The sequence below is a fragment of the Astatotilapia calliptera genome, chromosome 3 (genome assembly GCF_900246225.1).
Source record: "Astatotilapia calliptera chromosome 3, fAstCal1.2, whole genome shotgun sequence".
NCBI classification, from domain to species: Eukaryota; Metazoa; Chordata; class Actinopteri; order Cichliformes; family Cichlidae; genus Astatotilapia; species Astatotilapia calliptera.
This window is the reverse complement of record NC_039304.1, coordinates 1575607-1719785: the sequence shown is the minus strand read 5'-3', so window position 1 is coordinate 1719785 and position 144179 is coordinate 1575607. Positions and strand designations below refer to the sequence as shown.

General features: G+C 42.1%; 2 protein-coding genes, 2 long non-coding RNA genes and 1 pseudogene across 4 annotated transcripts; 1 reads left to right on the top strand and 4 right to left on the bottom strand.

The window, feature by feature from the left end:
* Positions 1 to 18843: 18843 nt before the first annotated feature.
* Positions 18844 to 22077, bottom strand: LOC113016312 (protein AF-9-like). Its single transcript, XM_026159057.1, has 6 exons — positions 21961 to 22077; positions 20945 to 21071; positions 20059 to 20155; positions 19885 to 19947; positions 19657 to 19728; positions 18844 to 19289 (listed from the first exon to the last, which is right to left on the bottom strand). The coding sequence occupies exons 2-6, from the start codon at positions 21046 to 21048 to the stop codon at positions 19167 to 19169; spliced, it is 459 nt and encodes a 152-aa protein (XP_026014842.1). The 5' UTR covers positions 21049 to 21071; positions 21961 to 22077; the 3' UTR covers positions 18844 to 19166.
* A 5545-nt stretch (positions 22078 to 27622) lies between these two features.
* On the bottom strand, positions 27623 to 37278 carry LOC113016304 (focadhesin-like). Its single transcript, XM_026159047.1, has 6 exons — positions 37080 to 37278; positions 35914 to 36013; positions 30201 to 30302; positions 29977 to 30104; positions 27965 to 28091; positions 27623 to 27850 (listed from the first exon to the last, which is right to left on the bottom strand). Exons 3-6 carry the CDS (start codon positions 30267 to 30269, stop codon positions 27683 to 27685), a joined length of 492 nt encoding a protein of 163 aa, XP_026014832.1. The 5' UTR covers positions 30270 to 30302; positions 35914 to 36013; positions 37080 to 37278; the 3' UTR covers positions 27623 to 27682.
* An 11932-nt stretch (positions 37279 to 49210) lies between these two features.
* On the bottom strand, positions 49211 to 49838 carry LOC113016421 (uncharacterized). The gene is made up of 2 exons (XR_003271242.1): positions 49711 to 49838; positions 49211 to 49459 (listed from the first exon to the last, which is right to left on the bottom strand). It is a non-coding gene; the product is annotated as an uncharacterized LOC113016421 (long non-coding RNA).
* Positions 49839 to 69665: 19827 nt separating this feature from the next.
* On the bottom strand, positions 69666 to 136520 carry LOC113015973 (protein NLRC3-like; annotated as a pseudogene).
* LOC113016408 (uncharacterized) lies at positions 94247 to 94784 on the top strand. The gene is made up of 3 exons (XR_003271236.1): positions 94247 to 94282; positions 94416 to 94503; positions 94579 to 94784. It is a non-coding gene; the product is annotated as an uncharacterized LOC113016408 (long non-coding RNA).
* Positions 136521 to 144179: the final 7659 nt, after the last annotated feature.

The following is a 144179-nucleotide window of genomic DNA, read 5'->3' as shown; positions in this document are numbered from 1 at the left end:
TTGTTCGGCGCGATGTTCGGACAATCTATTGTGCAAGTGACTTGGAGCCATAGAAGGAATTGCAATACATGCTTACAAAACACTTATATCAGGTCATTTTATATTAAGGTTTTAGTAGAGGTTCTTGATTAAAACATTTATTTAGTAGAAGACATACACATAGTTTCAGTGAGCTTCTGGTCTGGTAAAAGGTCAGAAGTGCAACAGGTGAATTGAGAAAGAGCATTTGAGGACGAGACACAGACAGTAGGTGAAGAGGTGACACAAAGAGCATGTGAGGTCGTGACACACACACATAGAGTTAAATTTATTCAGAGGAACCGTTTCTTGTTGTCTCGGCAAGAAAGAGGAACAATTCATTTTAAGATAAGAACGGAAAGTACCAAGCCATGAAAATAGAAGATGATTTTCTGGGTGAAAAGTCATGATGATGTTGATCTGATCTATGTATAAAATGTGTCTGTGACGTATGAAGGGGCGTCAGTAAACAAACCCTGATGCTATAAAATATCTGTTCATGCTTTGATTGAGTCGGCCGGATCGGTGTGGTTATTCTTCGATCACCTCTTGTACCCTTCCTCAATATTGAATCTTAACAACATGTACTCCTAAATTTGATGAAAGTGATAAAAAATACAGCTCTGTCTCTCTTTATTCTGACATTTAACTAATTCAAAAGATATTTCAATATTTATCTAAAAGAAAAGTTTACTCTAAATTGATGTTGTACAGTAAAACTGTTTTATGTTTTCTCCCTAAAGTGTAAATATCTGGTTACAAATGTGAATATCCTGCTGAGTACTGAAATCCCTCTTATTTTGCATACAAATATACTGAACAACATACAAAGCATAATATATAAAATAACATTTACCTGAGTTTTTTCTTTGAAAGAACCCTCTAATGTCCATTCTTATATTTCAGTACATAACTGAAACCGATTTAGTCGGGGAGGGTAAGAACTGAAAATATGAAATAAACACACGTAAGCTAAGACTCTAAAAAAAATAGCATTTGTTCGGCTTTTCATTTCGCCATTTGTTGATTCACTTGAAGAGCGAGTAACGTAATATTGGTCAAGTGATCAGTTTGATATCAATCTTTCGTGATGCACCGTCATATTTACATTATTTGTACGGTACGAATGATTTGCTTTGGTACCTGGTCAAACTTAAGCTCCCCTTACTATTGCTGGCTCCGTCTCTCCAACAGCGCACTCACTGCTGGCAGCAGCTACCCCGCCCCCTCGCTCAGTCGCTTAGTGCCTGAGCTCGGATCATACCAATATGAGGGGGGATTCATGCACAGTCGTAAATTCCCACGGTGTGCACTATGTGCTTCGAATATTGTGTGTACTTTTTGTTTTATACAGTTGTCAGCCAGGCATCTAACTATGAAAAAAATTACACTCCAAAAGACCCCGGGCTTCTGACAAAACAACCCGGGCTTAAGCCCAGTAAGCCACCCCCACGCTCCGCCCCTGGTTGTTGCTGTAGCGGGTTGTCAAATGCAGTTATTCATCAGTTAGTCAATGACCAGAGAATTGATTGTTTTGTCATTATTTTAATCACATTTAAAGCTGGTTCCAGTTTCTGAAATGTGAAGATTTGTCACGGCTGGGGGCAGTCGTGTGGTGTATTGAGAAAAGGATCCAAAATGCAGGCACTGGCTGGGGTGCGAGTGAGTGTTTATTTACAGCGGTGATAAGGTGACAAAAACAGGAAGAGCAGAGCGGGGAGTAAACAACCTAAACATGGAAAACTAAAGAACAAAACTTAAACCAGACACTCACAATTAGGCTAACGAGACAGGGGAGAGGTAAAACTGAACACACTGACATGAGACATGAACTTTCAGAATTAAACAGGAAACTAACAGACACAGAGAACCAGACAGGACACTGAACTTGACAGGCAGACTCATGAGCAGACACAATAACTCCATGGACAGACAGAGGGAACACAGAGAAGTGGGAGCAGGCAGGCAAAGAACAGAAACCTAACAAATGGCAAAATCACAACAGAATACATACTCGGAATGAACAAAAGCATGATTTTCTTGATCATATATGATCTTAAACTTAATGTCTTTAAAGGTTTGAACTTTTAAAATGTAACAAAAGATTGAATCTTTGAGTTTTTTTTAATTGTTCTTATTGTATCTAGAGTGATGACATTTAATGTCATTTTTAAGATGACAGATGTGGAGGAGAGACATGTTTCTTTGCCCTAAGCTGTGTCTGGCAGGCAGAGCATCTCCACGCTCCACAAAGCTGATGCTTCTGATTTGGAGTAAATGAGCTGAGGGAGACATCTGGTGGACAAACACAGACATGACAAGAAGAAAGATTAAAGTGCAGAGGGGAGACAAACAGCTGGAAATACTTGTTGGAAAGGATTGTCATGCTTCAGAAAAACACACAGCACACACTCTAACAATCCTTTATTTGCACTGAAGGAGACACGTGAAGAAACCAAATCACACAATAATGACGTGAACACATTTATAGCCAGTGTTCAAGATGATGGATAGAAACGAAAATCATGGAGCATTTATGTATTTTTAGGTCTGTGTCACAGAAACTGTTCAGCTATTCTCTGTTTATTAGTCTATTTATTAGGAACCTCTGTTGGTTTTTATATGTAAAGCATTTTTCTTCTATCGTTGAACCTTTTCAGGGTTTTCTCATAGTAGTTCTGGGGAGTTTTTAATTTTACAGATTTACAGCTTCAGAATAACTTTGTGATGTCCGATTAGAAAGTCTGTGTCCATGTGGATTTTTTTATATGAATGATGAATTTGTTGTATTGCATTTGAGTTAGATTTTTACTGATGGATGATCCAAGTCAATGCACACAGCAGCAAAAAGAACTACAGCAACACAACCGAGAACAAACGAGCAGCACAAACAGGAAAGCAAACTGAGAACAAAACAGCAGCTACAATATCTTCAGAGTGACAAACTGCATTTAGCAGAACACCAACTTCAATTCAAAGAACCGCAAACTGCAGTTTCTACAAACCCGCTAAATGACTCCACCTGAACAGGAGAGGAGCGCTTCCTGAACCGATGTTTGTCAAAACGTCACGCCGCTGTCAGATTGGCGTTCACACCGCCGTCGCTCCAGTACAGCTGAGCAGACTGCAGCCGTGGGAGAGAGTGACTGTGTTTCGCACGCTCAGCATTCTGATCCTGGACTTCATGACAGATCTGCCACTGTGAGTAACACTGCTTCGTCTTCCGTGGACTCTGTATCTGCTACATCAGATGACTGTGTGTTTGAACTCTACAGACATTGTTCAGAGGGACTCCTTGGTGTCACGTTATTCACCGGTTGTCCTCGCTCGTGATCTTTGTGTTCCTGAGCCGTCAGACTCTGCTAATGCTCGCAGTGTTTTCTCTGAGTTAGCCAATATGGATTTTCCAGCTGTTGAGTTTGCTGAACAAAGGACTGTTACTCCACCCCAGACTCACCTCCACGCTATTACTGGCATTGTATCCCCACTGGACTGTTTTCCTCCTCAGCCTGCTGATTCTGAGGTTTCCCAGCCTGAGCCCAGCCACACCATCAACAGTTGTGAATAAAAGAGTGCGTGCTGAGGAGCCTGGACATCAGTAATCCTGCTGTTGATCCGCCAGTTTCCCAGTTTGTGATCTTTTCTAAATGGTAGCAGAGTGCCACCTGCCATAGTTAAACTGGCTGAAATGCTGGAATTAGTGCCTCAGAAATAATGAATTAGGTTGGATTTTGTGTTTCACAGCCATTTATATGTAAACCAGCTCACCATGCTTTTGTGTCAGTCACTGTTAACACTGTTGTGGTATTGTTACACCCTTGGACTGTGCAGTTTATTCTGTGATGGCCTGTGAAAATACACCTGCTTCTGTAACCTCCTTCTGAGCTGAGAGTTACTGAGTTTGCTAAGCCTGAATCTGTGTATACAAAGACTGTTTCAAAGACTGCTATTTCGAACATGGACAGCTTAAGAACAGCAGAGTTGCTAAAACCAGCCTGCCATACGTCTGTCTCCTGAAACTGTGTTTGGCACCATTAACCTAGTTTACCCAGTGACTGTTACTGAGCTCCGCTCTGCACCTTGCACCTACCCATACCATAGGTCAGTTTCTAGCTCTATTACCTGTTCAGGCTTTAGCTCCACTGCTAGCTGCTGAAAGCTCTAGTGAGCTTATTCAGTCAGCTCAGGACTGCATCTTTCTGACAAAGAGGACGAGCATCAAAATTTCCCCTCAGAGGTGAAAAAGATCATGATAAAGAAGACTTAAGGCGGCACCACAGAAGAGGGAGACTTTAATGTGGCAAAAGTACACACACGTTGTACTTAAGTAGAAGTACAGAAACCTGTGTTAAAAATGCTCCAGTAAAACTGATTCAATGTATTTACTTAAGTAAAAGTGAAAAAGTACAGGCTCTGAAATGTACTCAGTGTAAGACAGTAAAAAGTAGCTGAGCTCTGCCTCGTGAGCAGAGAAAAAGAAGGAAAATAAAACATGGCTCTATTTTCTGTTGCCTACGTTGTAGAGGGCAACTTTGTCCCTAAACAGGAAAATGAGGAGTCAGGAGTTAAAGTGGATTCAGCAGGTGGAGGAACCCTAAAATCAGCTGTAATGGCTCAGTGCCTGGAAAAGATCACAAATCACAATCATTTCTATTCAGAGCTCCAGTGGATTTTCTGAATGTACAGGCTGTGATCAGCTGACCTGCTGCTCTTTGTGGATTCACACAAGTGAATTCAACCAGATGTCAGCTGATGTTTTTATGAGTTGAACAGGCTGATTTCCATTCTCTACACTGACAGTAAATTGTTTATGCTGTCTTTAGATTAGACACTATTCAGCTGCTCTGAAGGTGGAATTCAGTGAATCTAAGCGCCACAGTCACACACTGTTCTGTACTTTAAATCCATCACAGTGCAGCAAACTAACCTGTTTATCCTGCAGTAGCATGCAACCTTTAAATAACACCGTTAGTCTTCATCAGTTTGTTTAGCAGCACGTTTCAGAATATGAAAAAACATAATGTCACATGTACAGACCCAATATTTGATTTAAAAACTGAGCTTTAAATGTTACATGTGAGCTTTACCCCCTCCCTGTGAAATACAGCAGCTGGACCTTTAGCTACAACTCACTGTGACACAAACTGCACATGAAGAGTTTGTGTGTTTGCTGATGTTTGTTGAGCTGATAGAAACGTTGCATTTGAAATGTCCTCACGCTTAAAGTTTGATGCTTGAAGGCTGTCTTCATCCTGCTCTCTCAGGCTTTGTTCAATGTTGCAGTGAAACAGAATTTACAAAGACAAAAACAAAAAAAGACACGAACTGATCCACATCAGTTTATAACAATATTGAACACAGGCTGCAGCTGGACACTGACAGGTAACATCATTTTCACCTGCTGTTGCCTGGATGTGGAGCTGCACTGTAAACAAACACTGAAGCCCAATTCCATCAGAGTAGGAACAGAAATCTTTAACGAACTAAAATAATAAATTTCATCAGCTTCTCAGCCCCTGAATACAAGCAGACTAGTGGATCAGAAGGTTAGAGTTAGCTAATAATCTCTAATGTTTTTGATGCTATTTAGAGAACAGATAAAAACTTTTTGTCACAGCAACGTCGCCGTATTATCAGGACAGTTTGAACTTTTGCTGTATTTCAGTTAAAGTGTGTTTTAAATCTGCATCACTGATTTGTGCCATGACATGATCTCTTCATCGTCTTTCTGCCACAGCAAAGAAAGTCTTAATTAGGCGATTAATGACAAACCAGCCTCTGTGTGAGCGCACTGTAACATCATGATACCATAAACACTGCATATGAAACTTGTTCTCATCTGTCCTGTATGTCATCATTAGGCAAGTTAAGAAAATATAATGTTTAATGATAATTCCAGAAAATAATACTAACATGTGGTATTATTACTAGTATTAATATAGTAGTAGTAGTATTTTTAGAGGTGCTCTGATTAAATTTGGGGGCGCTTGAACACCTCATAGGAGGAGTTATGAAAAAAGTGAAACCAAACGGAGCAACTTGTCATAGTCGACCTGGGCCGGTTCTAGACAAACATATATAAGGGGGCAGACCGAAAGGGGGCAAATGGTGGCAGTGGAGGCAGGAAAGGGGTGGGGTTGGGTGGGGTGTTCTTAATAACTGTTTTTGTCATGTAACTGAATTGCACTTTGTCAGGCCTCTACCCTAAGACTAGACCAACTTGGGTGTCCCACCTGAAGGCTGGTCTTACTCTTAGGGTCACCGAGGCACGCAAACCCCCTGACCACATTAAGGTGGTAATCCGTCAGGGGGGAAACAGAAAAACAAAACAACCAAAATATTCCTCATCTGTCACGGTTTGCCGGGGCAGGCCGTGTGGATAAATAACGGACCCAAGATGCAGACTGCTTAAGTGGAGGGTGAGCTTTAGTGATGGGACGTTCTGTATCGAGGCTTCGGAGCGTGTGTCGAGTAATGGAGGGGGCGTTTCCGCGAAGCGCGTATCGAGGCTTGCTTCATTTATGGGAGGAGCTGAAAATGATGACGTCCGAAGCCTCGCTGCCCGGCTGTACCACGTGACTGGTTCATGAAGTGGTTCGAACTTTGCCGCGAGATATGACAGCGATATAAACCCCTCAGACTTCATTCAAAAATGTGGGTGTTTGATGGAGAGTTGCGGTTAGTGAGAGTTTGGAGACCGTTTGGAGGTTTATGAGAGTGAGGAAAGTCAGGAGAGAATGGAGCCAGCTAAGAAGAGGAGGATGTCCTCCCCTGTGTGGGAACATTTTGATCTTATTCCTCCCAACAAGGTATGTAAATTTCTACAGAAGATGTATTTTCATGATACTGATGGTGCAATACAATTTATGTTGAGCTGTCTTGACTTTTGTACAAGGTGAAGTGTTTTCTATGTGCCAGGGAGCTGGGATATAACAACAACACCTCATCCATGCTTAGGCACTACAGAGCTTTGCATGAGAATAAGGGGGACACCGATTGTGGAGCAAGACCAGGTGAGCCATCAAATGCAATGATAATATAGGATGCAGTAATGTTACTAAATGATATAACAATATTATACAACTGTTATAAGTTACGTATGTGATATTTATATTTGTGCTTTATCTTTATTGTCTGGTGATTGAGGACTCCCAGCCATTTAGCATTGTGGAGGACAAAGGATTCAAAAGATTTGTTAAATCATTAAATCCTAGCTATGTTCTCCCCACTAAAAAGGTCATAAAAGCAGTGAAAATTTAGTTTTTACAGAATAAAATGTGAACAGGCAGGACTGAGGCTCAGTGTGTAGCTGTCCATACCTCAACGTTACAAAAGCACAACCACTGTCCACACCCCAACCACACCTCACCTCACAGTAAATGATCATTTCCATTTCAAGCATTTCCAAATAATCATTTCCCATACTGCCACTATAAATATACACAGTATACTGCCATCACTACAATATACATGTTTTACACACTCCTTTTGTTGTTGACATTTACAGGCTGTGTGCAAAATGCCACACTCTTCAAATTCATGCCAGCTATTATTTTTACGTCCAGTAGGTGTCCTGCTAGAGCAAATGAAGCTTCATGAAGCTTCGCGTTGGGGTGAACCAATTGGATGAAAAGCTTCAGTGCTTCATGGGGCTTCATCTGCCCATCACTAGTGAGCTTTATTTACAACCGGAGAAGTACAACAAAAAGGGGTGGCGAGAAACAGAACGGTAAAAACTCTAAACTGGGAAAACTAAACACAAAACCAGAACACGAGCGAGGGTACCTTGCAGGGAGAATGACTAGGAAGCCGGAGGCATAAACACAGAATGGCAGAAGGGAAATGACACAGACGAACCAGCAACTACCATGACAGAAGACACAACTTAAATACACTCAGAGAACACAGGTGGGGAACACAGCTGGGAGGAACTAGGCTAACGAGACAAGAGAAAGGTAAAACTGAACACTTTGACATATGACACAGACCTTCACAATAAAACAGGAAACTCAGACACAGGGAGACAAGACGTTGAACTAAACAGACAGATTCACACACAGACGGGGTGACACCATAGACAGACAGAGATACAGATGCAGACCGAATATAACACGTAGAACTCAAACAACAATAATCATCATGATAATAAACTGGAAAATGATAATAATAAACTTAAAGCGCTGGGTCACCGACCCAGGACCATGACATCATCAGATTCTAACAACAACTAAACAACAACTAACAACTAAAAGCACTAATTAGATGCCTTATATTAAATATATCCAAGCCCAGCAATAATACATCTTACTATTGCTAATATTAACAAAACTAAAAAGGGTAGGCGATGTTATTTAAAAAATACAGTTCACCAAGTCTTAAAAAATAAAACTCAAAAATAGAATTAAAAAAGAAAATAAAGAATAAATTAAACTATCCATCCAGATCTTTACAACCAACAACATCAAATCCATCTTCATTGAATGGCCTAATTCTCAAATAAATTTGTAAAATAAAGTAAGATTAAAATAAGACTTCTCAATATAGCCAATATTTACAAAACTAAAACGGGTTGGCATAGTAATGAAAAAAAAAAATCACCAGCTCTTGAACAAAACAGATTTTGTCATGCTTTAAGCTTATTTGTTTCGCAAGGGACTGAAGTCTGTTTGCAACTAAACAGCTCCACTCTCCTTTCTCCTCGGTCCACTCTACAACAACAGTCTCCTGTTTACCTTTCCAAAAACACTCTTACAGAGTCATCCATATCCAACTTATTTGTTATGGACTTCTCATGGACCAAGGTCACCAAATTCCTCTTTCTCTTATGTTGCAAAACTAAATAATCTTTGCTAAAATCACACTTTGTGTCGCGTCTGACAGACACAAGTCCCCCAGTCGGCAGCTGGCAGCAGACAGGCTCACAGTGGTGCTTGTGGGATTGAGAAACACGTCTTTTCCAGACTGAGGCCACGTCCACACCAGCCCGGATAGATTTGAAAACGGCGTCTTTGTCTGAAAACACTCCGCGTCCACACTAGTGTTTTCAGCTGTTTTCACAGAGTTGTGCATCCACATTGAAAGGGTTGAAACTCTTACGTCCCAGTACTGCGCATGCGTGAAACGCAAGACGATTCGACCTGCCTCATTTCTGTCTGCCGCTTATTTACTTCCCGGCTCTTAGAAACGTCTCTTTGAAAAGCGCAGAGTTTTTTTAAATGGACTAACAATGAGGTGGAGTTGTTGCTGCGAGTAACACAAAAGTACAAAGTTGCAAAAGCGAGTGAGAATCATGAATCATGCAGCGGCCAACAACGGTCCAAGCGTGGGATTTCTCTCCTGGAAATGTGCACATTATCTTTTCCTTTCTATTGGTAGGTGGCACAGTGCACGTGTGGCAAGTAAGCAAGCTAGAAGACTGGCAATGCTGGGTATCCAGTTACAGAAGCAACACATTAACAAGAGAAGTCTGAGTAAAACCAAAGTTACTTTCCCTAGTAACTAGTTACTCTGAAAGTAATGAGTAACTTGAAGTAACTGAGTTACTTTTGATATAAGTAACTAGTAATGTAACTAAGTTACTAATTTAAAGTAACTTACCCAACACTGTACATAACATTCATCAATCTTCAAACATTAAAGAAGGAAAACCTCTGGGGGACAAACCCAGTTTGATCCGGATGGATAATTGATCCATGTCTATTTAATCTGTTTGCCAAAATTTTAGTGGAAATTTTCATATCCAAATTCAACAAAGCAATATGTCGATAAGAGGAACATTCTGTTTCATCCTTTCCTTCTTTCAATAACAAAGAAATATTAGCGCACGGCGGAATGCTTGAGTATGGAAAGAATGCTTAAACATTCTCAATAAAAGCAGGGCCACCTTTTCAGAGTATTTTTTATACAATTCAATGCCAAACCCATCTGGGCCTGGGGACTTTCCACTGGGGAATGACTTAATAGCTTTCGAAACTTCTTCAACAGTAATATCTGAGTTTAAAGCCTCTCCTGCAGCGTCATTCATTGTCGGGAGATCCTGCTTCCCAAACCAATGAGAAATATTGCCCCAAGATTTCGACATATAGAGCTCTTCATAATATTCTCTAAATCGCTCATTAATAGCTTTAGGGCTAATTAAAATTTCGCCTGATCTTGATTTTATTTTGTGTATAGCCCTACTAGCCTGTAGGCCTCTCAGCTGCCGAGAAAGAAGCTTATGGGGCTTATCTCCAAACACAAAATGCTTCTGTCTGATCCTAAATAGCTGATCTGTTACTTGACAAGATAAAATTGTGGTTTACTCAAACTTCCTTTTAATGATGTCTTGAAACAAAGAGGGACAAGAGGAGGCCTTGTGGTCCTGTTCTAACTGTGTTAATTCAGCTTCTATTTCAAACAGGCGTTTCTGGCGTCCTTTTTTTAACGAGGATTCAAAAGAAATAATTTCTCCTCGCATGTTTCCCATAGAATCGAATCAGAAACGTCTTGTTTATCATTAGTTTCCAAGAATTCTGATATTTTAGTTGTCATAAATCGGCAAAAGGATGTCTCAGACAGGAGTGACGGGTGAAAACGCCAGTTGTTTCGTACCACAGAAGTCCAGGACTAAAGATCCAAGATCAAGATATTATGATAAGTTGAGCATACAACTTTAGACATCAATTTAGAATCAAGCAAAAAAATAATCTATTCTGGAGTACGATTTGTGCACTTGTGAAAAACAAGAGTAATCTCTACCAGTGGGGTTACACAGTCTCCAAACATCAACAGGTTAGTAGAACTCATCATATTATTATTCAGAACAGTCGAAGCGTTAAACAACTGGGAGGTTTGAGTGGATCTAACCAAGAGTTTATCAAGTACACAATTAAAATCGCCTCCTAAAATTACACGAGTATCAGCGAGACTAAGTAATAAATTAAATATTTGTTGAAAGACAGATCATAATTATAAAGCCAGGACGGTTTGCCACTTCATTTTACACGTTAAAGCAGGGGTGTCAAACTCAAATACACAGTGGGCCAAAGTTCATAACTGGATCAAAGGAGCTTGCAAAGAAAAGCGTCTGGACTTCTTTAAGTTACTTGAAGACGTTTCACCTCTCATCCGAGAAGCTTCTTCAGTTCTGCACCAGTTCATAACTGGATCAAATAATCATTGAAAAAAATCTTCCTCCAAATATAACAAGGAATCTTTTCTTATGGACTCAAACATGTTTTGCTGAAAAACGAAATATGGAACAAGCAAAGCTTAATACTAAACAATATATAAAACTAATATAAACTTAATATTGCACACATGCAAAATCAAATTTCCAATTAAATAACAGATCAGTTGAAGTCATTTCTTAAATAAAAATTGCATTTGCAGCATTCTGAATTAAATTTTAAATTTAATTAAATTAATTTTTTTCATCATATTTTCCCACCTGTTCAGAAAGCTCCTGTTTTCTCCCTTTCTTTTTGCCACTTTGGGATTGGTAGCATGTAGGGATGGGTATCGTTTAGGTTTTATCCAATACCAGTACCAAACCAGTACTTTTGAAACGGTGCCGGTGCTTAAACGGTGCTCAAACTGGTGCTTAAAGAATGGAGAACACAAACTTTGTCCAAAAACCTCTCATGTTCAGCTGTTTTTTGTAAAAAGATAACAATGTTAGCCTTTTCTGCAGCTATAGGGGCATATATGGTATCACTCTTGGCTGGAAGCAATGCTTAAACAATGGAAAAACACAAACTTTGTCCAAAAACCTCTCATGTTCAGCTGTTTCCCACTTTTTCTTTGGTCATTTTAGCCTTTTTGGCCAGGGTGAAGGGAGTATCTGCCATCAAACAAGAAGACAGCCGCATGGTACAATGGTGTTTGCTAGTTCACCTTATGTGCATTAATGTAATAACGTGGCTAGCCTACTCAACGTAAATTACACACGAACAACATTAAGCTACTCATGCAGAGAAGAACACCTGCTGCTGTATCATCATCCTCATCATTTCTGCAACACTGGCAGGGCTAGGGGCCAGGACTCTCCTCTTCTTTAGAGAACCGGCTCTTTCTGCTCGGCTCACTAAAAAGAGCCGGCTCTTTCGGCTCCCAACTGGCTCTTCAGGTTGTTTTGTTGCTTTAATTAATTTATTATTAAAATCATGCACAAAAGGAATTTCTAATGTAAAAAAAGTGGTTACGTACAAACTCCAAAGAGCATGTACAAAGTCCAAAACACATTTCTAGCGTTAACTGAACTTCCAAAACAGAGCTATCGAGATCACTTAAATTACACAATTTAAAGCTGTGTTCTGTGGCTGTGATAAGATCCCCCGTGGGCAGTCCTTGGACTGTTTCACTGTGATGTTTTCTTTTCAGTGGTTTTAGTTTAGCTTCTGTTTACAGTGAGGACAAATGATTATGGTTTTCTTCTTGTGTATGCTCTGTGGAGGATGCACTCAGAAAAATTCATCTGATTCTGTCTCCCTGTTCATCTCTGTCCCTACAAACACACAAACGCAGTCAGGTCAGCCCAAACTTTATAGTCGATGCTCATTACCACAGTATTGTTAAGTAATGCTGCTGCTTCATTTGGGCTGCTAACAGGCTGCAGACATTAGCATGGTGGTAGCTGTGTTGTAAAAATTGTGCTGTTTTTCACATCTTGTGGACTTCTACCTTAATAAAACAGTCAGTTTGAGATTTACCTGGTTTAGTCTGAGTTTGCTGAACTGTAAAAGTAGCTAAAACAAAGCAGAGCCTGCGTTACCTTTGACCTGCTGTACTTACTGTAGCTGTTTTTGGATCAGCTGACTGCTTGTGTCTTTTGCCTCTCGTTTCCAGAAGTGCACAGTTACTTACTGCAAGTAATTCTTCAAATACAACCCCAGTAAATTAAATAAACATATCCGATGTTAGATTTTTATAAAAGCTTGAGAATGGAGTAGAAACTGGCACGCTAAAAAACAAATGCGGCGTTGGACAACACAGACAATGAGGCGGTTTCCAGGAGAGCGGGGACTCTAAGTTTGGTTTTTCTTTCCCTTCCCGCTTCCTTGTTCAGACGCACCATCACACATGACTAATTTATCAGAACAGGCAGCAGCAACACTCACGGTGCCTGTAATCTGTGAGAGATGAGACTGTATTGTCAGCACACTGGTTTTTTTCCCTTATCAGCTTTCTTCTTATTTCCTGTTTTATGGCAGTTTGGCTTTGTCTGCATGTATGACTGTGTGTGCTGCCTCATGCAAACAGGGTGGGCTGCAGGGGTCACGGTTTGCTACACAGCGTAGCTCCATCAAGACGAACAAAGCAAAGAAGGAGCAGTGCCAAGACCGCTGAAATCAAAGACCAGGTTCAGGACTGGGCTTTGTTCCAAGAGGCTGGGTCCGTTTTGGCTGGTGCAGGGGGTCTGAGTGCTGAAAGAAGTGTCTGGAGCCTTTGTATGCAGCATGTCTCCTCATCCCGCCCCTTTGAAGTCTGCTTGCTTTTGTCCTTTACATAACTTGATTGAATTTTTTGAACAGCTAATTCTTATGGATTTTGTGAGCAAAAGGGTGGGGGAGGGAGGAAGACAGAAATGCCCCCCACCCAGAATTCCACAGGAGAGCAACAGGAAGGCCAACATGATTGGCCACAGGGGAAATGACGGACACGAGCGAGCCAAAAGCATAGCATCCATGCACGTGTTTGAATTATGGCAGCTCTTTGCAAATTTGATGACAATGGCTGGGAGGTCGAGGATCCCTCTGCAAACAGAGGCCACGTACACTCTGGTGGTCTTCACTTTGTTGTCAGCTTCCCCGCTGGGAGAAACGGGAATGAGTTGAGGAGGAAAAACTATTCGTGAGCTGGAACCTGATTTTTTTTTTGTGATTTCATTAATTTTGATTATCTTCACTTTGCAGTTATTTCTGTGTGGGTCAATGTGCATATTGTATGTTTGAGGTGAATAAATGCCATAACGTGACACGATCTCAATTCCAAGAAAAGCTGGAACGCTCTAAAATGTAAAACTTCATATTTCCATATTTTATGGACAGTAGAACAAACGTTTCAGCTGAGATCCCTGCATGTGTATTCTGTTCATCTGGATGTTGCATTTTCACTGAGTGACCACATCACTGCTTCAGCCTCAGCTGACTGCAGGTCACATGATGACCAAAACGTGGTCATCATGTGTCTCTCTTCTGGAGAAGAGAGACACGTATGTGAGAATGCTGTTTGTAGATTACAGCTCAGCATTCAATACCATCGTTCCCTCGAAGCTGGACAGGAAACTGCAGGATCTAGGACTGAGCAGCTCCCTCTGCAGCTGGATCCTTAGCTTCCTGTCTGACAGACGCCAAGTAGTCAGACTGGGCAGCATCACCTCATCCCCCATCACACTGAACACTGGTGCTCCACAGGGGTGTGTACTGAGCCCTCTCCTGTACTCACTCTACACCTACGACTGCACAGCCACTAACAACTCCAACATCATTGTGAAGTTTGTGGACGACACTACAGTGGTGGGTCTTATCACCAACGGTGATGAGACGGCTTACAGGGAGGAGGTCAGCGCCCTGACCCACTGGTGTCAAGACAACCATCTCACCCTCAACGTCGCAAAGACAAAGGAGTTGATAGTGGACTTCCGGAGGTGCAGAGAAGTACACACCCCCATCACCATCAACGGCGCTGCTGTGGAGAGAGTGAGCAGCTTCCGGTTCCTTGGTGTACATCTGGCTGAGGATCTTACGTGGTCAGTACACATAAACAAAACAGTGAAGAAGGCGCAGCAGCGCCTCTTCTTTCTCAGGAGACTGAAAAGATTCGGCATGAGCCCCCGCATCCTCAGGACCTTCTATCACTGTGCCATTGAGAGCATCCTCACTGGATGCATCACCACCTGGTATGGCAACAGCACCACCTACAACCGCAAAGCTCTCCAGCGAGTAGTGCGGTGCTCTGAACGGATAATTGGAGGTGAGCTTCCCTCCCTCCAAGACATCTACAGGAAGCGGTGCCTGAGGAAAGCGGGGAGGATCATCAAGGACTCCAGTCACCCCACCCCATAAACTGTTCAGACTGCTTCCATCAGGAAGGAGGTTCTGCAGCATCCGGTCCCGAACCAGCAGACTGAGAGACAGCTTCTTCCATCAGGCCATCAGACTGTTGAACACTTCATAGACACCTCAGCTTCACTACTGGAACTTCAACATTATGCACTCCATACTGTACAGTAATGCCACTGTTTTGCACATATTCAACTCTGTATATTTTTATATATTTTATTTTATTATTTTTTTTACTATTTAATTTGTAAAAATGTGTATACACACACACACACACACACACACACACACACACGTAGAAAAACATTTAGTATACACATCCAGAAATGCATACACTATTATATATTGTACATATATTTATTAGTTTCAGGTTGGCCATTCTTGTATTTTGCTCGTTTGTGTTGTTGTGTTTTGCACATCTCTGTTGCTTGTGGGGCTCGCACACAAGAATTTCACTCGCATGTGCTGTGCCAGTGTGCCTGCACATGTGATGTGACAATAAAAGTGATTTGATTTGATTTGAAAACTAAACTAACAGTGGGTCAAAAGCTCTGTTTCATGGTCAGCAGTAGAGATGGCCCTGTCCCAACTTTGAGATGCATCGGTTAATATTTTATTAGCTTAGTTATCCAGCTTAGAGTAATTAACCATTTAACCAAATTGATGATAGTAGCATTCATTGCATCGGTCCTATTAGCACTGCAGTCCTCAAGGAACTGTGTTATTGATGTTGGATATCTTTATCTTTATCTGCAAGGCTTCATCTCAACGGATTCACGTCACTGAGCCAAAGTCTGATGAGTCTGTATGTGGCTGCTTGAACTTGGTTACTTACAAAGGGTTTGTAAACATGCAGATCGAGCTGCTACTGTGTTCAGTGATAAATCCGCTGTGCTAACATGCTTGTTTGTAAACAATATGCCAAGGAAACTCAAAGAACACTTTTTTAAATGAATTAATATTTATTTTGTTTACAATTTACGATGAAATCAGTCAGTTGCACTTGCTTATGTGTAGAAGTGAAGGAAGTGTGTTTTCCCCAAGAAGCCTGCCTTCACAGCTGCAGGCAGTGATACGAGTGAGGAAGGGCAGATGTGTCATCATGTGCAGAGGTTTGTGTGGAGGTGAGGGTGGGGTTTGGTGGGTGGGCAGTTTTTCACTTCCTTGGCCTTATGCCAGTGTGACAGTCGATGTCTCTGTGTCTCTTCTGCGGGAGGTTATTTTGAAGGTCTCCCAGTTTTATTGGAGGAAGTGTTTGCCGGACCGCTCAAGCGTTCTCCCACCCCTCGGTTCCATTCTTCCTTTGTACCCAGCTCCTCTCCCTCAGCTACATTTTCTCAAGCGAGAATGGCTTAAAGGAGTCTCAGTGGGGACTTTCCCTTTTAGTTTAAAAAAGCAACACAAAACCCTCGTGGCTCGTAATGAAGCCTTTATCGTGTCCACCAGAGATAATGCTGTTTAAATAAATGATTACAATAGCAGTAGCAATGGTAGCATGAAGGGGAGACTACAATGATCCTAGCACATGCTTCCACTATGCTGTGCAGATGAGCTCATTTAGAACATCAGCAGAAACATGGCACCTCCATCCCCGGGATGAAACATCCCGCTGTTTCCTGCAACACCCAAGATGATCGTCCAAGACGTCTTATCCACAAAGCAGTTGGAAAACCTGACGAGGGGTGGGGGGTGTTAATGTCCATCTAAGAGATCAGCCCACTGTGGGTGGGCACTCCACCCTTTTCCTGCTGAGGACCATGGCCTCAGATTCAGTTATGGAAGTAAATACAGAAGGTACCAATCCTCCAGCTGCAGGAACATGAAGGCAGTCCAAAAAACCCAAAACTACTTTTGCTTGTTTAGCTTGTAGGAAACGAGGGAACTGATTTTACCAGTGGCGCTGTCTGGGTCTCCAGGCTCTGAGTGCATCACTACAGTTTAGCAGCTGCACTACTTAAGTTTGTTGTTGGAACAGGAAGGTTAGTTTTAAGGATGCAGAACAGCTACTGTAATCTAAACAGGGGCCTCTGCAGCTGTCAGCCATAACGAAACGCACTGCTTTTAAAGCATCACATCAAAAACCGGTCAGATAATCACATTTTTATTAGTGCTATTAATGAGTTTATATTATTTTAAGGTGTAGTACAGAAGGGTGAAGCTGTCGGCCTGTACTAACAGCCAATAGGGGGCAATCAGTCTATTTTAGCTTCCTTTACGGAGGGCTGTCCTGTGACTGCTTTAACCAGGAAACAACATTTTACATATTTTTAGGTAAAGACATCGACTTTGGGGGTAACGATGGTCACAGAATCGTGGAGTAAGTCTGCTTGAACCAAAGGCAGGGCTTTGTATGCATCATTCACATTAACTTAATATAAGCAGTGAATAAAGATGAGATGAATCATTTAACTGTGGATTTCCCACTTCAGGGAGCTGTGCAGCAGTTTTAACATGCTACCACTAGGTGGAGCTAAAAGCTGATATTTTGAACTAATGATCAGAGGCTGCTGTAAGATGCACACAGCAAACATTTTGGGCCTGACACCACAATTTGTGCACAGTGTACACAGCTACTTCAGACGCACATACAAAAACCAGCTCATCCACATGTGTGCGATCTGCACATCATACAGAACATTTATAGTTCATTCAATCCTCAAAATACGAAATCATCCTCATCAGACTGTCACGTGTCCCTGTGGCGACTCCAAGAAAGGCCTCGTCTCACGCTGAGCTTTGATTTAACAGGTGGAACACATCCACACCTCAGAGTACCTGTTAACGGTTCCTCCTGCAGGTTTTGGGTCGGTTGTATGACTCCACGTGTTAGTGGATCTTTGTCTACAAACATCCTAAACCAACTGAACCCATGATCTGTGCTTAGGCAGGCGATCAGAAGCAAAAGCTTAGTGGGCAGGACCTCCTGAGAGGCAGCTCTCCTGTACCAAAGATGAGTGCTCAGCACAGGCGAGCAGCCATTCATGCCCTGCTGTTTAAACAACATTAAACAGGTTTTTAAAGCAGCCGACATGAGTTCATCTGGTATTTAAAGCTGGTAAAATGAGTTCACTTTGTAGAGCCGAGTAACAGGACCACAGTAAGATTAAAAAACAATGTCGATCATTTTGAGAATAAAGTCAAAAATCTTTTTAGAGAAAAACACTGAAATGTGGCGATTACAGTCGTTTTAAGTGCCACGGCTGCACTGTGAGCTGGTGAAATGCTTCAGGATCAGGTTTAGTTGCAATAACTAATCTGCACATTTCCACTTTATTCTCAGAAGGACCTTTATGTTAATGTGCTCCCTACACTCCTATGTAGGAAGGACACTTTCAGCAGGAGACAAGGCCAAAGATTTTTGTAAAGCTCCAGTGGATTCAAAGTTCAGAGTTTGCATAAAGGTGGCTTTAATAAAGACACACTTACAAATAAAGTTTTTTTAAAGCTTTAACTCCAGAACAAACTGGAGAAACTTCTCAACTTTTAGTTTTCAGACGACGGCGCTCTCAACTCAGCACGCTCGCCACGATGTGTCGCTTTGTATCCAGACCTCCTGCTGGATTCTTCTTCATATTTCACACGTCTTTGCAAACTGTGAGGTCGCACACAACAAAACAGAACAACAGAGATGCATCTGTGCGGACGCTGTTTGATCCCAGGGAAATGAATGAATCGGATATCTGATCGGAGACCGAAGCAGAGTAGTGTTACTGGTCAGACTTGTGCCTTATAGAGCTCTTCAAAGTCCTGTTTCACTTTTTTCCACCCAACACACACGCACACACACCTGCAAATTAAATTTAATAAATAAGACGTACAATGTTGTAAGGCAAAGTTGATCATGCACTTGTCACGATAAACAACAACATACATGGCAGCAGAATCACTCCCACCCACCAACCCTTCATATCAAGCTTTCAGATTGTTGCCTGCTGACATCCTGATCTCGTACATCTACCCCCGATTTCTGCAGCAGGGTGAACTCTTTGTTCGGGGGGGTCGAAGCAGCAGGCTGGACCCACTGTGAGGTTTAGACACGCCAACTACAGCTGGAACTGATACAGGACGAGTCAGAGGCTCGGATCCAGCACCCAACTGCTGTTTGCCTCAGGACGTCCCGAGATAGCTCTGCAGCTTCCTTACTGTACTTCTGTCCAAAGAGCAAAGGTCAAAGTCAAACGTAGTGTTTGTAATGTGGAAGTGTCCGGTCTCTTCAATCAGGTTTACAATCTGCAAGACAGAAAGTGAGAGTGGTGGGCACAGGCTGGGTCAAAGTAAAGTCTGCAACTATTAACTATTGTTCTACATTACTACTTCATCATTATTATTTCGTCTAAGGTCTAATATTTATTTTAAACAAGCAGATTTCTTTATGCAGTCATCTGCTGCAGGCACACCATGCTCTCAGCTGGCCAATCAGAAGAGAGCTTCGACCTGCGCTAACGTGTTTCCTCAACTGGTCGATTTAAACCGTGTGAATAAAATCTGAGATCTGAAAATCACTGAATTCAGTTTTTACATCTGACACGGATCCCAAGCTTTGTAGAAGTGGGTTTGTGTCTGATGGACGTATCGGACACTGCTGACATCAGCTCACCTGTTGCAGTATGTGACCTTCTCTTAGTGTCATTAGTCTTTTATGCAGCTCCACCAGCTCATCCAGGTAAACCTGAAAAGCACACAGCAAACACGGCTGTCATGATGTAGCAGTGGCTGATGGTAACAAACCCCAAGACATAAAAACACTTTCCATATTTCAGAATATTTACTAGTCTACTCCACATTACACGCACTGTTTCTAAAAACCAAAGACACTCGTTCTCACCTTATCACACTCCATGCTTTTGTCTTGCTTGCTCTGCTTGGTGGGACTTTTTACTTCCACTATCTGACAGACAGAAGAGCAAAGAGTCACCCAGGGTCACGCACACACCTGGATACTGTGGCTTTCAATCATGCTGCTCTAAGACATAAGCCAGTATATTACTGATACGATTACCTGGTTATTAGTAGACTTTAATAAGGGTGGGGCCTCACTGCACGACAGCGGGGAATGGGAGGAGCTGTCACTTCTGCTGCCATCACTTAAACTAATCCTAAGTATGAAGTCACAAAGAATAAAGACATTAAAACTGTTGTCTCAGCTGTTAGCTAAAAACCGCTAACAATGAAAAATCCCCCATGAGCAGCATGTGAGAGAGTGGGGACGAAGGACGGTCTTTAACATGAAGATGACTCTCGCAGAATCAGTGTCAGGGAAGGGCCTGCTAGATCAGGGGTGTCCAACTCCAGGCCTGCAGGTTTTAGATCTCACCCTGGGTCAACACACCTGAATCACATGATTAGTTCATTACCAGCCTCTGGAGAACTTCAGGACATCATGAGGAGGTCATTTATCCATTTGAATCAGCTGTGTTGGATCAAGGACACATCTAAAACCTGCAGGACACCGGCCATCGAGGCCTGGAATTGCCCACCCCTGGCATAGATGATAGAAAACCGGTCAACTGTTGGAGACGGAGACGATCTGGTTAAGTTATGCTTTTTGGCCAAGGTTGACGGCACGCCTCCACCAACAGGATGGTGGAGAGAGTTGGAAAGAGCTTACATGAAATACTTGAAAAGTTAGTAAAAGGCACGTTGAAAGAACCTTTAGAAACTGTCCCAAGCAATTTTAACCAAGATTTAAATAGCGGCTCTTCATCATTTTACAGGTTTGTTGTTAAAGGCTGGCTCTACTGCACAAACATGTGAGATACAAAGTAGCCCTCATAATAGCAATATCCTGGTTAGAAGGAATTCATTACCAATGTCTGCACACAGCTCTATGAAACTAAACTAGTGTGCGGTTCAGCCATTCGAAAAGCTGCCCTCGGGTTACTAACCTGTGCTGGTGGTGTGTGAGGTGTGCTGCTCGATCCCTGTCTGAATCCACGTCGTCGTTGTCGTCCTCTGAATCGTCGTCGTCGTCCGAGTGCAGATCCTGCATCACTGACTGCAGCGGGCCAAGCACTGAGTGGAACAGTTCAATAAAGCCTCAGTCATTGCAGTTTAAACCTCAGGAATACAAGCAGAAAGCTGCAGATTGTGACGTTGGTACTGTAAAGCTCAGCAAATGTGGACTGGTGATCTGACTTTCAAAGGGAACATGCACACATCTCGAACTCTACATAGCTGACTTACAGCTCTGGTTTTCAATTGTTCTCATTGCTCAGGAAAACAACACGATTCTTTCATGTTCTTCAATCTCAAAATGATTTAGCAGCCTCTCTTACGACGTCTTCAACTTTCTGAACCGACTCAAAGTAAAAGTTTATAAACCAGGGCTGTGCCCGTTTGTTTACAGGCTCAAAGTGATACTTTAAGAAGATTTGTGGTAATAATGTTTCTGATCATTTACACAAAAAGATATTTTCTGCAGCATTTCTAAGTTTGATTAAATGAAGGGCATCCCATGATTGCTTCCAATGAGCTACTGTCACTGATGACACAGCGCCGTTTGCAGCAGCGTGAAAGTGGCACGGCACTGCAACACAGAATAAGTCAAATGTAGTACAGAAACAGGGTTGGTGTTAGTCGTAGTTTGGCCTGGAAACTTTTGTTAAACAGTAACTAAAGTAACTTAACCTTGTGACTCTTTAGGAACCTGCACAATATTTTCACAATAAAGCTGAAGACTCTTCTACCTGGGATGTTGGGTCATGAGTTGAGCTTTTTAACCTGCTGCTTTGGTCTTGCACCATGTACTGTATCAGTAACTTTCATCCACTGTTTGCTCTTCCTGTCACATGACGTCCTTCAGCCACACTTGGTGGAGTCATTTGTTTACATTTGGGTCACATGACACCAGCAGCTAATATCTCCCCACACACAGCCTGACTGTAGCGCACAGTTTTTTCACCTGAAGGGCTGAAACAGGTTCTTGCATATGTTGCAGAGCACTGTGATTGTTGGAGGTTCCTGAAGTTGCTCCACTGCAGACTGACACATGTGGCTCTCACTCCCAGACATGCCCAGGCTTGTCTCTTAATTGTATGCACTAGGGATCATAACCACCTGGTGTTGCTATAGCAATGATATCTCAGTACGACAGTTTTGTATCACGTAAGAATTTGTGTATGATTGCAGACAATATGATATACACAGTTAGTTAATGCTTCCACTTTACAATAATAAAGCTTATGGTTCATATTAGAATATGTAGGAGGGATCACTCTCCTCAGCCTTCCTGGGAAAGTCTGTGCCAGCGGGCTGGAAATGAGAGTTCGTCCACTGCAGGAGCACGATGTAGAGTGGCTACATAAGATGCAGGTTCAGGCATACCAGGCGAATTCAAGGTCTGGCTATACCAGCATGGTATAGTACCAAGACTCATTGGCAAGTCCTGCATGGGGCGTTAGGGACTCGGGTCCACCCACTTCCAACAATGGGCAATAGCTGAGCCCTGGCTGAGGAGAGGCATGGTCCGAGCCGAGGTCCGGCAGCTAGAGGAGGAAAGCACGGAACTGGGTTTACAAGGAATCTGGACATAGTGGGACCTGTCAAAGCAGACGATTAATTGGCTTTAACTTTGGAGCCTTTCCACATCTTAATATTGCTCCGCTTAGTCTACAAGTCCATGACGGAGGAGCCACAGTGCAGGTTATGTGGGGCGATGGCGCACAGGCTGGAAGAATGCAAGACTACTGTTAGCCAGGGAAGACAGAGATGGCGCCATGACCAGGTCCTGAGACTGAGCAGTACTGTGAGAAAGTAGCATCACACAACACCAACATCAGGTGGCTGGAGGACCCAACAGCAGACCAAAGAACCTCCCAGAAAAAGCCAACATAACAAACACAGACATCCAACAATGACTCCACAATGAAGAGCTGGATAGTACTGGACACCTACTGGCTAAAGAGGCAAACAGCCCTCCAAGAACACCTGGCAGCAGCTGCTGGCTAATCAACCACACACAGTGGTGCTGGACAAGGAGCAGAAGGCTGCAGTTGTGATAGGTGTGGCAGTCCCAGCAGAGAGCATGTCAGGAAGGGGAGCATGAGAAAAACTGGAGGAAAACTGGAGCCAACGTAGAAGGTCAAGAACGAAGTGGTCCCAGTAGGAATGAACGCATTAGGAGCTGTAATCCCTAAAGTGGAAGAGCCAGGCACAACATTTCTCACATGACCGGGTCCACTGCCAGAGACCTCGAGGTCGAGGTCACCGAGATTCAAACTCGTCGACGTCGTTAGCTTAAATCCTACGTAGCCTCGTTCTTGAGGTACTGCATGCACAAACCTGGCTCTCCACCCCAACCATCCGACCAGCGGGGTGATGACAATCAGCCTTTTTACAGCCGAGAGGAAAAACACAACATGCAGAGATATGTCAGGTTTTCATGATCCAGCCATTCATCCTTCCTTCGGTGGGTACTTCTTAACTTCAGTTCCAGACTTTCTCTTTGATATTTGGTCACATTGGGGCCCGATGAATGTAAAAACAAAGAATTACCAGATTTGGTTTTTTACCTTTTTTTTGTTTTTAAGAAAAATATCAGCCACATCTGATAAAATTTTGATAGAACAGCAGCAGTATAATGTCCTCGTAAGTGGATATCAGGCCCTTGTAGAGCAAAATTTAGTATTTTGGTCTAAATAACCCAAAATGTGATGTCCACATATGTGGACGCCCGGTCCTAGGAGGTTAACATGAGCATAACATTTTTCAGGCAAACGCCTCCATGTGTAATTAACATAGAGCCACAGTATTGTTACTGTTTTGTAATCAGCCATAGGCACTAGCACCGACTATTTTAAAGTGTTACTGTTACTAGTAAGCTAACATAAACTAACCAACCCAGTGACATCACATGCTGATGTCGGTAAACGTGTTATATAAACTTAAACTTTAAGCACTTACTTCTTAAATCGAGCTGCACAGACAGCGTTACCTTTGAGAGCAGGGCTCAGTGGTGTAAATTAGCCTTCATACATGTAGAGTTTCATGTCCACTTTAATGATAACAGCTAATTATCTCAAATCGTGAGCATGTTAAATTCCCACCAAGCAGGTTAACGATTATGGTAACTGTGTAACACTTCAGTTTTCTTTACATTGGAGTTTTGCTGAGTGCTGTGCATTGTTGTGAATGTCAGCTACATGTGTCGTAGTGAGGAAAGAGGTTGTGTGTCTGCCTGTGTGCAGGGGTGCTGCGTGTCAGCTGGAGGCGGTGAAACAACACTGTTCAATATCGATCCTGCTGCTAAGGAGCGTTTAATCCAAACAGTGTAGCAACCTTATGACAACCATACCACAGTCTCTACAGGGCACACAATAAGTGTTAGGCTACCACTGTGTACTTGGTGTTACGCTTGCATGACAACAGACTGTTGGACGCATCATTTTGCTTTCTTTGATTTCTACCAGTGAGTGTGATAAGTTTACCTAAAGTGATGTTAAAAACACTGTTTAAGCTTCACACTGCCAGACTGAATACTTCCACCTGTGTAACACAACAGTTGGACTCACTATAGTCTCGTCACATCCTGACATCACCCCAGCCCTGTCCTCTGTGCATCGTGGAAAGTGACGATGGGAAAACATTCAGACACTTTGTGCTCACGTTAGTTTTCCTCTCCCAGATTCTCCCAACAAGCAGCTGAAGATCTATTAGGATAATTGTTGTTATCACAGTTAATATTCCAGATTTATCTGATTACATCTCAACACCCCACCACCCACCCCCCTTTGTCCTGTGCTGTTGTTGATTTGTTGAAAAGAAAAGTCATTAACAAGTGAATTAAATTCTTCTACGGTGCTGATGAGCACACGCATGTGTGCGAGGCGGCTGTTTGCTGGTTTGCTGAATGGCACTGAACACATGTGCCTGTACAGTTTAAATCAACCAGGACCATAATGAACCCTGACTCCCACAGACACTCAGGATCCACCTGCCCAGTAAGTCACCCGCTAACTGCAACTATCAGAGCCCTGACCTTCTGCAGAGACGAGTCACACTGAACACAGCAAGTGTCCCTGCTCTCAGATACAAAACCTGCCTTTAAAAGTTCAGAGTAATGAAATCAGCAGTTCTGATTCTAGAATTTGTAGTCTCACACACTTGTACACTTTTGTTGTTTTGGTTCACATCGGTTGATATTCTGCTGCAAACAAATAATGAGAACATTTTATAAACCTTTGAGTGTCCATCAGGATCCTGTAGAAACAGCTTCCATCTCAAACACTAAACATCATTATTTACATTCTGTTTATTTATTTTTTTAAAGTCCCTCTAGCACAGATTTCTTTAGCCGAATGTCTTTCTGTGTCTTCCATACAAACATTAAACATGCAAACACTCAACACAGCAACACTGAAAGCATTTGAGTGTAACTTTCATTCAAATCAAACTTTAGACACAATTACAATAATGGAAAAAAGACAATTTAAATAGTAATACACAACAACCACTGCAGAAATAAATAAAAGAAAACCAAACACAATCCAGACATGAATACACAAATATATTTAAATCTATATATTTATACATTTTAATATGATGTAAAAGAAAACAAATACGAAACCTATCAAACTACCAGTATATAAAAAAACAAGACCAGAATCAGAGAGACTTTATTTATCCCCAAGGGCCAATTAACATACAACAGAGCAGCATGACGTTGAAGATAAGCACAATAAAAGTGAGATAATAAATACACAGAATATACAGTTTTAAAATTATACAGTTTTAAAATTAAAGTGACTGAAGGTGAATAAATAACTGTAAGTGACTAAAAGTGAGTAAAGTGTTGGTAGTATAAGAGTGTAGTTTATGTTTCTGGTGTGGGAAATGTTCTTATCAGCTGGAGTTAAAAAGCAGAGCTGCTTTGGGGACAAAGGTGGCACTCCTCCTCCTCTCAGTCCTGCAGGAAATGCAGCGGAGGCGTCGCCCAGAGGGGAGCCATTGAAATGCAGGGTGAAGAATGTGAGAGGGGTCGTTGATGATTTTGGCAGCGTGTCTAAGGGCCTGTTGATGAAAACCTGCCAGAGTTCTGACAGGCAGGCCAATGATTTTAGAGCACACTGATGCTGCAGTCTGTTCCTGTATGAAGGCTGAGGGAGTGGGACCAGCAGCTGATGGAGAAGGTCATGATGCTTTCCAGGAAGGCGTAGTAAAAAGTCATCATGATGGGTGTGCTGACTCCAAAGGAGTTGAGTTTCCTAAGGAGGTTTAGCCGTTGGTTTTATTTCACATTCACCGATTTTCTCTAAGCTTAAGTTCACACAGCAGAGAAATTTGTGTCTGACTCAGTGACTGCAAGGTGCTGCGCAGGTCCTGTGGCTGCAACCCAAAAGCATCCCTATCAGAATCAGAATCAGAAAGGGTTTTATTGCCAAATGTTGAGCAGGTTTACAACATTAGGAAATTGCTGCGGTGCTTAGTGCAATCATACTGTCATAAATGCTTAAATAGATATAAAAATAAAAATAAGAATAAGAATTAAAAGTGCTAAATAGATAGATATATACATGATATATACATGAGTGCAGGTGGTGATCAGTGCAAACATGGAATGATGCAGTGACACAGCGTAGGGTCATGTGTTAGTGGTGGGAACAGTCATACGGTTATTGTTCATGTGTCCGACAGCAGAGGGGAAGAAACTGTTCTTATGGCGAGAGGTTCTGGTGCGAATGGACCGGAGCCTCCTGCCTGAGGGGAGCAGGTCAAACAGACTGTGTCCAGGGTGAGAAGGGTCAGCTGAGATCCGAGCTGCACGCCCCAGTGTCCTGGAGGTGTACAGGTCCTGCAGAGATGGGAGTCTGCAGCCAATCACCTTCTCAGCAGAGCGCACAACACGCTGCAGTCTCTGTTTGTCCCTGATAGTGGCTCCAGCGTACCACACGGTGATGGAGGAGGTGAGGATGGACTCGATGATTGCAGTGTAGAACTGCATCATCGTCCGTGTTGGCAGGTTGAATTTCTTCAGCTGCCTCAGGAAGTACATCCTCTGCTGGGCTTTCATAATGACGGAGGTGATGGTGGGCTCCCACTTCAGGTCCTGGGTGATGGTGGTACCCAGGAATCGGAATGAGTCCACAGAGGTGATGGGGGTGTCAGTCAGGATGATGGGGGGGAGTCTATCAGATGTCCTGTGCTAATACGCCATGTTTGGTTTTGGCCTTTGGTCTTGTGTTTGTTTAGATGCAACTTTGCAAACCTAAGCTGTACTGCCATATCATTGTTAGAGAGGAGGAGAGCTTTCCAACAAGCAGCACTGCATGGTCTAGGATTCATCTGCTGGGACGGCCACTGCTGCACTGTGTTGAATCCTCCAGAGCAACAAATTAGCAAAACTTCTGTTTTTAAAAAGATGCTCACACTCGCTGATCCATTTATTAGTTACTGTGAAGTCCGACCAGAGCAGGAATCTGAGGACTGGACCCTCACACGTCTGTACTTTGTGCTTCTACCCAGCTTTACATTGATGTGCTAACTTTAGCTACCAAACACAGTGATGTAGAGATGTGACTCTACAGTGAGGTTAGAATATACAAACAGCTGGTGAGAGTCCTGTTTACAGACAGAACCACAGAGAAAAACATAACCTGGTGGAGTTCCTGTGTCGCTCTGTTAGCTCCTCAACACAGAGCAACATGAACGTTACGACGCACCTCGTACTGCTCTGATTTAACTGTGAGCTGAGGCACCAGAGCCAAAAGCTCAGCGATGGCTTGAACCACCTCTGGCTGTGAGTGACAGCTGAGCTCAGGCCAAACAGTTCTCCATGCTGAGATAATATCCACCACCTGAGAAAGAAAGATTTGTTTTAAGACCAGAACTTTGGAAAAGATTCAAAAGTTATGATCCAGAAAAATGATGATTCCTGAATTTAAAGAGACAAATGGAGACAGGCGAGGTACCTCTGCTCGACACAGCTCCTGTAGTCCCTGCAGGACGAGAGCAGCCGGGGTTGCCAGGTCTGGTCTGTTGCACTGTTTTAAAGTGAGTGAAATGGCAGCCACCATGTCCCCTGCATGCTGGTAAGGCCTGGTTAACACACACATCAGCGTGAACAAAGTGGGAAATGTGTTTCTTCTAATTTTGTTACCATTTTTATTTAAGAAAAAAGCATTAAAAGTGCCAGGACACGTGTAAGTAAGTAAATGCCAAACACAGCTTCTTATCATTGCAAACTCTTATGGCTGCAAATGTTTTACAATAAAAGCAAACGTAAGCATTTGTTGTTGTTGTTGTTTTTGTTGTTGTTGTTTTTTTTTTTTGACAGACATGAGTGAGGGATAGGAAAGGGAGAAAGAAAGAGGAAGGAAAGGAAAAACAATGTTACATGTTACAATGTTAAACAATACAAAACAAAAAAAATAAAAATCTCCTGGATCACCTGTTGAGAGAAGAATAGAAAACAAGCAAAAAAAAACAAAAAAAACAAAGCAACATACTAAACACAACACCATCGCATTAATCTAGCTTAGTGTAAACAGCAGTAAATACTAAATATTCAATGTTGTTGTGCAGCACGCAGGACAGATGTGCTTCGAAGTAGCAGCCAAGAAAGGTGTAATTTAAGTCCACGAGCAGTGAACACCTGTGTGCATACCTGTGTGGATCAGCGTGCTTGTATTCCAAAGGTTTCTCCATGTAACGATCTGCTAGGGAGTGTGGGGGGGCCACAGCCCCGTCCTCCAGGGTATGAAGCAGGTATGGAGGAGATCAAAACTCCAGACATCCAGAGGCCCCCAGAACACAAGAGACCATGGAAGACCAACAGAGGGGCAGCCGCGCCACAGAAGCCAGGGGGAGTTGCAGTGACGCGCCCGTGAGCTCCGCCGGCAGCCAGCTGTGCCTGAGTGACCGAGCCCCAGGCCGAGAGGCCGGGGGCACCCCACCTCCGAAGTGGCCCGAGCGAGCCCCAGGTTCCAGGCCCCAATAAGCGGCCGCCAAGGAGTGAGCCAGTGTGTACCTGGACGCCCACCCCCAGACACAAAGAACCACCAACACACCGATACCTGAGGGAGTCCGCCACTGGCAGGGGAAGAAAAACGTAAGCATTTGTGAAAACAACGAAACAGCTCAATGATTTGCTAAATTTGTACTGTAGCATATATCCAGAGGGTTTCCCAGGTTTTCACTAATGCTGCTAAAAAAGCTGCATGTACATGTTAGCAGGCGTAACAGGCCCCGGGAGGATGAACAGTGTGCACCAGCTGGTTAGAACAAAGGAAATAATCAAATAAAATCATCGTTTTATTTCATCAACACACATAAAGGCCATAAAGGCCTGGATGCAGTTTGTGGAGTTTATATGATGAATATAGTTTGGATTAAAGTTAAAACTATAAAGTTATGGCTCACTTGCTTAGAGTTGTATTATATGGGAAGCAGTGCTTACAGACTGACATAGTTGGATTTCTTTTGCTTCAAATGTATGCTTTTATTTTGATAGTCTGGCAGAGACAGGAAGTTAGCTGCCTCTCAGTCTCTCTGTTTGAACTGAACTTTGTAAGACTTTGATCCTTCTGGATTCAGGCACGTGTAGCTGCTCTGGACATTTGTACGGAAATATTTAAAACTGGACTCCTGCTGATTTTTGGAGAAACAGGGACTCAGTGGAGCGTTGAGCTGAGGCTTCATTCACTGCAAAGCTACAAAGTGCATTCATTTATCTTAACAAACAAAGTTGATGTGATGTGACTGAAAAAACAAATATTTCTATGTTTCTGAACTTTCATCAGCTTGCTGAGCAGAAACATCTATGAAGAGTCCAGTCAGTGATTATTACTCATTAGAAGGGAAGATGAAGAATCCTGGTGTTGGAAGCTCACACTGTCTGCACTGTGCATGCAAAGTCCACTGAATGAATGAACCAGTGAATGTAGGAAGTGCCCACTGTTTCTGTAAGTATGGGAGGACCCACCTCTCTCTGCAGATGTCCCTGACACAGGCGGCCCTGGCCAGGATCTGCTCCCACTGGGCGTCCCTCCCCAGCACCACCCTGCTGTCCTGCTGGCTCATTAGACGCTGCAGCTCTGGGTAGACCCGGTCCTTACAGACATGACCAAAGCAGCACACAATCAAAGACAAACAGAAGCTTTGAACACATGAATATGACATTTATAGTAATGCGTTATTATTGCAAACCTGTTTTTTCCACAGAGCGGTCATGAGGCGCAGTCCCACTGCTCTCAGCTTGGGGGAGCCGGCCAGCATGTGCAGACTGTGCAGCACGATCGGGAAGCAAAGCTGGAATATTACAGCACATACGATCAGAGCCAAGTTTACAAGAGAAACACACGGTTACAGCTGAAGAAGGCAGATGTTAGACGATGACTGCTGGTTTGGAGAGTCCAGCTCACTGACAGAGTGCTTTATACTACAGAGCACTGCATCTATCCCACACAGAGGCTGCTGTGGTGGAGTCCAATCCCAGCTCCTACAAACTGGGTACAAGAAACACTGTCTGTGTTCACACAGAGAAAACTGTGTGGAAGACGTGGGAATTTCTCTTTGTTCCTTTGTCAAAGTGCTAAACATCGAGAGGGGAACATTTCAGTTATGTGCACAAACTGATTTACCAACATTTGCCACACACAGTGCCCTGCTAATGGTGCTAATATTTAGCACAGTTTGTTTAATGCAGTGTTTGATTTGTTGCTCTTGATATTGTGCCATTCATTTGTGCACAGAGATGGCATCACAGAGATTTGATGGACATCAGTCTGATCTCTGCTTTTACACTGATAAACCTCAAAAACACATCTTTGTTTATTAGGTTCATTTCAGGACCACAGACAGCGCAGGACGATCAGCTGTGCTTTATGGATCTACATAAACTCAGCTGCATTTGATGTGACAGACATGAGCTGTAGATCACAGATACACACACCCCATCAGCACAGATGTGTTAGTGGTGCTGTTAACACCAGCTGGAGACATTTACAGTTTGTTTTATCCCTCAGGTGTTGTCTAAATACAAGAATGTATGTGTAGGTAAAATACAGTGGGTTGCAAAAGTATTCGGCCCCCTTGAACTTTCCCACATTTTGTCACATTACAGCCACAAACATGAATCAGTTTCATTGGACTTCCAGGTGAAAGACCAACACAAAGTGGTGCACACGTGAGAAGTGGAACGAAAATCATACATGATTCCAAACATTTTTTGCAAATCAATAACTGCAAAGTGGGGTGTGCGTAATTATTCACCCCCCTGAGTCAATACTTTGTAGAACCACCTTTTGCTGCAGTTCCAGCTGCCAGTCTTTTAGGGTCTGTCTCTACCAGCTTTGCACATCTACAGACTGAAATCTTTGCCCATTCTTCTTTGAAACAGCTGCAGCTCAGTCAGATTAGATGGACAGCATTTGTGAACAGCAGTTTTCAGATCTTGCCACAGATTCTCGATTGGATTTAGATCTGGACTTTGACTGGGCCATTCTAACACATGGATATGTTTTGTTTTAAACCACTCCATTGTTGCCCTGGCTTTATGTTCAGGGTTGTTGTCATGCTGGAAGGTGAACCTCCGCCCCAGTCTCAAGTCTTTTGCAGACTCCAAGAGGTTTTCTTCCAAGATTGCCCTGTATTTGGCTCCATCCATCTTCCCATCAACTCTGACCAGCTTCCCTGTCCCTGCTGAAGAGAAGCACCCCCAGAGCATGATGCTGCCACCACCATATCTGACAGTGGGGATGGTGTGTTCAGAGTCATGTGCAGTGTTAGTTTTCCACACAGAGCATTTTGCATTTTGGTCTCATCTGACCAGAGCACCTTCTTCCACATGTTTGCTGTGTCCCCCACATGGCTTGTGGCAAACTGCAAACGGGACTTCTTATGGTTTTCTGTTAACAATGGCTTTCTTCTTGCCACTCTTCCATAAAGGCCAACTTTGTGCAGTTGTGATGGCATGCCACACATGGTAAGCTCCACACCTCACCACCCGTTGATTCACTTTAGTTTAATTTACAGTCACTACTTTAAAATATTCTACTTATTGTTCAATATTGTTTCTTTATTAAATGTATTTATTTTTCCATCACACCTTCCAATGTTTATATGGCGTGCACTAGTGATGCCCCGCTTGAAGCTGATGCTCCGGAGCGTGTGTCGAAAAAAACAACACACTGGTTCAGAAGCACTGTGTCGAGGCTTGCTTCGTTTGGCAAAAGTCACGTGACCAGTGACGTCCGAAGCTTCATTACGCACGTAACTGCTTCGGTACCTGATTCAAACGGATATAAGGAAGTGAATCATCCACTGGATTCGTGGAGTGTGTTGATGGTGACAGATAGCGAAGAGGTGATCATTCCACTGACAGATATGGAGCCAGCGAGGAAGAGAGGACGTTATGGCGTGTGGGAATATTTTGAGTTGATTTTGCTCAATTCATTTTATCTGCCGAAGTGAAAAACCTGAAATGTCCAAAATCATGTTTTCATAATGTAAATATCATTACAGCATATGACTTTAGGAACACTTCCATGTGAATTAAAGCTAATGAAGACTACAAAAATGTATTTGACACTATACGTACATTACATTGCTACAGTTTAGAAAATCATTTTGTTTATTGTTTTTGGGTGATAGTCTGCAGGACCCAGGAATACCTGCATATCTACCAGCTTGCAGTGTGGTTCCTGCACTCCACAGCCTCTTCTATTCCATGCAAGTGGATTTTCTCCAGGGCAGGAGAAACTATTTCTAAGAAAAGAAACCGACTCAGCCAGCACACAGTAACACTAATCCTCTTTTTAAATGTAAATAACAAAAGGGCTACCTTACATTGATCATGTTTTTACTTTGCAAGTTCTTGATTAGGGGTGGGTTTTGATTATCGCTTTTCTGATTACAATCCATACTAAATTGAATAAAGTGATATTGATTCATTAAAATCCCGTGTCGATTTGTAAATTAACGTTATTATGCCTGAAACGCCAGCATCTCAGGTTAAACCTCACAACATGTCGTCAAACACCAAACAGCTAAAACAGTAACTGGGAGCAGGTTTACGGATTCTGCATACAAACGTAAACGCAGAGCGCGGACCCGACGCGTCAGAATCAGATTTTGGTGTGTCGTCGGGTCCGCGCTGTGTTTGCCTCTTTTTTTTTCGCTGGCTTCTGCAGCTGCAGGTTTCATAACTCTCTGTTTACATCTCTAATTAAGTCTCACATGTGTCAGCTTTCTTTTAATAGATACGAAATTATGGATATATACTGTTAAATGATCAGAACTGTAATATTGACAATTTTTGGGTCAATAAAACCTAGTGATGGGCAGATGAAGCTTCATGAAGCACTGAAGCTTTTCATCCAATTGGTTCATCCCAGCGCAAAGCTTCTTAAAGCTTCATTTGCTCTAGTAGGACATCTACTGGACGTAAAAATATTAGTTGGCATGAATTTGAAGAGTGTGGCCTTTTGCACACAGCCTGTAAATGTCAACAACAAAAGGAGTGTGTAAAACATCTATATTGTAGTGATGGCAGTATACTTTGTATATTTATACTGGCAGTATGGAAAATGATAATTTGGAAATGTTTAAAATGGAAATGATCATTTACTGTGAGGTGAGGTGTGGTTGGGGTGTGGACAGTAGTTGTGCTTTTGTAACGTTGAGGTATGGACAGCTACACACTGAGGCGTCAGTCCTGCCCACATTTTATTCTGTAAAAACTAAATTTTCACTGCTTTTATGGCCTTTTTAGTGGGGAGAACATAGCTAGGATTTAATGATTTAACAAATCTTTTGAATCCTTTGTCCTCCACAATGCTAAATGGCTGGGAGTCCTCAATCACCATGCTAACCAGGGGCCCGTTCTTCGTACGTTGCTTACTACATCCAAGATCAAATGACATATCTAAGACCAAATCATCGCGCTAACTGTGAGCTCGCTAATCCGGTTCTCCGAACACACCTGCTGTTGACGATTAGTACAGCTGGATGAAGTAATGTGAGATCACTGGGTGTCGTAAAAGGGGCTATGCATCGATAGTAGAAACATTGATCGGCAACCCTCTGATTGGTCGGCGAAAATGTCGAAGGAGCGCGCTCGGTATTTTTTGGCAGCAGAGCAAGAACTCTTGAGTGAGGGATTTCAGGAGTTTCAGAGTTTAATCAGAACGCAAGGGAACACTGCAAAGGCTGCAAAAGCAAGGAGAGAGGGCTGGCAGAAAGTTGCTGACAAATTAAACTCGTAAGTAATTTAATAATAACAATAATAATGGAGTGGATTGATATAGCGCTTTTCAAGGCACCCAAAGCGCTTTACAATGCCACTATTCATTCACTCTCACATTCACACACTGGTGGAGGCGAGCTACAGTTGTAGCCACAGCTGCCCTGGGGCAGACTTACAGAAGCCAGGCTGCCATATCGCGCCATCGGCCCCTCTGGCCAACACCAGTAGGCAGTAGGGTAGATGTATTATATTACACTATATTATCCAATATTATATTACATTATATTATATTATGTTATATTATATCCTCTTTCACATTAGAGCCACAACAGGACCCACTAGAACATGGGCACAAGTAAAAGTGAAATATAAGAATATTCTACAGAATGGTAATATTTATCACTTATATTGCTTTTAGTCTCTTGAAAAGAGACCCTGAAATAATCTGTTTGTTTGTTCATAACAGCAACCAAGAAAAGGGCAGAGCACAAAAAAGACAGGTGGTGGTCCTGCACCCCCTCGTCAACAAGTTGGTTAAGTGAATAATACCCTCACGGGAATATCGATATCTCTCAATGAGCACACTGTCGCGCTGAGCTAAAGGATCCTGTCTGTCCCGCAATATGCGCTGGATTCTGAGGACTCTCCTTATCAATCTTGCACCTTCCACAATGGGTGGCTCGCGTAAACGGACAGGACATGGCTGCGACAGACTTCCCAAATCCACCTTCGCTTTTATAGCCGTGGTCTCTCATCTTGATTACACGAAGTAATTTACAATTACTACTCTGAAATATGAATTACATCTGTAATAATCACATACATGTAATAGAATGTTAATAGTACATTTCCCTTTTTTTAGGAAATGACCTGTATGTATCTGTGTGAGATCAATAAAAGGATCAAGTGCTGCATTATCTTTAGTTACATTGATGTTATTTATTTATGGTGAAACAGTGGTGGAATATCGCTGTTGCTTTCGTATAAATGAAGCGGACATACCTGCGTGGCCGCGATCTAATCCTGTTTACATAAAGTAAACCTGCTCCCGAGCAGGTTTACGCTTACGGCTCTGTTGCTATGACAGCAAGTCCCGGATGAGCTTCGGGGAACCGAACGATCCAAGATCACGCGAAATCGTCAACAATCAAATCCAGCTAACTTACTTAGCGAGGTACGAAGAACGGGCCCCTGGTCTTCATCTATTTGAGATTGTTCTCCTGAGGAAAGACAATAAAGACAAAGCACAAATATAAATATCACACACGTAACTTATTACAGCTGTATAATATTGTTATATCATTTAGTAACATTACTGCATGCTATATTATCATGACATTTGATGGCTCACCTGGTCTTGCTCCACAATCGGTGTTCCCCTTATTCTCATGCAAAGCTCTGTAGTGCCTAAGCATGGATGAGGTGTTGTTGTTATATCCCAGCTCCCTGGCACATAGCAAACACTTCACCTTGTGCAAAAGTACAGACATCCTCCTGGATGAAGAAAAGCTCCTCAGACTACATGACCTGGATGACCCCACAGATAAAAGCTCACATGTGTGTATGATGGACTAAAACACACTGTGAGCGCTCAGATGAAGTAGAAAGGTGCTGCTGATGTTCCAGCCCCGTCTCCAGACGCTCACAGTCAGTACAGGTTCTTCTTAGTCGTACCTTATGAGTGCCGAGGTTTGGCAGGCTTGTGAGAACAGCGTGAGCCAGGATTCTTTTCTTTGGTCAGTTTGAACAAAAGAAGCAGCACGAGGGGCGGGACCTGCAGAGGGAAACACTCACATCAGCAAACACACCAACCAAACATTAAATGCACTTTGTCAGACCGTACAGAGGCTGCATCACTGACCTGTACGTGCACACAAACTGACAGCTTCACAGGATGTTCAGCATAAACAGATAGAGCAGGATTGAGTCTGCCCTTGTGATACTAAATGTGTGGTGCCCATCTTGTACTCTGCAGTCAGTTAAAGCTTCAAAGATCACACATGAAGTCCTGACACTTTAGTATGAGACAGGTTACAAATAAGGAAACAGTGAGACAGCATCACGGTCCTTAGACACACCACGCTGCTGTGCAGTGTCACAGCTTAATTACCACCACACACCTAATGGCACTCCGAGCCTTAACTGTTGCAGAGCGACCGCTTCACCTGCACGGCCCGAGAGCGAGAGGGAGGGGCAAAGAAAATAAAGCTGAGCGATGACACGTTTAATGCTGTCGAGCCAAAAACATCACTTTGAATCAAAATCACTGCAGTAAATCATCATTTAGGTTTCATAGTGGTTAGCTTCTGGCTTTTCCTGTAACAAAGACCTGCTGCTGCACGTTTAACATGACAAGTACGAGCGAGCAGAGATCTCCAGAGGACTCAAATATGCCAACAACCTTCAACCAGTGCATCCAAACACCAGTGTGTGCAGCACTCTGGGAGCAATTAGAGCAGAAGGTGAATCCTCTGGGGCCCGGTGCACGCTTGAGTAATGAGGGGTAAACTTCACACTTCATCTGCAGCTAGTGACTCCAACACAAGTCCAGAGGGAGGTCTGTCCCCTTAGAGCACTCCCTAACCTCTCCCTTTATACGGCAGCAGATCAGCAGCAATCACACAGCAGTGACAGCTTTTATCTTCCTGCTGATCTGAACCATTTCAAAGTCATGTGTTGGTGCCAAAACACCAGGTTATCAACATGTGTTTCCTGCTCTTAAAAAGACAAACACAAGCTAGCTCCCTTACATACAACATATCTGCATGTCAGAGGGAACAACATGCATTACTTTATATTCAGTCCACAGATTTAAGAGAACAGTTGTGTGGGTTATCTACCTGGCAGGGGTCGGCAGCAGCGACAGCCTGGCTTGCTTTCAAAGCCAGCTGGCAGATGTTTTCCTGACCCATGATGATGAGATAAGTCACAATCAGGACAAGAGAGGAGGACAGGCGCTGGCTGGACGACAGGGCGGAGCTGACCGCCAACAGCCAATCGGTCGCTGCTGCTGGATTGTTGGCCACTTTGCGCAGTACCGACAAATAGGGATGGGTATTGATAAGATTTTCACGATTCCGGTTCCATTTTCGATTCTTTATCGATTCTGTTTAAAAAAGGAGAACACTAAGGTCGATTAGCTCAGAACTTTGTTTTATATCTTCTCTTTGAACAAGGTAGAAATTTAGGAGTAACATGGCCTTACAAACCCAACAGTGAGATCTTAAGAGATCCAGCCTACGGCTCTTCAATGGGTGTCACAGGGTCCCCAGGAAAGAAATATGTAAATGTAAAATAATAAAATAAATATTCTCCTGTAGCAATAACAAAGTGTAACATAAATTATTCTGTAGCAATTACACAAGAATATCCAGTAATGTCCCTACAATTAAACACATTCACTTACCGAAAATCGGTGCAAGCCTTTGACCACAAACTGAGTCACTGCTCGGTGACGTTCGTCTATCCTGGCCTGAAAGGAGACGCTACCGGCAGACTGCAGCGAGAACTGCCAGCATCTGAGCCAGACTCTGTCTCTCTCATCATGGTCACTAAATGCACAGTGATGGCAGGTTTGTAATAAGGCAGATCGCGCTAACATAATGTGCACTGTTAGTTGATTATTTACCTGCCGCATTAACGGGAGAGGACGTGCAAACGTTACCGCTGCTGCTGGGTTGAGATTCACGAGTCCGGAGCGGAATTAAAAACACGACATTCATTTAAAGTTATCGTGTGTTATAATATATATAATATATAATATATATAATGTAAAGTTCTTCCTCTCAAACAAATATTCCCAAATGTTTGTCCCAAACAAAGGAAACCAAGATTACCCTTCAGCCATCCACCCACGAACTAAACAACACTTTGGTTTTCTTATATATTTTAATAAGAATTTATGCTTCTTGATGTTATGCAAACGGAATATTTTGCACAAATAGAAATTCTCTTTGAGTTGGACTGAATGAATTTCACTTAACCTGATAATAATATTGATAATAATAACAATTATTTATTACATATACTAAACAATGAGGGGATGAGCAGCATCAGTAAACACATATTGTTTTTGAATACTATTAATATACTAACACAGTAACCCAAGCCCCTCCCCAAACACACCCAGTCCCACCCACCTGCTGTTACCATAACGATAAGCCAGGCTGTACTGTCCACCTGCTACCAGCAGCCTGTTTACTGGCTCCCAAAAACAGGAACAGGTAAGTCAGCACCTGTTCATCTTATCAACAGCTTATTTACTACAATATGTAGAACAGAGTTACTGACCAGTCAGAGCAGCGTGACAGTGCACACACACACACACACCACACACACACACACCACACACACACACACACACACACACACACATCACTGCACTTTAAATCTGAACACTTTCAAACGTGTCACCAACATGAAGAAGACGTTCCAACAGCATAAAGAAAGCCTTCATTATATTTGAGGTGATGCTGAAAATAAGCTCAGTCCTGTTTCATGGCTGTGAATGGTTTGAAAGTCTGAAACCAAACAGTGCCAGCGGTTTCTACAGGATGTTGCCTATACAGCAAACAATACAGGCTGTGCTGTAATGCTAGGTCTGCACTAGCAATACAAGCCAGAACAATGCATGAGCACGATGCTTTAGAAATGACACCACGGAGGCTTTGCTGTGCAACACTCAGACTGCACGAGCCCGACGGGCCGCGGCTTTTTGGGAGAGCACTCAGCGGCACAGTGGCAGCCTGTGATTGCTGTGGTGGAGCCCTGAGGTCATCACAGTCGGGGCTTTGATGGGCAGAGCTTTGACTTTTCTGTGTAAGTACATGAGATTTATGGCAGTTACTTTTCATTTTGATATGTTCTCGTTTATTCTTGTGTTAGTTTATAGAAATGCTTTAGTCACTCTGGGGTCACCACAGCAGGAAGCTCCATTTGTTTCATATGGCAGCTTTTATTTTTAAAGCTTCTTATTTGCCTTTAAAAAGTGGCTTTGTCACTTCCTGAGCCAACGTGTTACCATGACACTAAGGAGGCACACTGGGAATACTGGGAATACAGTTTTAGACCTGAGGCATCATCTGCAAAGGATTTTCATCAAGGTATTAAAAACAATCTTTATATTTAAAATGAATGTGTCCAATAAATGTGGTGAGAGCATTAAAATATTTCTGAGAAATGAAAGCAATACTTTTGTTAAAGCTTGAAATCTGTACTTGAATCATGATTTAAACTGTGGTTGTGAACAGGGAATAAAATGATGTAATGAGGTGATGTTGCTCCTCCTCACCTCAGAGACATGTGATCAGTCTGGATGAAACTTTATATGAACTTACATGACGTGTACATTGTTGTTTCCAAATGCACTTTGCTAAACTATTTTAGTACTGTGGCAGTGTGTTGTTGTGTATATCTATTAATAAGTGTTCAAACAGAGATGCTAACAGTGCCTGATTACGTTATCTTATATAAGAAATATGTAGCTTTCAAAGAGAACATGGTGATAGATGATGAAGTCTCCCAGCAGCCCTCCTACTGCAGTGTTACTGGGATACGGCTCAGAGACACCTGATCCAGTTCTAACAATAAGCTTTAGAGAAAAAACACAAAAACTAAATGGGGAGTCTCGTGAATCCAAGCTGGGAGCTGGTCCACAGGAGATGGGCCACTGAGAGACAGCTGAAGGCACTGCCTCCTATTCTACCTAGCAACAACAAATAAGGCTGCAGTCTGAGGAGGGAGTGCTCTATCAGTATAACTTTGTACTACAAGCTTTTTAAGAGACGACAGAGGCTGATTATTCGAGGCCTCGTCTGTCAGAAGGAGGACTTTAAATCTTGGATTTAACAGGGAGTCAGTGAAGAGGAGCTAATATGTGACAGATATGCTCTCTTTCTACTTCCTGTTGGTACTCGTGCTGCAGCGTTTCAGGTTAACTGGAGGCTTTGAGGCTTTTCATGGCACCTGTCTGATAACACTGACTCACAATCGTGCAGCTAGAATCACTCTCAGCTTAGTTCACAGACCTACGTGGTTGTTTGTGCACACTGAATGATATAATCTGCTCAAAGATGGCTCCTCACAGCTTCACTGGAGGCCACGATGATGCTGTTTCTAAGAGTTTTAGGGCCGAGCACAACAGCCTCTGTCTGGATTTAGAAGCAGGAAATTAGAGGTCACCAGGTCTTTTAGGTCTCTGTGATCAACAAATCACAACAACAGTCACGTGAAGGCACAGACCACGAAGTACAGAGAAAATCCCACTAACCGCTCTACCCCAATGAGCAAGCCCTCGGCCACAGCAGGAAGGAAAATCTCCCTTTTAGCCGAAACAGACTGGAGGACGGGCAGACGTCTGACCGACTGGTGGAGAGGGAGGGACTCACATGGTGGATACCCACCTCTCACAGACGGTGAGAGGACAAAGACAAAAGTGTCACCTCATATCAGGCGGGACCTCCAGGGCTGAAAACTGAAACCTGTGCAGAAGTGCCAAAAACTGCAATTCCCCTAACGGCCTCTGGAGCCTGCATCCAAAAGTGAGACAACCCCAACAGCCCCCTATATGAGCACTGTCACAGTTTACAGCTGTAGCTTTTTACCAGGCCTCACCTCTGCCCATCCAAGTGACCCACCTGTGTCACACACACTGTGAAGCTAAGCAGTGTGTCACTATGAAAGCTCTGCTTCTTCCATGGTTTATATACACATGCTGTGTGGATCTGTGTCTGAAGGAGCACAATACATTGGGACGCACACTCATTGTGTCCCAAGTGTCACTTTCAAACTATAAAATACAAAAATAAAATCAGCAGCGTTGCTCTGTTGGTCTCTAAGAGGACATCAGGCTAACATCTACTGTTATTAAATTAGTGCGACACACCATGATGAGCTGCACTCACACTGATACAGCCACATAGTACGTGACAGCTCAAATGATTAATCAGGAGTAATCCCCCAGATATATAACAACGCTCAATCTGGAAATGGCAAAGCCAACCACCCAAGACAGAGCAGCATGTTTGTTTACTGCGGTGCGCAGCTCGTCCTGGTGTTTCCTACATTTCCCACAGGCCAAAGCGCTTCACCACGAAGCTTCCGTACACACGAGGCCATCCACAGTTATCTGGTGATCGGAGAAAACTAAACTGTAAAGTCGTCCGGACACAACTTAGCGCTGAACAGGACCTGCTAATAGCAGCTTAGCATCAACACAAGCTAATGCTAACGTTATACAGCTGACGGCAGGTTCACTGTAACAGATACGCGGCTGTAACTGTAACTGCAGCAGGCTAAGAAAGACTAAGGAAGCTCAGTTAAAGTTATACATGCTGTTCAAAAAACTTTACCTCCTCCAAATCTCATGAACCCATACTTTACTCATAACGCAACATAGAAAACAAATGAGCTCATTGTGAATTTGGTGGCAGCAACATCCCAAAAAGCTTGCAGCATGGCCATGTTTCCAACATCACCTCTACTTTCAACAACCATCCATAAACACCTGGGAACTGAGGAGACCAGGTGCTGGACTTTTCGGAGAGCATCGTTGTCCCATTTCTGTCTGATATAAGGGACAGAGCTGCTCAACAGTCCTGCGGCTTTTCCTCTCGTGATGTCACAAATATCATCAAATATCTGGTGCAGAACTTGCGGTCTTCCACTACAAAGCCCTGCTGTAGTGTGCAGCTTAGCAACATCCTCCATAAACATGTAAAAGACATCATCTCCATGGGAGCATGTTGCTCTAAAACCTGTGTATATAATTCAGTCTTGGTTCCTTTCCAAATGTGCAAGGTGCCAATTCCATAGGCACTGATCTAATGCCAACCATCAGAGATGCAGCCTTTTTAAACACTGATAACAAACTTCAGCTCAGACCATTTGGATATGTCAATGTTCACAGGCAGAACGTGCAGGTGTTCCTAAACCCATGCAATGATTTCCATGACAGCGCGCCACCTGAGTAACAGAAGATCATGTTGGTTTTCAGATCTTTACTAGATTTACCCAGTAAAGATTTTACACTGCAGAACATTATTCTGATATTGTGCCACAGTTTGTAGATGGGTAAACCAATGAGAGCCCTGTTCTTCCAGTATGCTCCTTTTATACCCAATTAAATGACTTCCCTATGGCCAGATAAGCGAATTAGTTGCAAAATATTCCTGTCCCTCCAACACTTACTTCTCTGGGTTTTTCTGGTCCCCGTCCCACCTTTATAAAGATGAGTCGATGCCCTTAAATTCAAGATCAACTAATACTTTTCACAAAGTAGTAAAATCTTTCATTTTAAATATTTTTGAACATTAATTTAAATTAATAACTGTTGCCTGAATGTACAGTTTCGATTTCGTGAATACCAATTTTCATATGCATAGCCTTCTGCTGATATTATTCCTGGTAAATCTCTCAAAGATACCTTTCTGGTCATCTCCCCTTTCCTTCATGTTATCAGCTTTTGCTTTGGATACCTGAACACTTGAAGGCAGCCTGTGTCTTCCACTGTTATATAATTACAGCCACATTTCTAAAATACAAGTCGTTACTGAAGTTTTCCAAAAACCTGCTTCTTCAACTGGTTAAGGAACCCTGCACCTTGCATCAGTTCTAATCTAGTTTCTCTCAGAGTCACAGCACTAAAACACCATCCATCCATCCATCCTCTTAACCTCTCCTCCAACTTAGGAACCTGTGGTGTCACGAACCCATCCCACCTGTCATGGGTACCTCTTGACCTGCCACTAGTCCATCACTGAGAGACAGAACCACACACTCATATTCACACTATGGTCAATTAAATTTAGGGCCCTTGGATTGTAGGAGAAAACAGGAATACAGCCCCCCGCTGACAGGCGTTAATACCAGGAACAGGTTTTTGCAGGAAGGCACCAGTGTGTAAATCACTGTGCCTGCTGAAACTCCAAAATAATATTCTTGAGTAATGGTAAGGTGATTAATGCCATTCAAACAGAATAGTGAACTGAGATTATAGTTATAGCGATGCTCTCACATAGTTTTCATCATTCTTATCTCACAAACACTTCAAAATTCATATAAATAACTACAGGGCTTATGTTGGGTCTGTGTTTCCACAAACCCCGCTAATTCTAGAGACTTATTCATCATGAAGAAAACAAGACAGTCGATCGATCCATTACTTGCACAAGGGAGGCCTCGTCTGTGTCCAGCACGACAAAGAACCCCAATGATGGCCTCCTCTCGCTGCCTTTTATTGACAAACTTCAAACAATAGTTTACAAAACACCTCCCCTTGCAACCCCCTTTGGTTACAAAGACAAGCCACTGTATGTAAATGTATATGTGTGAACTTCTGTAAGAGTGTGTGTGTGTGTGTGTGTGTGTGTGTGTGTGTGTGTGTGTGTGTGTGTGTGTGTGTGTGTGTGTGTGTGTGTCAGACCTCCTGCTGACCAAAGGGTCGTAAACCCAGGAAGTTTACATCAAAAGAAACAGATCTTTCAGATCTACAATAAAACCTCCCCCAGCACAGAGTGGCTGGAGAGGTGGTCAGGATCAAAGGGATGGCTTTGATCCTACTGCTTAAACTAAGACTGTACAAATTTAAGAAACACAATGGCAACATTCAACAATTAGACTTAACAGCTTACTCCACTCCTATGGGATCCCACAAGGGTCAATCCTCAGACTAACTCAGCTTTCATTGTATGTTAATTAAGGGTAACTGGACACATTCAGTGGGAAGAATATGCAGCAGTCCTATACTGTACCATGTACCAGTAATAATTAGATGTAATTTCATTTCCTTCTATCTCCATCCATTTATCCATTTCCTATTGACTATGATTCACACCACTGCTTTAATGTTAATATGTTTGCAAGAAGGATCTGTAACAGTTTATGGTTGAATATACATAGTTCTATACTGTGTGATGCGATATGTAGACCTCTCTGTGATGTGTTAAGAGTTTTAGAGGTTTGTTTTAAATAGTGCTATACAATAATGATGGCTATTTATTGTTGTTATTATATGACACTTTAAGCTAATTCTCTGGAGTACACTGAAGGCTAGTTTGTATAAGAGGATTTTTCATAGACTTTCTTATTATTTTGTCCAAATTTGGGAGTTATTATGCAGTATAGTAAAAAACCTTTTTAGTAACATATATGCACAGAAAAGGGGAAACTGGACTTTCACTGAATTACTTCTTTTCGTTAGCCTGGAACAATCAGATTATCATTTTAAACGTAAACTCCAGTTCGAGCGACTTTGAACGTTACATTTAATTGTTTTAAGGCAGAAACATCAGGTTTCCTTTGGGACCTGAACGTAGCGTTCTTACGGGAGGTTGCCGATAGTTAATTGGAGATCTGTGGATCTGTTGTTCTCTTATTGGTTCTTTGAATCTCGTGCTCTTTCTGAGGCCTCAAGCGGGTGAACCAAGCCGCGCGTGCGCTGTGCCTCTTAAAGCGATCCGGTTTGTTGAACGTAACAAAGACCGTAACGGAAATGACCGCATTTCATGCTCAAAATAAAATACTGGATAATTTTTGGATAAAGTGCACCGTAGTTAGCAGTCATTAAAATGAATTTAAAGATAAATAATGACACTGTAGTGATAATTAATATTAAATATTATTAATTAATAATTACTATTAATATTGAGTATTAATATAATGATTAATTATTAATATTAAATGATTTCCCCTCGGGATCAATAAAGTATTCTGATTCTGATTAATATCACAATAGCTAGACGATATTTTACTTTCTTAACAAATTGGTTTAAAGTCATGGCAAACAGACTTAACATCCAGTAAGTGTGTGAAAATATTCTCTTTGCCGCTGAAGTCCTTTAAAGACTTTATAGACTGTAAATCTCACTCCAGTATCAGTGCTGGGAACCACAGACACGCAGTAAGAGAACAGAGACTCCAGTGAAGGCACTCCTACATTCCTTACTAATACTGCACAGTGAAAACATGCAATTCAACTAAACTAGAGCTTCAGTACAAGCAAGACTTGTCAAATGCACGGACAGCTTCAGGAGACACAAAAAGGAATCTATAGTTATAGTTATCCGACAGACGGATTGGGGCTGCAGCTGCAGTAATGCGGACGCTGCACCGGTCCGTCGTGGTGAAGAGGGAGCTGAGTGTAAAAGCGAAGCTCTCAATTTACCGGTCGATCTACGTCCCTACCCTCACCTATGGCCACGAGCTGTGGGTAGTGACCAAAAGAACGAGATCGCGGATACAAGCGGCAGAAATGAGCTTCCTCCGTGTAATGTTCTGTCTCAAACTTATGAATAACGTGTTCATAATCTGCTTCGTGAGCCACCATTATCTTTATTGCCGCTCGTCCAGTTCAACATAAAACACACCCACTTTCGTGACAACAAACACTCCCCCTTGCCACTATGGTGGACCACAAGGGACAGTAAGCACGGAGTGCAAACATTATAAGCAATACAACACTCCGAAGGGTGGCTGGCCTCTCCCTTAGTGATAGGGTGAGAAGTTCGGCCATCCGGGAGGGGCTCAGAGTAGAGCCGCTGCTGCTCCACATCGAAAGGAGCCAGCTGAGGTGGTTCGGGCATCTGACAAGGATGCCCCCTGGGCGCCTCCTGGGTGAGGTGTTCCAGGCATGTCCCACCGGGAGGAGACCCCGGGGCAGACTCAGGACACGCTGGAGAGATTATATCTCTCGGCTGGCCTGGGAACGCCTTGGCATTCCCCGGATAAGCTGGAGGAGGTGGCTGGGGAGAGGGAGGTCTGGGCCTCTTTGCTTAGGCTGCTGCCCCCACGACCCGGCCTCGGATAAAGCGGATGAAGATGGATGGATGGATGGATGGTTATACAATTTGTAGTGAACCCCCCCGAATGAAGGATGACACTTTACTGATGACGTTTTGAAGGTTTAATGGCAGTAAACCATCAATCTCACCGTAAGAGCTGGGGATGTATACATAGAAACAGCGTGTAAGCAAAAATAATCCACACTCTTACAATCGTAAACCTTATAACATGAAGTTCGTATCAACGTAACATTTAACAAATGTAGCAACTGTCACAGAAACATCTAAACGTGTCCTCATTTATATCATAACCATACCTTGTGCCTCTATCAAGGGGGCTGCTAATGACAAAAGAAATCTCCATAGGCTCCGTTAAGCCATCACATTTCAAAACTCCCGGGACTGCTGCTGAAAACTACGCCAAAAACAGTTTTTACAGGAAATCGTCCCATCAAAATAAAAGCTTCTACACACGAACAGGAAGTTGGTAGTAGAAAACAGGAATGAGTGCCAAAATAAGGTGCAAGGAAAGGCATTCAGGGTTATTTACACTCCCACCAAAATTACGAATAATTGGTTTACATAAGAACCAAAATGAATAATTTTCCGAAAACAAAATAACCCATGTAGGAGTTACTTTAGGAACTTTCTAACAACAATACAAGTTTTTGTACTGGACGCTCAGCAACTGATAGTTTAGTAGAGCGTTGACCTTTATTATTGAGTCTCTTTTCTCCAAGTGAGATCTTTACCCTTCGCACAAGTCCATCTTTTCCACTGACAGTCTCTACAACTCTTGCAAGTCTCCATTCCCCTCTGGGTTCTTATGAGCTGCTTTTCTGTATGAGCAGTCAAAGCATTTTATACAGCGTGCTTCATTCACACAAGCACTTCTTTTTCTAACAATGACACTATGATGGATGCATCGGAGAGGAAGTCGGGGTTCCACATCTTGCCCAAGGATACCGTGGCGTGCAGACTGGAGCAGCCAGGGATCAAACCTCCAACCTTCCAGTTAGTAATTCTACCTGCTGAGCTACAGTCTGTACTTCCTGAACAACACACCCTCCTTTTGTTTCTTTATTTCCAGTAGCAACCAGGACCATAATGAACCCTGACTCCCACAGACACTCAGGATCCACCTGCCCAGTAAGTCACCCGCTAACTGCAACTATCAGAGCCCTGACCTTCTGCAGAGACAAGTCACACTGAACACAGCAAGTGTCCCTGCTCTCAGATACAAACCCGCCTTTAAAAGTTCAGAGTAATGAAATCAGCAGTTCTGATTCTAGAATCTGTAGTCTCACACACATGTGCAGAGCACTTTTTTTGTTTTGGTTCACATTGGTTGATATTCTGCTGCAAACAACTAATGAGGACATTTTCTAAAAGCTTTGAGTGTCCATCAGGATCCTGTAGAAACAGCTTCTGGCTGCAGCTGCTGTGGAGCTCCACAGTAACCGGAAACACGTAACTTCAGTTAAATCAACTCTGACAGCGAAAACTAAATTGCGTTTTTGTTACTATTGATGCTGCTGATAAATAAAAATGGTTTTAATTTTTTTTTAACACTCTGGGTTTGTTCAAAAAAATTCACCATGCCCTAAATTGTTCGTGGCCAAAAGTGACACTTGCTGTTTCGCTGATTTTTTTATTTTTTTTACAGTACATCGTGTTGTGCGTTCTGAGTGTAGACCATTGTCAATCAATCTAATCCAGTGTCTCCTGTACAGGAGCGGTCCCTAATAGGCCCACGGACCGGTCCCGGTCCGTGAGTCTTTTGGTACCGTTCTGCGAGAGTTGATCCTCCGGTGTGAAATGTATGGTTGTAGTTGTGTGTCTTATTTTGAAAGAACTATTTACGCGTTACCATAGCGACCAGAGAGCATTAAAAAGCAGAGAGGAGGATGTCACTGTCATTGTTGTTGGCGCACAGCTCAAGTCACGTTTATTATTATATTTACAAAATACCACAGTTTCTTTTTTTATTCTTTTGTTGTATTTATCCGCGACACCTTAAAGGTCGTTCCCTGAAAATATTGTCTGACATTAAAGTGGTCTGTGGTGCAAAAAGGTTGGGGACTCCTGCTGTACAGTACAGAATGCGTTTAGCTTGTCGAATTTACATAAATCTTCGATCGCTAGCAGTGTAACTCTGAAGTGCTGCACTGTATGTTTGTAAGTTTTCTCCCAAACAAACACAACAATGCCGACGAAACGTTTTGCACCCTCAAATGCACCTTTAGGTTTCATTCCATGATACTGGACTTATGTTTCTACGAAGGTTTGAACTCTAAGAGTGTTTAACATGATAGTGATTTATTGATTCTAACCCTAAATCTATCTAGTAATGTCTGCACATATTTTCAGTACTGATTTTAAAGTGTTTTAATCCTTCTGTCACTCAGGGAACCCAATAAGGATTCAAATACTTCAAAAGTCAACCAATGACATTGATGTGTAAGACTATTTAATAATTATTTATTTTTTATATTTCATTTATTCATTCATTCTTTGCACTGTGATTTAACCCATCTTTGTGTAAAGCAGGGGTGTCAAACTCCAGGCCTTGAGAGCCAGCGTCCTGAAGCTTTTAAATGTATCTCTGCTGCAACACACCTGAATAAAATTATTAGGTCATTAGCATGACTCTACCCTACTGAAGTAAATTTAAATAAATGTAAGTACATACCACCAGGTAGCTCCACTCGTACCCAGTGTAACGGGAAGTGAGAGGGTTAGGTTTTGGCGCTTTGAATGTTCAGTTGTGTGATGCAGCGATTAACGTTTGAGTAAAATATTGGGCTCCCTCGTGTCTTCCCTACATTCCTCCACAATGTACGTTTTTGCAAAAATGTACTTCTAGAAGTACTTTTATTGCACGATGTTCATTCACTCATGAGCTGCTGCAACATGAATCAAATGGCTGAACTGCCACCTTGGCGTGCAGTCAAGTTCTACAGTCTGCTAATGATCTAATAATAAGTATTAATATTCCTCACTCACCTTACTAAATGTTTGTGAACACAGCCAGAAACATTTGCATCACAAACACAGACTAGTGTTTATTAGCAGAAGCTTTTGGGTGGTTGCTCTCAAACCTGTGTACAAGTTGAAGCATTAATGGTCCCTTCACTGATTTCCAGGTATCCAATGTCAGGGCTAACAGATGGATTCAGACGCAGGCAGCGTTCTGGCAAGCAAAGGGTTGACAATTTATTAACACAGAAGGGAAACCACAGTGATGTGTATATACAGTGAATGGGGCAGGGCTTCAGGGCTCCAGGGGAAGGAATCCACACTCGCTCTCCACTCGGCCCAAACTCCGCCACTCCTCTTCTTACGCACACTCGCTTCTCCACAGCCACTCTCGCTCCAATTTCCACTTATGTTGACACACACAGGGATCACAGGTCAGGGTCCGCCACCAGTTCCGGGGAGATCTAAACACAAAGAGTCCAATTAGATCAATACGCCACACAACACTGAGAGAGTTTGTCTTAGGAGAGCTGAGAGCACGAACATGGGAGGTTCAACATTCCAGTGCCGAATACTCCGTGCCGCAGCGTTAAATAGGCAAGGGGGACGCCGCCTGATCAGCAACAGGTGTAGAAATCACCGCAGATACGTGGGCCAAGGGTGAGAGCCCACAATGAGCTCCACCCAGGGAAGCAGGAGAGAAAACAAAACAAACCTGTGGCCAACATGAGCGAGCCGGAGAGGCACAGGGACCATGACAGCCAATACCAAGTGCACAAGTTCACCCCAGATGGTTCCTCTTCTCTGTAACTTGGAGGATGTGGAGTAGGCTGTATTTTAATCAAAGACATATCAATCAATTAATCAATAACCATGTCTAAAAACAACACAGGTTGACCAAAGTGCTGTACACAGTAAAAGAAAAAGTAAAAAGTAGAAACAAATACACACAATGAACAAAACAAAAAATAATCCCAAATTTCGTTTTTTTTTTCTGAAGGGGTCAAACACTTTTATGCAAGAATGACAGCGAGGTGAAAAACCTTCACCCGCAAGAAAACTCCAGCTGTGACTCATAGTACGAACACACACCTCACAGTAACACACTTTAACTGTTTAATGTGAACTTTTTGCCAAGCTAGCTAATCCTGACCAACACACCAGACACAGAAGATAAAGGAACGATGTTTTACTGTTAGAGACAGAAAGGTTAAAACATTTTGGCAGAGGGCTAAAAGGGGCTAAAATTACCCAAAAAGAAATTCCATTTGACCAAAAGCACTTAATTTTTAAAAAATTAAGTATATAGTTATGAATAATGAACAAATAATTAACAAACTGGAGTTTATAAATCGTGTAACACATCCTTATGGTAAGAAATTTTACCTTAATGCGTTACATGTGTTAGAAGTCAATGTATCTTTAACAATATACTCCTTATTTTATATCTCCTGATCCTTCACAGAGCTGCATGAACCTGTTGTTGATGTCAGAGAGTCAAACTCTGCTGAAGAGTGGGTTGTTTCCTGTTCAGCCACTGGTCGACCTGCTCCCACTGTAACACTCAGTGTCTCACAGTACAACGCTGTCAGTGTGTCCAACACCAACGCTACAGTCACTGTCACCACTACAGCTGTGCTCTCAGGTTCACGTAAACACAGCACACAGGTGGGATGTGCAGCACGAGTGCTCTCTGCTCCTCACAGAGAGGTGATGGAGACGATTCCTGAGGTCCAGCAGACGTCAGATTATCAGTGATGGTGAGAAACTGAGATGCAATAACAATGCATTGTGGTAGTATGCATTTTCTCTTTGATCAATAGGTGGACTTGTTGGTGTGCTTTGGATCAAGTGCACTTCAGCTTGTGGTCGTGAACAGATGCCAGACATTCTCCTTCAGGATCCCAGAAACTGGATTCTGTTCATCTTGACGTTGCATCTCCAGACTGAGAGATCTCAATTACTTTGTTTCTTATTTGCTTCTGAATTTCCTTGGATTGCGCCATGATGTGTAGTTTTTGAGGATCTTTTGGTCTACTCTACTTTGTCAGACAGGTCCTGTTTAAGTGATTGATTCAGCACAGGTTTGGCAGTAATCGGGCCTGGCTATGACTATGGAAAAATTGTATATTTTCTATTGATAAATGCAAATATTTTATGTCTGTTATGTGCATTGCCGTGTGGAGAATATAAGGAAAAAATTGTGTGGTTTACATTGTTTCTTCCTCTTAGATTTCTTGATTTTTTTAAAAATTGCAATAACTTTATGTTAATTTCAGTGCACTTTCACATTTCTTTAAATTCAAACTACAGTCCTGTGAATAACTAGAAACACTTCTAGCAGCACAAATGTGAGGTAATTGTTTTCTGCTTGACTTTATCAGTCTCTCATATTGTTGTGGAGGAATGTTGGCCCACTCTTCATTACAACGTTGCTTCAGTTCTTTGAGGTTTGTGGGCATTTATTTAAGCACAGCTCTCTGAATGTCCCAGGTTGAGGTCTGGACTTTGCTTTTCAGCTATTCTGCTGTAGATTTGCTGCTGTGTTTGGGATCATTGTTCGACTGCAAGACCTAAACTTTACCTATTAAACAGTTAACTCTGTATTTTACACTTTATGTGAATATTGTTGCAGATTTCAATTATTAATGTTTTTATAACTTTGTTCTTTCTTATATTTAATATTATACAATATTTATACTTCATGTCTCTGTCTTCTTTTGAACACTCCAGCACAGCATCACTATAACTTTGTCCTCACTGACAATAAAGCTGTTTTATATATTTCATTGCAAATCTTTCAAGCAATTTGTAGCTGTATCTTAAGATATTTTGTTAATAATATAGTATTTTATATTGTTTTTTTCCCCATATTTGAGAAATATTTAACATGTAAAAGTCTGTTTATGTACAATTTGGTGATATTAGCCCTGATTATTGGAGGAACTTGTACATGAAGCAGATTTCTGAGACTTCAGATTTGAAGGTTGTTGTCATATAATCTAAATGATGGCAGATTAACGTTCCCTACCTCTGTCCTACAACCACAGGACTCCTTTGCATTCGACTGATAGAAATTTCAAACTCAGTGTTAATGAAGATTTCAAAGGCCTTAGTGCAGGGGTAGGGAACGTCTAAAACCTGCAGGGACACCGGCCCTCAAGGCCTGGAGTTCCCTACCGCTGCCTTAGTGTGACAGGAATGAAGCTGTAGCGCCTCCCAGTGGTTGAAAAGAGGTACACAAGAGGTTTTTGCAACCTGCTGTTTAATGAAGGTAATCAGCTGGGACAAAGGTACATTATGAGAATAATATCTCTGACAAACCTCTACCTCAATTAAAAGATGCATTTTGATTTACATGAATGCATTTCATCTTCTCTGCAAAGGCTACACAACCTTCTTTGCCATTTGAGTGTGTCCAGTCCAGCTGAAACCAGCTCATTACTGATGGCATGAAAACGATCTGTGAGGTAACATTTTTACTGTCATTCATTCCTGTTGAAAACTTGTCACGTGTTTGCTTAGGTTCTTCTCAGTAATCCTCCCATATCCTGTGTAAAAACTACCCGAGCTTAAAGTATACAGACTGCCGGGAGGGGCGAGACGGGAATTTTCATTGCATATATATATATATTAAAATACAGATAGCAGCAGCCACGAAAACATAGGCAAGAGAGAGCATAGCAGTGTCGTAGATGTAGCCAAATAAGACAGATAAATTAAGATGGAAAATCCCCAAAACAAAACCCAATCTTTAGTGTGGGAGCATTTCCATGTCATTCCCAAAGGTGTAATTATTTTCAGCGACTGCAAACTGAACACAAACTTTTCATAACTGAGTTTGTTTCTTCAGTTGTATTTTGGTAATGCTGTTGTACAGCAGGGAAGCAAACACAAGTGCTAACGCTAACAACATCCAATCAGGATTCATTGGTTAGATCAAAGCTAACATCTGCATTACATGTGAGCACTACACATGTTATTTAACATATATAACGTATAAGATTTTTACATCTTTCTCTTTCCCTCGAGAAGAACTGCTAAAACTGTAGAAATAACATTACAGAAAAGCAGGACATGCTCAAGCAAAACATTATAGAAAATCTGTCACGGTTCTGGGTCAGTTTGACCCAGTATTTTGAGTTGTCATGTTTTTGCAGGTTTAGTTTAGTTCCATGTGTCATTTTCTGTCTCTCTCTCTATGTCGAGTCTGCGTCTTAGTGTGATGGTTTCTTGTTCCTGTTTTATTGTGAAGGTCTGCGTCTCATGTGAGTGTGTTCAGTTTTACCTCTGTCTCGTCTTGGTGATTATTCCCAGCTGTGTCCACCACCTGTGTGTAATTCCCCTGTGTTTCTCTGTGTATTTAAGTCGTGTCCACAGAGGCTTCGCACACGGACTGTGTAGGTCTGAAGGAGGCTCAATTTGAATTCCAATACAAGACTCAACAAGAGCAAATAGGAACACTCCAACAACAGCTCCTAGAAGCTCAACACCAACTCAAGGAACAGGAAGACAAACATAGGCAGGACCAGGAGACACTGAACATGGAAATCAGTGAGCTTAAATCCCAGCTCTGCTCCAACAAGGAGCTTCATGACATGAAAGTAGAGACTCTTTATCAAGAGTTGAAAGAAGTCAAAGCGTCCTACATTAAAATCACACAGGAGCAAAATGAACAAAATTCCAACACAGCAAATGGAAAATCTGAGCTTCTGGTGGAAAAAGACACCAAAGAATAGGACAAGGAAGAAGAAGAAGACTCCCTGACATCAACTGAGATGTCTCTGCATGACTCTCTACAACAAACAGAAGACAGAGAGAAAACGATAACTACCAATCCAGCTGAACTCGAAACTGAAGCTAAGACTGTGGCAGACAAAAAACCCAAGAAGAAGAAGAAGAGGAACTGGCTGCGTCGGCTTTTCGGCTGTACCAGTCCACAGACAGACTGATTTACACAACTGTGGAAAAACTAAATAAATACAAAAAAAAAAAAAAAAGGAAAACATAGATGTGTCATTATTTCATATAGATTTCAAATAACATACCATTTGATGTCAACATGTTTTAGTTGCATTTGCAGTGCTCGTGCTGTTATATTCTTATGATTCTGTTCATTTTATGAGTGTATCCTTCAGCCTTGCTTCACATATTTACTGCTGCTTGATCAGCTTTAGTCCTGCTAGCATCAGCACAGGTAGAAACAGATCACACATCAGAGAATCGGCCGTGCATCTAAATGCAAATGGAAAATAAAAATGAAAACATAGATAACTGAGCTGAACTTCATAGATCTGAAAGTTGACCAATGCATACATAGTGCTAAAACTCAGGTATCGGGAAAACACATTATTTTATATTATGCTGATGTCAGGGCTCTGAGTGCGGGCAGGTGGAAATGTGGATCCAAATGCAGGACTCTGAGACGAAATGTAACTAAAACCACAGCTTTTATTGCTGGCATGAAACAAAAACAGAAACCAAACCATGAAACCAAGCAGGAACACACAGGCAGGGTCTGAGGGTACGACGCGACACCAAGCATGGGAAAACACAGGGCTTAAATACACAGGGTAGCAATGAGGGAATGGGCCACAGAAGGGAGACACAGCTGGGGGAGCTGAACTTTATAGATCTGAAAGTTGACCAATGCATACATAGTGACAGCACATTATTTTATATTATGCTGAAGTCAGTTTTTATCCAATTTTATAACTATATCATATAATAAAGTCTGCTTTGAAGTTTACTATGGTAACAATTCATCTTTTTAGGCTTTTCAGAAAAACTAACTTCATAGGTATGAACCAACAAACCATTTTTCATCATGAAAATAAAAAATAAATCTAAAGGAGATAAACATCACAACTGTTCAACCAAGCATTAAGTCCATTTTGAAACAAAGAACGATGTACACTCAGCCAATCACATGGCAGCAACTCAATGCAGTGTAAAAGGTGAGATGTAAAATAAAACAATTAAAAATATTAATTAATCTTAATCAATCTTCTAACTCCCCTTTACATACAAAGCTGTGGCCAACCTTACAAACCATTTTGAATTTTTTCCAGCCGAGGCGTTCAAAATAACCAAACTGCTGATAGTCACGGTTTAATTTGGGCAGCTGCCTGCCTAATATAATGTAAAATCATCACAATATTTTACACAAAGAGAGTAAATGTATCCTTGTACTCAGCTAAGACAGCTGGGCTGCTGTGGCTTGTGTTTATGTTCAGAGTGACATCTGATTTAAAAGCAGACTGTCATGGTTGCGGCTGTGTGCAGGCAGGATGAGGACCCAAACGCAAGCTCACGGAGGCAGGAATGAACTCAAAACACAGCTTTATTGCTGGAGAGAGAAACCGTACAACCTAAACGAGGAAACTATAACGTAACACACAGAGAAACACACGGCCATGAATGAGGGAGAACGCGACACAGAACTGAGGGAGACGCAGACATAAATACACAGAGGGTTAACGAGGGAAGTGGGAGCACACGGGGAACACAGGTGACACTGATAATCATAACAAGACACGGCAGGAGTGAACGCAACACTGACGGGAGACTGTCAAAGTAAAACAGGAAGTACACGGAGGTTCAGAGAGGAGGAGAGACAGCACGGGGAGAGCACGGACATAACGGGCTGGGAAAACATGGAATAAAACTCAAGGAGGGGAAACGAGGGCTCACAGATACACAGAGGGGCACACAGGAGGTAATCAAATAAGGAACATCTTAACAGAAACCATGGCATAAATAAAGAACAACACACAAAACATACGAAAACTAAGAATGCTGGGCCAACATGGCCCAGGATCATGACAGACAGCAAAAGACACTGAGCAGCATATCAGTCAGCATGGGAAAAATGCCATAGATTTAAGGAACCAGGCTAAAATAATTGGTTTCTAGTGGGTTCTATTGTAAGTGCTCTATATTTCAGCATGACATACTGTATGCATCCTACACTGAGAACCCTTGAAGCTGATCATCAGGGTATGCTGTGTACTTCTTACACAGAAGATAAAATAACATGCAAAGATTTTAGATGGTTGTGGTTGGTCCTTACACACAGATGTAAGGTCAAAAAAAAAATCACCCACAATGGATCGTTCACAGACGCTGGTCCAGTGGAACCCACTTCCACAAAGGCTGCACCTGCTCTGGCAGAACAGGAAGCATCAACTACATAGTAGCTATTTTCATAATTAAGACATCAACTATAGGTGTTCCCAAAATGTGCCATGTTGTCTGCACACCTGACAGTTCAATAAGTCCTGTGTTGATTACAGATGGTGGTTGTTTCCAGAAACAGCACTTGCATAAAACAAGTACAGAGCACTTTATGAGCCAACCTGCTTCTTTAATGAGCATTTAGGTTGTTTGTATTCAGTGTTCACAGATAATATGCTCATTAAAAGGGGGGATCCACTATGTCCTTCTTCACAATCCTGTCTGCCAACTTTAAGAAGAAATCAGAGTGACGCAGAAGCTTTAAAACAGTGTTCAGAATAATCAGTGATGCTTTTATCTGAACTGATGACAGATAAAGATGAACGTGAGTGTGGCAGAAGAGTAAGTTCTCCCTCTTTCTTGGAAGTATACAAAAGTCTGTTGTTTCTAAAAAGTTCATAAACAAACAACAAGTTCTTACAGAATGAGACGTGAAGCCTGGAGACGAGCAGTTCAGACACGCTGTTATTAAATTCTACCTGAGCAGGTTATAGTTCACCTCAGTTACGGAAGAACAAATAACACTTGGCTCTGGGAGCTTCAGTTTTTATACACTGTCGTAGCACCACCCTAAGCCATCATTTGCATCAACACCTACATCACTAGCCCAGCAGTTCTAAGAAACTTCTCTGTTTGTGGTTCAGAACCTAATGTGACACCAATGAGCACAACAGCATGCAGCTGCAGGTTGTTGTTCATACCTGGCTTTACAATAAAGAGCCATGTTTGCAGGCAGCTGTTTGAAGTTTTGTGTAAAATATCATTTTTATAGAAATAAACCAAATGTGTCTAAATATATTAAGTAAACAATCAGAATAAGAACATTTTGAAATAAAATCCAAAAACTGCATCTGGCTTAGTTTTTGTTGAATAAATAATGACTCTGTGTAATATGTCATGTGTTGTATATGTAAGTTGTATTTGTACAATGAAGCCAGGCTTTCTTTGTGTTAGCTGCCTGACAGAACCTAAAACTCTAGTCAGAGATTGCAGGTGTCACAACAGACATGATCAGCTTTCTCTGTCGATCCTATCTTTCTGTTTCACACTCTGTGCACTCATAGAAAAAAATCTTTAAAAAAAACAATCACATGACTCTTCTTCCACACAACATGATCCCTGAGTGCCGCCTGCTCCAACCAGACATGTTCTCACAGCGACGATGGTGATAATTAAAATCTACAAAGAACGTGATAAACATTATTAAAATGCAGCACTGTTAAAGCAACGTGATTAATGCTGCATTAAAATGAGCCTTTAGCACATAGAGATGATTCAACAGTTTCATTTGACTTCATTGTTTCTAAGGCAGATGCTACACCAGTGAAGGTGCACTTAGTTTTCACACACTGCTTCTGCATTGTGTCTTAGTTTTAGTGGATTAAATAATGACACAGTGTTTGTTTGTTTTTCTTTAGTAACAAATGACCTCAGACCAGCTTATAATATTTTATAAACAAATAAGCATAAATGCATAAACTCAGCCTGGAATAACATGGGATAAACATGGGATGTGCATTTTTTTATTTGTTTTGTGTTACTGAGTCTTGCAAGAATGCCAACCTTACCAGCAGCAGCTTGGTTTTTTTGTTTGTTGTTTTTTTAATTGAATGAGTGCTGAAAGTTGAGCAACAGCTGTGACAACGAGAGAAGATGGAGCCAATCAGAAACAACTGTGAAAATGTACAATATGCAAGCTAAGAAAGCAAAGTGTAGCAATGTTGCCATCATTTTTGTTATTGTGGGATTTTTTTCAACATTCACTGAAAATCACTTCTCTCATATTTCCTCTTTATTATTTTCATCACTGTTTAAGAAACGTAACAAAGTCTTATAAAGCATCTAAACCAGCATCATGAAGTGATGTTTAAAGATGGCAGCAAGCTTACAGCATCTCTCAACTCAAGAGCAACATTCAAAGTGCACAGGCTGAAGGAAATGATTGATTTTATCACATGCAATTACAATACGCCTTTTCATCTGTATCTGGATGTACAATGGGTATCGTTGTTTGTCCCAGCAGTTTACAATACAGAATGTGCACGTCTGTGGGGCTTTTATAAAGATTTCTATTTGCATTGATACGATTGCTTGGATCACAAATTGTTCTAACTTGATTAAAGTCACCAATGATAAAGGTATTCTTGCGCTTACAGTTACCATTATTATCTCTGTTTGCTATCAGATCATCACATCCCCCTTGTGGGATCATGTTGATGATATGCTGGTTTTCTGAACACGTCCGTTAGTCATGCAGAGCACAGTGCCAGAGAGCGCCACCAGCAGGAACATGGAAGTCTTCATTGTATTTCTATATCGAAAAAGTAAACAGAGTGAATATATAAATCAGTATTATTTCGTTTAATTGATTAACTTGTTTATTTTTGTTTCCTAAATGTTAATCGTGCTTAACTATTAAAGTAAAAATACAGATAGATAGGAAACTCTCTGAAAAGTCAAACTGTTTTCAGTGAGTTTATATATTTGCCAGAGGAAAGGTCAGAATCTGCATATCTGACCACTTTGAATCAATTTATATCTAAACAGAAATCAGTAAAAGTTCAAATCAGTTTTATCAATATCCTCACTTATGAGGATATTGATATCCGTATAACTGGAGTTATTATAGATTTTCATACATGACATTTGTGAAAAAGGCGAGGGTGTCAGGGTCCCTGTGTCTACCCGCTCGCCTCAGTGTGGCTACATGTGTTTTTTTGTTTTGATTTTGTCCCCGCTCTCTCCCTCCCTCCTTCTCTCACTGCCTGGGCGGAGCTCATCTGTGGGCTCCTGCCCTTGGCCCACGCACCTGGTGACACCTGTGGCTCATCACCCAACAGTGTTCCAGTCCCCTTATAAGATGGCAGCCCTGTATTTCTCGTCGCTGGACCGTTGCCGACTCTCGTCAGTGTTAACCCCAGCTCAGTTCGTTCTCGTGTTTCCCTAGCGATCTTCTTACAGTAACCTTTTGCATCTCTGTGAATAGATTTCCCTGGACCTGCCCCTGTGTTACCTGAGCGATCAAGTGTGTGAGGATTGGAGCGAGCTTTTGTGTTTCTTGTGGAGTGTGAAGAGGAGCGTGGAGCGTGGATGGAGTGAGGACTTTGGAGCGTGGATGGACTGCAAGTGTCTTTCCCCCCTCCTGTTCGTGTGTGGATTCCCGGAACCCGTCTTTTCCCCACTGTGTAAATAGATCACCTGGTGCTTCTGTAAATAAAAAACCTTTATTGTTCCCTACTCAGAGCCTACGCGTGAGTCCGTTCAGTCCCGTTGTGACAGAGGGTAAGGACGTAAATCGACTGGTAAAGAGGGACTGGTGAAGAGTCTGCAGCCGCAGCACCAATCCATCTGTCCATCTCCTGTTCCCTTCTCTGATCACTCGTGAACAAGACTGCGAGTTTTGTAACTTAATAAAAGCAGTAATTTGTTTGCCAGAGGGCCCCTTCCACGTCACACCCTGTTCTTTCCTTCTTGTCTTATATGAAAATTCACTTTGTGTAGCTTTTTGGGAAATTGTTAAACTTCAGGAAGATTCTGAACATGCCCCATCGTTTAGCCAGCTCTTTGGAGCTGAGCAGGTTCAGGCCTGTTGTTGTAAGTTTTATAAAACGATCTCATTTAAACGAATAATCCAGCTGAAGCTTCAGACAGCCGTCAGACAGTGAAACACTGCCATCTGCTGGACGCGAATAACAAAGACGCTGCTTTGACGGGTGAGGGAGTTTCAACAAGTCTGCAACGACTCAAGCATCAAACTACAGAACTATTCTAGCGGACATGGTGCTCTAATGACTGCTTCATTAACGCAGCTCAGAAAGGATCAAACATATCAATAAATTATGAAATAAAAAAATTACTGTTTCACTGCACACACAAACCTTCTCTTATTAGCACAACACTGCCCAGGCCTCAGAGTGTATTCCTTATAGACTATTAAACCTTAGCATGTTATTTTAAAGTCTTACAGGTGAAACAGCCAACCAGTAATCCTAACTGTCATTTAAAATATTCAGCTGCAAAAATGCTTTTAGCAAATAGTTTTTTATGACTGTGCTAAGATTCAATACTAGATTTTTGCTGGTCTGATTAAAAGGTTAAATGTAGAAGTTTTGGGATCATATATTAATACTTCCAAAACAATAAAGTTGTTGTAGAGAATCTATGTTCATTATTGTTGCTCATCATGGAAAGACAAAGACATCAGACTCTGCTGAAAGATTTTACACTCCTACTCTCTGCACACAGCGGTCTGAGGGACCTTCCAGGATCGGGGATTTTATTTATTTTGTTCTTTTTCGGTCTTACTGGTTAGTAGGTTGTGATTTTCTACCTGTTGATCTCTCATTTGGAACATGATTTGCTGTGGAGCAGATTAGGTTCAAAGCATGAGTTGACCTGGCATTATGTCTTGGATTACAAAAAAATCCCACATTAAACCTTGAAGTTAGCCGGATAAGACAGCGTTCTGTTTCACAGTAAAGGCCTCAGAGAGTTGTTGCTAACCAAAGTCTATCTTGTACAGCCATGCAGCATCTAATGACGTTTTGTAACCTGTCACTACAAAGGAGCAGTGAAAGCTCCCGGCCCAGACGGCGTGTCTCCTGCCACCCTCAGACACTGTGCAAACGAGCTGGCCCCAGTGTTTTCTGGCATTTTCAACTCTTCACTGCAGGCATGTCATGTGCCTGCCTGCTTCAAGTCCTCTACCATAATCCCTGTCCCCAAGAAACCTAGGATCACTGGACTAAATGACTACAGACCCGTGGCTCTGACATCTGTGGTCATGAAGTCATTTGAGCGCCTGGTTCTCTCCCATCTCAAGACCCTCACGGCCCCCCTCCTGGACCCCCTGCAGTTTGCATATAGAGCCAACAGGTCTGTAGATGACGCCATCAACATGGCCCTACACTTCATCCTGCAGCATCTGGACTCCCCAGGAACCTACGCCAGGATCCTGTTTGTGGACTTCAGCTCTGCCTTCAACACCATCCTTCCAGACCATCTCCGAGACAAGCTTTCCCAGATGAATGTGCCTGATCCCATCTGCCGGTGGATCACTGACTTCCTGACGGACAGGAAGCAGCATGTGAGGCTGGGAAAGAATGTCTCAGACTCCCGGACCATCAGCACCGGCTCCCCTCAGGGCTGTGTTCTTTCTCCTCTGCTCTTCTCCCTGTACACCAACTGCTGCACCTCCACCCACCAGTCTGTCAAGCTAATCAAGTTCGCAGATGACACCACCGTTATTGGACTCATCTCGGACGGGGATGAGTCTGCCTACAGGAGGGAGGTTGAACGTCTGGTGACCTGGTGCAGCCACAACAACCTGGTGCTGAATGCCCAGAAGACAGTGGAGATTATTGTGGACTTCAGGAAGCACACAGCCCCACTCCCCCCCATCATCCTGACTGACACCCCCATCACCTCTGTGGACTCATTCCGCTTCCTGGGTACCACCATCACCCAGGACCTGAAGTGGGAGCCCACCATCACCTCCGTCATCAAGAAAGCCCAGCAGAGGATGTACTTCCTGAGGCAGCTGAAGAAATTCAACCTGCCAACACGGACGATGATGCAGTTCTACACTGCAATCATCGAGTCCATCCTCACCTCCTCCATCACCGTGTGGTACGCTGGAGCCACTATCAGGGACAAACAGAGACTGCAGCGTGTTGTGCGCTCTGCTGAGAAGGTGATTGGCTGCAGACTCCCATCTCTGCAGGACCTGTACACCTCCAGGACACTGGGGCGTGCAGCTCGGATCTCAGCTGACCCTTCTCACCCTGGACACAGTCTGTTTGACCTGCTCCCCTCAGGCAGGAGGCTCCGGTCCATTCGCACCAGAACCTCTCGCCATAAGAACAGTTTCTTCCCCTCTGCTGTTGGACACATGAACAATAACCACATGACTGTCCCCGCCACTAACACATGACCCTACGCTGTGTCACTGCATCATTTCATGTTTGGCACTGATCATCACCTGCACTCATGTATATATGTTTCTACGTAGCACTCTTAATTCTTATTCTCATGTATATATGCATGTATATCTCATGCACATATCTTTCTTTCTACATAGCACTTTAATTCTTATTGTTTGTACTGAAGCACCGCAGCAATTTCCTAATGTTGTAAACCTCAACATCTGGCAATAAACCCCATTCTGATTCTGATTCTGAAATGATTGCTGTTTTAGCGCACATACACAGTGTGGTGATCAGTATAAGGACATTAAAGTGATGTTGCAGAAAGCTGCATCTGGTCAGAAGGAAAAAAAACACGCACACTTGGAAGACTTGGCCAGATTTGCACAAAATGAATGGCTGACAGTGGACAGATACAAGGATGTGGATGGTCACACCCTTGTGCATTAAAGAGGCCGTTCACAAAACCAAACACTCAACAGACACTGATCAGTTTGCCTCACTAACTCATCTACACAAGGCGTGTTGTAGAAGTAGAGCAGGGCGATATGGCCAAAAATATTCATCACGATATAAATTTGAAAATGTGCGATAACGATATAACTGACACGAGACAAAATACTTTACAACTCCACTTCATTTGTGCAAAAAAAAAAAAAACAATCAATGTATTTTCACTTAAATAAGCAGCTGCTTTTCATGTGCATTAAACTTATATAAAAATGTAACAGTGCAAATGCAAATTCCTCGCTGACAGTTTAACCAAAAGGCATTTCCAGTGGAAACTGGCCGATATATCCTCAGCACAACCATGTATAATATCCACAAAACTTAAAAAGAGGTTAAACAAACACACAATACAGTAATATTATGTTGAAGCACAGTACGTATCACTGTCGATTTCCAGAAAAATCAAATTTGCTGTATTGCCAGGCCTGAATCAACCTGTTAAACTTATCAAATTATTGTCATAGATATGAACCTATTGACTGAAACAGAATAATCCATTCAAGCCTCCATCATCATCCAAGATCACTGTTAGTATTCAGATTATTTTATCTCTATTTTCCTCTAGAATGTTTTGAAAATCAGTATTTGATCAACAGACTTTTTAAAAGTGTATTTTGATCCTATTGTTTACACGTGTAATTGCATTTTTATTGACATTTTGACAGGAAAACCCTTAATCAAATTGTATCTTTGGTATCTAATAATAATATTAACAATAAAAGTAATGTTACATATGCAATATGCACACAATAATGATGTGCAAACAAACAAGAAAAATAGAAAAAAATGACAATTTAAAAAAAATAATACCCTGTTTATAAAAACCACATATGACCACGACTCCAAATGTGCAATTGTCACTGCATCTAAACATGACAGATGACATATTACAAACAGGTAGAAACGTATAATATACAACATGTTGTGAAGCTGCTACTGGTGCAGTTAGCTTTGCTTTAGGCTCCCATACACAGCACTGCTGACCCTAATCACCTCATACAAAATGTTACTTACTTTACGTGCAGTGCAGTATTGCTTTAACTTGCAATATGTTACAATAGCCAAGTCACTTCTATATTTATGAGCATGTAGACAATAATGTTGGCTGATATGTAAAACTATGAGATATCGAGTGCTGGGAAGATATTATTGATGGATCAGATTCATGAGTGTTTTATGTACTTAAGCCACAGTTAGAGAGTGAAACAGAGACTGACACTGGTTAGAATTGTACAGTAAATATCTTATTTTGAACTTTTATGCTGAACTACAAACTGTGAACTGTGCGATCTCTGTGGTGCCTGGTTTACTGTGTGTAAAACTGCGCAGGTTCCCATGTGTCATCCCACACTTTGCCACTGTCAGGAGAAAAACACAACAAACAACAACCACACACACAAAATAGGATAATTTAGGTTGTGACATATGACAATTTTTTAGGATGAAATATCTTCTATATTCATGTCATGCTTTATACACCTTCATTGTAATATAAATGAATCAAATCAAGTCAGAGAGTAATAATATATGAAGCAGACGTCAAGCAGGACCACAGCAGCAGCCACGATCCTTCAGAACCTGCTGGATGAGAGAGCACAGAAACTCCAGGGAAGAAGTTTAGTTAGTAACATGCATGAACTGCATTACTGAGACGTGTGTTTACAGATGGTGGTGAGGGAGAGGGGGAGAGTTTTGTAGTAACAAAGTTGTTACTACATACCATGTTGAGCAGGGCTTCCACTTGACTTTAACTTCTTCTTTTTCCTGAAAAACATGATATAAACAAACATTTAGTTAAGAAAGACATGCAAGTTGCATACAAAAAGGAGCCTACAAACATTTGTGTACTATTGAATGGCTCAATATATTATACAATTAGTTTACAAAAACACAAGAACCACTACAATGCTTGTACTGCCAGCATCGAGTGCATGTCAGCAAAGCAACACTGCTTACATTGTGGCTCACAAGCAAAACTAACAGAAGCAGATGTTACTGAATGGGAAGGAGCACCTCCACATCAATCACTCCTTCTGAGCATGATGTCAGGAGGACTTTAAAGAACGTAAACATCAGGAAGGCAGCACGACCAGGTCGTATCAGGTGGTATGTTCTTATTTAATGTCCTATTTGGAGCAAAATCCAGACTCAGTGGCTGAATTAGTGAAGATTCATCAAATACAAAAGCTTATGGATAGTCAGTCAGGCACAGTTCAAATCCGGGAAGTCCAAAGATGCAAACAAATCTGCACAGCAGCAGGCTAAATTACTTACATTTACAACTCTCCTGTCTACTATCTCTTCATATTTGAAAATCTTCTGTGTACGGTGTTTTCAGTATTCTGAAAAATAACAAAGGAAATATTTACATGAGGTCTGTAAAACTGGAGAAAATGAAAGAATGAAACAAAATGAAAAAAGAAATCTTATCAAACTTAACGAACCTGTCATGTGTTTCGTACATTTACAATAACATAACGTCTAACCTTTCCTTTTCCTTTTTTTGGTTGGGACATCCGAGGTGTACGCCGTAGAAATTGAGGGAGATGCAGGAGGATGCAGAAGGAAGCAGAGATGAAGAGGAGGATGCAGTAGCAAGCAGAGATGAAGAGGAGGATGTAGGAGGAAGCAGAGACGAAGTGGAGGATGCAGGAGGAAGCACAGACAAAGAGGATGCAGGAGGAAGCAGAGATTAAGAGTGATAGGTTTGTAGCTTGAACCCATCCGCTGGAACGTTGAAGACAATATAATTACACTGCAAAGCAAGACACAAGTAGGCAAAGTTCTTCATGATTCTATAGTAAGACCTATAGTAAACATTTGACCTCTGTTATTGCCAACAAAGGTTATGTTACAAAGTATTGAGTTGTATTTTTGTTATTGACCAAATACTTATTTTCCACCCTGATTTACGAATAAATTCTTTACAAATCCTACCATGTGGATTCATGGATTTTTTTTTCACATTCTGTCTCTCACAGTTGAAGTGTACCTCTGGTGCAAATTACTGACCTCTGTCATCATTTTAAGTGGGGGAACTTGCACAATCGGTGGCTGACTAAATACTTTTTTGCCCCACTGTAAATACCATAAAATTGCTAATTTACTCAAAATAAATGTAAGACATCAATATTAAAGGTTAAATTATGATAATGAATACATGCAACTATAACTGATTACATAAAAATGAGGATTTCTTCAGCTAAAGCCAAAGTGCTGACTCATTTTTCATGTTACTCTCAAATGTTTTCCCTAATAACAATAACATAATTACACTTTAGCCACAAGAGGGCAGCAGCATTAATACAAGTCACATGTATATAAAGGTACAGTGATTATATTACAGTGATTTTAACAAAAACAAAGCAGAAGTTGATGGCAGTGTGTTTTTCCATGACAGAATAATTACGCACACCCCACTTTGCAGTTATTTATTTGTAAAAAATGTTTGGAATCATGCATGATTTTTGTTCCACTTCTCACGTGTTCACCACCTCTGACCTCACTGCAGCTCCCTCTTGGAAGTACGTCTGCTTCTTGTCTACCCCCAGTGATGACCGCCTGCCCTTGATATCACGTACTGTACCTGAGGAACAAAAAAGGACAAACACTTGCCTTCATTTAAGAAGTACATTCATACAGAGGTAATCTATGGAAACACACTAGTTCACCCTTTGGGAGAAATCAGTTCCTGTGAAACATTTCTGTAAATGAACATCATGTGGAGAATGAATGAAATGAGTTCTTCAGGTGACTCAGCAGTCCCACACTGACAAATGAAATCTAGTTAAACTATTAAGCATATGTACCCCGCGCGTCGATAAGTGAAGCAGAGGGAGCCTGACCATGCGTCACACATTTGACGAGTTGGGAGTGAAAACGTGTTGGCATTTGGGTCCTTCTTCCCCTCATCATAGTCTGCCACGCAGGCCGTGGCAGAAAAGCCCACTAAAAGAACGCCCACCAGACCAAAGTAATGGTTTTGACTTGGTCAGCATTAACCCCGCCCCCTGACTTTGATGGTTGAAGCTGACAAATAAAATGTATTTATGAACAGCGATGCAGGGACAGGAGTAGCAACATGAATTAAATAAATACATCATTAAATAATTCATTAAATGTGTTAGTAAAATAATTAAAATAGAAAAAAACCAATAATTGATTAAATATGTAATTAACTAATTAGAATTGTACATAAATAAACAATGAATTGTTTTTAATGAAATTAATGGCTAATTAATTATTAATATATTTCTTTAATTGATTATGTACATTTTTTTAATTAATTACTGAAATAGTTAATTCATTCATTCATTCATTTATTTAATACAACCATAAAATTATTGCAAGTTTAATCAAAATAAATGTAAGACATCAATATTAAAGGTTAAATTATGATAATGAATACATGCAACTATAACTGATTATATAAAAATGAGGATTTCTTAAGCTAAAGCCAAAGTGCTGACTCATTTTTCATGTTACTCTCAAATGTTTCTCTAATAACAATAACATAATTACACTTTAGCCACAAGAGGGCAGCAGCATTAATATAAGTCGCATGTATATAAAGGTACAGTGATTATATTACAGTAATTTTGACAAAAACAAAGCAGAAGTTGATGGCAGTGTGTTTTTCCATGACAGAATAATTACGCACACCCCACTTTGCAGTTATTTATTTGTAAAAAATGTTTGGAATCATGTCTGATTTCTTTGAATGAATGATTTTCGTTCCACTTCTCACGTGTTCACCACTTTGTGTTGGTCTTTCACGTGGAATTCCAATAACATTGAATCATGTTTGTGGCTGTAATGTGACAAAATGTGGGAAAGTTCAAGGGGGCCGAATACTTTTGCAAGCCACTGTAAAGTCCACTATCAGTAACATCATAGCACCACCCAGCTGTATAGAAACTCCATCATGCTAGCTAGTAGCAGTACGAGTTATTGTAACTGACTGTAAAAAGTCAGCACAAGGAAAATAAACTCCACCTAAACTTGGTTTATATCTGACCCAGATAGACTGCAGGTCATAACTTCTTACCTGAAGTTCAGTTCACCTGACACTCGGACCAGCGGCCGCCTCGGGTCTCTGCTCCTCCTGCCTCCCCTTTCTCTCATCCACCTGCTGCCTCTGTGGAAGCTCCGCCATAGCCACCACCAAACAACTGACTTATTTCTACACATCGACCAGCATCCAGCCAATCAGTATGTCCAATGGCCAGTCCAGCTATGGTCGTGCCATCAGTTAACCCTTCACGTGCCAGCTGTGACACGCGTGCCCAGGGTTGCCGACCCCTGCTCTAAAGGATCTGATTTGGATTCCTGAGATCAAATATATTTTCCTTTGGCTTTGTTTTCTTCCCATTTGTGGCTTTAATGTAGTGTTACATCCTGTTTGTTTGCTTCCATCTGTATACATGTCCAGATTCACTGTTATGTTTCTATTCTTACATTGCTGGGTGATCACTGTTCCCTCTGCTGACTGATGTGACCTTTTGTATCTCACACTGATACTTGTCATATTTGTATCTGCGTCTAAAAGATAAAAAGTTTTCCATGCTAAAACACAGCTCCACCTCCTGCAGTTCTCCCTCTGAACCACTAGATGTCTCTGTTATCTAAATGAAGACGTGCAGCACAGCAACCACAGCAGCGCTCAGATCACACGTGTCCTGTTATTATGTATAAAAGCATGAAACAGGTGAGACAGGTGGGATCAATATTAATGTTGTGGAAATATATGAAAAAGCAACAGAAGAGTGAAAACATTTCGTGTTTCTAGAAAGATCTTTCAGCTCACAGCTGCTCACAGACTGTATTTACAAGTGACAAACTGCAACTCTACAGTACATCTACAGTATATATCAAATATATTCTGTATTCAAATCTATTGAGTGATGTTTGAAAGTCTTTCCAGGTGAGTTTGATCCAGGAGGGTCTGAAGCCAGAGTCAGACAGAGACTGTGCAGAGACTGTAGAAGGACAGAGCAGCAGCAGAGCAGTCCAGATACACTGATGATCCTCTGTCAGATCCAGAGAGACACACAGGGATGATGCTGGACTCTACATTGTGTCTGACAGTGGAGCTGTTCTCAGAGCAGTTCACTCTGCAGCACTGACAGTCATCTGCACTTCTTCTCATTCCTCTGTCAGTCACTGCTGGATGAAGCTCTCCTCTCCACCTCCCAGTAACATGGCCCAGTCAGAGCGTCTCTACACACAAGCTGCTGCTGCTTCAACCTCTCTGGATCATCAGGACACAGCTCCTCCTCTCTCAGCACACACACCGTCCTGTTTACCATCATCACCACCTGCAGAGAGAAGAAGGAAGAGCAGAGGAGATAAACGAGTGTTTCCAGAGACTCTTCATCAGCTGTCAGTCAGTGATGCAGCACATCCAGTATAAAGAGCAGCAGGGACTTCAGTGCTGGGACTGTACTAGGACTCATTGTTGCTTCACTTTTTCTAATCTTTGGATTTTTATTGAAGTTGATGAAAATGTTTTTCCCTCCTAGTTTGAGTTTGGACTTTCATTCATTAGAAGAACCTTGGTGTGTCCACTCTGAGCTCTGTAGGAACCCCAACAACAAGCCCAACAATCCAGATGGACGGTTCCAGCTGTTAACTGGAGGAATTCCATCCAAACATCTGCTCTCACTAAATTCTTCCTCACCTACAGACCGTGTTCTTCACTGCTTTAAACTTGGAAATGAATGCAGTCATTGGTCTGCGTGCTGCTTTGTTCAGAGAGCTGATTGGCTGCTGACAGTGTTTGATCAGAGCGTGTCAGCCGTTACTATGGTGACCATAAAGGTGAGAAACAGGAAGTGTTTGTGTCCAATCCTGAAGCCTGTCACCATTCTCCTCTCACAGCTTCACTGAGAAGCTGCAGCTTTACAGGAAACACTGGATCTTTGTTTCATACTGACTGTGTTTAGTACAATACTGCTGACAGCACCACCCACTCACTCCATCACTCTACTGACCTCAGAGTCTCCAGTCTGTAGTCTGGACTCTGCTGAAGATCAGACAGCTGCTTCACATCTGAATCCTTCAGGTTGTTTCCGTACAGGTCCAGCTCTCTCAGATGGGAGGGGTTGGACTTCAGTGCTGCTGCCAGATAATCACAGCTGATCTTTGACAAACCACAGCGCTCCAATCTGTATAAAGAATGAAAGATGTAAGTTTATTAGACAAAGTGTGAGCTTGAAATCATTCAGTGTTTCATCATCTGTTCAGAGCTGAAGAAGGTTCAGAATGTAGAAGTTTAGAAAATGGAAACTCCAAACAGCTGAAGCCAACAGGAAGCAGCTTCAAACAGGAAACTGTGCAGAGTTTCAGACTATATGTCCTGATGCAGCCAGTTGGATTTTGGAGATTTGAATCTCTGTTCTGTGACTAAGTCCTTGAATCATTTCTTCCAGTTGGTCCAACAAGACAGACTAAGTGTTGGACATGTGTTGTGGCTCCATTAGGGGAGCTTCTAAATGTGATGTGATGGCCCCTCTGGGTCAGGTGTAAGCCATAGGTGTCAAACTCTGGGCAGCGGGACAAATTTGGCCCACGAAGCCATAAAAAATAACTATAAAAAAGAAATGCAGAAAACAGGAGCTTTCTGGACAGGTGGGAGAATATGATGAAAATTTGATAAAATGATAAAATTTAATTCAGAAGGCTGCAAATACATTTTTTATTTAAGAAATGAATTCCACTGATGTGTTATTTAATGTGTGTAATATTAAGTTATATATATGGTTTAGTATTAAGCTTTGCTTGTTCCATATTCAGTTTTTCAGCAAAACTTGTTTGAGTCCATAAGAAAAGATTCCTTGTTATATTTGGAGGAAGATTTTTTTTCAATGAATATTAATGTTAGCCCGCGACTTTGATCCAGTTTTGAATTTTGGCCCACTGTGTATTTGAGTTTGACACCCCTGATGTAAGCTTTCTAATGCAGCTTTGATCTTCACAGTCTGCTTCATGAAACTCATTCTAACCCTGAATGTCAGAGTGTTCCTCCTTCTCTTTCCCATCATTCATGCTGGCAGTGGAGGAGATTTGGATGTTGGACTGTGTTTTGGATGATGTGTGTATGTTTGTGTTGGACTGCTGTCTGTAAAGCAAACGCACATTTTGCTTTGGATTTCAGTGTCAGACAGACTTTAAGGTGGAATGAAGAGTTGGAGAGTTTCACAGTGAATTATCCAGTGGAGGATTTTTCTTCTTCTTTGAAGGTTTGAAATGTGAACATTGTTCTGCTGCAGTCAATGGACTAAACCAGAGAAGAAGAAAACAGACTTTACCATGAAGATCCTCAGTGTGGATCAGTATAATATCAGCCTGATGTCTGCAGTTTAGTGTCAGCACAACTTTCACATCATATTCATCTCAGCACAACTAAAACATGCTGACTGACCCCAGAGTTTCAAGTCCACATCCTGGACTCTTAAGGAAACCACACAGATGCTTCACTCCTGGATCCTGCAGCTTGTAGTTCCAGCTCAGCTCCAGCTGTCTCAGATGGGAGGGGTTGGACTTCAGTGCTGCTGCCAGATAATCACAGCTGATCTCTGACAAACCACAGCCGCACAATCTGTATAAAGAATGAAAGATGTAAGTTTATTAGACAAAGTGTGAGCTTGAAATCATTCAGTGTTTCATCATCTGTTCAGAGCTGAAGAAGGTTCAGAATGTAGAAGTTTAGAAAATGGAAACTCCAAACAGCTGAAGCCAACAGGAAGCAGCTTCAAACAGGAAACTGTGCAGAGTTTCAGACTATATGTCCTGATGCAGCCAGTTGGATTTTGGAGATTTGAATCTCTGTTCTGTGACTAAGTCCTTGAATCATTTCTTCCAGTTGGTCCAACAAGACAGACTAAGTGTTGGACATGTGTTGTGGCTCCATTAGGGGAGCTTCTAAATGTGATGTGATGGCCCCTCTGGGTCAGGTGTAAGCCATAGGTGTCAAACTCTGGGCAGCGGGACAAATTTGGCCCACGAAGCCATAAAAAATAACTATAAAAAAGAAATGCAGAAAAAAGGAGCTTTCTGGACAGGTGGGAGAATATGATGAAAATTTGATAAAATGATAAAATTTAATTCAGAAGGCTGCAAATACATTTTTTATTTAAGAAATGAATTCCACTGATGTGTTATTTAATGTGTGTAATATTAAGTTATATATATGGTTATATAAGTTATATATATTGTTTAGTATTAAGCTTTGCTTGTTCCATATTCAGTTTTTCAGCAAAACTTGTTTGAGTCCATAAGAAAAGATTCCTTGTTATATTTGGAGGAAGATTTTTTTTCAATGAATATTACTGTTAGCCCGCGACTTTGATCCAGTTTTGAATTTTGGCCCACTGTGTATTTGAGTTTGACACCCCTGATGTAAGCTTCCTAATACAGCTTTGATATTCACAGTCTGCTTCATGAAACTCATTCTAACCCTGAATGTCAGAGTGTTCCTCCTTCTCTTTCCCATCATTCATGCTGGCAGTGGAGGAGATTTGGATGTTGGACTGTGTTTTGGATGATGTGTGTATGTTTGTGTTGGACTGCTGTCTGTAAAGCAAACGCACATTTTGCTTTGGATTTCAGTGTCAGACAGACTTTAAGGTGGAATGAAGAGTTTCAGAGTTTCACAGTGAATTATCCAGTGGAGAATTTTTCTTCTTCTTTGAAGGTTTGAAATGTGAACATTGTTCTGCTGCAGTCAATGGACTAAACCAGAGAAGAAGAAAACAGACTTTACCATGAAGATCCTCAGTGTGGATCAGTATAATATCAGCCTGATGTCTGCAGTTTAGTGTCAGCACAACTTTCACATCATATTCATCTCAGCACAACTAAAACATGCTGACTGACCCCAGAGTTTCAAGTCCACATCCTGGACTCTCCAGGAAACCACACAGATGCTTCACTCCTGAATCCTCCAGCTTGTAGTTGCCGCTCAGGTCCAGCTGTCTCAGATGGGAGGGGTTGGACTTCAGTGCTGCTGCCAGATAATCACAGCTGATCTCTGACAAACCACAGCACCTCAATCTGTATAATGAATGAAAGATGTAAGTTTATTAGACAAAGTGTGAGCTTGAAATCATTCAGTGTTTCATCATCTGTTCAGAGCTGAAGAAGGTTCAGAATGTAGAAGTTTAGAAAATGGAAACTCCAAACAGCTGAAGCCAACAGGAAGCAGCTTCAAACAAACACAACAAGAGAAAAAACTCTGAATGTTTCACATTAAAGTCGTACATTTATCATAAAAACAGGACAAAGACTTGAAAAAGTCGTGTTTTTCCTTCCAGGAACCACAAGGCTTCACTTTTAAAGGTGAAGTGTGAAAGAAATGGACATATTTGAAGTCCAACACCTTTTTCCAGTCACATTATTAAAGCAGACAAACTACAAGCTCATTTTCATTCCAACAAGTCATCTTCTGACCTGGACTAACAACACTGGTCTCTATGTGCAGCTGGCTGTGAGACCAGTGCTCAGGGAGCGTCTACAAAGTGCAACACTGAAAGAACATCACACACTCATTTGCTTCCATCATCCAACCTGAAGAGGAAACAGAGACGGCTCCCCTTCAAAGTAAAAGCTGCTCCTTTTGGACACAGTATCAAAGAAAGTCTACAGTATAACATAGAAAAGACAGAACAAAGTTTTGGTTGTTTTTAAATTGTGCAGAAATGAAACTACACTAAGCTCAATTATGTGACAGACATTTCATCCCATGTCAGTTTGGCCTCATCCTGGGCCGGATTATCCAGCACACACTCTGACCACAGGCCCAGGGGCCACGCACAGCTGGGCTCCATCCAAGAAACAGGAAACAAACCAACACAATAATAAAAAGCACCATGTGATCTTCTTACATCTTCAAGACAAACATAGTAAAAACATGAGCATATTTGTTTCCTGATAAAATGATGTGACAGGTAGAACAGAGTAAAGTGGTGGTGTTACAGCCTTTCTCCCCTCTGCTGCCGAGGCTGTTAGTCTCTCCCAAACTCAGCTACAGGACTTCCAAATGAATGAAAGCAGCAGAAGTGGCTTTACAAATGAAAGAGGAAGAGGAGAAGAAGAGGAGAGGGAGGCCACCCTGACCATCACTCCAGCTGAAAACATCACACTTCCATTAAAGTTGGTGAGAAAATGTTGAGCAGGATGAGCTGCTGGCTAATCTGGAGGCTGTAGCAGCAGCTCACAGTCACAGTGGATTTCCACTCATGAAAAAGCTCTGGCTGCTTCATTTCTCATCTCATATCAGAGACTTTAAAGCTTCACTGAAGCTGTACTGTGATGCTTCCATATCCCAGTGAGGCCTCCATAATGATTTCAGCTGTTCTGTACACACACTGTGTGCCCTGTATGGCTCAAAGTCTCTGCAGCCTGTTTTTATCTGCTATCATCAGATCTTCATCATCCTCATTCACATCCCTCACACACTCTACAGCCTCATCAGCACTGACTTCATCTTCACTGACTGATGGAGCACAACATGAACCTGTGGAGGCTGAAACACTGTCCTGTCAAACATCTCCCCGTCACCACTCCACTTCTGTCAGCCTTTAAATGAACCCTGCTCAAGTCTGTCACTTCTGTTTGGAGCCAAAAGGAAAAACTGTTGTTCAGTCGTTTGGAAAGACAACATTTCTGAAAGCACTCAAACTTCTTCACATTTGTCTTCAGACACATCCTGAACATTTAGGAACTAAAGAAAGTTTCAAACATCAATCAAAGACCTGAAATATAGAAAAACAACAACAGCCGCAGTCAGTGAACTCACCTCAGAGTCTCCAGTCGACAGTTTGGACTCTCCAGTCCAGCACACAGAAGCTTCACACCTGAATCCTGGAGGTTGTAGTTGTCATCATTCCAACTCATGTCCAGCTGTGTCAGATGGGAGGGGTTGGACTTCAGAGCTGAGGCCACAACTTCACAGTGAGACTCTGAGAGTTGACACCCAGTCAGTCTGTGATGATAGAAAATATAAAATGTGTTATTATAAAAGCAGAAAATCTGCATTATAAACAGAGACTGAATGTATATGAAGACAAAACAGAGTGAGGTCATAATCTGATGAATCTGCTCTTCACATCTGTGCTTCAGCTCCTCTTACTGTGTTTGACATGACACAACGATTGAGTCTCTCTCAGACCTGCAGACTTTTAATGAGAATCTTTGTTTGGCTTTAATCTGCAGATGAAGGAGGAAGATGGTGTCACATTTAGGCTTCCATAATGTCCACAGTCTGTCACTGAGATCTGATCCAGAGTCAGAGTGAAGACACACATTTGGACTGTTTCCTGTTTTGACTCCAGAACATTTTGAATGAGTTCAGCTCAGTGAAGAGTTCCAGCTGGAAAGATGATCTCTGTTTGCTACCTGCTGTCAGGTACGACTGTTCACGTCCACACGCAGGAAAAACCTGCTGACTGTTACCAAACGGAGCAGAAATCGCATCACTGGACAATAATGATGAATGAACTCAGAGCTGCTGATATCAGATCTGATTTCAGGGGAACTAAACACAGAAATGATTGGCTCATTTGAGCTTTCTGAGCCATTATCTGCTGGTGTGTCGCTAGTTGGCAGAAAATGATTTGTATTCCTGTTCAGGGCTTCAGTGTTTATGAGTCCAGATCCAGGTGACAGCAAGTCAAAATGATGTTACCAGTCTGTGTCCAGCAGCAGCCTGTATTCACTTTGAATATTGTTATAACCTGACATGGATCAGTTTGTCTTTGATTGGTTTGTAAATGTCACTGTTTCCATTGGACCTGAGTGACGTACAAAGACAGAGAGGGAGAGAAAGGAGAGAGAGGATGGAGACAGCAAAGAGAGAGCAAACACAAACAGGTGAGAGTGGACAGGTGACCAAGGTCAGCAACCAATCAGAGAGCTTCTGTTTGAGCCACAGTCACTGATGATGACTGCACATAACCAAGCAGTGTGTTACTCTGATATCAAATATGGATCCTGCTCTTATAATAATGATCATCAGATGATATTATTGTGTTATTTTGTAGCTGAATACGATGTTTGTGTGATTATCAGTGAAAGAAGCAGTGAGGAGGATGGAGAGAGAGAGAGAGGACAGAGGGTGAAGTTAGAAACACTAAAAGGATTTTTCATGGATTTCATGGATGATTTGAGTGATTTCCAGCAGGACACTTAAACATGTCAGTGGACGTCCTAAAGAACATATTCACTGATATGAAACGTGTCATTGAACAGGATTAATATCAGTGGAAACATGGTGGAAACAGCTGTGACTGCATGGATGTGACACACTTCAAATCTGTTCTCCACTCTTGGATTTGGGATCCATGGAGCTGCTGCTGAGTCTGTACAATAAAGGAATGGTGTGGAAGGTTGCAGCGTACGGACACAAACACTTTCTGCTTACAATCTGATTTTATTTTCAAAATTAAACTACTAACCTACACTGATCAATGATGTTAATGATCACATCTGGACTCACCCAGCCTTTCTGCAGTTCCTCACAGCTGGAATCAGTCTCTGTCGTCCCATGCCATGATGTGTTGTACTTCTGCAGGTCCAACTCATCCAGAACCTCCTCTGACATCTGCAGCATGAAGACCAGAGCTGAGCACTGGATCTCAGAGAGTTCCTTCTCTGATCTGTTCTCTGACTTCAGGAACTCTTGGATCTCCTGAAATAATGAGAGGTGGTTCATCTCCATCAGACAGTGGAAGATGTTGATGCTTCTGTCAGGAGAGATTTCATCACTGTTCATCTCCTTCAGGTTGTTGATGACTCTCTGGATGGTTCCTGGACTGATCTCTGTCTGACCCAGCAGACCTACTAAGAGTCTCTGGTTGGACTCCAGACAGAGGCCATGAAGGAAGCGAACAAACAGGTCCAGGTGGCCATTTTTACTCTGGAGGGATTTCTCCATGGCTCATTTAAGGAAATCATCCAGAGAGGACTCGTTGTATTTTTGTCCCAAGAAGTTCTTCAGCACCTCTGTCTTCCTGTTGGTGTGACAGTGGAACATGTAGACTGCAGCCAGAAACTCCTGAATGCTCAGATGAACAAAGCAGTAGACTGGTTTCTGGAAGATCACACACTCTCTTTTGAAGATCTCTGTACAAACTCCTGAGTACACCGAGGCCTCTGTCACATCCAGACCACACTGCTCCAGGTCTTCTTGGTAGAACATGATGTTTCCTTTCTCCAGATGTTCAAACGCCAGCCTCCCCAGCTTCAGAAGAACTTTCCTGTCAGCCTTCGTCAGCTTCTGTGGACTCGTCTCATGTCCCTTATGGTACTTGTTCTTCTTCCTCTTTGTCTGAACCAGCAGGAAGTGTGAGTACATGTCAGTCAGGGTCTTGGGCAGCTCTCCTCTCTGCTCTGTAGTCAACATGTGCTCCAGAACTGTAGCAGTGATCCAGCAGAAGACTGGGATACTACACATGATGTGGAGGATCCTGGATGTCTTCATGTGGGAGATGATTCTGCTGGACAGCTCTTCATCACTGAATCTCCTCCTGAAGTACTCCTCCTTCTGGGCGTCAGTGAAGCCTCGTACTTCTGTTAGCCTGTCAACACATGTAGGAGGGATCTGATTGGCTGCTGCGGGTCGGGAAGTTATCCAGACGAGAGCCGAGGGAAGCAGATTCCCCTGGATGAGGTTTGTCAGCAGCTGGCTGACTGATGACTTCTGTGTGACATCAGACAGCAGCTTCCTGTTGGTGAAATCCAATGAAAGTCTGCTTTCATCCAGGCCGTCAAAGATGAACAAAAGCTGAGAGACAGCCAGCTTCTCTGCTGTGACCTTCTGTAATGTTGGATGGAAAACATGGAGCAGCTCCAGAAGACTGTACTGCTCATCTCTGATCAGGTTCAGCTCCCTGAATGAAAGCAGAACCACCACACTGACATGTTGGTTCTCCAAGCCCTCTGCCCAGTCCAGAGTGAACTTCTGCACTGAGAAGGTTTTTCCAACACCAGCCACGCCGTTGGTCAGAACCACTCTGATGGGTCTCTGTTGGTCAGGTAAGGCTTTAAAGATGTCCTGGCACCTGATTGGAGCGTCATGGAGGGCGTCCATCTTGGAAGCTGTCTCCAGCTGCCTCACCTCATGTTGGGTATGAACCTCTTCACTCTGTCCCTCTGTGATGTAGAGCTCAGTGTAGATCCTGTTGAGGGGGGTTCTACTTCCTGTTTCATCACTTCCTTCAGTCACACGTTCACATCTCCTCCTCAGACTGATCTTATGTTCATCTAAAACCTCCTGCAGACCAACATCTGCTGAAAGAAAGAAAAACAATGAGACTAAAGAGAAAGAAAACTCTTCAATGTCTGAACAACACAAGAAGTCCAGTTTTCAGAAATGAGTCCATCAGCAGACAGATGTTCAGTCTTACTTTGTACACAGCTGCTCTGACTGGCTGTCTGCAGTCCAGCTCTGCTTCTGGATCTTTCTCCACACTGTGCAGAAGCTCTGATGGTGACACAGAAAAGTCAAAGTGGAGATACTTCTGTGCACCTTTGATTAGACTCATTATAAAAAGGAAAACAAAGTTTGAACACAGTCATGTTTCCAGTTCACTGACTTACATTTATTCCATGGACACTCACTCTAACCTGAACCACAGCTACAACCCAACATTGTTGAGGCCTCATCTCCTCCTTTCCTGACTGTAGAGGTTAAATATGCAACAACCAACAAATAAAAGAATTTGGTTCATTTCAAAGAAACTTACACGGTGACAAAGTAAAGTAACCGTAGTAAAGGAGACAACATCCCGTTGATGGTGGGATTATTTGAAAGATTTGCTTTAGTCACGTCACCAAATGCAGTTGAACCACCCGTGGATCCATGTTTGACCATTCTACCACTCTGAGCTCTGCTTTTTAATCGTTTTATTATTATCATCATTCATTTATTCATTCTTTGGAGGGGGGCTATTTCCTAATGCCGCCCTAATAAGCTGATGTTCAAGGGGAAATATAACAGAAACTCTTTCAGTGTTATTCATTAATAAATTAACAGATAAACTGTGAAGAAGAAAAAAACTGAGATTTAAAGGAGAGAGTGAGAAACTTGATCATCCATCCTCATAATACATGTTTATCAGTATCTGCTGTGACCATACTGCAGTAATAACTACAAGTCTACATTTCTGTGACTGTTGACCAATCACAGCAGGAATCTGAGCTCATCTCTGCACACAGAGCAGCTTCAGCTCTGGGATAAACTGCTCGCTTCACGTCCTTCTCAGCTCACAGACACTCATCCTGATATTTTCCTTTAACATTTGATGGTATAATTCATCTGAGTTTACACTTTATCTGCATGAATACAGAAAAACAGACCCAAACACCATAAACCATCAGTTTCACCATGTAGAATATATTGTTGTTTCCTTGCTTTTAATTCAGAGAAAAACTCTGATTTGGATTTTCTCTGTTCTCTTTGCCACAGCCCATCCCAGCAGCAGCTGAAGCAGCTGACTGTCACAACACTGAATAACACTTTAGGAGGAATTTCAGAGGTCAGTAAAGCTCCGGTTTCAACATCAGTTAATTAATCATAGTTCATCATAAATGTGAACCTGGCTGGCACACATGTTAATGTTAGCCATTTAAATATTAGCAGTTAGCTGAGGCCACAAGAAGAAGAGGCCCTAGAAGAACAATGGATGATAAGATTAGATTTTCAAGACTAGGCAGAGACGTGTTTTCCTTTACTGTCTCTTACAGAGGAGGGAGCAGATACCAGACGAGGTCACGGAGGTACGGGGAGGATTCGCAGCAGACAGCAAGACTGCCACGTCCATGCGAGAGAGCGATGGCTACGATAATCTCTGTTTTTGTCTCCCTATATAATGTTGTACAGCCCATGTGAGGGTTATCCTCTCTGTGAACCAGATGCTTGATTTCACACAGAGGTCCACCAACTGAATTTGATCAGTTATGGAACGATTTACCTCGACAGGCTCCTTCACTCGCTGCTTTTAAACCTCCTTTAAAACACACTTTTACTCCCTGACCTTTGACGCACGCACGAACACATCCTCCAACCACACACACCCATATTTTGCTCCATTGCAGTTTATTTCAGACCTCAAACATTTAGAAAAATATTAAGCAAATACAAGTGATCTGCAATAAATTACAGGTAGTAAGAAAATAAACTACTAACTATTTTACACTACGTCCGCACCTACACGGGTATTTTTCAAAACGCAGCTGTTTCGTCCACGTAAACGGCGTTTCGAATCACCGAACACTGAGATTTTTTAAAACTCCTTTTTTGCGTTGACGTCTGGACGAGGAATACAGAGTTCATCACGCAACGTCAAAGGTATGTGCCTTTTTTCACATCACGCTGTGCACCACGTTATTTTTTACATGAGATGAATTGCAGAATGGCAGATAGTCAGTATTTTGTCTGTATCTGCAGGTTTTACACACTTACATACACACACGCAGTTAATGTCCCACTATTTAGAAAGGTATAGGCGTCATGGTGTGATTATTTTACGTGTAGTTGTTTTTTTCCTGTGTAATATTCAACATTGCTGTCAATACATTTGTCAAAAAATGCCTCTCTGTGCAAAATGGGTTTAAAAACATAAACAGCTGTGGGATCCTGTTTGTCCGTGATTTAGACAGGGGGAACAAATCGTGGCAGGCTCAGCCTGATGTTATTTGGATCCCACTGTAACTTTACTGTATGAAGAGCTAACATCTCCAAAATGTCAGGAGTAGTTAGTCATTACAACAAGTGTTTGTGAAATAAAAATCAAGAATGTGGGATACTGTTTGTGATTTGGAGAGCCCAGTGCTGCTCCTGACGCAGGGAAAAGCAATTCTGCAGGGGAGACCTACATTGGCACTTGTGCAGGTGAAGCCAAAGGGAAGATATGCTTCACCATATTTCCTAGTCTTTGGCTTGGAAGGAAGTTGGTTTGGATGCTTCATCTCCCCCTTTGCGTTTTTTTGACAGGTTTTTGACGGGAGCCCCGTCAAAAACCTGCCAATTATGCTAGCAGCATCCAAGCATTCTTTCTTTTTTTTTTTCCTTTTCATACAGTGCCCCCCCCGCAATGGCTCTGCGCCCCCCCAGAGGGCGGGCCCCAAACTTTGGAAAGCTCTGTACTAGCTAAGCTTAAAAATAAAGTTGGATATAGAAATATAGCCCAACAATCATGTTTTTACAGTCCCTTGGTCTCAGCCTCAGATACTCAACAAATCAAAACATCTGATAAAAAAAAACATTTTTTTTCCTTCATTTCTGTCAAATAATTCTGTATGAAATGTTTCTAGCTGTTAGTGTCATGGTTGCTAGGCAACCTGAGCAGTGCGATGGAAGTTAGATCATTTTGCAAGTCTCGGACTTCCGCCCTTCTCGCTCTTCGGAGTACTCCGAAGTGTGTCTGGTGGGCCTTCACCATCAAAGACTCAGAAACAAACTGTGACAGGAAGAGATCTGGCAGACCCAAAGACACAACTGAATCAGAGAACAATTTTCTGAGAGTTAACAGCTTGCGTGATAGGCGGCTCACAGGACAACAGCTTCAATCGCAGCTTTATAATGATCCTAGTAAGTCTCAGTTTCAGCTGTGAAGAAAAGACTTCGACTTTGTACAGAGTGAGAGGCACCCGGAACCAAACAGCTACCACAGCATTCTGCAGCATCATACAATACAGAGGCTGCAGCTGCAGATCTTTTATTCACCTGGAAATTTACTTTAAATGTTAGATGGAAAATGTATTGCTCAGTTTAACCAAAGTAAGAACAAGAATCCATAAACCTTCATAAAGACAAACATCTCCCAGAACATTGAGCTGCTGAAGTGTCACTGAAGGGAAAAACTATTTGTCCTCCTCCATCCAGCAACACCTGAAACACCTGAGTGGAAGCTCCTCCCTACACTGTGTTTGAAGCAAAGCACCGATATCCTTCGACATGTTGCTCTTTAAGGAAACACAGCTGGGTTCAGGTCCAGGCTCTGGATTAGTTTCAGGGTTATGTCCAGCTGAGCCTGGTACGCCCCACAGCTCTGGGCTTTAAAACAACACACACAGAGGTATGAGTGTGAATAATGATGGAGCAGTGATGTGAGTGCTGAGCTGTGACATGGAGAAGAGTCATGGACAGTTAGAGATGGTCATCTCACCTCTGAGCTTTGGTCTGGCTCTCATGTTCCCCACACAGACTGCTTTTAGAGGGAGGGACTCCCTCCTCTCTGTCCTCACACTGATCCATGCTGCTGAAAACGTCCAGATGAACAGAATCAACTCTTTGGGGATTTACTGGATGATTGAGCATCAAGACACTTTTTAATATTTTACTATTTTCTGAAGCTTTTTACCAACTTTGTTCAAATTGGTCTGCTGTCATTTTATTGTTGACAAAAAGAGATTTTGAGTTTGAGTGTTGACGTTTCCATGTGGGACTGTTGCTGCAACACCAGGATGTTACTACAGAATACACTTTATATTGTGAGCACTTGGATGTTAGTCCAGTGGTCCTAAACTGACACACCTGCACCTGGATTCATTCTGACCAGATTTTAGCCCAACAGTGTTTCATACTTAATACATCAGACACAAACTCTGCAGCTGTCATTGTGTGCAGTGTGTGTGCAGTGTGTGTGCAGTGTGTGTGCAGTGTGTGTGCAGTGTGTGTGCAGTGTGTGTGCAGTGTGTGTGCAGCGGGTCACTGTGTCCTATGAGTGTTATACTACAATAAACAGAGCCTGACCGCGGGCATAAAGAGGGCAAAAACCCACTTATGCTCTAAAGATGAAGTTCTGTTTCTCTTCAAATGAGCCTCAGAGCATGTGGAGGGTCATTGAACGCATCACAGATGACCTCAAGAACAACAGGCTGAAGAACATAAAAACAAACGCAGAGTTTCTGTCTGACGGTTTGAACATGAAACAGGAATCATTGAGCAAAAACGGCCAGTTTACTAATTTATGATCAATCATCAACGCATTCACCTACAATACACGAATGAACATCACCAGTTAAACTGAAAATAACCTGCATACAAATACGACAGCAGACTATAGCGAACGAGCAGAGAAATGCATTTTATAGATGAAGTGTTGGCAGCGACTCTTAGGACAGCCTGTCTCACTGTCAGCAGTTAAACAACATCCACACACTGGAAGCCCGTTTGCGTCACTAAAAAGAAGAAGGATCCAGAACTCGAAATTTCGACTTATTTTATCGTAATTTCGACTTATTAACTTGGAATTTTGAAAAAACTAACTCAAAATTAAGAGTTAGTGCTGTCAATCAGTCATTTACGTGAATGACGTAATTTCCTTCTAACCCGGAAGCTGAAGCCCTCAGCTACAAATGCTACAGCTAAGACACCAGAATTACAGCCAGTCATAAATGCACAAGTCGCTGATTATTGTCTGTGTGGCTTCACAAATGATGAAATCCTTCTGTTATTAGCTGAATCACATGGCGTTAATATCAGCTAACGTACTCTCGAAAGCGCCGATTTGTTGCGATGCGGGTTTGAGTGCGCATTGTAGCTGGATTACTGATTGGCAGAACTAACTCGAAATTTCGAGCTACTTTTCTCAACATTTTCGAGTTATAAGTCGAAATTTCGAGAATGGATCCTTTTTTGTGGCGGAAACGGGCTTCCGTAACAGACTGATGGAGGCAGGAGAAGCTGCCTACAGACATCAGTCAGTGGATCCACAGTAACATCGAGTTCAGCTGCTGATCATCAACTGTTTCTGTCTCGTTCCCAGACTCTGATCTCACATAAAACGAAGCAGATTTATGCTGAAACTAAGCTGCACACAGCTGATGTTAGCCAGGAAAACAGTACAGACTGCTAACGTTACCTTAATTTCGAGACGATCAACTGCGCCACAACATTCACGAAAGCGAAAGTAAAAGCGACGGAAGGAAACGCCCAGAGAGGCGTTTGAGGGACGGTCAGAGTCAGGAACCTCAGAAACGCATCAGGCTGGAGTTTAATTCTGTTTTCATCTTTAGAAACATCTGGAAATAGTTATAAAAACGCTGCGTAATAAAGAAAAATAGTGTAGATTAGTTTGAGTTGTGTTTAGCTGAGCTGTGTCTTTAATCTGAAGTTCATTTTGTGGAGGAGCAGCAAGACTTTCAGTGTTACTCTCAGAGAAAGCCTCCCAAATGTCTGTTGTCTTAATAGTGGAATTATCTGGAAAATGAACCGGTTCTTATGAGCTGCTTTTCTGTATGAGCAGTCAAAGCATTTTATACAGCGTGCTTCATTCACACAAGCACTTCTTTTTCTAACAATGACACTATGATGGATGCATCGGAGAGCAAGTCTGGGTTCCACATCTTGCCCAAGGATACCGTGGCGTGCAGACTGGAGCAGCCAGGGATCAAACCTCCAACCTTCCAGTTAGTAATTCTACCTGCTGAGCTACAGTCTGTACTTCCTGAACAACACACCCTCCTTTTGTTTCTTTATTTCCAGTAGCAACCAGGACCAGAGATGGGCAGTAACGCGTTACTTGTAACGCGTTACTGTAATCTGATTACTTTTTTCAAGTAACGAGTAAAGTAAGGGATTACTATTGCAAAATCGGTAATTAGATTACCGTTACTTTCCCGTAGGAACGCTGCGTTACTGCGTTACTAAAACCGTGATTTTTTTTGCGAGAATGTCTCATGACAGTGACGTAAGCAAGTGCGACGTTGGTGACAGCAGCTGTGTGCAGATCAACAATGGATAATATATCGAGTACAGGAGAGAGTATGAGCGTGCAGCGTTTAAAGTGTGGAAGTACTGACCTTACTTTGAGTTTGATTCCATAAAAAGTGACAAAAACATTAACGTCCATCGTGCGTGGGAAGAAAACTTCTTTTTACAGCGAAAAAAACCCCTAAACTTCCGAGCAAGCACCGAGTAGCTACGACGTGATGGGAAACTCACAGAGACACTCGCGCAGATTCTTCAACTGACCGCAGCACACCTACACCAGGGTAACCCTCCGCCTACCCTGCTCCTGCTTTACAGGTGAAAATAGAGCAAAAGGACCGCTGAGTCTTTGACTTTATTTATTTTCTGCTGTGTTTTACTTGCATCTGTTTGAAAGAGTGAGTGAAAACACAAAAAATATTTTATTTTATGTGCTGGAATGTGTAGAAAATAGGTTTAAATGTTAAACTAATTTATTCAAGTCAGAGAATGTTGCATATAATTAAATGTTTTGCTTGATGCATAAAGTTAAAAGATTAAAACTGATAAAACAAGTTAAAAAAAGAGACTTTTCCATTTGATTACATTTTGTATGATGGATTATGTAGAAAAAGTAGAATTGGGCTGAAAGATCTATCACTTTATCACCTCTTCAGGTTGTAAATCGTGTTTTTAAAAAGTAACTAAGTAACTAAGTAACTAAGTAATTAATTACTTTTGAAAATAAGTAATCAGTAAAGTAACGGGATTACTTTTTGGGGGGAGTAATCAGTAATTAATTACTGATTACTTTTTTCAAGTAACTTGACCAACACTGACCAGGACCATAATGAACCCTGACTCCAACAGACACTCAGGATCCACCTGCCCAGTAAGTCACCCGCTAACTGCAACTATCAGAGCCCTGACCTTCTGCAGAGACGAGTCACACTGAACACAGCAAGTGTCCCTGCTCTCAGATACAAAACCTGCCTTTAAAAGTTCAGAGTAATGAAATCAGCAGTTCTGATTCTAGAATCTGTAGTCTCACACACTTTTGTTGTTTTGGTTCACATCGGTTGATATTCTGCTGCAAACAACTAATGAGAACATTTTATAAACCTTTGAGTGTCCATCAGGATCCTGTAGAAACAGCTTCCATCTCAAATACTAAACATCATTATTTACATTCTGTTTATTTATTGTTTTAAAGTCACTCTAGCACAGATTTCTTTAGCCGAATGTCTTTCTGTGTCTTCCATACAAACATTAAACATGAAAACACTCAACACAGCAACACTGAAAGCATTTGAGTGCAACTTTCATTCAAATCAAACTTTATACACAATTACAATAATGGAAAAAAGACAATCTAAATAGTAATACACAACAACCACTGCAGAAATAAATAAAAGAAAACCAAACACAATCCAGACATGAATACACAAATATATTTAAATCTATATATTTATACATTTTAATATGATGTAAAAGAAAACAAATACAAAACCTATCAAACTACCAATATAAAAAAAACAAGACCAGAATCAGAGAGACTTTATTCATCCCAAGGGGCAATTAACATACAACAGAGCAGCATGACGTTGAAGATAAGCACAATAAGAGTGAGATAATAAATACATATATACAGTTTTAAAATTAAAGTGACTGAAGGTGAATAAATAACTGTAAGTGACTAAAAGTGAGTAAAGTGTTGGTAGTATAAGAGTGTAGTTTATGTTTCTGGTGTGGGAAATGTTCTTATCAGCTGGAGTTAAAAAGCAGAGCTGCTTTGGGGACAAAGGTGGCGCTCCTCCTCCTCTCAGTCCTGCAGGAAATGCAGCGGAGGCGTCGCCCAGAGGGGAGCCATTGAAATGCAGGGTGAAGAATGTGAGAGGGGTCGTTGATGATTTTGGCTGCCTGTCGATGAAAACCTGCCAGAGTTCTGACAGGCAGGCCAATGATTTTAGAGCACACTGATGCTGCAGTCTGTTCCTGTATGAAGGCTGAGGGAGTGGAACCAGCAGCTGATGGAGAAGGTCATGATGCTTTCCAGGAAGACGTAGTAAAAAGTCATCATGATGGGTGTGCTGACTCCAAAGGAGTTGAGTTTCCTAAGGAGGTTTAGCCACCATGTCCCCTGCATGCTGGTAAGGCCTGGTTAACACACACATCAGCATGAACAAAGTGGGAAATGTGTTTCTTCTAATTTTGTTACCATTTTTATTTAAGAAAAAAGCATTAAAAGTGCCAGGACACGTGTAAGTAAGTAAATGCCAAACACAGCTTCTTATCATTGCAAACTCTTATGGCTGCAAATGTTTTACAATAAAAGCAAACGTAAGCATTTGTGAAAACAACAAAACAGCTCAATGATTTGCTAAATTTGTACTGTAGCATCCATCCAGAGGGTTTCCCAGGTTTTCACTAATGCTGCTAAAAAAGCTGCATGTACATGTTAGCAGGTGTAACAGGCCCCGGGAGGATGGACAGTGTGCACCAGCTGGTTAGAACAAAGGAAATAATCAAATAAAATCATCGTTTTATTTCATCAACACACATAAAGGCCAGTTCACAAAAACTGACAAGCATTAGCTAGCAGCTAACATGTAAAGGACGTGTGCAGGAGCCTGGATGCAGTTTGTGGAGTTTATATGATCAACATAGTTTTTGGGTTAAAGGTTAAAACTATAAAGTTATGGCTCACTTGCTTAGAGTTGTATTATATGGGAAACAGTGCTTACAGACTGACATAGTTGGATTTCTTTTGCTTCAAATGTATGCTTTTATTTTGATAGTCTGGCAGAGACAGGAAGTTAGCTGCCTCTCAGTCTCTCTGTTTGAACTGAACTTTGTAAGACTTTGATCCTTCTGGATTCAGGCACGTGTAGCTGCTCTGGACATTTGTACGGAAATATTTAAAACTGGACTCCTGCTGATTTTTGGAGAAACAGGGACTCAGTGGAGCGTCGAGCTGAGGCTTCATTCACTGCAAAGCTACAAAGTGCATTCATTTATCTTAACAAGCAAAGTTGATGTGACTGAAAAAACAAATATTTCTATTTTTCTGAACTTTCATCAGCTTGCTGAGCAGAAACATCTATGAAGAGTCCAGTCAGTGATTATTACTCATTAGAAGGGAAGATGAAGAATCCTGGTGTTGGAAGCTCACACTGTCACGGTCCTGGGTCTTATGACCCAGTGTTTTGAGTTTCAGTTCTTTTGATGTTCATAGTGTATGTTTAAGCTTATTAGGTTTCCTATGTTCATTTGCTTATTAGCTCCCCCTTGTGTTTTCAACCCCTGTGAAGTCTCCCTTGCCCTTCGTGTGTTTCATGTCTGTTGTCTTATGTTGTCATGTCTGCCTCTCATGTTTCCTGTTTCATTTTGGAGAGATCTCGTGTTTTTATATTATGGATTATGTTTTGAGTCCTTTGTGTTTCGTGTTTCCCTAGATCTCAGTTATGGTTATCTTAGGTTTTGCTCTTTGGCTTTGTCATATGGCTTCCCTGTGTTCCTATGTTCTGTCTCCCCTGTTGCTGTTAAGTTGCATGTTTAGAATTCAGTCAGTGTGTTTCCTGTTTTACTTTGTAGGTCCATGCCTCATGTGAGTGTTTCTAGTTTTGCGTCCCTGTCTCGCCCAGCCTGATTACTCCCAACTGTGCTCCCCTTCTGTGTCTCATTCCCTCGTTATCCCTCTGTGTATTTAAGCTCTGTGTTTCTCTTTGTCAGTGTCGTAGTCTCCCTCATAGCTGTGTGATTTTTCTTCCTCTTCCCCCTGTAGCTCCTTGTGCTTTAGTCTCCCTAGTTTAGTTTAGTACTGTTTTTTGTGTTTCACTTTATGCCAGCATTAAAGCGGTTTTGAGTTTACGTTTCGTCTCCGTGAGTTTGCGTTTGGGTCCTCTCCTGCCTGCCACACAGCCGAACCATGACACACACTGTCTGCACTGTGCATGCAAAGTCCACTGAATGAATGAACCAGTGAATGTAGGAAGTGCCCACTGTTTCTGTAAGTATGGGAGGACCCACCTCTCTCTGCAGATGTCCCTGACACAGGCGGCCCTGGCCAGGATCTGCTCCCACTGGGCATCCCTCCCCAGCACCACCCTGCTGTCCTGCTGGCTCATTAGACGCTGCAGCTCTGGGTAGACCCGGACCTTACAGACATGACCAAAGCAGCACACAATCAAAGACAAACAGAAGCTTTGAACACATGAATATGACATTTATAGTAATGCCTTATTATTGCAAACCTGTTTTTTCCACAGAGCGGTCATGAGGCGCAGTCCCACTGCTCTCAGCTTGGGGGAGCCGGCCAGCATGTGCAGACTGTGCAGCACGATCGGGAAGCAAAGCTGGAATATTACAGCACATATGATCAGAGCCAAGTTTACAAGAGAAACACACGGTTACAGCTGAAGAAGGCAGATGTTAGACGATGACTGCTGGTTTGGAGAGTCCAGCTCACTGACAGAGTGCTTTATACTACAGAGCACTGCATCTATCCCACACAGAGGCTGCTGTGGTGGAGTCCAATCCCAGCTCCTACAAACTGGGTACAAGAAACACTGTCTGTGTTCACACAGAGAAAACTGTGTGGAAGACGTGGGAATTTCTCTTTGCTCCTTTGTCAAAGTGCTAAACATCGAGAGGGGAACATTTCAGTTATGTGCACAAACTGATTTACCAACATTTGCAACACACAGTGTCCTGCTAATGGTGCTAATATTGCGACCTCCACACTAACCTAGAAGGGTCTGGCTGCAGCCACTGGGGAGCTCCACAGTAACCGGAAACACGTGACCTCCATGGTAGGTGGAAATACGTTCCTGCATGGATCATCGACTGTGGAAACCTTGCAAGTGGATCGTAAAGGTTGGTACAGAGTCTTTCATGTCTAAATTTGCTGTTAATAATTATATAATTGTAGGACTCATCTAGTTTGCTTACACTGATTACGTTGGCACTTTATTAGTGCTACAACAACGGTCAGACCCCCGAGGCATCTAAACTTTAGTAAGAATGTGCACTTTTGACACCTCTGGTTAGCATTTAGTGGTCAGTTTCAAACATATTTGATTTTTGCTTGTTATGAACAAATTCACTTCAATACTTTTCACGATCTGTAACATCAATGCACATTGTTCCATTTACTGCATATTGCACTTTATTCATGTCTCTCATTCCACCTGCAAAAACATTGTAAAGGTCGTCACAGAGAGTTTTATATATGTATAAATACTAATATTCTCTGTTCCATTCTGTTTTATTGCCCAGATGTTAGTTAGCCTTTGTTCAATTGTCTTTTATATGTCAATGGATACGTATGTCACAAATAAAAGTTTCTTGTAAATTATGTTTTTGTAAAGAATTTTCTCCCAAATCTCTTACATGCTAACTGTAACGTGTTATTTCTGCTAAAACCTGAACTTAAATGTGTATATGGTGTTTATTAAAAAACAAAAACTGAAGAAACTTCTTGAATAAAACATCTTCAAGACACTTAAAGCAGTTCAGACGCTTTTCTTTCCCAGCTCCTCAGACTGTCCACCCTGTTAGCTTGGTTAAGTAGCCATGAAGAGTAGAAGGCCAAGTATGATTTTCAAACAGTAAACACATTTATTTTTAAACCCTGCAAATAAACAACATTAACATCAAAAGTTTTACATTTTCCTAAATGTATCCCACAATCTGAATATAACACCCACTTCCCCACGTTTGATCCGCTGTGTTAAATATGATTAAGAACAGAATTCAATCATTTGCAAATCCTATAAACCAGTATTTTAAACAAAGTGAGAAAATGAAACATTTAAAGAAAAATATTAGCCCATTTTGAATTTGATGGCAGCATCCTCTCTCCATAAACTAAAGGCTTTACGATGTTTAGTGCTGGACCATGTTGGTTAATGTGTAAACTTCTGAAACGTTCCACAGTTTCCATTTTGATTAACCTGACCAACATCTAACATAGAACACCTTTGAAGTGGACCTCGCACCCTGTGGATAACTTCAAACACGTCGAGGTCTTCAGAGGCTGAACTTTGACCCAGCATCACAAGGAGCGCCATAAACACTTGTTACGGTTATTAGAAGGAAGCCAGCCTTTAGACATCCCCACAACGACATCGTGACCAAGGGTCTGTTGCATGATTTTTAACATGGCTACAATGTGTCGTCTGCTGAGTCATCGTTTAATACAACAACGTACTGAAAGAGAGCATTCAGCATCTGACTGAGCTGGACTAACCTTCCCTTTCAAAAGTGAAAACTGCAACATAAAACTGGAATACAACCAACTTCTAATGAAATGTAACATTTTATAACATGAACACAGATTCCAGGTGAGCTGTGTCCTCCAGGACTGGATTTACCAGAACAGGTATGAGGATGGTGCCTGACGGGCATGTACGAGCTGGAGTGGATCCCAGCTAACACAGGGTGAGGAGACAGACGACCGTTCACGCTCACACTTATTCACCAGTTAACCTAACCCCACTACCTGAATGTGTGTGAACTGTGGGAGGAAGCCAGAGTCCCCTGAGAGGACCCACACAAACACGGGGAGAACATCCAACCTCCACAGAGACTCTCTCTGCACTAAAAGCACAAAATAAAAATCACACCGTCATGTAATTCAAGAAACTGGTCTTAAAAAACATTTAATCTAATATGTCCACATGGAGCCCGTGTTAAGGTCCGTACTGGGCTTCAGAACATCAAGTGAACAACGTCAGATGGGACCTGGGTGCGTTGTCTCCTGATAGAAAGTGCTGAGGATCAGAAGGACTCAGGGACAATACGATATCTGTCCAGCAGAGGGCGGCATTATTCCAAACGGCTCCATCCTAGAAACATGATGAGAAGGGAGCGGCCGAAGAGGTTTGTTTTTTCTTCCAAACTTTATTGAAATTATAAAGCGAACAGTCAGTCATTCCAGTTCAGTTTGTACAGTAGACATATAAGGCAAATAAGAGTAACAATATACAGTGCAGTGAAATAAGAAGGATAAATAAATAAAGGATAAAAAAGAAAAAAGAAAGAAAAAGGGGGGAATGTGACAGACTTCATAACAACTTTGTACTTGAAAGTTGTGACAGCTCATTCGTTAAACATTTCTGAATGAATTTCAATCAATGATAAACCTTTTTTTATTGGAAGTTAATTTAAGAGAGTTTAAGTAATATTCAATTTCAATCAAAAACAAATTAAATGATGGGGTTGAGTTTTGAAATTACAATTATGTATATGGAATTTCCCTAGTAAGATGGAGCAGCCGAAGAGTGAACTGTCAAAAGTACTGAATATGACGTCACTTATTTATGTGCGAATGTTTAATAATTAAAGTCCATCCATCCATCTTCATCCGCTTTATCCGAGGCCGGGTCGCGGGGGCAGCAGCCTAAGCAAAGAGGCCCAGACCTCCCTCTTCCCAGCCACCTCCTCCAGCTTATCCGGGGGAACACCAAGGCGTTCCCAGGCCAGCCGAGAGATATAATCTCTCCAGCGTTTAATGTATACTCAGTCCCCAAGGACCCCAAAGAGCTTTACATATCCAGTCATCCACCCATTCACACACTGGTGATGGCAGCTACATTGTAGCCACAGCCACCCTGGGGCACACTGACAGAGGCGAGGCTGCCGGACACTGGCGCCACCGGGCCCTCTGACCACCACCATGCATGTGATAATGCATGAATTAAATGTAATCTTAATTGGAAAGTGTGCATACTGATATTAGCTGCAGCTTTAATCTTCTCTGCTTAACTTCTATATGCAAGACACATTTTAAAGATAAAGTAAGTGACTAGTTACTACTTTATGTTTGTATCTTTATGTAAAGTAATAAATGTTGAGGAGACCTTTCAGTATGTGTTCACCTATGGAAGTGTATCAAGAGTAAAAAGTGACTATACACAAAATGATAGGAGTCTATCTTTGTGGCTTTCTGTGATCAAAGCTTTATAATAGTATATTTACTTTTAAACATGAGTTATTATAGTTCGGATTTTCAGTTCATGTTTCAAATGCATTATTTGCCATTATGATTTTAATTGTGATTTAAAATGTGAAAATTTTAGCTGTCCTCCATCATTCTCCCTGAGGAGTCGAGTTACGGTGACTTTGTATCTTCTACAAGAAGTTAAAAAAAAACTGTAGAGGAAAAGATGGCAAAGTCCCAAGACTTACAAAAGGAAGCCTATGCTAGACAAGTCCAGAAGTACAGAAACTTTGTGTACAGCGTTGGAGATGAAGTTCTTCTTTTGAACATGAGGAAACGTGGAAGGAAGGGAGGAAGACTTGATCCAGATTTTTACAGGACCCTACACCATTCAAGACATCGCTGGCAAATGTGTGAGATTTAAAAAAAAAACACGGAAGGAGCAACTTTAAGAAATCACTAAAGCATTGACCATATCAAGCTGTACAGAAGAAGCCACCATGTAAATATCAGTGACAATGAAAAATACCCAACTCACAGTCAGACAGTGAACAGCAGCACAGACCTGAAGATGCCCCCCTGCCATCCTACTGCTAACCCTCAGTGCCAGCAAAGTCCAGAGGATACCAGACCCTCTGTTATTCATTATGCACCCAAAACGGCTGACAACAGTTGTTGCTCCCACAAGGAGTTTAATTGTGTTCCAGGACCAGAAACACATGAACAAGAACTTCCCTCCCGGAAATAAAGCTTAGAAAATGAAGGTGGCATAGTGAACAACTCTTTTTGACCCATTGGTCATTTGCTGCCAGTTTGACGTTGCAACTTGATTGACTGTTGCATGACTTTGTTTGCATTTTGCAGTCTTCAACTCATATTGGATATAAAGAAACATGCAAAGTGCACTGAGCTTGTAGAAGTCTAGAAATGGATCTGCCTGTCAGTAATTTTCTATTTTGCCCACCCGCTGTACCTTTCCTATTTCTCTGCGTGTAAATGCATGCCTATTGTATTGACTTTTTTCCTGTTGTGGCCCGTCGGCCTTTACCCAGCTTATCCACTAAAAATCTCATGCATGCCTGAGCTAACTTATCATATTTTTCTTTTAGTAAAGAGGCTATGGCGTGCAAAGGATACTGGGCGCCTGGAGTCAGTTGTTGGAACATAAAAGTTATTTGATTCCTCTTTTCGAACACTGCAGGGGTCACGGTGGTTTCTGATGAGGTAAGAGAACTTATCATTATTGATTCTGATTTCGAGGTTCTGCTCCTTCTGAAGCATTTGCAGTGCAGAGACCATTAATAGTTTAAAATGTGCGGGTAGGTCGGGGGGTTTATATTGCAAAACTCTAAGGTTTCACCCATTCACTTCAACAGGAAAAAATGTTATCAACCACAACACAGATGTTGTGACATCTGTGACACCATAATATCCAGTTTCAGTATATGCAGAAAGAACCTTTATCAGCAATTCTATTCCTTTAGATGTTTTTGTGTACAGCACTCAAGCAGTTACTTCAAAGATTGTTGCTGTTGTTGTATAAACTCTGATTATTCAAAACAGGTCATTGATGCATACCTGCACCTTGTCATTGAGAGACGAAAGGAAAGTAAGAAATGTCCTTTGCCTACTAATTTTGATATATAAAAAAACTTATTTACTGTTCTCTAACATTTTTGTATACTTGTGCAGAATGCTGCACACCTGCTCTGTTCAGTAGTTGCAAGCTCGTTGTTTTCTGGGCAGTTCAGATGCCTCAACAAGGTATGTTGAAAGTTCAAAAGTGGTCCAAACAGTTGACTCCTTTCTGTTGCTGAGGAAAGAGTTCGGTTCCTTTAAAGAAGACTATATTTGAAAACACCCTAAGACGCATGGTACCTAAGTAAATCCAAATTACTCTGCACTTCCAATCCCACAGATGAAGTTCCCAGTTGAAGACATGTGGCTGTGCCCTGTGAACTTTGGTACGCACTGGATTCTTGTGGTATGTGTTCATATAGTTATTAATTTGCGTAATTTGTTGTGAAGCAGTTTCTTGCACAAAGTGTTTTTTTTTAAAATACGTTTTCAGTGGCACAAACTATTGTAATTTTTTAATTTATTAACTTTTTCTTCAGATTGTCAACATTTCTGCACAGAAAATACTGCTCATAGACCCCATGGGAATGAAGGTGTTTATGACAGGAAAATTCTGCGCAACTGGAGGTATGCATTATTACTGAGGTATTATTCTTAGATAAAACATTTCTTGTTTCATTACAAACATTTTTGTTCAACTAGGAATTTTCTGAGGATGAGAGGGCATGAAGACACCATGGAGTGGCAGTTACAGACTATGCAACACAACAAGCAACAGGATTCCAGCAGTTGTGGAGTTTTAATGTTAAAGGTAACCCTTATTCAAATGATTCCATTTCTTGTTAGCTATAATTAAGACTTTAAGTGAATTTAAGTGAAGTGAAATTTATTTCGGTCAACAACAACAACACAAGTTATCATTTTACATAGAAGTACAGTAACAGTAACTGAAAACGGAATAGGCTGAAGCTTTGTGGATTATAATTATCCTATCCTTTACCTAATTAAGACTTTACATTCTAATTATGATCAATCTCACAGTTTGCAGAACACTACCTTGATTTTGGAGAGGTCGGTGAGGTGTCAACCACTACAGAGGCAGTTGTGCTGGAGCGAATGCAGATAGCTTGCACACTACTTGAAAATCGAGGTAAGTCCAGTAAAGTCCTTATCACGTTAGAGTGTGTACTTCCATTTTAAATAGTGCTTTTCAAACAGCACAGTGCAAATAGTGCTCTTCAAACACTTTCAGATAAGACCCTTCTCAAAGTCTAATTTAAAAAATTCAGGAGAAAAAATTTCCTTGAAGTATATTTGGAAAAAATGTACTATTACTCCACCTAAACTTGGTTTATCTGACCCAGATAGACTGCAGGTCATAACTTACCTGAAGTTAAGTTCACCTCAGGTCTCTGCTCCTCCTGCCTCACCTGTTGCCTCTGTGGAAGCTCCGCCATAGCCACCACCAAACAACTGACTTATTTTTACACATCGACCAGCATCCGGCCAATCCACCACCTTTCATTGTTTATACCGTTACAAAACAAAAGTAAAAAAACCTCATCGGCTCATAAAAATGAAAAATCACCATCGGTATGCCCGATGGCCAGTCCAGCTATGGTCGTGCCATCAGTTAACCCTTCACGTGGCAACTGTGACACGCGTGCCCAGGGTTGCCGACCCCTGCTCTAAAGCATCTGATTTGGATTCCTGAGATCAAATATATTTTCCTTTGGCTTTGTTTTCTTCCCATTTGTGGCTTTAATGTAGTGTTACATCCTGTTTGTTTGCTTCCATCTGTATACATGTCCAGATTCACTGTTATGTTTCTATTCTTACATTGCTGTGTGATCACTGTTCCCTCTGCTGACTGATGTGACCTTTTGTATCTTACACTGATACTTGTCATATTTCTATCTGCGCCTAAAAGATAAAAAGTTTTCCATGCTAAAACACAGCTCCACCTCCTGCAGTTCTCCCTCTGAACCACTAGATGTCTCTGTTATCTAAATGAAGACGTGCAGCACAGCAACCACAGCAGCGCTCAGATCACACGTGTCCTGTTATTATATATAAAAGCATGAAACAGGTGAGACAGGTGGGATCAATATTAATGTTGTGGAAATATATGAAAAAGCAACAGAAGAGTGAAAACATTTCGTGTTTCTAGAAAGATCTTTCAGCTCACAGCTGCTCACAGACTGTATTTACAAGTGACAAACTGCAACTCTACAGTACATCTACAGTATATATCAAATATATTCTGTATTCAAATCTATTGAGTGATGTTTGAAAGTCTTTCCAGGTGAGTTTGATCCAGGAGGGTCTGAAGCCAGAGTCAGACAGAGACTGTGCAGAGACTGTAGAAGGACAGAGCAGCAGCAGAGCAGTCCAGATACACTGATGATCCTCTGTCAGATCCAGAGGGACACACAGGGATGATGCTGGACTCTACATTGTGTCTGACAGTGGAGCTGTTCTCAGAGCAGTTCACTCTGCAGCACTGACAGTCATCTGCACTTCTTCTCATTCCTCTGTCAGTCACTGCTGGATGAAGCTCTCCTCTCCACCTCCCAGTAACATGGCCCAGTCAGAGCGTCTCTACACACAAGCTGCTGCTGCTTCAACCTCTCTGGATCATCAGGACACAGCTCCTCCTCTCTCAGCACACACACTGTCCTGTTTACCATCATCGCCAACACCTGCAGAGAGAAGAAGGAAGAGCAGAGGAGATAAACGAGTGTTTCCAGAGACTCTTCATCAGCTGTCAGTTAGTGATGCAGCACATCCAAGGCAAGGCAAGGCAAGGCAAGGCAAGGCAAATTTTTTTGTATAGCAGAATTCAACAACAAGGTGATTCAAAGTGCTTTACAGAGACATTAGAAACAAAAACAAATAAAAAGCATGATTTAAAATTGATTAAAACAAGCAAACAAACAAACTAACTAAACACACACATTCACATTCACACCTGTTCGCGCGATCTGAACCCTTATCGTAAGGGGAGCTACCAGTCCTTCTGTGGACGAGTTACTTTCTATTTTAAATTGCCTGAATTTAAAATACTCTCTAGACCCAGCTGGGGAGCTACCCAGAGCTCTAAACCCACTTAACAAACAAACAAACAAACAAACAAACAAACAAAACAGTATATAAAATCAAAACAGATAAAATCAGTTAATGTAAGTTTTGAAATTTAAGCTTAAAAGTGTGGATTTGGTGCTTTATTCAAATGCAGCTGAGAATAGGTGAGTCTTCAACCTGGATTTAAATAAACTGAGTGTTTCAGCTGATCTGAGGCTTTCTGGGAGTTTGTTCCAGATATAAGGAGCATTAAAGCTGAATGCAGCTTCTCCGTGTCTGGTTCTGACTCTGGGAACTGATAAAAGACCGGATCCAGATGACCTGAGGGATCTGGAAGGTTCATACTGGGTCAGGAGGTCACTGATGTATTTTGGTCCTAAACCATTCAGAGCTTTATAGACCAGCATTAGAACTTTAAAGTCTATCCTCTGACGGACAGGCAGCCAGTGTAAAGACCTCAGAGCTGGACTGATGTGGTCCACTTTTTTGGTCCAGTATAAAGAGCAGCAGGGACTTCAGTGCTGGGACTGTACTAGGACTCATTGTTGCTTCACTTTTTCTAATCTTTGGATTTTTATTGAAGTTGATGAAAATGTTTTTCCCTCCTAGTTTGAGTTTGGACTTTCATTCATTAGAAGAACCTTGGTGTGTCCACTCTGAGCTCTGTAGGAACCCCAACAACAAGCCCAACAATCCAGATGGACAGTTCCAGCTGTTAACTGGAGGAATTCCATCCAAACATCTGCTCTCACTAAATTCTTCCTCACCTACAGACTGTGTTCTTCACTGCTTTAAACTTGGAAATGAATGCAGTCATTGGTCTGCGTGCTGCTTTGTTCAGAGAGCTGATTGGCTGTTGACAGCGTTTGATCAGAGCGTGTCAGCTGTTACTATGGTGACCATAAAGGTCAGAAACAGGAAGTGTTTGTGTCCAATCCTGAAGCCTGTCACCATTCTCCTCTCACAGCTTCACTGAGAAGCTGCAGCTTTACAGGAAACACTGGATCTTTGTTTCATACTGACTGTGTTTAGTACAATACTGCTGACAGCACCACCCACTCACTCCATCACTCTACTGACCTCAGAGTCTCCAGTCTGTAGTCTGGACTCTGCTGAAGATCAGACAGCTGCTTCACATCTGAATCCTTCAGGTTGTTTCCGTACAGGTCCAGCTCTCTCAGATGGGAGGGGTTGGACTTCAGTGCTGCTGCCAGATAATCACAGCTGATCTTTGACAAACCACAGAGCCTCAATCTGTATAAAGAATGAAGGATGTAAGTTTATTAGACAAAGTGTGAGCTTGAAATCATTCAGTGTTTCATCATCTGTTCAGAGGTGAAGAAGGTTCAGAATGTAGAAGTTTAGAAAATGGAAACTCCAAACAGCTGAAGCCAACAGGAAGCAGCTTCAAACAGGAAACTGTGCAGAGTTTCAGACTATATGTCCTGATGCAGCCAGTTGGATTTTGGAGATTTGAATCTCTGTTCTGTGACTAAGTCCTTGAATCATTTCTTCCAGTTGGTCCAACAAGACAGACTAAGTATTGGACATGTGTTGTGGCTCCATCAGGGGAGCTTCTAAATGTGATGTGATGGCCCCTCTGGGTCTGTCAGGTCACAGCACTGAAGAGAGCTCAAACTGGGCACACAGTTGTTCCAGTCTGGACCAAAGACTCTATACTGGGACTGAGGGACTGCATTGACTGCACCCACTGGGACTTTTTAAAGGCTCATGCTCTCACATAGATCATCGATTTCTACTTACATTTCTTTCTGGGAAAAATGGGGATTACTTTGAAAACAGGAAGTATTTTCCCCAATAAGCAGCCCTGGATTAGTAAATCACTCCAACATGTTCTCAGGCAGAAGAAGCTGTCTTGTTATGAGGGAGAGAAGAAAAAGATTGAGGCACAGAAACTTGTTGAAAGAGAAATAAAGCAGCTAAAATCAGGTGTAAAAGAAAAGCAGAGGATGAGCTGAATAAAGGACACTCAAGGCTGGCTTGGAAAGGAATGAAGTCCATGGTGGGGATGCAGAACAAGGAGCAAAGATGAATGTGATGCTGAATCAGCAGAAGACTTGGACTCATTTGATTCCAGCTTTGATATCATTGATTTCAATGAAGAGCTTTGTGATTGTAGCAAAGGGCTGGTAGCTCTGAGAGTCCCACTGATGAGGTGTTTGTGTGGAAATCTCTTAGTGGGAGCAAAGAGAGAAAAAGCCCTGGTCCTGATGCTGTGGGAGGGAAATGATTGAAGTGTGCTGTGAGGAACTGACTGGGAGATTTTCACACATTTTCCAGTCCTCCTTGGAACAACAGGAAGTTCCCAGCATATGGAAACAAAGGTTAAGTGTCCTATGGCACTCAGTGATGATGTTGCTGTGGCCCCACCACCTCCACCTCTTTGTAAAGGAACTAACTGTCATCTGAAGCTTCAAATGAAACTAAGACTTCCTCCACTAGGTGGCAGTGTCTGATGAGAAAGTGTTAGTGGAGCTGGCCTGGAGTCAGAAACAGGAAGATGCAGGATTTGGGCTGAAATGGGGAAAAGTGGTTCGCACTAGTGCCTTAAAGCAAGAAGGTTGTAGGTTGAAGCTTGTTGGCCTTTCTGTGGAGGTTGGATGTTCTCCCACAGTCCAATGAAATGCTGCTTAGGTTCATTGGTGCTTCTAAATTGGCTGTAGGTGTGGATGTGAGAGAGTGCTTCTCTGTCTCTCTCTGCTGGCCCTGTGATGGACTGCTCACCTGTGCAGGTGGACCACGCCTCTTGCCCTATGACAGCTAGGGCACAGGCTGCAGCCCTGTGAGCCTAAGCTGAATAAACAGTTAGCAAACATGATTCATAGATGAAGGTCAGAGTGTTCCTCCTTCTCTTTCCCATCATTCATGTTGGCAGTGGAGGAGATTTGGATGTTGGACTGTGTTTTGGATGATGTGTGTATGTTTGTGTTGGACTGCTGTCTGTAAAGCAAACGCAAATTTTGCTTTGGATTTCAGTGTCAGACAGACTTTAAGGTGGAATGAAGAGTTGGAGAGTTTCACAGTGAATTATCCAGTGGAGGATTTTTCTTCTTCTTTGAAGGTTTGAAATGTGAACATTGTTCTGCTGCAGTCAATGGACTAAACCAGAGAAGAAGAAAACAGACTTTACCATGAAGATCCCCAGTGTGGATCAGTATAATATCAGCCTGATGTCTGCAGTTTAGTGTCAGCACAACTTTCACATCATATTCATCTCAGCACAACTAAAACATGCTGACTGACCTCAGAGTTTCAAGTCCACACCCTGGACTCTCCAGAAAACCACACAGATGCTTCACTCCTAAATCCTGCAGCTTGTTGTTGCAGCTCAGGTTCAGCTGTCTCAGATGGGAGGGGTTGGACTTCAGTGCTGCTGCCAGATAATCACAGCTGATCTCTGACAAACCACAGTCCATCAATCTGTATAAAGAATGATGTAAGTTTATTAGACAAAGTGTGAGCTTGAAATCATTCAGTGTTTCATCATCTGTTCAGAGCTGAAGAAGGTTCAGAATGTAGAAGTTTAGAAAATGGAAACTCCAAACAGCTGAAGCCAACAGGAAGCAGCTTCAAACAAACACAACAAGAGAAAAAACTCTGAATGTTTCACATTAAAGTTGTACATTTCTCATAAAAACAGGACAAAGACTTGAAAAAGTCGTGTTTTTCCTTCCAGGAACCACAAGGCTTCACTTTTAAAGGTGAAGTGTGAAAGAAATGGACATATTTGAAGTCCAACACCTTTTTCCAGTCACATTATTAAAGCAGACAAACTACAAGCTCATTTTCATTCCAACAAGTCATCTTCTGACCTGGACTAACAACACTGGTCTCTATGTGCAGCCGGCTGTGAGACCAGCCCACAAAACTCAATGCTGACGAGCAGTGGCTAGAAAAGTAATGTCTAGGCACTGGACAAATCAGTGCTTGTAGATGGAGAAATCCGAAGAAAACAAAATGTCCCACTTGGGAAGGAAAATGCAGCCCCTCAGCGTTAACACAACTGAACGAAGCTCTTTTGAAAGAAATAGGATCAACAAAAAACTTAAAAAAGAAAGGAAAACGTATGCAAGAATTAAAATATTTCCAGGCCTGGAAAGAAGAAGCAGTTAGGCGAGAAAAAACAAGAGAAAAAAGATAAACAGTCAGAAAAACAGTACTTAACTGCTAGTTTAGTAAAACCAGAAGACGAGACACTGTGCAGTCCTTGCCATCCTTTTATTAATCCACCACCCGTTCCTTAAAGTAGTTTAAAAAGGTTGGAAACAGACGCCACCGAATAGATATAAATACAAGAAGTACAACAATAAAATAAACAAAGGCTAAATTACATTAGAGTTTATTTTTAACATATTCAAAATAATAATAGCAAGGATAACAACCTGTAAACTGATATTAACAATGAAACATAGTTGGCATGACGACCATGTACAGAATGTATGGAATGAATGAAAACAAAAAAATCACACGAAAAGCTTTTAAATAAAATAGAGAGATGCATAAGGTACATTAAGGCTGTGTCATTGTTCAGCCAAGGAAAGTGTGTGAAAAGGTAAATGTCTCCAGCTTGGGAAAGGGTGAAGCTGCAGATCACCCGAAGCCCTTGATGGACACAAAATAAAATATAAATAAAATATTATAACCCTTTACAGCCGATCGGAGCGGGCACGCTCTGTTTTGCGTAACTATTTTTAAATCCCGGTAGCTCTGCAACCACGTAAGCTAGCGCAATAATTTTTTTTGCATATGAAACCGGAGGAGCTGTACTTACATCTGATGCCATCAGCTTGTCCTAGGTCACGGTTTCCTTCCACATAAAGCTTTGCAAAAACTGCATAAAAAGCGCTTGCAGGAACAAAAACATAATATTCCAGAAACACGCTGTGCCGATCCAATCAGCTGTTCATAACACTTCCTATGTTGGAATAGACGTCAGTGCGAACTTTTGCATTTCCGCCATTACCTGCCCGAAACCGGAAGTGACGTCATTTTCGCGGAAATGTAGTCTTTTTTATGATCAGGGCCTCAGTGCATATACTGGTCTTTTTAAAAGTTATCTTTGACTTTATGACTTTCTGTGTCGTTTCTGGGATGCTTAGGACTCATATTGCACTGCTGGAAATAGTTTATTTTGATGCATATGCTGCTTTTTTGCAAATTTGCAGTGTAATATTTATTTTGGTTTTTCCTGCAGTGTATAAAAATTGGTGTATTTCAAAAATAAAACTATGAAGACACTCAAAATAAATTTCCTGTGGTGGGTAACTATTTTGTGCAACTTTTTTGTATTTACAGTTTTGAGGGATAAGCCTCTTAAGTTTCTCTAACTACAAATATATGTTAAAAAAGCAAAAACGATTTTCAATTTTTTTGTAGTTTATTGACCTTTGTTGCAATTTATGTAATTACTATGCACTTAATGAATACATATTATTAAAATCTGGGCTATAATGGTTGTATTGATGTATAGCAACTTGAAATGCTCCCAAAAATGGCTCCACAGCAGGTAAAAATATAATATAAGCTCTGGCGGACTTGGTTCTATGGTAGGTCTTAAAGGGATAATAAACTGCCTGGTTTGCCATGCAACAGAGAACGAATGTGACCGAAGGTTGGATCTGAGATGAGGCAAACAGAAGACCTCTCTAAAAAGGTAGGCACAAAACTGTTCAGAGAAAAAGTAAATCTCTGCCGATTGGATGAATTCTAAATTATCTGTTTGCTGAGTAAGATGATCCTAACTATTGAATAGTACTTCCCAAATCCCTAAACAGAACAACAGCATTAGTGACACTGTTGTGGCGAATCCACTTAGCCAAAAAATGGATCGGACATCAATTGGAGAAACGATAGTCTTTATACAAGGCTTCAAAAAGAGGAATGTACAACAAATAAACTGCTCGACATCAGAGAAACATATAATGGCTTCCCAAACTTCTTTGCTAGCTAAAACCCCAGAGTAACTTTCGTCTACCACAAAGGATTCTGGGAAACGCAGTTTTCTAATGAAAATAACTGTTAAATGCTCCCTTTTAGCAGAAAATTAAATCTATAATTAACAGCCCTCACTAAACGTGACTAACACTTAAATCACTTACAAAATAATCAAAATGCTGTTATCATACAAAACCTGCAATAAAGTTACAACATCCTCCCCCCCGATGAACAATCTGTTCATCTAAAGCTCTAGGTTATACAACAACTGAAACGGTCTTCTTAACAGAGTCCCCGTTGTTGTGCGAACTAAGCAAGATCTAACAAGACCGTCTCGTCCAGGAAACATTTCTTCAATTCTTCCAAGTTTCCACACTTGTCTGGGGAGGTTTTCATGCCCAATGAGCACGACATCCCCTAGTTTTAGGGGTGTAGGCTTTGAAGCGTCACAGCAATGAGCTGACTTCAGCTCAAACAGATAGTCCCTTCTCCAGGTGTTCCAGAAGCTGGTCATAAGTTTCTGCCGGTATCTCCATCTCCGAGTAATATCCTCTTTGTTAAGTGTTGAATTGTGTGTGTCCTTCGGGATTGACTTGGGTGGTAGAGATGTCAGTCGTTTGCCCACCAAAAAGTGGGCTGGAGTAAGTGGTTGCGCTTCATTTACCTCGTTGTGCACAAAAGTGAGAGGCCTAGAGTTCAGAGTAGCTTCGACTTCCGCCAACACAGTACACATTTCTTCAAAGTGGAGTGAAGCTCTACCTAACAAATTCTTGAGACAGATTTTCACTGATCTGACAAGACGTTCCCAGAATCCACCCCACCAGGCTGCTCTTTCTGCAATGAACTTCCAAGTAATTCCTCTTTCCCAGAAAAACTCCAGCAAATGTGGGTCTTTAATTGTCTTCCACAGCTCCTTCAAATCTTGGTCTGCTCTCTTAAATGTTCTGGCATTGTCAGAATATATAACTGCATAGCCCTCTCCTGGCAATGAATCTCTTCAACGCTAGCAAAAATGTCTCAGTTGACTGATCTGACACAAGCTCTAAATGGACCGCTCGTGTCACAGCACAGGTAAATAGGGCAATGTAGGATCTTTTCACAGAATCCTCTGTTTTCACATAGAGTGGCCCAGCAAAATCCACACCTGTAACTTCGAATGGTGGTGACTCGGATATTCGGTCCCTAGGCAAAGGTGCAGTTGACTGATGCCCAGCCTTTGCCTTAAACCTCTTACACACAGTGCATCTGGTCACAATGCTCTTAACCAGCTGCCGAGCCCGGATAATCCAATATCTCTCTCTTATTTGTACAAGAGTGTCCGTCACTCCTGAATGCATCACCCTTTTGTGACAGTCCTGTATCAGCAGTTCTGAAAATCTGTGTTTGTTTGGCAGAATCCAAGGATGCTGCTCTCTGAATGTGAAGTCCGACTGCTGCAGCCTGCCTCCAACACTAAGCAGCTCATCTTCATCAAGGAATTGTTTCAGTTCCTGAATCTTACTGTCATTCATCATAGGGTTTCCTACCTTCAGTCTCTGGACCTCCTGGTTAAAACTGTGATGTTGTGCAACCTTAATCCAGTACTTCTCAGCATCAAGAAGCTCATTTGCTGTCAGCTCACCTCGCATCTTTGGTTGTATTGTTGTTTTTGCATTAGCTATGAATCTCCTAATCCATGCTGTCACTCTGAGCACTCTCTTCAGTTCGCTGTAACTCTCAAGCTTCAGTATTGGTTCACAGATGTCAGTGTCATTAGCAGCAAACTGCATGGCTATTTGATAACTGGATTTAAGTTCTACATTCATTTTGTCTGAAATGTTTTCATCTTCAGACTCATGTATCCAATCTTCTGATACAAGAAAACTGGGGCCATTCCACCATAGCTGGTTTTGTAGTAGGGCCTCCACCGATTGTCCTCTTGTGGGCAGGTCAGCGGGATTAGCCTTTCCTGGGATGTGTGACCATGAAGATGGACTCGTAAGAGTCTGGATCTCAGTCACTCAATTTGCAACAAACGGTTTCCACCATTGTGCCGAACTGCAAATCCATTGCAAAGTGATCATGGAGTCAGTCCACATTCTTATTTGGGCCTGCTCCATCTTCAGCGAGATGATCAAGTTGTTCGCCAATCTGGCCCCAGTCATGGCTCCCATGAGTTCCAGACGTGGCAATGTCATTTTCTTTAGGGGAGCCACCCTGGCTTTAGATGCGACCAAGCTCATTGTCGTTTGTCCTTCTCGTGTTTTGCCTTGCAGATAGGCCACAGCACTGTATGCCCTTTCACTGGCATCACAAAACACATGTAATTCCAAGCCATCTTTGCTTTCTTGTTGCATATTGATTTGGTACCACCTTGGTATGGTGAGCTGGTGTAACTGAGTAAGCTCTAAACACCACTGTTGCCATTCTTGTGCCAGATCTGGTGGCAATTCCTCATCCCAAGAGAGCCCCCTCTCCCACATTGCTTGGAACATGCACTTGACCCTAATGGTGAAGGGGTTCAGAAACCCAAGTGGGTCATAAATTCGTGCTGAGGACTGCAGCACGCTCCGTTTGGTTCCTTTCTTCTCTGTTAGAAGCCTCACTAGTGAACGAAGGTCAAAGGTGAAATCATCTGGCTCTGGCCTCCACACTAATCCAAGCACCTTTAATGCTACTCCATTCGTTTCAGGTGCCATCATGTAGTTTGTGGAGCTCTTCTCCCATTTCTGCCTCAGTTCAGCTGAGTTTGTCATCCATTTGCAAAGCTCCATACCAGCAGCCGCCAGTATTTCTTTGGCATTCGTCGTTATGTGATACGCCTCTTCCACTGAGCGTGTACTTGAAATGAAGTCATCTACGTAAAGTGACTCCCTTATTGTATTCACCACTTGTGGTTGGCTTGTTTCATATTGTTTTAGATGTCTTTGAATTGTCGCTGCAAGCAGAAATCGGCTTGGTGTAACTCCAAACACCACTCTCGTCATCCTCAGAATGCGCAGGTGATCATTCACTTCTCCATTCGGTGCACCTGAGAACCACAGGAACCTGACTGCATCTCTGTCCCTTTCTGCAAGACGTATTTGCAGGAATGCTTGTTTTATGTCTGCCATAAAAGCGATTTCGTGTTCCCTAAATCTAAGGAGAACACTGAGCAGATCTGGATTCAAATTTGGGCCCGTAAATAAGCAGTCATTCAGCGACGGACAGCCTTCTTCATGGGACGATGCATCAAAGACCACTCTTAATTTTGTAGTTGCTTTGTCCTCTCTCAGCAGTGCATGGTGAGGCATATAAAACATTACAGAATCTGTGCTGCTGTTTGGTGTCACTTCCTCTGCAATGTTCTGGTCCAAGTAGTCCTCCACCACTTGATTATACCTGCTGAAGAGTGTGACATCCTTCTTAAATCTTTTACTCAGACCGTCCAGCCGTTTTTTTGGCAACTCTATAGTTGTCTGAGAGCTCTACCCTTTCTGGCTTCCATGGCAACTCCACCTGATATCGTCCATCTTTAAACATAGTCATTCTCTCAAACATCTGCAGAGCCTCATCATCTTCTGGGTTCTTTGTTGTCTCATTTGTAATACCCAGAGACTCTATTTCCCAGAATGCTTTCAGTTGCTTGGAGAGGAGTTTCTCTTCCTCACACGGAATGAACATGCAGGTTGCCTCTGTAACAGCTGATGCAGAGACTGACCCCTGAACAGACCATCCGAAGGTGCTCTCCAGTGCCACCAATGTTTCTGTAAGCCTCTCCACCCTTCCTGTCACGATCTGCCAATAGTAGTCAGCTCCTATGAGGACAGCAAGCTCTGGTTCCTCACTGGATCCTGGGAAGTCAGCCAGTTGTAGTCCTCTCTTCTTAAGCTCATGCTGGATCTGTTCACCAGGAACCTTCATTATTGCCGAGCACACTTGTGGGGTCTCCAGAGCTTCTATTACAATACTCTGGCTAAGACCCCAGATATTTTGTAGCATAACCTTCACTATGCTGCGCTGTGATCTTGTGGGAAAGGAGGACCCAAATGTGTGTAGTGTCAATGTCTCTTGCCTTATAACTGGTAAATTTAGGCTCTTCACAATCGTTTCATGTATGAAGCTTCTTTGGCTGCCTCCATCTAATAAGCAACAAGCTATCCTTCTGCCTGACGGGCCTTCAATCCACACCTTTGCAGTCTGTAGCAACACAGTATTCTGTTCACCTGGTTTCACTCTTACTGAATGAGGGAGCACGGAGGAGACCACTGCTTCTTCTGGTTGGGATGGGGCCTGTACATCCACCCTTTCACCACCGCACACGGCAACGTGATGTCTCCGTCCACATTTCTCACAGGACACATTCTTGGTCTTACAGAATCTTGCAATGTGTTTCTGTCCCAAACACACAAAACATCTCCCAATTCTCTTTAACTTGTCCTTTCTTTGAAGTGTGTCATTATTTGGGCAGTTTTGCGATTTGTGATCATCACTCTCACAGAATATACAGGTGTTTTGTTTCTGGCTGGCTGTGTACAGGGCAGCAGTAGATTGTATGCTAGGCCCTTTAAACCTCACATCACTGAACGGTGGCTTGTACAGTTTATTTTCAGCTTTCTGTGGGTTGTACGACTTTGTCATTCGCAGCGCTCTTTCCCTGATCTGAACCACCTCCTGTAGGAATGTGACCATTTCTGACACTTTCCACTCTTCATCTCCATTTCTCTGACGGCTGTATTCAAGAGCTATATCATCTGGAATCATCTTTAGCAATATTGGGCATAACAAGCTTCCGTAGCTTTCTGACACTACACCCAATGACTATAAACTTCTGATCTGAATTTCACATTCATCATACAGCTGCCTCAAAGCATGCACATCAGAGGATTTTTTAACAGGTGTGAGGTTCAGCAGTTTTGACATGTGCGCACTAATTACTACATCCTTTCTTCCAAATCGGTTTTGCAGTAACTCAATTGCGTTGTCATAATTTTCATCTGTCAACATCAGCCCTGCAACTGCCTTTGCTGCTTGGCCAGTAAGATAGGTTTTCAAATAGGTAAACTTCTCTCTCTTGCATAGTGCATCGTTGTGGTGAATAACAGCTTCATATTGACTCCAAAACTCCTGCCACAAACTGGCATCTCCATCATATTTGTGAATGATCAGCTTAGGAAGCTTTACAGATGCTCTCTGTGCCAATGAATGAGCAGAGTTAGCGTCACTCACCCTTTGATGTGAGGCTCGTTCGCGGCAATCCTCATTTCTCTTAATTATGCGCCGTGCACGGCTCTTGGACAGGATGATGCGCTCCTTATATTCCTCTGCGCTTTCGATCTCCATTTCCAGGTCATCCAGAGCTGTTTTACGTTCTATTTCACTATCTAATGCATACAAGCTGAGCTCCTTTGCCGACAGCATTTCCAGTAATGTGCTCAGATGGTCAGTGTCCGGATCTGGTTTAGCCATTTCGGAGTCAATTTGATGTACAAGTCGTGTGGTAGCACCTCTTATCGTCCCACGTTTCCGTTTTGTTCTTTCCATTTCTCTCTGATGCTCGTCATCCGCCACTCCCGCAGCCCCGGCGGCGGCTCCACGTAAATCCTGTTCGCTCATTTTCCTGGGTTTCGGCACCAAAAAATGTTGTGGCAAATCCACTTAGCCAAAAAATGGATCGGACATCAATTGGAAAAACGATAGTCTTTATATAAGGCTTCAAAAAGGGGAATGTACAACAAATAAACTGCTCGACATCAGAGCAACATATAATGGCTTCCCAAACTTCTTTGCTAGCTAAAACCCCAGAGTAACTTTCGTCTACCACAAAGGATTCTGGGAAACGCAGTTTTCTAATGAAAATAACTGTTAAATGCTCCCTTTTAGCAGAAAATTAAATCTATAATTAACAGCCCTATCTAAACATGTGACTAACACTTAAATCACTTACAAAATAATCAAAATGCTGTTATCATACAAAACCTGCAATAAAGTTACAACAGACACATGGGATTAGTCCTGTGTCATCAGCAGGGATAATATAGATTAATAAACACTTTTACACTCTAAACTTTGAAACTTCAGCAAAAGAATTTGTGAGAACTAACGGCACCATAAAACAGAGACTCAGAAAATGCAAATTAGAAAGTGGTGAACTGCTTAAACCACAGTTGGTTTAATAAATATTGCTGCAAACATTGGTGAATGTGTGTGCTGTGAGAATTAATAGAGGTTTCAATTGTTTTTCTTTGACTTGCTCGTTCTGATTATGAAAGGCACGTCTAAAATACTCCTAGGAAAGCGTATTTTGAGGTATATTTCTAACTCCTGTAACAGTGTAAGTGTGTGAATGCTGTGAGTTGAAGGTTTTGAATGATAAATAAAGGGGTGAGAGGTATTTCTTTGGTGATGCAAAGTACGATGTTTTAAAGTTTGAAAGTGCTTCTAAGTTAAGAAATGCATGAGTGATGTTATAAGAGTTTGATTAGCCTGTAGAAACACGAAAGAGAGAAACAGGAAATATGGCTCTGAGCGCTGTGTGTGTGTGACAGGAAATGCTGTGTGTGACAGGAACTTTGCATGCCCATAAAAGGAGACTCACTGTGACAAGTGAGCACCCAGAGAGAGAGATGAGTTAAACTCTAGGCAGATAAAGCGAATGGAGGTTTTAAGAAAAGAAATGAAAAGAATATTAATTGTATGCTTTAGTGTGTCAATACAGGTTACAGATAAATAAAGGTGGACTTTCCTCAACCTGGATTTTGAGTACAGCGGCAAAACCATAGATTAACATAATTGGGAGAAAAATAGGCCAGATTTTGGTTTAAAATTTCACAGCTTGACCTCCCACTTGTCCCGATCCTGAGAAGAAGCTCAAAGGACAGTCAATCTCCTGATGAAGACCAACAGAACATCGTGGACTTGAAGAATTAACAGCAGGCAAAAAGACAGTGCAACTGAAACCACACTGACAACACCAGCAGCAGGATGGAAGAAACCACGTGATGGAAAATGCACGGTGAACTGGAGGCTGGTAAGAACAGTGTGACATGACTGTTTGAAGGCACTGAATGTGATGTTTGGCCAGACTGGGACTTAATCTAAAAGGCAAATACTGAAAAGAAACAGAGAAGAAACAGACTGAGTTGTTGGTGATTTGAAGGCCACACAGGACACTGTGAAGAGAGGGACAGGGACCAGTGAGAGGTGAAGCCCAGACGAGTTCGACTGCGAGAATAGAGGGTAAAATTGGGTTGAAATTGAAGCCGGAACTCAGGATGGTTTAGGGATGTCCACGTCACAAACAAAGAGGTAAACAAAAGGAAGGTAAAATAAAGAGAGAAAATAAGTGAAAATGACATTAATGAATAGAAAACACACAAACACAAATTGTTACATGTGAAATTATTTTTGGAAAGAATCAGAAGTGAGATAGTTTGAATCAGAACTCAGTGAAAAGATGCATGAATCGATGCAAGTGAACCACTAGAAAAATCTGTCAGACAAACACCTCTGGCAGAATGGATGGCAAAACTACTAGAAAATAGGGATATTGTTTTGAACTGCCCTGCGACGCTTCTCTAGTCTCTTGCAGGTTGAAACCAGGCGATTGGGTTCTAATACGGGTGCTCCAGAGGAGGAATTGGGGCTTGTCTCACTGGGAGGATCCCTATCGAGTGTTATTGACTACACCCACAGCCTGTAAAATTGCAGAGAGACCATCTTGGATTCATCAGAGCCACTGTGAGAAAGTAGAGCTTTCTTTCAGTGGAGTGTGAGGGGTGTTTCACCAGGTATCAGTAGGTCCAGTGACGAGGGACGAGTGCTGATTGAGCTCAGCTTGCACTCTCATTCTCTCCAGCCATTGACCAACTTTAGGCTTACTGACACATTTGGGTGAAACCAACCTCAAGCATGAGGTGTTCTCAGGTGATGACTGGCTTCGTACTACTGGCAACGGCTCTATTCATCAGACTATCCGACCTAAAAGACGGCAGAAACCCATACACAAGCCGAGATAAGTGCAACACTGAAAGAACATCACACACTCATTTGCTTCCAGCACTTTCACACAAACATCTACTGTCATTATTGTCACCAAACTCTGTGGATCCTTTATTGCAAATTCAAATGGGATCAAATGGTCAGACAAAAGAGGGTTATGAGGAAATATGATGAAATGTTGTGTATTAGCAGCAAGTTATTGAATCATTTTCCTCAGAAACCAAACAAAATGATTGACAAACATGTTTTTACAAACTCAGTGTTGGACTTGGATCAGCAGGATAAGCTGATGTTTAAAGGCATTTGAGTCTCGCTGTATGAGAGTCCAGTTATTACTCAATATTTATGGATGATTTTCTTTCAGTGTTGCACTTTGTAGACGCTCCCTGAGCCTCACAGCCAGCTGCACATGGACCAGCTGACATTACCCAGCATTAGAGGCGGCTGTAAAAAAATGGATTTTCCTATTTAAATGGTTTTAATTTGAATAAAGCGATGCTGATTCATTCAATCCTGAATCGATTTTTAATATAAATGTATTTTGCCAGAATCTCAGGTTAAAGCTCCCAAAAGTATTTCAACAACAAGCAAACAGATAAAACGGTAAATGAGAGCAGCTAAACACACAAAGATGGAAACACAGAGCGTGGATCGTTCACTCGACGGCACGTACACGGACACGCCGTCGGGGCTGAAAGTGGACAGCTCACAGATCCTGAAGCTGCAGGTTTCATCTGTCTCCAACCAAAACTGACTGAACCAGCAGCAGAAGAAGATCCAAACTACGCTTTACGTTTGATGAACATCGTCATGAATTCTCTCTGACTTTGACGTTTACTTCCTGCACAGCTCTCTCTCTCTCAGTGTACTTCAAGAACAGTTTGCCTTCAAAAATCTGTTTCCTGCATTATTCACTGCTTATTACGCACCAGTCTGCTGTTGTGTTCACTGCTGTCGGCCTCCGAAAACAAAGCCTCATTTCTGCTGTTCAATACTGAAGAAATTTAAACCTTTTAAAATGATGACAGATTACAAACTCTCAGCTGTGTCTGCAATCAAACCTCTGTAACTTTGCTTCACGTCAGCAGCATCAGCTCATGTTCACATGTTGATTCATGGTTTGCTTCAGTTTTTGATGGACTGCAGAATATTTTGAAGGTTATCTGCTATAAAAAGGCAGAACAGGAAAATCTGCTTCATGTGTTTCTGTTTGATCCTCAGTGACTTTGACACAAAGGCCTCTGCTGTGATGATCACACCTCTGATCAAGTCTCACAGTGTCAGCTTTGTTTTTATACATATGGATATGTGCTGATAAATGATCAGAATTATAATATTTCCCACTGTCTGCTGTGTGCCGTGACCTTTGACCTGCTAAAGACAGTCAGCTGTGGATTATTCATTGTTGCGTCTGATACTTAGAACTGTGAGGAAGAACACTACACAGTTAATCAGGGTCCCCTCTCTCTGAATCAGGAAAGGTGGGCAGGCCGCGTGTGGGCCGCGGGCCATACGTTGAGTCTCACTGTTTGAAATGTGAACATTGTTCTGCTGCAGTCAATGGACTAAACCAGAGAAGAAGAAAACAGACTTTACCATGAAGATCCTCAGTGTGGATCAGTATAATATCAGCCTGATGTCTGCAGTTTAGTGTCAGCACAACTTTCACATCATATTCATCTCAGCACAACTAAAACATGCTGACTGACCCCAGAGTTTCAAGTCCACATCCTGGACTCTCCAAGAAACCACACAGATGCTTCACTCCTGAATCCTGCAAGTTGTTGTCGTACAGGTCCAGCTCTCTCAGATGGGAGGGGTTGGACTTCAGTGCTGCTGCCAGATAATCACAGCTGATCTCTGACAAACCACAGCCCCTCAATCTGTATAAAGAATGAAAGATGTAAGTTTATTAGACAAAGTGTGGGATTGAAATCATTCAGTGTTTCATCATCTGTTCAGAGCTGAAGAAGGTTCAGAATGTAGAAGTTTAGAAAATGGAAACTCCAAACAGCTGAAGCCAACAGGAAGCAGCTTCAAACAAACACAACAAGAGAAAAAACTCTGAATGTTTCACATTAAAGTCGTACATTTCTCATAAAAACAGGACAAAGACTTGAAAAAGTCGTGTTTTTCCTTCCAGGAACCACAAGGCTTCACTTTTAAAGGTGAAGTGTGAAAGAAATGGACATATTTGAAGTCCAACACCTTTTTCCAGTCACATTATTAAAGCAGACAAACTACAAGCTCATTTTCATTCCAACAAGTCATCTTCTGACCTGGACTAACAACACTGGTCTCTATGTGCAGCTGGCTGTGAGACCAGTGCTCAGGGAGCGTCTACAAAGTGCAACACTGAAAGAACATCACACACTCATTTGCTTCCAGCACTTTCACACAAACATCTACTGTCATTATTGTCACCAAACTCTGTGGATCCTTTATTGCAAATTCAAATGGAATCAAATGGTCAGACAAAAGAGGGTTATGAGGAAATATGATGAAATGTTGTGTATTAGCAGCAAGTTATTGAATCATTTTCCTCAGAAACCAAACAAAATGATTGACAAACATGTTTTTACAAACTCAGTGTTGGACTTGGATCAGGAGGATAAGCTGATGTTTAAAGGCATTTGAGTCTCGCTGTATGAGAGTCCAGTTATTACTCAATATTTATGGATGATTTTCTTTCAGTGTTGCACTTTGTAGATGCTCCCTGAGCCTCACAGCCAGCTGCACATGGACCAGCTGACATTACCCAGCATTAGAGGCGGGTGTAAAAAATGGATTTTCCTATTTAAATGGTTTTAATTTGAATAAAGCGATGTTGATTCATTCAATCCTGAATCGATTTTTAATATAAATGTATTTTGCCAGAATCTCAGGTTAAAGCTCCCAAAAGTATTTCAACAACAAGCAAACAGATAAAACAGTAAATGAGAGCAGCTAAACACACAAAGATGGAAACACAGAGCGTGGATCGTTCACTCGACGGCACGTACACGGACACGCCGTTGGGGCTGAAAGTGGGCAGCTTACAGATCCTGAAGCTGCAGGTTTCATCTGTCTCCAACCAAAACTGACTGAACCAGCAGCAGAAGAAGATCCAAACTCTGCTTTACGTTTGATGAACATCGTCATGAATTCTCTCTGACTTTGACGTTTACTTCCTGCACAGCTCTCTCTCTCTCAGTGTACTTCAAGAACAGTTTACCTTCAAAAATCTGTTTCCTGCATTATTCACTGCTTATTACGCACCAGTCTGCTGTTGTGTTCACTGCTGTCGGCCTCCGAAAACAAAGCCTCATTTCTGCTGTTCAATACTGAAGAAATTCAAACCTTTTAAAATGATGACAGATTACAAACTCTCAGCTGTGTCTGTTATGATGATTTCTGATATGAGGTTCAGTTCTACGGTGGTGATCGCAGGGTTTGCACAGGTCAAGTGTCACTATGACCCTCCAGAAAATAATGAGGACAGGGGATGATCGTTCAGCTCTTTAATGGCAGATTTAGCGTGGGTGTGGGTATGTGTGTGGTTCAGTCTTATGGACGCACACTTTCATTGAACCCACATAAACTGCTCCCGAGCATAACTTGTGATTCACACTGCCTTCATGAACACAATTTTCCATCCCAGTCAAAACATTACTCACAAAACGGCCGCGCCCTCTAGTGGCGAGGCAGAAAACTGCATCACAGTCCTGCCTTCAGAACAGCCGCCCCCAAACTTGCCCTCGCAAGTTTGCAGAATGTCATTTACTGTCCATTTTGTTCTGGTACTGCAGGTAGTCGAATAAGGCGGCTCACTGGGCGTACGTAGGTACGGTCCTTTACGTCCACTTCTGCAGACCGGATCAAACCATCAGCTCCGGGGAATACCCTGTTGATCTTCCCAACAGGCCATGATGCTCTGGGAAGTTGGGGATCCACTATCATCACCACAGTGCCCAGCTGGATCGGAGCAGTGTCTTTCTTCCACTTTGACCGTGTCTGCAGTGTAGGCAGGTAGTGGTGTATGAACTGTGTCCAGAAGTGATCGGATAACACCTGACAGGTCCTCCATGATTGTCGTCCAATGAGCTCTGAGTCGTGGTATATCACTTGGGGTAGGGAAGGGTCTAGCCGCCCCATCAGCAACAAATTTGGGGTAATGGGGTCTGGGTCAGCCACGTCTGATGACACGTACCCCAAAAGGTTTCGAGTTGAGTATTCCCTCGATCTCGATCAACACTGTTTGGAGTATTTCTTCTTTTACAACCTGCGAGCCCAATGTGGAGGCCAGAGCTGCCTTTATGGACCTGATCTCTCGCTCCCAGGATCCTCCAAAGTGGGGAGAACTGGGAGGGTTAAATCGAAACTTAATCTGCTGCTCTGCTAACTTGCTTTGTAAAGAGGGATGCAGGGCTTTGAAAGTTTCCTGGAGCTCCCGATCCCCACCTCGGAAATTTGTTCCCTGGTCACACTGTATCTCAGCTGGTTTCCCACGACGAGAGACAAATCTTCTTAATGCCATTAGAAATGAGTCGGTGTTGATACTAGACAACACCTCAATATGAATGGCACAAGTCGTCAAGCATTTGAAGAGCAGGCCCCAGCGTTTTTCATTTCTCCGACCCACCTTCACCTGCATTGGCCCAAAGCAGTCGATGCCTGTTGAGAAGAAGGCTGGTTGATGTAATCGTAGGCGTGCAAGGGGAAGGTCAGCCATCTTTGGTTTGGCAGGTTGGGCTCTCCATTTTTGGCACTAAGGGCAGGAGCGCTGTTCACTTCTTACGGCTTCACGGCCGCGAAGAATCCAGTATTTCCTTCTCAACTCTGCAAACAATCTCTCTGCTCCTGGGTGTTTCAAATCACTGTCAGCCTGTCGGATGAGTAGTCTGGTGACTGTATGTTTAGGGTCCAATACTACTGGATGTATCACAGCAGCTTCCAAATCATGGCATCGTCTGAGACGACCACCTACTCTTATGAGTTGAAGCGACTTATCAAATTCCGGGTCTAGGCAAAACAGACGGCTGGATGAATGAACTGGTTTCCCAGTGGTCAGGCACTGGATCTCATCTGGGAAACTGTCTTTCTGAGCAGCTTTTAGCAGAATAAGCTCAGCCTCCTTGTAGTTCTCTGATGTGAGATTGTCACCAGCTGCCCCGTGAAGGCACCTGGCTGTTTCTTCCAAAAGCTCGCTAAAACTGGTAAACTGCTGTGCATCAGGCAGGGAGATAGAGTCAGTAGACACAGCAAAGCAAGTTATTGGTTTATGCTGCTCCTCAGCAAAGTCTGTACATGGTGTGGCTGGGTGCTCTGGCCACTGGTCTCGATGTAGCTGCAGAAACGGGGGCCCACATGCCCACCGGGACTGGACTGTGAGGTCTTGTAGCCTTTTACCCCTAGTTAGATCATCTGCCGGATTGTCATATGTTGCCACATAACGCCAAGACTGGCTGTCTGTCAGTTCCTGGATTTCAGCTATCCGAGTTCCCACGAACACCTTGAAATGACAGGACTCTGACTGGATCCATGTTAGGACAGTGGTGGAGTCTGTCCATAACACCACTCTGCATAGTGGTAGGGTGAGCTCTTTGGTCAGCAGGCTAGCAAGTTGAGCTCCAGTCAAGGCTGCACATAGTTCCAGACGTGGCATGGACATCTGCCGTTTAGGGGCCACCCTAGAGCGGGCAGTCAGGAAAGTAACTTCCACCTTTCCAGCAGCATCTTCCGTCCGTAGGTAGGCAACGCTTCCATATGCCTGTTGAGATGCATCGCAGAAGATGTGCAACTCACGCCTACTGTCGGATTTGTCCAGCTCTGGGCTTACATAACAACGTTGTAGACTAATGTTGTCCAGATGCTGCAGCTCACCCTCCCATTCGTTCCATGCCGAGAGCAGGTCACTTGGTAAAAGGGGGTCAACCCACTCATGCTTTTTGTCCCACAGCTGCTGGACTAGTACTTTCGCCCTCGTTGTGAAGGGGACGAGAAACCCTAGTGGGTCATACTGACTCGCCAGAACCCGGTAGATGTTTCTCATGGTAGGAGGATTCCTCTCCAACTGCATGGACTTGTAGTGCAGAGTGTCAGAGCAGCACATCCAGCCCAAACCTAGAGCAGGTTCTTGAGGGTCCATATAAGTTTGCTTCAGCCACTGTACGCTGCTCTCCGATCTTATTTCCTTTGGTAGATGGCTGATGAGATCTGGGGTGCTGCTGGCCCACTGTCTGAGCTCAAATCCTCCCTCCGACAATAGTGACCGTAGTTTGTCCACAACCTCTGTGGCCACATCTGGAGAAGAGAAGCTCTGTAACCAGTTGTCAACATAAAAATTCTTCTCAATGGAGTCACGCACGTCATCTCCCTGGTCACTGTCGTCATGGACGTGTCGCTGGAGTGCATAAATTGCACAGCACGGTGAGCATGTTGTCCCAAAGGGGAGCACCTGCCATTCATACACCTTGGGATGGGTGTCTCTTTGCAGATCGCGACAGAGGAAACGTAGTAGTGGCCAGTCCTCAGGCAGTAGTCTCACCTGGTGGAACATCCCCTTGATATCACTGCTAACTGCGATGGAGCGTTCTCTGAAGCGTAGCAGCACACCAAGAAGAGAGGCCCCCAGGTTCGGGCCTGGTAAAAGCAGCTCGTTGAGGTTCTGATCCCTATAGGTGAATGAGCAATTAAACACCACACGGTTCTTTCCGTTGTGTGTCACCATGTGGTGGGGGATGAACCATGATTCTTTGGAGGCCCTCATTTCCTCCTCACTGATTTCTTTGACATAGCCTGCTGCTATCAACTTTGCCATCTCCGCTTGATAAGCTTTAGCCTTCCCTGGGTCTCGACTGAGGCGCTTCTCCGTGCCACGTAGATTGGGGAGTACTGCTTCAGGTGGCACCCGGAGTGTAGGTATATCACTGACACGCAGAAGGGGAGTTGAATATCTGTTTACTCCCTCGACATTCAGTCTTGTCGTCTTTGCTTCCAATAGCCTCATAGCTTGCTCTTCCCTCCGAGACCGTGTCACCAGTTTCTCACTTCGATATGGGAGAGTGTCGAGTTGCTAAAGCCTCTCTACTTGACTATGAAGCTCTGATTGAGGAGAGGCAGTTGAGAGGAAGAGGCACTGTTGCGGTTGAGCAGAGTGCTTAAGGGACGGGATTGGTCCCTGTGGTACCCAACCAAGTCTAGTCTTGACTGCAGCTGGTCCTCCAGGTAAGCCTAGGCGCACAGGTTTGATGGGCGTTACTAGGTGAGGACAGTCAGAGCCGATCAGAAGGAGTGGCTTGGCATTTGTGAAGGGCTGCAAGGGAAGCCTTCTCAAGTGTCTATATTTCTGTTGAAGTGCCTTCACAGGGTATGAATGTTCAGCCAAGCCTAGGTCATCTGCTGTGAAGGCTCTCTCAATGGTGATTGTTCTGGATGGTTGGCTGGCAGGGGAGACTTTGACTGTCACTGATGCGCCATGAAAGGTTCTCAATCCTTGTCTCACCGTACGTAGAGTAAGACTCTCTGCCATGGCCTGTAACTGCAGTCTTTGAGTGGCCTCAGGGAGAAGGATCGTCCTCTCAGATCCATCATCCAATATGGCGAATGTCTCCAGGGTGTGCTCACCGTTCTGCAGCAGCACTTTGGTTATCTTCAGAAGTACTTGGCTACAGCCAGCACGCCGGTTTAGATAAAGTACCTCAGTAGATGGTTTACTCCCCAGCTCAGCGACGTGTTCCATTGGTGGATTGGGTGCAGCAGGTCTGAGATTCACTTCATGCAGGGCCTCTAGGTGTTTTCCCCTGTATGTCTTACACTGCACTTTAAGTAGACACTGAGCGGCCTGGTGGTGCCGCCCACAACGCCAGCAGCGATTGTTGGACTTAATCCAAGTTGATTTCTGCTCCTTAGTCAGCATCTTGAAGTTGACACATTGATCTAGGAAGTGCAGAGTGTTATTACAATATGGACAATAAGCTGTGTGCTTGTCTTGGACCTCAGAAGTGGAAGGGGTTGTGGTTGAGGACCTTTGAGGGGCAGTGCTGTGTGTTGCACCATGCAGCACGGTGGTAGTCCCCTTTGGTGGCTCGTTTATCTCTTTTCATTCTGCTCCTGTCTCTCGAGCTCTCCTCTACCTTCTCTGTGTGATCTCCGCCCTCTTGAATGACCAGCTCATACTCCAGCCACTCTGCAAAGTCTCTCAATGATGGTATTCCATCTTTCTGTGGGTAAAGGTAGCGGCGGAAAGCAGCACGTAGGTCTTGGGGTAGCTTTCGTGTCAGTCTAGCAACATGAGACCCGCATTGCAGCTCTATGTGTCCATCTTCCCCAAGTTGCTCTAACATGCCGACCAGAGCACGGACTCTCAGTGCAAACCTTCTGAATCCAGTTGTGTCACCTGGGCGGATGCTGGGCTCATCCATAAGCTCTGCTATCCTCTGCAGTGACAGCTGGTGCGGCTGACCGTAATGTTTAGTGAGCGAGGCCATCGTGTCAGAGTAGGGGTGAGGTGAGTTACTGTAGGAGTCAGCAATTAAAAGAGCTTCCTCAAATTTAAGGTGGTCACATAAGACCTGATATTTGAACCTCTCCGTTGCATCAAAGGGGAGAATATTGTCTAGGGCAAGCCTTAATCTAGCAAACTGCCTGGGATCACCCTGCGTGAACTCTGGGATGGAGGGCGATGGTCCTCTGTAGGTCTTCTCCTTTACACCTATGGCTGTAGTGGGAGCCAACACTTATTCTGGGGGGAGCATGTTCGCGTCGAAACTAGGTCCAGCTAGTGATTGAGATAAGGGGGTGGATTGTGGCGCACGAGGCTGAAACTCAGGAGCTTCAGTGGCTGAGGGTTGCTGTAACTGTAGCTCTTGTAATCGTTGGCAAAGCTCTTGTGTAATGGCTGGTAGCGGTGGAGGTGGAACAGACTGTACCTCTGGTAGATCAGGATGATCTCTCGGGAGAAAAACTGCAGGTGGTGGTACTGGCCATTCTTCAGCTGCATCCTGTGTGTAGAATATATTGTGCTGCTCTGGTCTCAGGGAAAAAGGCTGTGTAGTTAGAGGTGTGGAGACCCAAGTGTTATCAGCTGAAATGTAGCCCCCTGGTTGCTGGGCAGAACGTAAGCGGGTGGATTCCAACGTGGTGACATTACGATCCATCTGCCTCCTCATGTCTCCTACCATCATCTGAAGTTGCCGGTTGTCCTCCTGCAGATGCTGCACAATGTTCATGAACTCCTGAGGGATGCTGGATGACACTGGAGTCTGTCCTGCAGCTCCAATAGAACCAGGAGTCTGGGTGAGGGCCGTCATCTTGGCGTATCCCTCTCTAGTCTGCTGTTGCTCCAATGTAGCAGTGGGTGGCAGTGTGTAGCCTTCATACTGAGTCATCCATCCTGATGGTCGCACAGCCCTCCGTGGACGTGCACCTGCCCTCTGGGGGTCATAATCCATCTTCACTCTCTGTAATCACCTCATCCGGCTCGAAGGACCAATTTTGTTATGATGATTTCTGATATGAGGTTCAGTTCTACGGTGGTGATCGCAGGATGAGCACAGGTCAAGTGCCACTATGACCCTCCAGAAAATAATGAGGTCAGGGGATAATCGTTCAGCTCTTTAATGGCAGATTTAGCGTGGGTGTGGGTATGTGTGTGGTTCAGTCTTATGGACGCACACTCTCATTGAACCCACATAAACTGCTCCCGAGCATAACTTGTGATTCACACTGCCTTCATGAACACCATTTTCCATCCCAGTCAAAACATTACTCACAAAACGGCCGCGCCCTCTAGTGGCGAGGCAGAAAACTGCATCACACTCCTGCCTTCAGAACAGTGTCTGTAATCAAACCTCTGTAACTTTCCTTCACTTCAGCAGCATCAGCTCATGTTCACATGTTGATTCATGGTTTGCTTCAGTTTTTGATGGACTGCAGAATATTTTGAAGGTTATCTGCTATAAAAAGGCAGAACAGGAAAATCTGTTTCATGTATTTCTGTTTGATCCTCAGTGACTTTGACACAAAGGCCTCTGCTGTGATGATCACACCTCTGATCAAGTCTCACAGTGTCAGCTTTGTTTTTATACATATGGATATGTGCTGATAAATGATCAGAGTTATAATATTTCCCACTGTCTGCTGTGTGCCGTGACCTTTGACCTGCTAAAGACAGTCAGCTGTGGATTATTCATTGTTGTGTCTGATACTTAGAACTGTGAGGAAGAACACTACACAGTTAATCAGGGTCCCCTCTCTCTGAATCAGGAAAGGTGGGCAGGCCGCGTGTGGGCCGTGGGCCATACGTTGAGTCTCACTGTTTGAAATGTCAACATTGTTCTGCTGCAGTCAATGGACTAAACCAGAGAAGAAGAAAACAGACTTTACCATGAAGATCCTCAGTGTGGATCAGTATAATATCAGCCTGATGTCTGCAGTTTAGTGTCAGCACAACTTTCACATCATATTCATCTCAGCACAACTAAAACATGCTGACTGACCTCAGAGTTTCAAGTCCACATCCTGGACTCTCCAGGAAACCACACAGATGTTTCACTCCTGAATCCTGCAGCTTGTTGTTCCAGCTCAGGTTCAGCTGTCTCAGATGGGAGGGGTTGGACTTCAGTGCTGCTGCCAGATAATCACAGCTGATCTCTGACAAACCACAGTCCCACAATCTGTATAAAGAATGAAAGATGTAAGTTTATTAGACAAAGTGTGAGCTTGAAATCATTCAGTGTTTCATCATCTGTTCAGAGCTGAAGAAGGTTCAGAATGTAGAAGTTTAGAAAATGGAAACTCCAAACAGCTGAAGCCAACAGGAAGCAGCTTCAAACAAACACAACAAGAGAAAAAACTCTGAATGTTTCACATTAAAGTCGTACATTTATCATAAAAACAGGACAAAGACTTGAAAAAGTCGTGTTTTTCCTTCCAGGAACCACAAGGCTTCACTTTTAAAGGTGAAGTGTGAAAGAAATGGACATATTTGAAGTCCAACACCTTTTTCCAGTCACATTATTAAAGCAGACAAACTACAAGCTCATTTTCATTCCAACAAGTCATCTTCTGACCTGGACTAACAACACTGGTCTCTATGTGCAGCTGGCTGTGAGACCAGTGCTCAGGGAGCGTCTACAAAGTGCAACACTGAAAGAACATCACACACTCATTTGCTTCCAGCACTTTCACACAAACATCTACTGTCATTATTGTCACCAAACTCTGTGGATCCTTTATTGCAAATTCAAATGGGATCAAATGGTCAGACAAAAGAGGGTTATAAGGAAATATGATGAAATGTTGTGTATTAGCAGCAAGTTATTGAATCATTTTCCTCAGAACCCAAACAAAATGATTGACAAACATGTTTTTACAAACTCAGTGTTGGACTTGGATCAGCAGGATAAGCTGATGTTTAAAGGCATTTGAGTGTCGCTGTATTAGAGTCCAGTTATTACTCAATATTTATGGATGATATTCTTTCAGTGTTGCACTTTGTAGATGCTCCCTGAGCCTCACAGCCAGCTGCACATGGACCAGCTGACATTACCCAGCATTAGAGGCGGGTGTAAAAAAATGGATTTACCTATTTAAATGGTTTTAATTTGAATAAAGCGATGTTGATTCATTCAATCCTGAATCGATTTTTAATATAAATGTATTTTGCCAGAATCTCAGGTTAAAGCTCCCAAAAGTATTTCAACAACAAGCAAACAGACAAAACAGTAAATGAGAGCAGCTAAACACACAAAGATGGAAACACAGAGCGTGGATCGTTCACTCGATGGCACGTACACGGACACGCCGTCGGGGCTGAAAGTGGACAGCTCACAGATCCTGAAGCTGCAGGTTTCATCTGTCTCCAACCAAAACTGAGTGAACCAGCAGCAGAAGAAGATCCAAACTACGCTTTACGTTTGATGAACATCGTCATGAATTCTCTCTGACTTTGACGTTTACTTCCTGCACAGCTCTCTCTCTCTCAGTGTACTTCAAGAACAGTTTACCTTCAAAAATCTGTTTCCTGCATTATTCACTGCTTATTACGCACCAGTCTGCTGTTGTGTTCACTGCTGTCGGCCTCCGAAAACAAAGCCTCATTTCTGCTGTTCAATACTGAAGAAATTTAAACCTTTAAAATTATGACAGATTACAAACTCTCAGCTGTGTCTGTAATCAAACCTCTGTAACTTTGCTTCACTTCAGCAGCATCAGCTCATGTTCACATGTTGATTCATGGTTTGCTTCAGTTTTTGATGGACTGCAGAATATTTTGAAGGTTATCTGCTATAAAAAGCCAGAACAGGAAAATCTGCTTCATGTGTTTCTGTTTGATCCTCAGTGACTTTGACACAAAGTGTGATGATCACACCTCTGATCAAGTCTCACAGTGTCAGCTTTGTTTTTATACATATGGATATGTGCTGATAAATGATCAGAATTATAATATTTCCCACTGTCTGCTGTGTGCCGTGACCTTTGACCTGCTAAAGACAGTCAGCTGTGGATTATTCATTGTTGTGTCTGATACTTAGAACTGTGAGGAAGAACACTACACAGTTAATCAGGGTCCCCTCTCTCTGAATCAGGAAAGGTGGGCAGGCCGCGTGTGAGCCGCGGGCCATACGTTGAGTCTCACTGTTTGAAATGTGAACATTGTTCTGCTGCAGTCAATGGACTAAACCAGAGAAGAAGAAAACAGACTTTACCATGAAGATCCTCAGTGTGGATCAGTATAATATCAGCCTGATGTCTGCAGTTTAGTGTCAGCACAACTTTCACATCATATTCATCTCAGCACATCTAAAACATGCTGACTGACCCCAGAGTTTCAAGTACACATTCTGGACTCTCCAGGAAACCACACAGATGCTTCACTCCTGAATCCTGCAGCTTGTTGTTCAGGCTCAGGTCCCGCTGTCTCAAATGGGAGGGGTTGGACTTAAGCGCTGCTGCCAGATAATCACAGCTGATCTCTGACAAACCACAGTCCATCAATCTGTATAAAGAATGAAAGATGTAAGTTTATTAGACAAAGTGTGAGCTTGAAATCATTCAGTGTTTCATCATCTGTTCAGAGCTGAAGAAGGTTCAGAATGTAGAAGTTTAGAAAATGGAAACTCCAAACAGCTGAAGCCAACAGGAAGCAGCTTCAAACAAACACAACAAGAGAAAAAACTCTGAATGTTTCACATTAAAGTCGTACATTTCTCATAAAAACAGGACAAAGACTTGAAAAAGTCGTGTTTTTCCTTCCAGGAACCACAAGGCTTCACTTTTAAAGGTGAAGTGTGAAAGAAATGGACATATTTGAAGTCCAACACCTTTTTCCAGTCACATTATTAAAGCAGACAAACTACAAGCTCATTTTCATTCTGACAAGTCATCTTCTGACCTGGACTAACAACACTGGTCTCTATGTGCAGCTGGCTGTGAGACCAGTGCTCAGGGAGCGTCTACAAAGTGCAACACTGAAAGAACATCACACACTCATTTGCTTCCATCATCCAACCTGAAGAGGAAACAGAGACGCCTCCCCTTCAAAGTAAAAGCTGCTCCTTTTGGACACAGTATCAAAGAAAGTCTACAGTATAACATAGAAAAGACAGAACAAAGTTTTGGTTGTTTTTAAATTGTGCAGAAATGAAACTACACTAAGCTCAATTATGGGACAGACATTTCATCCCATGTCAGTTTGGCCTCATCCTGGGCCGGATTATCCAGCATACACTCTGACCACAGGCCCAGGGGCCACGCACAGCTGGGCTCCATCCAAGAGACAGGAAACAAACCAACACAATAATAAAAAGCACCATGTGATCTTCTTACATCTTCAAGACAAACATAGTAAAAACATGAGCATATTTGTTTCCTGATAAAATGATGTGACAGGTAGAACAGAGTAAAGTGGTGGTGTTACAGCCTTTCTCCCCTCTGCTGCCGAGGCTGTTAGTCTCTCCCAAACTCAGCTACAGGACTTCCAAATGAATGAAAGCAGCAGAAGTGGCTTTACAAATGAAAGAGGAAGAGGAGAAGAAGAGGAGAGGGAGGCCACCCTGACCATCACTCCAGCTGAAAACATCGCACTTCCATTAAAGTTGGTGAGAAAATGTTGAGCAGGATGAGCTGCTGGCTAATCTGGAGGCTGTAGCAGCAGCTCACAGTCACAGTGGATTTCCACTCATGAAAAAGCTCTGGCTGCTTCATTTCTCATCTCATATCAGAGACTTTAAAGCTTCACTGAAGCTGTACTGTGATGCTTCCATATCCCAGTGAGGTCTCCATAATGATTTCAGCTGTTCTGTACACACACTCTGTGTGCCCTGTATGGCTCAAAGTCTCTGCAGCCTGTTTTTATCTGCTATCATCAGATCTTCATCATCCTCATTCACATCCCTCACACACTCTACAGCCTCATCAGCACTGACTTCATCTTCACTGACTGATGGAGCACAACATGAACCTGTGGAGGCTGAAACACTGTCCTGTCAAACATCTCCCCGTCACCACTCCACTTCTGTCAGCCTTTAAATGAACCCTGCTCAAGTCTGTCACTTCTGTTTGGAGCCAAAAGAGGTTAAAGATTATGCCACTACATTCTTGTCTAGAAAATATTAAAAGTGTATTTGGTGACACACAAAAAAGGGTAAAGTTTAAGTATAGTTTGGGTCCACACATGTCCAAACCCTGGTGTGTAGGCCTACTTAATATTGAGAAAAGCCCACTAAAAGAACGCCCACCAGACCAAAGCAATGGTTTTGACTTGATCAGCATTAACCCCGCCCCCTGACTTTGATGGGTGAAGCTGACAAATAAAATGTACTTATGAACAGCGATGCAGGGCCAGGAGTAGCAACGTGAATTAAATAAATACATCATTAAATAATTCATTAAATGTGTCAGTAAAATAATTAAAATAGAAAACAAACCAATAATTGATTAAATATGTAATTAACTAATTTGAATTGTACATAAATAAATAATGAATTGTTTTTAATGAAATTAACTGATAATTCATTATCAATATATTTTTTTAAATTAATTATGTACATTTTTAATTAATTACTGAAATAAATGATTCATTAGTGATGTATTCATTTAATAAACCATAAAATTATTGCTAGTTTACTCAAAATAATTTTAAGACATCAACATTAAAGGTTAAATTATGATAATGAATACATGCAACTATAACTGATGACGTAAGAATTTGGATTTTTTAAGCTAAAGCGAAGGTGCTGACTCACTTGGCATGTTACCCTCAAATCCTCCCTAATAACAATAACATAATTACACTTTAGCCACACGAGGGCAGCAGCATTAATACAAGTCACGTGTATATAAAGGTACAGTGATTATATTACAGTGATTTTGACAAAAACAAAACAGAAGTTGATGGCAGTGTGTTTTTCCATAACATACCAACCAAATTAAACAATAAAAACTTTATAACTTACAGAACTTTTTTAGAGGCTTTGACCACTGGCAGCAGCCTCAGAAGAGCCTCCTCTGAAGCAAAGTATTTCTTCAGGTCAAACACATCCAGATCTTTTTCTGATGACAGTAAGATGAAAACCAGAGCTGACCACTGAGCAGGAGACAGTTTATCTGTGGAGAGACGTCCTGAACTCAGGGACTGTTGGATCTCCTCCACTAGAGAACAATCATTCAGTTCATTCAGACAGTGAAACAGATTGATGCTTTTCTCTGCAGACAGATTCTCACTGAGCTTCTCTTTGATGTACTGAACTGCTTCTTGATTGGTCTGTGAGCTACTTCCTGTCTGTGTCATCAGGCCTTGCAAACGAGTTTGATTAGTCTTCAGACCCAAGAGAAAACGAAGGAACAAGTCCAGGTGTCCATTGGGGCTCTGTAAGGCCTTGTCCACAGCACACTGGTAGAAGTATTTCTCTGTCTGAGAACTTGTTTGTTGTTCTTCCAGCAGATTGAGTCCAGAGTTGATGAAGGTCAGGTGGACATGAAGAGCAGCCAGAAACTCCTGAACACTGAGATGAACAAAGCAGAACACCTTGTCCTGGTACAGTTGTTTCTCCTCTTTAAAGACCTGTGTGAACACTCCTGAGTACACTGAGGCTGCTCTGATATCGATGCCACACTCTGTCAGGTCTGCTTCAAAGAAGATCAGGTTTCCTTTCTGCAGCTGATCAAAAGCCAGTTTTCCCAGAGACTCCATCATCTTCCTGCTCTCTGGACTCCAGTGTGGATCTGTCTCAGCTCCTCCATCATATTTGATCCTCTTGACTTTGGCCTGAACCACCAGGAAGTGGATGTACATCTCAGTCAGGGTCTTGGGCAGCTCTCCTCCCTCTCTGGTTTCCAGCACATCCTCCAGAACTGTAGCAGTGATCCAGCAGAAGACTGGGATGTGGCACATGATGTGGAGGCTTCGAGCTTTCTTGATGTGGGAGATGATCCTGCTGGCCTGCTCCTCATCTCTGAATCTCTTCCTGAAGTACTCCTCCTTCTGTGGGTCAGTGAACCCTCTGACCTCTGTCACCATGTCGACACACTGAGGAGGGATCTGATTGGCTGCTGCAGGTCGTGTTGTTATCCAAAGGCGAGCAGAAGGGAGCAGGTTCCCTCTGATGAGGTTTGTCAGCAGCTCATCCAATGAGGTGGACTTTCTGGTTTCTGTCAGGATTTTCGTTTTGTTGAAGTCCAAATTAAGTCGACACTCATCCAGACCATCAAGTATGAACACAACCTGGAAGTCTTCAAGCCTGCAGATTCCTGATTCGTTAGTTTGATTAAAGAAGTGATGAACAAGTCCCACCAAGCTGAACTTTTCCTCTTTCAGCACATTCAGCTCTCTGAAAGTGAATGGAAATATGAACTGGATGTCCTGGTTGGCTTTGTCTTCAGCCCAGTCCAGGCTGTATTTCTGTGTTAAGACTGTTTTCCCAATGCCAGCCACTCCCTTTGTCAGCACTGTTCTGATTGGTTCGTCTCTTCCAGGTGAGGCTTTAAAGATGTCTTCTTGTCTGATTGTTGTTTCTGGTCTGTCTGGTTTCCTGGATGCTGTTTCAATCTGTCTGACCTCATGTTCATCATTGACCTCTGCAGTCCCTCCCTCTGTGATGTAGAGCTCTGTGTAGATCTGATTCAGGAGGGTTGGGCTTCCTGCTTTAGCGATGCCCTCAAACACACACTGGAACTTCTTCTTCAGTTGGGCTTTAAGTTCTCGTTTACAGAGTGGAGCAAATATTTCTGAAGGTAAGAAATTCAGAAAAAAATATTATACAATAAATATCACAGCTTTTCAGTACCCTGAAAGGATGAATGTCTATTGGTCCATTTCTTGAGCTATTAGGAAAGATCAATATTCAGTCTTTAGAGAAATTCTCTTACTGCTGTGCAGATGGTCAGCCATCTCATGCTGCTTAAGTCTCCTCAAGAAGTGGAGTGTGATCTTCAGAAATGCTTCTCTGCAGCTCTTTCTTTCATCTTCATCCTCACCTTCAAACATCTCCTCATCCTCCATCTGGCTCTTTAAAGTTTCTGGGTGATCTGGACTCAGAACCTTCTGATCTTCTTTAGCTCGTTCTTCACAAACATGGTGATGTTGTCCTCCAGCCGCTGGAAAAGAAGACTATATGAATTACCCAGTGGTAAATGGACTGGTTCTTATTTAGCTCTCTTTGATACTCTGTGCACACACAGCATTTTATATAACATGCCTCATTCAACCAAGCACATTGTTCTATGCTTAAATACTTTCTTTCACACTCTGATGGATGCATCAGAGGGCAGCTTGGGTTTAGTACGTTACCCAGTACATTTGCCAGCCAGGGTTTGATTCACAAACCTTCTGACTAGTAGCTGACCTGCTCACCTCCTGAGCTACAGTCACCCCAATCTGACTGAAATCATGGAGCCCAAACTCTGATTTATGTTGGACACACTGACAATCCTCTGGTCCACAAAGTGCAGCATAGAGGTGACTGAAAAGAACAAATGTAAACGTAGTACTACAAACCATAACCACAGAGTCCAGGTGTGTTTGATGTTGCTGTGCAGACTGACCAGTGGAAACCTCTGCTCTCTGCTGGTCCACTCTGTGGAGGAGTAATGAATAATTAGCTCATGTTATGTCTGTCCACACACAGACACACGCTAAAGGTCCATGAAGTGATGTTTGGATGGGTTCAGACAATCAGATGACTGTCATGGTGAAGCTTTGCTAGTCCTGCTGATCCCACTGAGAATTAACAACTCAGTTTCCAGATGTCTGTAGTTTTCTGCTCAGTTTCATTAGTCCCAACAGCTCTTACCATCTCCTGCATAAAGCTTTCCCTCCATGCTCAGATGCCCTGGAACAAGGTGCTCTCTTTATATCAGTGACTGGTTTAAAGTGCCAACTTGCAGTGCTCGCCAAACTTTGTGTCAGCAAAAGTAGTTCTAATGTTTCTTACATTTATTATATTTTTTACATTTTTACACACACAAATCAATGAACGCAAAAACATAAACTTTTCAGATATTTTGTTTTACAATGTTACAAAACTCAGTTCACAACTACACAGTCTGATTTACAAGTGCAAAATATTGACCACAGTTTGAGCCGATGTATGTCCCGAGTCTGTGGACTCAGTAGTTTTGTTTTGATTGTTATTGTCTTTTGTTACAATTTCATTCTGATTAAGATTTTCTAGTTCTGAGGTTTTGGTTTCTGTGTTCCCTCTGTACTGTGTTAGTATTGTGTCTCTGTGTTCACTTCCTGTTTTATTTTTGACAGTGCCATGTCCTATGTTAGTGTGTCTACTTTTGCTTCCCCTTGTCTGGTTATGTCCAATGAATCCTGCTGTGTCTCCCTTTTCTCATTCCCTGATGGCTCTTTTGTGTATATGAGCCCTTTGTTTTCTCCTGCTTGTTGCTGGTTCGTCTGTGTTGTCTCCCCGTGTCTCCGTTTAAGGTTTCAGGTTAGTTTTTTAGTTTTTTCAGTAGAGGTTATCTTAGCTTCTGCACAGGCCATCTCCACTGCACTTCACCGTTTCAATAAAGCTCAATCACTTCACAGCATTGTCGGCATCTTGGGTCCTTTATTAAATTCAACATGGCTCGCCCCGCTAGCCGTGACATAAGATGTGAAAACAATATCCAAAAAACACGAGGGACAAACAGGGAATAGTTTTAAGGTGCAGGGCCAACAAACTGAGTCTAGCCATGAACTCAGAGTTGATTGAATTAGCATTTTGAATTGGCTGATCTGAGTTACTTCAATCAAGTCTATGTTCACTTTTGAGTTAAGACTATACATGATTAATGTCAAAGAAAAAGCCATCACCAGCAACTGATTCTGATTTTGCAGGTTTTCAAATCTAAACGGTACCCATCCCTAGCTGGCTGTAGTTTAACCTTTACTTAAAAAGCATCCCTGGACCCAGCTGTCTTAGCTAATTATAGGCTGATCTCCAACCTGACAACCCTTGAAAGAGTAGTTGGGGGGAGACAATCAGAGGGGCAGTGTGATGATCTTAGGTTACAAACTACTGCAGTCAAGTCATTAAGGGAGACGGGATCAAACTGCTCTAAGACAGCTGAGCACACAGGAGAAAGACTCGGATCTGAGGCAGCAGTTGGCGAGACAAGAGCCCTAATAGATAGAAGCTTGTTGTTAAAAATGCTAAAAAATGATCACAAATACTTGGTGAAGAAATGACTCCGACATTATCACGTGAACGAAGAAAGCGATTGAGTACATTAAAAAGTACCTGAGGCCTGTGACTATTTACTGACACGAAGTTTAAGACAAACTGTGTCTGCAGTTTTTACAGCTTCTTGGTGAGCAGAAAGACAGAAAGTCCTTAAAAACTGTAGAGAAACATACAATCTATCCTTTTTCCATCTCCTTTCAGCGTGTCTACAGTAACGTCTAAGGGAGCGCGCATGTTCATTCAACCACAGCTCTGATAAATGCTGAGCGCACAGAGTCCTGAACGGAGCAATAGAGACCAAAATATCAGTGCAGGTAGAAAGAAGAAAGTCCGAAAGGTCCTCAACACTTTAACAGCTGGAGTTCATTATTCCAGAGTCCATAAAGGCAGCAGAAAAAGCGGCGCTGTTAGAGCATTAAGCGCTCGCTTTTTACGCACTGAGGCGCATGGCTTATCTACCGAGCAGCGCATAGTTAGAGTGAACAACCAGTGTTGGTCAAGTTACTTGAAAAAAGTAATCAGTAACTAATTACTGATTACTTCCCCAAAAAAGTAATCCCGTTACTTTACTGATTACTTATTTTCAAAAGTAATTAGTTACTTAGTTACTTAGTTACTTAGTTACATTTTAAAAACACGATTTACAACCTGAATAGGTAATAAAGCGATAGATCTTTCAGCCCAATTCTACTTTTTCTGCATAATCCATCATACAAAATGTAATCAAATGGAAAAGTCTCTTTTTTTAACTTGTTTTATTAGTTTTAATCTTTTAACTTTATGCATCAAGCAAAAATTTAATTATATGCAACATTCTCTGACTTGAATAAATTAGTTTAACATTTAAACCTATTTTCTACACATTCCAGCACATAAAATAAAATATTTGTTGTGTTTACACTCAGTCTTTCAAATAGATGCAAGTAAAACACAGCAGAAAATAAATAAAGTCAAAGACTCAGCGGTCCTTTTGCTCTATTTTCATCTGTAAAGCAGGACTGCGGTAGGCAGAGGTTTACCCTGGTGCAGGTGTGCAGCGGTCAATGGAAAAATCCGCGAGTTTCTCTGTGAGTTTCCCATTACGTCATAGCTCACTCAGTGCTTGCTCGGAAGTTTAGGGGTTTTTTTCGCTGTAAAAAGAAGTTTTCTTCCCACGCACAACGGACACTAATGTTTTTGTCACTTTTTATGGAATCAAACTCAAAGTAAGGTCAGTGCTTCCACGCTTTAAACGCTGCACGCTCATACTCTCTCCTGCACTCGATATATGATCCATTGTTGATCTGCACACAGCTGTTGTCACTAACGGCGCACTCGCTTACGTCACTGTCGTGACACATTCTCGCAAAAAATCACGGTTTTAGTAACGCAGTAACGCAGCGTTCCTACGGGAAAGTAACGGTAATCTAATTACCGTTTTTGCAATAGTAATCCCTTCATTTACTCGTTACTTGAAAAAAGTAATCAGATTACAGTAACGCGTTACTGCCCATCTCTGTGAACAACACAGGAAGATGATCGGAGATGCCCAACTCAGATATTTCAGTGACGCACACATCCAGCCCGTGGGAAAGCTCCAAGTCTAGTGTGTGACCTTTTTCATGAGTGGGAGCAGTAACCCACTGGGTCAAGTTAAAAGAGTCAATAATATTTAAAAAGTCCTTGACCAGAAGTTTAGAGTCACAGCAGACATGGATGTTAAAATCACCAAGGCAGCATCATCAGAAGACATAGCACACCCAGCTCTATCTGTCCATGAAGCCAGATAACACACACCAATGAGTTAAACTGCAGGAATGTCTTAAAGACATAAAGACCTGGATGGCCGCTAACTTTCTGCTTCTTAATTCAGATAAAACTGAGGTTATTGTACTCGGCCCTGAAAACCTTAGAAATATGGTCTCTAAGCAGATTCTTACCCTGGATGGCATTACCTTGGCCTCCAGTAACGCGGTGAGGAACCTTGGAGTCATGTTTGACCAGGACATGTCCTTCAATGCACATATTAAACAAATATGTAAGACTGCTTTCTTCCATTTGCGCAACATCTCTAAAATTAGAAATATCCTGTCTCAGAGTGATGCTGAAAAACTAGTTCATGCATTTATTACTTCCAGGCTGGACGACTGTAATTCATTATTATCAGCATGTCCTAAAAACTCCCTGAAAAGCCTTCAGCTGATCCAAAATGCTGCAGCAAGAGTCCTGACAGGGACTAGAAAGAGAGAGCAGATTTCTCCTGTTTTGGCTTCCCTTCATTGGCTTCCTGTTAAATCCAGAATTCAAAATCCTGCTCCTCACATACAAGGTCTTAAATAATCAGGCCCCATCTTATCTTAATGACCTTGTAGTACCATATCACCCTATTAGAGCACTTCGCTCTCACACTGCAGGCCTACTTGTTGTTCCTAGAGTATTTAAAAGTAGAATGGGAGGCAGAGCCTTCAGTTTTCAGGCCCCTCTTCTGTGGAACCAGCTTCCAGTTTGTATTCAGGAGACAGACACTATCTGTACTTTCAAGATTAGGCTTCAAACTTTCTTCTTCCTTAATGATTAAGTCCCTGTATTCCACCGTTATATGGAAATCAGCCATTATAACTTGTGTCAAATCTACTTGTACCTCACAGTTTTCTAAGCACACAGAGAGCAGTAAACCTCAGAGCAGCAGCACATCAGACTGTGCAAAAAATCTAGAAGAGAAAATATTTCGACCCATTTCTAAATGATTCTTGTGACCATGCTGCACCACAACACCTGATCTCTGGTTTCCTCACCTCTTCAATCCCACTTTAATACTTGACTAAACTCATTTTCCTGTTTAGGTGTTGAGGCAAAGCCACCCATCTACAATGCAGGCAACAGCAAACGGAGTTATTTTTTCTACTTTTGTGCTACAAAATGTTCAAGCTGATTAAATTTATTAGAATAAAAGTTCAGATAATTTTCTCATATTAATGTTGGAGGTAAAAATTCAGGTAACTTTGCACAAAAACTGGCAGAAATTTCCTTCAAAGATGGAGTTTTTACTTTAATACTGTGAGTACATTTCAGAGCCTGTACTCTTTTACCTTTACTTGAGTAAAGAAGTTGAATCAGTATTTCAGCTTTAAGAGGCTATTTTAACACAAACATCAGTCCTTCTACTTCAGTATGTTTGACACTTTGTTTACGCCTAAATTAACTTTACTGTTAACGAGTTTTCATGTTTCTGTAATCCACCAGTGTGCTCATGCTTTTTTAATTGAAAACATATTTTAATGATCAAATATAATTATGTTTGTTATTTGTGGATTTTAAATGTCCTTGACAGAGACAGATGATGATCATTATCCTGCATTGTGGTCTCAGGTTTGGTCGAGCTAGCACAAAGAATGGCTATGTTGAACTTCCTCCTGGGATCTACTAAGAAGTGAGTCCAACATTAGCAGGGTCTCTTTCCTTTATCTGGATTCACTTTAGCATTCACAGTCACGTGAAGCTTGTTATTAACTCGATAAGTCAACCCAGGGTTTCAGCTGAGCGCTCACATGAAACACATGGTGTTGGCAGCATCTGATCAATCATATTCATGGAGACGTGTATCAGCAACAGAGCAGCTGAGTTTGCAGAAGGAAGTCAAACTAAACCACAGGAACAATATGAGGAGATTACACACATAATAAAATACTAGCAGTAACACAGCTGCTGCAGACAAATCAGTCGTTTGATCGTGTGTGAGAGGAGAAGGACTGTAAAGGAGTTTGGTGTTAAAAGCTCTGTATGAATGTGGGAGACTTTGAAGTGCTTTAAAAAGGCCAATATCAAATAAAAGGCAGCAAAATTGCTGAGTGTGAAAGTCACCAGACTTATCAGACCTCTGTGATTAAGACCTGTAAGAACACCTGTTTGTACTTGTTGGCATTATATCAAACACACACGTATATTAAGCCTTTGTTTGAACTCTGGTTGAATTTGTTACTTTCAGACTGTGAAACATCACAGAGGCTGCAGCTGCAGATCTTTTATTCACCTGGAAATTTACTTTAAATGTTAGATGGAAAATGTATTGCTCAGTTTAACCAAAGTAAGAACAAGAATCCATAAACCTTCATAAAGACAAACATCTCCCAGAACATTGAGCTGCTGAATTGTCACTGAAGGGAAAAACTATTTGTCCTCCTCCATCCAACAACACCTGAAACACCTGAGTGGAAGCTCCTCCCTACACTGTGTTTGAAGCAAAGCACAAAGGAGACACCTGCTGGAGCAGCTGGAGTCCTACAGACACTCAGCCTCTTCACTACACAAACACCTCCTACAACATCCACTCTTTCCACTCTGACTGCTGTGTTTGTGGAAACACTCCAACACACACCGCTTCACATACCAACATAGAAATGTGTGTGAAAAAGAGCTGAGCTGATATTAAACATGAGCATTTATTCAAAAATACAGAGTCAGGAACAACATCTAGACACACATTACCTCTCAGCAGCAGAAGAACATCCTTTAAAGTTTAAATCAATATACTTCGACTTGTTGCTCTTTAAGGAAACACAGCTGGGTTCAGGTCCAGGAGATTCTGGCCTCTTATTGATCCTAAAAGAAAAAAAATATATGTAAGAGCTTCATGAGACAGGAAGGAAAAACTGGAAATATTAAATTAAAGACATGATGAACAATCTCATAAAAATAATGTACTTACTCTTTGTCACATAACAGTCTTTTGTTAAAGTTTACAATAACACCCTTGCTTAGTCTTTGCTCTGTACTGCAGTACTTGCACTGGTTTCACTGGACAAGTCTGCATGTGAATCTACAACTGATCTGACATTGTGGCACAAACACAGTAAACAAACACTACGAGCACCTTGTTTCATGTGCAGTGGCTTTCTTCTCATTCTGTTACTGAACACTGTATGAAAAGCCTCTCACTGCCAGCATCCTTCCAGCCCCACGACAACAAGACCAACTCACATCTTCACAACACCAAGAATTTTTCCCCTTTTCTTTGGAGAAACTGAGAAGCCAATAGGATTGTAGCTCAAACTTGCCCACAGTCCTGCTTCATCACTGCTCACTCCTACCTGTGTTGGTGCTGAGTGGACAGTCATAGCCTGCTGCTAGCATGAATGCTAAACGTACTGCTGTGGATGATCAGCAGAAAAACATGTGGTCAGTTTGACTGTTTGCTGTATTTAAAGTGTTTTTCTCAGTTCGTCTGTATTCAAAGTGCATTCGGGGCTTTAGCTGACAGCTCTTTGTGCTAACAAACTAAACTCTCTTAGTTTAAGCCAACAGACTTTACCAAACACAAAGCCTGCTGCTGCCTCCATGGGTTAGCTTGTGTGACTGGTGTTTGCACCAATGAAATCTAAATCACACCAATGTGTCCTCCAAGGTGTTTGGTAGGAGCACTGAGTGAAACATAAGAGCTCTGGTAAAATAACAAACAGGGCTGTGAGAGCAACTGAAGTGATAAAAATACTGTTTAAAGATAAAAAAAACACGTTGATGTTCTCTCGTCACCTAACAAAGTCCAAACCCTGTGAACTATTTTAGCTTTAATAACTGTGGATTCAGGTATCCTGAACCCATCTTTGGACATTTGTAATGAAATATTTTAAAACTCCATCAGAGACTCCTGATGTGGCTGTTTGGAGAAGGAAAAGAGGGACAAAGTGGAGCGTCGAGCTGAGGCTTCATTCACTGCAAACCTACAGTTATGTTTCCTTATTTCTGCTGTTTGCATGTTCACAGCTGAAATAAAGCCGCCTCTTTGACTTCATCCTGTTGTGTTTGGGTCCAATCCTGCCTGCCACACAGCGCTACAGGACAAAGTCTAAGATTTTTATCTTTTTAATGAATCTTTGGTCATATTTATGCAGGAAAACACAAACATGTAAAGGAGTCATCACAGGTCTCTGACCTCGTTGGTCCAGGTTCAGCACTGAAGTCTGGAGAGTAATGTTTGGACCGGTCACTCCTCACAGACGGACAGCTGGATCCTGCAGACTGTGACCTCTGACCTCTGCAGACACAAACATGTTTTATTCAATGATCAATTCTCTGATAAAGTGATTGAAGCAGCTGTGATCACACAGACTGCAGATAATGCAGCTGTTTCCTGTCAGTAACAGTCCTCTTAGATTAGAGTTCAGCTTTTTACAGGAAAACAAATGTCCCTGAATGCAACAGTGAGACACAGTCTGCCTGTGTGGCTGTGATAGCTGCCGTTAGGAGCGCTCATGTGTTTGCAGTTAGACGAGGAGATGTTACCATCATGGACACGTTAACAAATCCTGCAGCATCACGTGGCACAAACACTTTGTGTTCCTGTCATCTGCAAGCAACAGGAAGTTCATTAATAAAGGCGGGATGGAGACGCGACTGTGATGGTTCTCCTTCATCCAGCTGTTACACACATCTGGGCTCACAGGACGAGCCTTTGTCTAATACAGCAGCTGCTCTCTGAACACTTTTCTGAAGAGGAGCTGCACAAACCTTTGTTTGCTTTCTAGAGCAGCGTATTGTAAGAGTGTTTAGCTTATTTTAGAGTTTAGAAATGTGTTATCATAGAATGTAGAATTATTGTAGAGACACTGTTTGTAAAGTAATAAAGGCCTTATTGTGTTGTGAATTTAGGAGTAGATTTTAGAAGGTTTCTCCTGAGTGGAAATTCCCCAGAGGATGTTTTAAGGTGGGGGTGTTAACATTTGTAACTGTGGGGGTTTTATGACCTTTAGAAAGTCACTTACACCCACAGTGTTTTAACTGTCACGCACACACATCCACACGCACACTCACTCATGTGCACTCACACATACACACAGGTATGCGTACACAGTCACACACGAGCACTCACATAGACACGTGGGAACGTGCACATGTAGGCATTCACGTGCTCGTGCACATAGACACAGACAGAGTTTGCAGCACACCGTAGGGGGTTTTATGATGGGGTCACTTCTATAAAGCTGGCTGTAACTAACAAAGGGGTGACGATTTTTGCAGAGGGACACCGGCCTCATCTTCCCTTCTAGAAGTGCATGCTTAAAGATGAATCAAGATTTTGTAAAAATGACTACTGAGTCCGGTGCCATCTCTGGATGCTCGAGGAATAAAAAGAACCGAGGTAAAACTGATTTCGTAACAGTATCAAAGTCAAACTACCCACTGCTAGCAGCTGTTTCTAGCATAGTTTAGGATCCAGATGTGTGAGGTCTAAATTTACACCTCTGATTAAAATACATAGTTAAAAACAGCCAATTGAGTCCAAATGTGTCTTAAAACCAGATAAACTGACAGTTACAGCTGAGCCTGCGTGTCCTTGGAGACACTGCTCTGCTACAGAGATGCATTTTAGAAACCAGGAAACATCAAAATCATTTAAATCAGAGAGTTCTTGTTACTAACAGCTCACCTCTCTGCAGCGGACACAGGCTGGGATTTAAAATCAATGGGGGAAGACCGGCAACTCTTGAAGGACACAGAGCTGGAATCTGAATCAGAGTCTGAATCAGGTTCAGGTCCAGGCTGGTTCCTGTGAATAATGATGGAGCAGTGATGTGAGTGCTGAGCTGTGACATGGAGAAGAGTCATGGACAGTTAGAGATGGTCATCTCACCTCTGAGCTTTGGTCTGGCTCTCATGTTCCCCACACAGAGTGCTTTTAGAGGGAGGGACTCCCTCCTCTCTGTCCTCACACTGATCCATGCTGCTCAATTCACATCAGCTCACACACACTTTCTACCTTCACCTGCAGAGGAAACACAAATCATTCATGTGCACATCAACTGAGAGCTGCAGAGGTCGTGTCTGATGTGTTGGACTAACATCCATCTGAGACGCAGCTTTCATCAGTTCACTACAAAAAGTGTCACAGAGCCCAGTTCAGCCTCCAAATCCTCCATTACTGTAGTCCTACTGTTAAGGTTCAAAAATTGAGGAGGAGAGTACAAACCACCATGGTCCAGAAGATCTTGGTCAAACAATGATTTTAATGAATACACACGTGTGGGAAGAACACTCTGTATGCAGACAGCAATTGATCTTCATCTTAATCAAAGCATACACAGATTTTTATAGCATCAGGGTTTGAATTAATGACGGCCCTTCATACGTCACAGACAGAATATATACATACGTCAACTCAAAACCACAATGACTTTTAACACAGTTCAAAAGAACATTGTCTTCTATCTTCATGACAGGTGCATCCTGTCACTGCCGGATGCTCGCTTGTCATCTTGACACCTCAGCAGCAGTTCTGCGACAAACTGCTCTTTTGCAACATCAGCAAAACATTATTAAACTTTCATCTATAAATGATTCTCTCTAACTGTGTGTGTGTGTGTGTGTGTGTGTGTGTGTGTGTGTGTGTGTGTGTGTGTGTGTGTGTGTGTGTGTGTGTGTGTGTGTGTGCTAACCACAATTGCACCCTGTCTCACCTCGCCGACTAGCTCCTGACCTCTAACCAGACAGTGAGACAGAAACCACTCTCAGATATGTAATAACCGAACTGAAACTATGTATGTGTCATCTACTAAATAAATGTTTTAATCAGGAACCTCTACTAAAAGCTTAATACAAGAATATGAACATATAAAAGATATTAAAATAACCTGATATAAGTGTTTTGTAAGCATGTATTGCAATTCCTTCTATGTTCTAGTTTTCCCTCAACATGACTCATCTGGACAGTCACGCCAGTGAAGCTTAAGACCCTTAATAAACCTGAACATCAACTCAAATAAGCACAAATATGCATTGTGTATAAAATAGTTATAACTTCACCTGGAATACAAAGTTAATATAATAACTGTATGCATAAACATCTTAAGGCCATCTTAAAGCTATCTGTTACATTGTTAGAGTAATGATCATACTGCAGATTATATTATTAATGCAATGGTAATGATGATAATTATTCAACAATAGCAGTAAAATAATTTCCCTGCTCCACACTACAAAGCAGCAGGTCAAACATGGCTGCAGACAGCAGCTTTATGTCAGTAACCATGTCCAGGACCGAGCTGACTGCTTACAGAGCTCATACTCTAACTGCTAGCTGCTCTGCTAGCTAAGCTAACTCAGTAACAGTGACTCTAACAGCAGTTACTGTGGAACAGCGGCCGAGCTCAGGACACATTCAGTGTGTTTAGTCTTAGTCCTGGACTCTGATCCAATGGATTCAATCCAGCTCAGAGTTTCATTCAATTCAATTCAATTCAATTTTCTTTATTGTCCCACAAGGGGAAATTAGTTTTGCAGCAGGAGGATAAGAACAACAGAACAATACTATAAAACAATAATAACAATAATAATAATAGAAAATTCAAGGACAATTATTTGCCATTAAGGAGACAAGACGCAGTAGGGATAAAAGAGACCTGGAGTCTTTTAGTCCTCCTCGGAGGTACTCTAAAACGGCGGCCGGAAGGCAACAACTCAAACTCACTGTGAAGTGGATGGTTCACACAATTAATAATAGAATGCGCCTTTCTAAGCACGTTTCTATTGTAAATGGCCAAAAGTCCATCTTGCCAGCGCCCTGAAATTTTGCTAGCGGTTTTTACCAGAAGTCCCAACCGATTCTTATTCTTCACCGTCAGGTTACCAAACCAGGCAGCGATACAAAAAGACATCACAGATTCGATAAAACTTCTATAAAACAAAGACAACATCTCAGATGAGACATTAAAAGATCTCATTTTCCTTAAAAAGAACAGTCTTTGTTGAACTTTTTTAGTAGTGGCATCAGCATGAGATTCAAAACACAGTTTATGGTCAAGCACCACACCTAGATATTTATAACTCTCAACGATCCCAATCTCGGCAGTTTTAATGATAGTGGGTGATGAGCTATAAGAGGACTTCCTAAAATCAATAATCATGTCTTTAGTTTTTGACACATTTAGTGACAGGAAGGACTCATCACACCAATTCACAAAATCATCTACAACCGGTCCATGGCCTGACTCGTCATGTGTTCATCAGAATAAAATACATGTACTAATATAACAGAAGTAATGCTCTGAATGCAGGACTGTAATGGAGGATAAATAAGGTTTTTACAGCCTGAAAGAAACATTCAGTTCATATATTTAATGCATATAATTTAATGCAGATCTGTTAAATGATGATGGGTATGTTAAGATAGTTAAAGAGCTCCTCCATAAAATGTACAACAATGTAACAATTGGCAATTACATACATAGATGGGATTTTTTTAAATTTAAAGTTAAAGAATTTTCAATTATGTTTAGTAAAATGAAAAGTAGACAACAGAAGGAATTTGAAAGTAAATTACTTTACAATATAAATAACTATTGTAATAGACATTTTATGTCAGAGGCTGATAAGAAATCCCTGTTGTCTTTACAGGCTCAATTAGATAATCTATACAAGAAAAAGGCTCATGGAGCTTACATTAGAGCTCGTGCAAAATGGATAGAAGAAGGTGAAAAAGTGATTCATATTTCTACAATTTGGAGAAACGGAAGCAAGAAAAGAAATCTATTAATACAATAATCGTAAATGGGGAGGAATGCACAAATCATAAGACTGTAGCGGAAGAAAAACATAAATTTTACTCAAATTTATACTCCTCGAAATATTTAATCACTGATTCATTAAGTTGTTTTGATCAGATTGAACCTTATACTCCAAAAATCGATTCTGTATTCAGAGAAATTTGTGATTCTGATATATCACTGGATGACTGAGATCAAGCCTTAAACAAACTGAAAATGGACAAAGCTGTTAGAACAGCTTTGAAATTCATATGAGTTGTTCGCACTAAAGTAAAAATGTGAATTATTAACTATTCATGATTGTGACCTAGTAGCTCTCTTAACATAGCTATTAAAACTGACATTAAATATTTGGGTATTAAAATGTCAAAGAACACAAATAATAGAGAAAATCTAAATTTTGAGCATATTACCCAGAAATCTAAAAAGATTTTAAACAGCTGGCTACAAAGACACCTCTCCATCTTTGGACGTGTCTTGCTTACTAAAACAGAAGGTATCTCTCGGTTGATTTATCCATCACAATGTTTATGTGTTTCCAATAGTCTAATCAATAATATAAATCGAATTAATTTCAATTACATTTGGAGAAACGAGCAACATTATGTTAGGAAGAAAAATATAGTGAAGTCATTTGAAGAAGGAGGTTTGAATGTGATTGATTTTGAAGCAATGATGGTTCCATCAAACTCAAATGGTTGCAATCTTTCATAAATATTTCAAACGGTATTTTGGTTTTATTTCCCCAAAGTAATTTTCAAGAAGCTGGGTGGCATTGAATTTCTTATAAAGTGCGACTTTGAAATATCCAAATTAAATTATCCAATTTTCACAAACAGGTTCTCCTTTACTGGAAAATGATATACAAGCATATTTTTTCTCCACATACAAATTCGAATTGGAACAACAGATGTATACGATAAAAGAAAATCCATCTTTTATAAGGATTGGATGGATCATGGCATTTGGACGGTTTTACACCTTTTAGACAATGACGGAAATGTGTTAACATATAACGAATTCATAGATAATTATGGCATATCATGTACTCAGAGTAAATTCATTAAAGTTGTGAAAGCCATTCCCCCTGCAATGATTCAGATGTCTTCCCCCGATTGAACAACAACCTGTCAACAACATGCTGAGCTGTGACTCTTCTTCCCTCTAAAGTCCTGGTGTTAACACTCACCCTGCATCAGCTTCACCTATTTTTAAATTGTTTTTACTTTTCAAACCGACGGATCATTTGAAGCCAACCATCGAAAAACTGCTTCAGCTGTGTTTGATGTTTATGCTACAGCCTGTTTACCAATATAATCAATATCAGATATCAGAGCAACAGAAACCTCGGTGATCAGGATGCTGGGACTGAGAACAGGAAGTGGCTCAAACGTCACAGTTTCATAACGTCACCCTGAACTCCACCCACGGAGTTTCTGTCGCCATTGTAGTTTTTAAAGTCCCGTGATAAAGGCGGGTCTTTCTGTGAATCTGCACGCTCATTGGCTAATAGCTCGAAATTGACACATCATTATCCAATGAGCGTGCGGGAACTTCCGACATAAAGTTGTTTCCTTTGAAAAACCAAAGTCTGATTATTTTTGCCTCCACTGACGGAGCCTGTTGTTCCCGCCACAGAGACACAGTAATGTCAGAGCGGTGTTAACACTCACCCTGCCTCAGCACAGCTCTCACTCTCCTCCTGCTCTCTCACACTAAACGGAGGCTCAGCTAAACTCACTTCCTCTCTACTTACAGGAAACCAGCGCTCAGAGGAGCCGACCGGCCTCACATTTCACCCACAGACACGAACAGCGTGGAATTATTTTATGTCATAAGAAGAAACATATTCATGTTAACGCTCACCTGCCTCACGTCCACCTTCCTCCTCCTGCTGCTCTGAACGGAGGCTCAATACTTTCACTTTCACTACTGCTCCCTAAACACAGAAGATGCTGGGACTTGTAGTTGTTTCCTTCCTGTGCGGTCTTCCTCTTTGTTTGTGTTTGTGTTCAAGTTACTTCGATCATGTAAACATCAACAGAACACGTGAAGCCACACAGAGTTTGTATGTCGAGGTGGGTAGGAGGGTTTGAGGGTTTGGGGAGGGGTCAGAGGGAAGAGGTCTCGGCAGTTGCAGGATCTCTAACATTAGAATCTAAAAATGTGTCTTATATAGGTGTTATTTTGGTACTTTACACGTCACACAGTTTCAACAACTCCTTATATGGTACAAGTTCCTCTTTTCTTTCTGGCTTCCTGTATTTATTAATATGCTTGTATATTTCTACACTAACTTCCTGTTTTTCCGTCTGGCTGAGCACTTAGTTTGTGAGTCAAAAGTAGCCTTGCTTTACAAACCTTCATTATTAAAGTACATAAAACAATATAATCAGAAAATAAGCACTAAGAATATATTAATTACATGACAGTTCTTCCCTTTTCGTGTTTCCTAAGAAACACGACATAATTCCTGATTTATCCCATTAAGTTTACTTGCATGTTAAAAGGCTAAAATATAACAAAAGAGATTATGCTAAACAAAATGAAACCTTTCAATTGCCCAACCCTATCTGTCCCCTCAACGGGTTGTATGTTTTCAATGTTTCCTTATTATTCCGTCATAATTACTTCTATCCACAACAAATAAATCAAGCTCTAAGACAGCACCTGTGAAATGTCCTAAATCTACTTCCTACACCCCCTTTTATTTTACCCAGAATCCCAGTTTAAACCCACTTCTGACTTCCCTCAGTGCTCACTGTAAACTCCAAACAGATATCATCAGCTTTTCTGGTAAAAGGCCCCAGATTATTTTGTCAATCTTTGGAAACATCCTCTATAGAGTTAACCCGTTTCATCTTCAAAACTTAGTCCTGGTTTCTTTGCCCCCTTTAACGGGTAGAGCATATCCGGCCTGAACACTGTGTTTAGGCAATTTACATAACATAGAAATCCTACAACTATTCCTAAAGTCCCTTTCATTACTCTTCATTACTTTTATGCTCACATTTAACCTGTGTCTAACGAGCTTTTAATTTCCTAAACAACACATTTTCTGGAACTATGGTTCTCTGTGCTCTGTGCTTCTTTTTGGGTTCCCCTTTCTCTGGTTGGTTCCGTTCGGTCTCGGGCT

What these genes read in the sequence shown, in the direction of transcription:
- LOC113016304 (XM_026159047.1), bottom strand. Translation starts at nt 30,269, where the DNA reads ATGCTGGCCGGCTCCCCCAAGCTGAGAGCAGTGGGACTGCGCCTCATG. An exon ending in AGGGACATCTGCAGAGAGAG is followed by an intron (nt 28,092 to 29,976) that starts GTGGGTCCTCCC and finishes TGTGTTAACCAG; the next exon opens with GCCTTACCAGCATGCAGGGG. An exon ending in AGGAGCTGTGTCGAGCAGAG is followed by an intron (nt 27,851 to 27,964) that starts GTACCTCGCCTG and finishes TTTCTTTCTCAG; the next exon opens with GTGGTGGATATTATCTCAGC.
- LOC113016312 (XM_026159057.1), bottom strand. Translation starts at nt 21,048, where the DNA reads ATGCAGGATCTGCACTCGGACGACGACGACGATTCAGAGGACGACAAC. An exon ending in TAAAGTCTACTAATAACCAG is followed by an intron (nt 19,948 to 20,058) that starts GTAATCGTATCA and finishes TCTGTCTGTCAG; the next exon opens with ATAGTGGAAGTAAAAAGTCC. An exon ending in AAGGTCACATACTGCAACAG is followed by an intron (nt 19,290 to 19,656) that starts GTGAGCTGATGT and finishes TCTGTCTTGCAG; the next exon opens with ATTGTAAACCTGATTGAAGA.